Source organism: Apus apus, chromosome 2, assembly GCF_020740795.1.
Source record: "Apus apus isolate bApuApu2 chromosome 2, bApuApu2.pri.cur, whole genome shotgun sequence".
Classification (NCBI taxonomy): domain Eukaryota; kingdom Metazoa; phylum Chordata; class Aves; order Apodiformes; family Apodidae; genus Apus; species Apus apus.
Window position 1 is genome coordinate 95,287,727 of NC_067283.1, and position 120,934 is coordinate 95,408,660.

A 120,934-nucleotide genomic window follows, 5' to 3' on the forward strand; every position below is an offset into this window, starting at 1 on the left:
CTGTGAGATGATCAGTTTTACAGAAAACTCGATTGTCAGAGGAAACAATTAGACAGAGACAAAAACCTACAACATGGAGAAATTAAGTTTGAAAATTTGCTGTGTTCATCTCACAGTCCTGGACTGCTACAAACACCTGTTACTGAGCTATTTGATCTTTTTTGGTAAAAAGGATATTGATGGAGTAATAAAAATAACATTCACCTCTTGAAAAAATCTTTAGTATTAGAAGAGAAAATACTTAGGTAAACAATTCTGAACAAAAGTTCTTGTTTGATCATTCTAAGGTTATTTCTATTCTAAAACATAATATCACTCAGATCTTTAAATGCCAATATTTCTGTAAGCTACTTTTTTTCTTTCTCATTCAGGCAAGGATGCAACTGGTTATTTGCTAGGAATGTCAATATCCATTGTATTGTCATCTATTTACTGCTGTCTTCATCCAGTATGGAATTATGGTTCACCAGGAGAAAGATTTTCTTTCTGATGCAGATTTACAATAAGGTCACGTGCCTTAATAACTATGGGTAGTAAGAAATTATGAGTTCTGACAAACTCTCCAAAACAGGTCTGTCCCCTTGTGTGTGCAGAGCACTCCCTCAATTTTCAAGGGTCATTTAGAAAATTAAAATGCAATTTATTTATTTTTTTAAAACCCAAAGACTTCAGAAACAGTGGCTTTTTTCACTGCCCCTTTCACAGGCATCTGCTGAAGAACAACACATTTTGAACTGTTTTTCTAAATACTTGGTGGAGATCTTCTGAAGTTTAGCCACCATGACCATATAGGAAATTCCCAGTAAACAAGTCTAACTGGGATTTATCAATTACTAACACAAAGCTCTAGGTTGTGACAGATGTCAGCATCTGCAGATAACAGTGCTATGTTTGCTTGTGTACACAGTCTGAGATTACTCAAACTGGCACTTGCTGAGATAATGCTCTTGTATCAGAGTCTTCCTAAAAATAAAGTACCAAGAACTTCCGATTCTGCTTAGAAAAGTACCTTAAGCATTGTCTTCTTATTTTCAAGGAATCATACATAATAAAAGACTTTATGAAATACAAGAACCTCATAAATCTTTAGAATTAAGACTTGACTTTAAGGCTTAAAGTCTTATCATCTGGAGTTCACTGAAGGTCCACTCATTAAAAATTTCAAGCAAGTGTGTAATTTGGTCTGGATCATGTTTCCTCTGTATGTAGGGCTTGATCTTGTTAATCTTACATCAGCAGTCACCACTGTCTCAAGGATGGTTCCTCATTACAGCATATTGCCATTTGCAATTTTCAGTTCTCTAAAGTTAATTGTTGTATTTTAATTTTAATTCAATAGCATCCTGTGAATTTTAATTAAATAATTGTTTAAGTTTATATGACATTGATCTGGTTACCCATTATGAGGCTTTCACACCCAAACTATAGTTTCCCTAGTAAGTCTAACCTCTTGGCCAACCAGGTCAATTGTTTCTTATTAGGAATAATAAATGGCCAATTATAGTACAAAAGTACATAAGAAATATTGTCTGAATTCTGCTTTCCTTCTATTCTCTTTCTCTGATTTTCATAAAGGAACACTTCATACTTGGCTCAAGCAATTCTTACTGGACAGTCAATTTTTAAAAATTGAGATTAATTTCACTGTGTCACTTCCTTTCATACTGTCACTTCCTCAGGTAGAGCTCTTTACAGGGGCCCAAAGAGCAGGGGTGAAGTAGTGGGTGGGGAATATTTCAAAAAGATATTTTTCTTAATGCAGCAGGAAGCAAACAGAAGAAGAAATGATACTGGTTTTGTAGACTGGGGCACAGAAGCATTGCTGCTGAATTTATATGCTTGCTCTCTCCAGTAAGGGTTTCCAGGAGCTGGCATTCATTAGTAGCAGAATTATAAGCTACAAATCAGAACATCTACATTTCTAGCTATCAATACTGTCCAGTGTTTTCACGGAAGTTTAATAAGCATATGGAAATGAGCATACTGACATCTGTCTACATGCAAAAATCCTGGGACAGTAAGGGAAGCTGCAAACTGAAAAGTAGGGGAGTGTTCAACACATTGAAAGAGAGAGGAGGCAGCTGTGCCATGCAACACAGCTGTTGAAGGGCAATTCTTTTTCCAAATTTTTTCTCCCACATGCTGTATGACAATCCACATTCTGCAGCTGTGACTCTGCTCACACTTTTAGGCCTCAACAGAGTAGCCATGCTTAATTGTATGTAGTCATACACAGAGTTATTTATATATATAATGTATGCACATTCATATGCAAATATATGTTCATATGTGTAAACACATGACCCCCTACCTGCAGGAAAACTATTTTTGCTCAAAGTTACATGTAATATGAAAATATGCAAGACTGAGGTTCTAGACTCTTTGCCACGATTTATTCATCTGCCTTCAGTAAGATCTTTACCTAATTTTACCCTGAGATTTTATGCAAAAAAAAAAGGCAGAGATGACCACCTGGAGACAGCAATTGAGTGCTGTCTTAAAGTTGATAAACATTGGTTTATTATGCATTTTAACAAAGTTACAATTTAAAAGTAAAAGTATGCATAAAGCTTAACTATCAACTAATTTAATTGGCTCCTCAAATTCCCAAGAAAAGAAGGAGTGTGAAGAGAGTGATTCAAAACAGTATTCTCTGTGTTCCTAAGATAAAATTCCCAGACTTAGAATTGCTTATGCTGGTGATAATCCATCTATTCTTTGCCTCTGCAATCCTTGCTTGCGTGATCTTTTTAAACTTGCACTCCAGTGTTTTTTTATCATCAGGTTTTAGCATGCTGTGTGGTGGTCTTCATAATTATAAGAAGACTCACATAGCAAACTTCTCACCTCACACCGTAAGGAACTAACTCGTAGGATGTTTCTTTCATAGAAAGAAAGTATTTATCCAAATAACTGTTTATCCATAAGAACACAGAGTTTATAATCTGGCCCAAAACAGCTTTCTAAAACTTGCTCTATCTTCAAAGAGGAAAAGCCAAGAAAGATTTTCATGTGGAGGAATTGGTGGGTAGCTGACTCAATAATTCCTCATCTGCCGAGGTTTAAACATGATTCACTTGACAGGTGCAACAGATAAATACAGTGATCACCTGTGAACCTTCGAAATAAAGTGACTTCTTAGCACCTAGCTATAAATTTACTTCATGCTTTTGCATTTTTGCACACCATGGAAACTAATATTATTTGTCTAAAGTATCCATAAAAGTGAACTGCTTCCCCCCGAAGCCACACGAAATTCAAAAGGCAGTTTATCTTGCCTCTAAACCCCAGTCAGGGGTTCATGCTGCGAAACTTCTTCCCGGGAATGTGGCCGAGCTCTACCGAAGCCTCACACTAGTGACACGGAGAGCCGAGGCTGCAGGAAGGCCACCCTGACAGCGAGATATTCCCGTCGGAATAGCGAGTTACACCCTGGGACCCGGGCTCGGAGCAGGCAAACCACGGAGTTACCCGGGTGTCTGCTGCGGGTGCATGACTTTGAGTCTAAAATTGCAGGTAGCTCTTGCCCCCCAAACCCCCAGAAGCCAGGTTTGCTAGAAGCCTCTCAGGCCAAGTTACGGGGACGAGTTACCGGCCCGGGAGGCAGCGAGCGACCGGACCGGGCATGCAGGTTGCCACCGCTCGCCCGGCCGCAGCCGTGGGCACATCCAGCTCCCGCTGCCCCGAGCCCACTGGCCTCCCGGGCAGTGGAGGGCAGAGCCCGCCCCGCTCCCGATCCGCCCGCGGGGGTCCCCGTCCCGCCCGCCGCGCCGGCGGGGTGCGGGGTGCGGCGGCTGCCCCAGCCCGCTGCCTCTTCCTGGTTGCGGGCGGGGCGGGGACCCCGCGCAGGTACCGGGGGCCAGCGCCGTGGCTGTAGCCGCCGTGCTCTCAAGGGGAGGGTCGGGGGCAGGAAAAGGCGAGGGAATAAACCGCAAGGCGCCGGCACAGAGCAGGGGGAGCTCCTCGCTCGCTCGCCGGCGGAGGAAGGGCTCCTGAGCGCGGCGCGGCGGCTTCTCCCCTCCCGGTTCCATCCTTCCCTCTTCCCGCACCTCGCCGCCGTCTCTCCCGGCGGGTGACGGGGGTGCAGAGGGAGGGTGCTGCCCCTGCTGCATGCAGCCCCCGGACCGCCGCAGCCCAGGAGAACACGCCGGGTGCGTTGTGATTTACTCCTCTCCTTCTTGTTATTATTTTGTGGTCTGTTTTGTGTTGGGTTGTTTGTTTGTTTTTTTTCCCTCCCTTCTCTCCGGGCGGCTTCGCGGCGGGTAGCTGCGTGGGGAAGGGAGAGGGGCAGCCCAGGGGGGCCTGGCGGGGCCCCGCACCCACCACCGCCGGCTCCGGAGCCGTGCCCGCCCAGCACGCCGGGCTCCGCCGTGTTTGTTGTTGTTGTGCTGTGGGGAAGGAGGCGATAGAGCGAGCGCTTCACCCGCGCCTGGGGGGGGCGGGTAGCGTTTTGTCTTGCTCCTCTTCCTCTTCGCCCTGTGTGCCCCGCGTCCCTCCTCCTCCTCCTCGGCGGGGCGGCCCCGGGGGGGCTCAGCGGAGGGCGGGGGAGCGGGCGGCGCTGCGGGACACCTGGAGCAGGTGGCGGCGGCGCGGACGGGCAGCGGTGGCTGACCCCTCTGGGCTCCCTCCTCACCTTGATTCCGCCTCCGGGACAGGTACTTGCGGACACGGCGAGCAGCGCTCGGGGCAGCCCAAGCCGCAGCCGGCCGGGGAAGGCAGAGCAGCGAGGGCAGCCGCCCAGCCCCGCCGAGGTGTCTCCCCGCCGCCGCAGGCAGGTGAGGGGCTTTTGGGGGGGCGGGGGGGGATCACAGGGAACGGCCCCAGCCCCGCGGAGGCTGCGCTAGCGCGTTACATAAGCGGGAGGGGCGGGAGGAGGCGGTGGCAGCGCCTGGCGCGTCCCGGGCGGCAGCGAGAGGCCCCGAGTCGGTACCGTGGGCTTCCGGTTTCACGTCGTGGCCGTGCCCGCAGTTTTAAACAGAAACTGCCAACTTCTTTATTTTTTTTTAATGATTTTTTGGTTGTTGTTCGCCTGTTTGATCTGACGGGGCAAAGTCGCGCCACAGGCGCTGTCGGGGGGAGCTGAGGAGCGGGGCAGGTGCTGCCATCCCCCCGGCTGCCTGCCGTGCCCTGGCACTCGCCGGCTGCCCTCTAAGAGATTGATTCCCTGGAAGTTTATGTGAGGAAAAGCGGCGAAGTCCGGGCGGGGGCTGCTCGGGCGGCCGCTGCGGGGCTCCTCGCCCTGGCTCCTGTCCGCGGCCCCGGGCTCCTGCTCGGGGACCCGCCACCTCCTCCTCTCCCTGGCTTGGCTTGGTACCTTTGGCTGCGTGTCCCCGGCTCTGCTCTGGCTGTGCGGTGTTAGCGGAGGGTTTGGCAGCCTTCAAAATCTCTCCCTGTGTGCGTGTGTGTGCGCTCGGTGGGCTGCGGCGGTGGCGGACGCTGCAGGCTTTGGTTTCTTGCTGTGCTCGTGGGGACTTTCGGAAAAAATCGCTGCGCAGTTTGTCTTGGGAAGAATGTGTAATTTTGTCATTTTGAGTAGGTCATTCATGGTGGGATTTCCTCTGAGCATCACATTTGTCCCGCAGTATATCACATGCTACGTTTGGAGCAATGTTGATTAAAAAAAAGATAAATAAAATAAATTAAGAAACTGTGAAAATAAAAGTTTTCTGGTGGAGAAACTCAAGTTTTTCCCCTTTTCATTGGGACCAGAATTGAGCCACAGGAGATCAGGACTGACAGAATAATATTCTATATTATTTCTGTGTATTCTGTTTGCTGTTATATCTGCTAATAATCTTTAAAACACTGGGATAAATAAAAGTAACTTTGTGTCTGTGGAGTACTGCTAGTTCACAGGTACAAGTTAACCAGTAGATTGTGTGGTGATTGTGTGTGAAGGCTTGAAATAACTGGCTGGAAGGATGACAAAGTGCTCCCTGTCAGTCAAGGCAAATAATAACAGAGTTGGAGACAGTCTTGTTTCTGAGTTAATGATTTGATTACTGCTGGCAGTTGAGTAGGAAACAGTTCTCTTAAGACTTTAAGTGGTCTTAGAGCAGTTAGCAATGACTGGTATGGGCCTGTCAAAGGTCTCAAGCATCATGGATTATGTACTTTCTGTGTTACACATCAGCTCTGCCTGTATGCATTCTGAATTCTTCTAAAGAGCACCTGTGAGAACGTTAAAAATGCCATCCTAGGATATGCTAAAGCTTCTGCTGGCAGCGGCCAAGAGTTGGTGCCTAGGGAGGATCATGCAGTGATGCTCCCCAGAATCCTCTTTTCATGTGTCTATGGCTCAGGGATTCATTTGGGTAGAGGTGTTGCCTTTGTGCCAGAGACAAAGTTAGCTGTTTTGGGCTTTTAGTTTGGTTGGTGTGTTTTGGTTTTTTTTATCTTATAGTTTTTGTACACTTTCAGTAAGATCATAGAAAGGCATTTGAGGAAACAGGGAACCAGATGGAGCACTTTACCAACATTATTTATCACTAATAAGGTGGTCAAACAGTAATTTCTAGTTTGCAGAGGCCTATGTGTAAAAGTTATGCTAATGGATATTAATTTTCCAAGAAGTATTCATGCATTAAGTTCTGATATAATCCATCTAAAGTAAAGGTTGGTATTGATAATGGAAGAAACCCCACACCAACCTGGAGTGTTAAGGTCTTCTAATGTAACCCAACAAAATTAATTAATTTTCACTGAGCTGGGAGAAAGCTGTGAATAAAATGTAGTGTTTTGTCAGCTTCACTGGATTTATGATAGCTATATAATTAAGAACAGAAGTTGAGAGTGTATGCCATGCTATAAAACTAGAGAATATACACAAACTTTCAAAGTCCCTGTTCTGTAATGAGAATTACTACGTATAAAGTAGTAAATGTTAAGATCATTATTGTAGTGATAAGTTTTGGCCAACCATAAACCCTTTACTTTATGAGAGAAATTGCAGCATGTTACTAAAAAATAGTTTGATATTGTTAGCTGCTAAATCTTGTACATTCATTAATATATTCCTGACAAAATGGTTCTTTCATTGGGCTTTATGCCTCACAAAGTCAGCTGCCAGTATGGTACTTACATTTCTAGTAGTCTTATATCCTTTTTAAAGACAAACTTTTCAGAATTATAAAAATAATGGACTCAAAGTATGCTGCACATGCAGAGAAGGATTATATCAGTTTTTAAGGCATGACAACACCCAAGACTTGACATTGCTCACCTCATGAGTTGATACCATAACTGGGACATGCTTCCAGTTCTTTCCAGTTCTGAGAGTTTAAGAAGATGAGTGTTAGGGATGTATTGGATTACAAAAGAAGGTATGTGGAACAGTAATGGTAGTATCAGGCAAAAGAGTGACCCATTCTAGGGAAATGCCAGTGTTCCCTTTCAGTGTTGCTCAGAGGAACACACAAGTTAGAATATAGATGCTTGAGTCACAGTACTGCTGCATATGCACAAATTTATGCACTGTTGTTACTTTTTTTGTGATGTTTTTGTTCAGTACTGGATATAAATTAGCCATATGGTTGAAATAACCACTTCAGTTGTTTATTCCATCAAATAGAACATGTCATTATAGTTTAGGCTCTAATTGCTCTGCTACATGATTGTTATGACTAAAGAAACACTTTCACTATAAACTGTTGAGGGAAGGCAGATTAAACTGAAATCCACATCTCATGCTTACTTGCAGCCTAAGTAGCAAAAGTCTGTAAATGTTCAAAATTATATGCTACGTGTTTGCTGTTAACTCCTTCTGTGCCAAAAAGGTGTGCTGTGAAAATAAATGAGTGCTCGGATATCAGAAGCTGGGTGGTTTGCTTCAAATTTTTATTTACCAGAGCTAAATTGATGTACTTCAGATGAGAACATAACCATTTTTGACAATCAGCACAATACATGGACTAATGTGAATGAAATCTAGTATTCTTTGGCTAAAGTGCTGAAAGCATGACCAGTGCTTAGTGTGGGAGAAGGCTGGAAAGTTTTCAGTCTAAGACTCTGGTCTTTCATATAGGTTTAAAGTGTAAACTCTGTCATGTATTAAAAGATAGCACAGTTTTCTGGATCATCACTCCAGGGGGACCTGATAGTGGCCTTCCAGTGTCTGAAGGGGACCTACAGGAAAGCTGGGGAGGGACTTTTTACAAGGGCTTGTAGTGAATGGACAAGGGGGAATGGATTAAAACTGAAAGAGGGAAGATTTAGTTTAGACATTAGGAAGAAGTTCTTTCCTGTGAGGATTGCGAGACACTGGAACAGGTTGCCCAGGGAAGTTGTGGAAGCCCTATCCTGGAAGTGTTCAAGGACAGGTTAGATGGGGCCCTGAATAACCTGATCTAGTGTGAGGTGTCCTTGGCCATGCAGGAAGATTGGAACTAGATGATCTTTAAGGTCCCTTCCAACACAAACCATTCTGTCATTCTATGAGCATTGATGAGGTGCCCAGTCCTGTGGTGTTTAATTACCTAAATAGTGTTTTGCTCTGGCAAGATGTCACTTTGAAGCTGTGATACGTTTTCTGTGGTGAGGCTCTTACTTAAATGAAGGAGGCTGTTGATGAAGGTCAGTAACTTCAGATACAGTTTTGAATAGAGCCAATTTGTAGTCTTTTATAAAACAGGCCTTTGTCTGATTTCTTGAAAATATTCTGTTGAAGATAGAAATGGAAAAAGCCATTAGAGTTGTTCTGATTGTTGGATGCTTCCAAAAAAAAAAAATCAGCAGAACACTGTCATTTGTGAAGAAGCCTGAATTTATACTTACTAAAAAATAAAACAAAACAGAAAAAACACAAACAACTTAGAATCACAGAATGGTTTGGGTCAGAAGGGATCTTTAAGATCATCTAGTTCCAAACCCCCTCCCATGGGCTGGGACACCAGGTTGCTCAAAGCCCCATCCAACCTGGCCTTAAATACTTCTAGGGAGCGGGCATCCACAGCTTCCCTGGGCAACCTGTTCCAGTGTCTCACCACCCTCACAGGTAAGAATTTCTTCCTAATAGCTAATCTAAATCTCCCCTCTTTTGGTTTGAAACCATTACCCCTTGTCCTTTCGCTACAAGCCCTTGTAAAAGGTCCTTCCCCAGCTTTCCTGTAGGCCTCTTCAGGGACTGTAAGGCCACTGTAAGGTCTCTTCTACAGGCTGAACAACACCAACTCAAGTCAGCCTGTCTTCATAGGAGAGGTGCTCCAGCTCTTTGATAATCTTCATGGCCCTCCTCTAGACTTGCTCCAGCAGCTCCATGTCCTTCTTGTGTTGGGGACTCCAGAACTGAACATGGTATTTCAGGTGGGGTCTCACTAGAGCAGAGTAGAGGGGGAGAATCACCTGCCTTGACCTGCAGGAAGCAACCAGTGGAAGAAGAAAAGGAAAAGTATATGTGCTTTTGAGCTCAGCTGCTGAAATAACTTGTACAACTGGAGTTTCATACAGATAACACTTGCTTCAGTACTTCATTTGTGTATTACTTGTGTTAGTACCAGTTTCTGGGGCAGCCAGCCTTCTGCAGAAACCACTTAATTTGGGGCTAATTAGATAATCGGTATAAAATGAACAAGTTTGTCTCTGAGAATCTGATCCAGTTGCCAAAGGCAGTGGCTGACTTTAGTGGAGATTACATTAGAACTGTATTACTGGAGCCTTCAGTCATAGTTCTGGGTCTTGCTGTAATAACCATTCTGCAGGCAGATTGTTGTCACCCTGATGAGAGAACATGTGAATGCTTGCCTTCAGCCTAAAGGAACACAATATGGTGATGCAGACTGGGACATAAATTAAAATGACACAATGAAAATGTAGTTCTCTAGGGGTTTCGCCCACCAAAGAATTTAGACAAAATGTTCTTAGTTATGCTAAGCACTGTAGAATTATAGTGTCTGATGTTACATATTCAGTAATATTAAAGAAATGCTATGTTACACTGATGGGTTTAGATTTTCTTCACTTAATCATCCCATTCCAATCACTATGGATATTCTCTCTTTGTTTCTTTGGTTATTTTCATGTATTAGTAGCACATGGAGAAATTTCTCTCTCCTACCACCTAATGACCATTGGAATACCAAATATAATCCTGGGTGAATCCTTGTCGTAAATGGGATTTTGGCTATAGCAATAATTAATTTTGATGTCTGTTATGTAGATTATTAGCAATTTCTTCAAGTTTTCTGAATAACAAATTGTACTAATGTTTTCTTGCCTTCCTAGCTGTTTTCAGAGTTTGGCTTTTGGGTTTTTGTGAGAAAATAAATTTTCTTGATGTCCAGGAAATAATCACCCTTGTCTCAGTTTTCTATACCTTATCTTCTTAGTTAAGAGGTTGCAGAGACCAACCCTTCTGTAAAAGGTTGACCATCCTGGGTTTAACTTCTATGTAGAAATTGACATACAACTTCCTACTGTTTTCTTTAAATGATTCAGAATCTACTGTGAACAATTTTTCATGGCTAAAGACTTTTTAAATAGCAGATTGTTAAGCAGATTCTGACAACAGTATTCAGATTTGAACATTCTGGGTTTCTCATATTCAGAAAAAAAGCCTTGTGCTTAAAATTCTTATTTAAGATAATTGGAGAACTCTTTGGTTAATATAAAGTGGGACTGGTCCTTTGAAGCTTCTTGAATCAGTTGCAGTAACTGTGAAATCCCAGCTCTGTTACTTGGAATAGCTGTAAATCTTGGACATACCCAGGAAAGCCCACGCAAAGGGCAAGTGAGACAAAACCAAGAAATAACATGGAAATTTCCAGCCAGTTTTTTTTTTTTCTTCTGTCCTGAATTGATTTTGAAATAACTCCATAGGGAAATTTATTTTCTATATCTTTACTTCACCACTGATTTCCACTCCCCTCCTTCCCCAAAGCATTAGTAAGGCCTTCCAACTGGGAGAAACAGGCAAAGGGGCAAAGCAATACATCTGAAAAGATTGATCAAATTAACGTTTCTCTTTTTTTTTTTTTCTTCTTCTTCTTTTTTTTTTTTTATTTACACGGTGACTGAAGGTACAAAAGTGTGTTGGGTTTTTTTTAGATTTTTTTAAAAGAAACTTTACCAGTTTTTGATCAACGGATCAGCTGTACCGGGTTCCTTTTACACATTGAAAGAAAAGATGGTTTTTATATCTTTTTTGTATTTAGTTCCAACACTTGCAAAGTTTCTTAGTGTGTAGCTGCACTTCTTAACATTTTGTTTCTTAAACTTTTGGGAAAGCTTAAACATTTGGGGATGTTTAAATTCAAACCTTTCCAGATTGGTGAAAGTAAGAACTGATGGAATCTAACATCTAACTATTACGACTTGAAAGTGAGAGGGGAAAATAACACCAACATACATTTTAAAAATTAATTCAGGTATATAGTATGGTTTTGTGTCTACCTGGTGCTGTATCTTTGGCTTCTGCTAAAGAGTGGAAATCTTTGGATCACAAGTGAAAATGTATTTGTTCTTAGCCTACTTCTTATTTCGAAGTCATAAAATTGAGGTAAAACAATGCAGTTGGACAAGTTATAACTCTTTGGAGTTCAGAGGCTTGGAAAAAGAGGCCTAGCAGTGTGAGAGATCTGTACTAACAGATGCACATAAAGCTGCTCTGGAGAAAGTTTATGCATCATTTGCAACCCTTGTACATGGTCTTCTTGTTTGCTTTTAATCCTTGACTCTCTGAAAGAGATTTTTAAGAATACAGGAGAGGAAACATTGTTATCAAAGATACCAATGTGTTCTTGCATTTTTCAGTCAGTTTTCTTGATTGTAGTCTGGAATACCTGCGAGACCATGAAACATAATGATAACTTGCAATGGAATAGGTTTGATAGAGAACTCGTGTAGTTCAACAGCAGTCTCTCATCTCAATGGAAATTTATTTGTGCTCCAAAGATTCAAAAAGCCCTGAAATACAGCTGTTCTGTAGACGTCAGTGCCCTGCCATTTTTTTTATGTCTGTTATAAATTGGGCCATGAAAGTTTAGACTTTTCCAGAGGCATATTCTGCATACCCAAAGGTCTTTCAGAGAACAGTGTATAGCTGCTGCTTCTGTTGCATCTAGGGATCTACCAGCAGCCCTTTCTAGGTGTCGTATTGCCAAAGTGTGACGTGGTGGTAAGAAGCCAACTCAGAGTTAAGTTCATCTTGGAACATAAGGTGTTTCACTGGTAAAACTGTCACAGGAAAATCATAGTTTCCAGTGTAGCAATAACTTCAGAATCCTAAGGACAGTTTTGTTGTACCTTCTGCTTGGTTTTCTGCAGAGTTTTCCTTCCTAGATAGACTTCCTGTACTGAATTAAGATGGAATGGCTTCAGGTTTGTGATGTTGGGTGGGTGCACTAAGTGGTAGTGGTAGTTTTTCCTGTCTCCAGTACTGTTGACCCAATCTCACCCATTTCCCAGCCTTTATATAGGCTGGGTTAGTGTCTTGATGAAGATACAGTCTAGATTATTTTATTTTAATTTTTCTAATGCTGCAATACTGTGGATCCCAGTGACAGCTGTCATTGTCCTCTGGCCTTAAAATCAGTGTGTATACCTGGGTATCAGCAGCATGCCCCTAGCTCACAGCCATTTTCTTCTGGCTAATATATTTAATAATATAATTTAGAACTTCTCTTGGCTTGCATGGTGCCCACTCCCAGGAAGTGTTTGTGGAGTTTGTGACAAGTTTCTTGAGTAACCTAGACTCTCAGCTTATCTCAGAAGAGACTCATCAGCTTCTGGGGGGTCACAGTTAAGTCTGCAACATCTCATAGTTAATAGCAAAACATTGCTTTGTGATGTTGTGTAATGCATTGTAATTATTTTCATGCTTTTTTATCTTCCTCTGACACTTTTTTTTTCCCCCCCTGATGTCAGCATTCCTGTTCTGATTAAAAAAACCACAACAATCAGTCCTATGTTAAACTGTCTTGTCAAAACTTGTTAATTCTCTGGGAGAAAAGGGAGTATCATTAGAAAATCTAGTATGGGTAGTGGCTAAAATAAAATTCCTTTGAGTCTTAAGAAGCTACAGAAAGAATTATGATGGATTTGCACATCCACTGTTTTTTTTTGTGTGTGAAGGACAGCTGCAAAACTTTGAGGCCAGAAATGGCCTGTTACGGTAAAAACTATGGCAGCAAAGACTGAAGCCAAAATCAGGAAAATAACTGGCCAATGCTTTCAGTAGATCTGTGGTATGGGATAAAATACTACTGAAACAATACAAAGTAGTAACTTCGGAGACTGACGTATTCCTCAAAGCTTTATCCATGAAGAATAATATAATAATTAGATTAGGAAACTTTCCGACCCTTATTTTGTTGCATTTTTGTGTTTTGACAGCTCACAGCATTCCAGAGAGCTAAAACAGGAGCAAAACCCAGAATCCCCTAAAATACTAAAATCCACTGTCACATTGCACACTGATTCCCTTTTAATTTGACATTTCAGTGAAATGGTCACTGAAAAATACTCAGCAATTTGATTCCAGGCATTTTCATCTCAACATTGTTTAGTTCAAAGGAAATAACCAGAATGCCTGAAAGTGAGTCCAAAAGGCAGTGGTGAAATGTCATGAAAATGGTTGCCTGGACCTTTTAATATATCAGCAAAATCAGTGATAGCAAAGATCAGCAGGACCTTTTTGCATTTAAGTCAGCCTTGGTGTCAACTTGTTCTTTATTTTTGTGAAATTAGAAAGAAAAAAAAATGAGCCATGTTTTATTTATGGTTGTTTCTTAGCTTGATCTATGTGCTCAGGTAATTGGGATTGACTTAGAGGAAAATAACTGCAATTACTTTTTAATTTGGCTCTTGTTGGACCTTTTACTGTTAGAATCTTTCCCCCAGTGATGGATGTTACTGTATCAAGGGACTTCTTGCTAACCAAAGTGTATAGCTTCTACAAATAGAAACTCCCTGGCTTGGCTTTTTGTAACCTTTTATCTGTGGTATTACGTTGCCCTGACTTGTTTGGGGAGAAGAGAGAAATAAAAGCTTCTGCTTTTATCAGCATAATCTGACTCAGCACCGTTTACCTGGAGGGTAGGTGATAATTTGGCTTTGTTTTTCAGAAGGTTACTCCTGGCAAATGGGAAAGAACCTATATTGGGATCACAGGGAAAAGTTGTGGTCTTCCACCAAATGCAGGACTGTTGATGTTGAAATGTTAGTCTTAAATTTTGGCTGACTTGTAAAGTGGGTTGCGAAATACTATATTCTCTTCTCCTTCTGTGGTAAAAGGTTTTGTATGTGGTGCGGTTATTGGGTTTTCCTTTTTTTTTTTTTTATGTTTGTTTTCTTAATTCAGCTCCTGAATGCCACAACCATCTTCATTAATGAAAACACTATGTGAAAAAATTTGGTTCCAAGGCTGGAATTGTAGCTGCAATTAACAGTTCTAAATGCCCCTAAGAAGAGTGAGAAAAGTTGCAAAATACTCTTCATTACTTCTAATTGGTATTTTATTGTAAATGGTTTGTACATTTTTTCTCTGAGTAATATTTTGTCCAAGTGGGTAAAATATACCTGCCACAAAGAGCTTATAGCAACAACAAAACTATGCTCCTTGACTTAAATGGTGAATAACATAATATTCAGGATTAATTGTTGGTTTATATTCTACCATTAGCTGTTGTAGCAGCTGTGAAGTGTATGTTCTACCTGTAGTTTCTTCTTTACAATTAGCTTTTGTTCTTGGTGACTTCCCCTACACCATAACTGCAGTGCTACCAAGTGAATTTTGGCTGAGTTGTGGTTGTGGTAGTTCAGTCTTCTTGGCTCAGTGAGTCAAGTAGCTTTGTAGAGGCATTTGAAGGACATGTTCTGCAGGGCCCTTGTCAGTCCCATGACTAAATAAAGACATGCATACGCAGTTCTTTGATCTGCATAAGTGCCTGCAGTTCAGAGAACAGTGAAGGCATTCAATTTATTGCGCATACATCGGTCGTTTGTACAGCAGGTTTTGAGTATGCCTGAAGTCTCTCTAGTCTTCTTGGATGCATTGTGCCTAAATGTGCATATTCTGCTTAAAGTATGTACGCAATTCCAGCACGGATTTGTAGACTCAGGTTAGAAGAGATCAACAGAGGTCTCCAGTGTATCATTTGGCCCAAAGCACAGTCATGTGCAAGATCAGACTGGGCTGCTTAGAGCTTTGGTTGGATTTTTAACATCTCCAAGGATGACTAAATTTACATATATACATATACATACATATATATATATTCTGTTCCAATGCTTTATTATCCTCATAGTGTGTTTTTCCTCTTGTTTCTAATAAATATCTATACATTTCTTGGGTTTTAGTTTACTTCATTCTCCCCCCCTGCACCTTGCAGTCATCTGCTCTTGGATATTGGAAAGCCTCTATTAAATGCTTCAAAGCCTCTTCAGGTTGATCAAACCCAGTATCCTCAGCCTTTCTTCACAGGGTACGTGCTGCATCTGCTAATAGTCTTTCTAGCCTTTCACTGAATTTGTTCCAGCTGACTGGGGCTTCGTAGTGGGGATCCAAAAGTGGGCCTGATAAGACCAGATATTAGAGCGATGCGTGGTGCATGAAGCAGAAAAGTAGCTGTCCTTAGACCACTGGCTCTGCTTCTGTTGCCACAGCCCAGGGATGTTTTTAGCTGTCACTGCCGCCAGGTGGGCTGCTCACCTACTGTCATCCTGGACCCCCAGGTCATTTTCAGCAGAGCTGACCACCAGTAAGTTGGTCTTCAGGCTGTGATATCATGATGTTTCTGTCAGCCTGAGCTTCATGATTTTGCATGGCAGCCCTATCCTCCAGTGTATCAGCCATACCCCTAAGTCTGATGGCATCTGCAGACTTGCTCAGGGATGTTCTGTGCACTTGGACTGGTTGCTGTTAAAGATACTAAACAGAATAGGGGCCCTAACCTCTACCCACTTGTAACCAGATTATGGGCAGATTGTGAACCATTAACAGCAACTGTTTGACCCTGATGACAGAGATAGGGTTTTTTATCATCCAGTGGCCTACCCATCTAGACTGTAACTTAGATCAGGCTAGGTGGAAAGATGCTGTGGTAGGCATTGTTGAGTCTTGCTAAAATTGAGGTAGATGATACTACTGATCTCCTATCATCCACAAATCCCCTCATTTTATGACAGAGGGCAATAATACTAGTCAGACATGATTTAACCTTGGTAAATCCATGCTGGTTATCCCCAGTCAGCACCTTGTCCTTCATACGCCCAGAAACTACATCCAAGAGGTTATATTGTCTGAACATACTGTGAGAGCAGACTAACAGACAATGGAAGGAGGCTGGACTGTGAAGCTTTTCTTTCCCAGTGATCCCAAAGACTTGGTAACCCGTGCATAATTCTCTTCCTGCTCTGGATGCCCAGTTGTTGTCCATCTGCAGGTGAGTCAGTGCATGCTGGTCACAGGATGGAGCACCTGCATCTTGGGAACGTGGTGATGAATGAGTTGAGACTTCATGTGACCTGGGGGAGCAAGCTTGTTAGGAACAGGATGTTGCTGCTAGAGTGGTTCTCACTCCCTGTATGTGTTTGGGGAATTTGCAAGAAAGGAAGGTGGTGGCAAAAGTGACAGTAAGTTTAATAATTATATTGGTTTGATCACTGTATTGGTAATCTGCTTATAGCCAGTGGGCTTTATCTTGGATTTTCCTTGGCATTGATTTAGTTCCATAATTTTGCCATTAGCTTGATAATAAAAAAATGCATATGCAGGTGTCAGTGAATGGGCATGTGCGTAATCTCTATTTACGTTCTAACATGCATTTAAAGCTTCTTCGTTCTTGTTGTTGTTAATACTCATTTAAAACTTCTCCAGTCATGTGGTGGCTTTTTTTTCTTCTTATCACCATTTTGGTATTCCCTTTTTATTCATAATGTTTAGGTGGTCTTTAGAAAACACCAGCGACGTTCAAATGCAGTAAGATCTGGAGTAAAGCTGAGAGAGATGATTGATTTGCACATAGTAAAAAGCAAACAAATTTAACCTGGTTGTATGGTGCTGAATACTAAGTTCACAAATACTTTTTGGGGGATTTATTGATTATCAGATATTATAATACAGCCCTCATAATCTGTATTGAATAGCATGTGTAATTAACTTATCATTTAAACACTTCCAATAGTGTTTAATTGCAGTAAGACTTTATATCCTTTAGGAAAAAGGTATCATAATAGATTGCAAATCATTGCCAGTATTTTAACTGAATTGTACATGTACCCCAAAATCATGTTGGCAGTTTCTAAACTGAGACTGAAAAAGGCATACAGGAGAAAAAGTAAAATGCTATAAGGTACATAGCAAATAGTATCTCTTTAGTACGTTTCAGATACATAAGTGCATACTTTTATCTCTAATGTCTATGTCTCTCATATTTTATGGATCTGGTTTTATGCTTTAGTTATTTGTGAAGTGTAAAGTAACTTTTTCCTTTAGTCCAGTTTAGTAGAATAATCACTGCAAATAAAAGATTAACATGCAAACATGACAATGGTAGAATATTACAGTTGAAGATGGCAGAATGATTAAAAGTATTTCACAATCAGACAGCTCTGTACTTTAACCTGAGAGAATACCCAGGGCTTTCGAAAGACAGTAATTAAGTAATTTCATGATAACTCATGCATTACAGCAATAATACTGGCACACGCAGCATGAAAGCTGGTTTTGCAGTGTCTTCCAGATGCAAAACAATATGATTGTCTTCAGTGGGCTTGCTTGTGTAAGAAAAGACCTCCCAAATAAGTAAGATCAAATGAAGGCAAGAAGACTTTAAGGTGTTAATGCTTGTTGTCACACTAAATTATATATATATATATACACACATAAGGTTATTCTGCATATGTCTTTTTGTGGTAGTGAATCGTGATGATTTTTTTTTTATTGATTGGGAGAGGCGTTGAGTTAGAGTATGTTGACTCAATTCCAGATTATAATTACATTCTGTTTGTATAAAAATTCCTCCTGTGGTGTCAGTTGAATAAGTTGCCTGTCATTTACTGGTTTAAACATTTTAAGTATTTTCTATTTAGTTTGCTCCAATTCAGAAATGTTTGAAATTTTTCTTCTTTGTATGTGGTTGGTAACATTGTTCTGTGAAGTTATTGAACAGATTTTACTCTTTGTTGTAACTAAAATTGCCACTCTTCAGAGACTGTAATTTTTATAATATTTTATGATCTGTTGCTCCAACTTCATATAGAATACCAATTTTTATGAGATTCGGTACCACTCAGGTTTCTGAAAATTAAGCTGTCATTAGGTGAAACTAAAAGATACACTTAATTTATTTCACTTGAACCCTTGTCATAAAGGACAAGACAGGTTTCTCATTAGAGAGATTATTGTGATTGCTGTCCCAGCAGAAGTTTGTAGCAAGGAGCCTGAAGCAGGCAAGTCACCCAAGTGGTACCTGTTCACATGAAACAGAAAATAAAAATTATCTTAAGGGAAAACGGAGGCAAGAAATTAAGAGTCCAGACTGAAAGGAATGCTGGGTAACATTAACACGGAACACAAATACAGTGTTTCTGGCCAAGAGGGATTTCACAATTAACAACAGTCAGCGATTGGAATATTCTCCACAGGGAAATACTGGATTCCCTAGTATTGGACACTTTTAAGATTTGGCTGGACAGGATGTTGGGCCATCATTTCTAGACTGTGCTTTTGCCAAGAAAGGTTGGATCATATGATCCTTGAGGTCCCTTCCAACCTGGTGTTCTATGATCCTATGATTGCCTTCTGCTTGCAGTACTGCATTTGTAATATAAAGTCAGGCAGCTGGGGCAGGGGAGCATGAAAAAACTCTTGTGAAAAATCCTCTGCAGCATGCAGAGGATAAGCAAGTGATGAGCAAAATACTGGTATTGCAGGAGCATTATGACTTGAAATGAGCAAAATGGTAATCGGTACCAAAATTATAAAGTGCCCTTGTTTCTGCTGTGTTGTGATATTCTTTTATCATCCTGTTCATGTCCCAGTCTCACTGGGCCTGGCATTGCTGTGCATCTGATTCTGTTACATGTATATATTCCTTGATTCTGCTTATACCTTTTCCCCATGTGGCATTTGAGAGAGCATTTGTGGTATGATCTACAAACCTCCATTCTAGCAGATAATCAATGTATAGTGTAATTTTAAGTGTTTTAGGACAAAATGCAGTTAGCAAAGCAAGGGAAATTTATGTTGCATTGCTAACTGAATTTAAGAGTGAATGTAAGTGAATTCTGATGTAACCAAGCTGATGAAATGTTTACATGCAGTTATGATAAATACATTTTAAAAACAACAGTTGTGGTGGTAATTGCTTTCCACTTTGCTTAACTTTAAACATACACAGTCCGCAGTGCTTGGAGCTTATGTTTTTAAACATCCTTGCCAGGTACTATGAAGCCTGTGGTTTGGGGGTGGAGCTGTTTTTTTGATCAGGGTTGTTTTCTTCTGAGTCAATATTGCGTGCTTCAAGATAATAAATGGGGAAAACATGTATTTTATTTTTTTCTTAGCTTTGATGTATTTTCATTTTAGACAGGGGCATTAATTTTGGCAGATGCTCAAATAGCAAATTGGGAATGGATTTAGTAATAGATACTTACTTAACTGTAGCAATTCATTGGACTTGTTGGATGCACCAACATAAGATAGTTATTAAAACTGTAGCATTAGCTTAGGAAGGGCAAGTAAGGTGATTCAGAATTATTTTTAAATGCCACAGGCTAAATATTAGGGATCACAGCTGGGCAGTGTTGGCATAAAGAAAGGACTGCTGCTGCTGCACACAGGTCGTCAACATCAATGTATTTGGGAGTAAAAGGCTCCAGCTGCAACATCTCAAACTAATCTTAACCACTGACTCACAATAGCTGGATTTCCACTAAAAACAAACAAACAACCAAAACAAACAAGCAAAAAGTTTTAAAACGGTTAAAAGCTGTCAGTATAGCTTAATTGCTTGCAAACTGTTGATCCCTTATAATCTCAATAAAAGCAGCTTTAAGTAACACACTAATTAAATAAAAGCCCCATGTTTTCACTCACAGATATGTATAAATTACAGTTTTTGATTCAGGTATTGTGTACTTTAGAAAGTAACTTATGTCAATGATTGCACTTGTAGTGTTGTGAGCTGTTGTTGCTTGAGATCATTATAGGTGAATTAAGAGTTGACAGAAACAGGTTGGGTAGAGGTATCATTTGAGGTGGGAAAACAAGAAATTCAGCCAAACCAGAAGTTCAGTATCTATGTTCTGAAGGGTTTTGGCTCTTATTAAGGAGTGGAATGAAAGACACCATTTTTGAGTGACTCGATGCGATGCACACAAATTTTAAATGGTTGTTGCTGGAGGGTTTGTTATACCTATGTGATTATAAAAGTGTCAGTCAAAGACTAGAAATATTATTCCTTATTGCTTTCCCATGGTGGAGCATTTACTGCAGAATGCTCAAGGAGGGGAAGCTATTTCAAGGACTAATTTGGAGTATAGTCCTGAAGGAATGTTATGAAAAGAGAAGTCCATTTGTAAATTATTTGGAGGAGTGGAAAAGGGTTGAAGTGAGTTGAAAAGCCTTGTGTAAAGCACATAGTCTGTCTTGTGCTGAGAATTAGATATCTCAGATTATTACCCAACATGGCCAAGAAGCTGAGCAGAAGGCTCCTTAAAGTTAGTATCCATACAAACAAAGTTTATTATGCTGCTGTTCCTGTTCCCAGTGCTTCGGGGCACAGGAGGTGGGCTTTGTCTGTGTCTCAACCTTTTCCTGAGGGCAAATGCCCACAAACTTGCTGACGAGCTGGCTAGTCAAGACCCTACTTATGACTGTGATGTGTTTGGGATGGAGATAATCTCTGTGTCTTTCCCAAAGGGTTCAGATCTGCATTTCCCAGTCCAAGGAGCAGGCTGCAAAGGCAGAGGCTCTTGGGCTGGAGTGATGGTGCCTTTCTTCAGGAGAGGCGTGTCTTTGCGCAGAGAGAGTTACAGTTTTCCTGTACTTTATACTGCTCACTTAAAGGATAAAATGGATTAAAAGGAATTATTCCCCACTCAGAGTTCATTGATTAAAAGCCTAATTGTCCAGTATCCCACATCCCAGTGAAACCCAGTTGGCTAAAAGCTAGCATGTTTCATTTTTGCTCTCCCTTTCTAGGGTATTGCTGATTTTGTGGCTTTGTTTCGTTTGGCATTTTGATATTTTTAATCTTTTTATAAAGTCAATTGTCAGTATATTAACAGGTTTAGTAGAAGGTAGTCCCTCTGTTCCCTCCCTACCATATAGCTCCAGCTATACTGTCTAGAAATGTGGATTGGAATATTCTACGTCAAAAGGAGTTGCTTGTGTCATTTGGGGCTGTTCTGCCATGGCAAAAGCCATGCCATTCTCCCAGTCTCTGAAATACAGTAGTCATGTTTTTGCTTTCTGTCTTGAAAGTAGCTAGGTTTTCTCCTCCTCTCTAGTTCTTCGAGAGCCCTGCTCTTCTAATTAATATTTGGAAACATTCTGACTTACAGCTTAGGTTTATATACACATGGGCAGCATGTATTTTCTCCTCTTCCAATACTCATTTAGCTTTTCTTTACTGATATGTCGTGGGCTTTTAGTCTTATCCCTGTGTAATAGGCTCCTGTTGCTGTCATCATCCTTGCATCTATTCTAGTAAAAAAATAGTGTAATTCAATATGGCTGACCAGATTTGTACCTTGTATTCAGCTGAGGTTATATTAGTGGCTAGTATGATGACAGTAATTCTTCCCTATCTTGACTGAAAATATCCTCTCATGACAAAGTAGGTCTGTTTGTCTGTCTTTAGCTTTCCTCTGTCAGATCACAGTGGTGACTCACTGTTATCCTGTGATCAAGTCAGACTGATCTTTCCTTTCAGTATCTTCTAAAATGATCCCTGGTTTCCCACATCCTGTGTGAGTATGCTAATCACAAGCTTATTATCTAAGAGCATGGGTGACCTCCTGCTATAGCTGCTTAAAGCAAGGCAGGGAGAGGGGTGTTCCAGTGGTTTCTACTCAGTCTTGTGATAAGCCCAAGCCTGATGGTTAGCATTTTCTGTGTCTGAGAAAGTCTGCTGAGTTAAGACATGGGATGGCAGAGTAATAAACTCATTGTGTATTTATGTGGTTCTGGTGTAAAATCATGTGAACCTGCTTGTCTGTGTCATCCTGGCCCGAGTGTTATTTTGTATGACTGAGGGCAGAACTTGAAGTCCATGAAGCACTTGTGAAACAAAAGGGATGCCTGTTATGGTTACAAACCCCAGCATTGTGTAGTAGCCGAGAACAGGTTTTCAGATTACAAGTTTGGATTTAAGTTTCTAACATCTGCCTAAGCTTCTCAAGTGGGCTGCAAGTAATTTTTCACATATTGCCCTTAACTTATTTCCACTGTTGCTCTGTATCTATAGTTTGGGAGAAAGGTTTATCCACTACTCATGTGTTTTCAATACTTACGTTGCAAGACTTTTAGGGAAGGACCTTCCGTGCTGTATTTGCATTCTGTCTGGAATGAGAGCCCCTCTTGGTCAAATGCTGTGGACCCTGACATGATTTTAATGATAGGATTTGAAACATTTTCTTCTTTTAAAGACATTCAATTAAGAATAAAAGTAAAATAGTTTGTCCCCATGCTTTACAAGTAGAACTTGTTCAATCACAAGATATTCTTGTGATGGGTGCTGTGAATATTACATACAACCTTACTTAACTTTTAATCATATCGTGGATATGAGGTATATTTTGGTAATAATTTTTGGAAGTGAATACACTCCTAGTCTCCTTATTGAAACATGTTTTCTTACTCCATTATTTTGACATGTTGCCAGATGTTATCATACTTTGTACAGTGGATTTGGCATAAATGGTGAACTTAATTGGAAAACTGTGCTTAAAAACAACTATTTGGTCTGTCACATTATTTCCTCTTCCTTTTAACATGAAATAAACAGCCTTATTTTATTTGTAATGGAAGAAGAGGAGACAACAGTCGAGTGTACATTTTGTACAATCTCATGTTCAAATAGCAGTTTTTTCCCTGGGTCTGTCATTATTCTCTTTTATTCAGTAATGACTGTTTTTAGTGGCTTTGTACACAGCCTGGATAAAAGTTGGGAAAGCAACATTTGTATGTGAAATTTAAGATTTAAATAAAATGAGGCAATGTTTGAGTATGAGGCACAGGTACTTGAAAGCACATTTGAAGAAGCATGCAAGTACAATAATGGTATCACAGTGATGTGAGAGACTTAAGTGGTTTCTCGTGCAGAGTTCAGTGCCAGGGTTGCTGCTGTTACTCATTAATTATTTAAAATTCCAAGTGCAACAACTCGCAGTTTAGTGACTCTAACCTGCTGAACCTCTGACCTAAACATCTAAAGCCCAAAATACCTGGGCTAAAATTCCATTTGAAAAGGAGATAGATTTATTTATTTCTCAGCTATACAGTTACCCTTAGCAGAAAACATTTTTGCTTTTTCTATTCAGAAGGGAAAGCAAACCCCTGTATCATTGCCAGAGAAAATCCCAGACTGGTGTCACAGTGTCTGTGTTTCCAGACAGGCATTCATGAGCACAGAAAAATTGCTTCTCCACAGCTGTGTTAAGTCGCTTTGTGCTTAAAATTTATTTTTAATTTAGGAGCAGGAGAATTTACAAATCCTTATTTGAGCTTCTTGAGATGTCACTTGCAACTTGCATAGCAAACCATTTCAAACTGGAGAATTGTTTTGTTTTTGTGTTAGTGGACTGTGGATAATGGTGACCTGTTGGGAGACTGTCACATGAACCTTGTTACATGTCTGAACCACACTCAAAAATGTTGAGGACTAGGTCTCTGAAAAGTTACTTTAAAAAATTACTTTCAGAGCATAATCTCTTGCATGAACCCTCAGAAAAAAAAGCTAGTAATAAAGAAGACTAAAGGAAGTGAGAAACATAATGCACAAAAAGCGGGAAATGAAAGTATGTAGTTGAGGATACATGTTTTTCATGTCAGAAAAGAAAGATTGGGTTTTGTGCCTGTTTGGCAGTGTGTTTTTGGGAAGGGAGGGACATGACTTTACAGCAGTAGATTGAGCCAAGAGGGAGTCAGCCTGGAGTATGGTGAAAGTCAGACCCTTTCGTAATATCAATATTTATGCCAAATGTAACAGAAGAGCATTTACAGGAAACCATTGGTTTATGTTTACTGTATAGATAGATTATATATGAAGTCAGAGAAAACTGACAGAGAGAAATGTTGGGCAGAGAAAGAGGCTTTTACCCCTTTTTTTGTTTTTTAATTGATTTATTTAATTTAAAATTAGATAGTGGTTCAGTGTTTTCTCACAGCAAAGTTAATGTAACGGTGTCTGGAGAAGGTGAATCATCTTCTTATCTCGTCTAGCAGTCTGTTGAATATGGGGAGATAAGAGGCAGCATACAGTGCCTTTGCTACACATGCTTTAGAACTGCAGGTGTGCATTTTGTCATCAGTCGCTATGGTGTGTTAGTGAAACCCTGATCATCAGAGTGTCCGTGTTCCCTGGGAAGCTGAGGTGACCTAACTCACTTTAAAAGGGAGAATATTCCATTTGCCACTGGAGAAAACTTGTTTTTCTAAGCAGAGAACAGGAAAAAAAAGTGTGAGTCTTCAAATATATCTTGTCGTTATGGTATCTTTCATTTTTAATGTGAAAACAGATGTAACAGTCTTGTCTGATGTCAGACTTTAATCTCAGAAACTTAAAGTCTCCAAGTAACAAATAATGATACTTGTCTGTAGGGTTTCTTGGTAGCTCTCTGCTTTTTCCCCTCTGCTACTGGTAAGCTTATAACTTTGGCCTGAAATTCTCTATTATTTGAATTTAATATATTTTTTTTTTCTAGTTAATACTGCACTTATGTTAGATATTCTTGTGTGCTGGATTATCTTTTTAAAAGAGAATGTAGTGTTTAGGACAAGTGTGTACCTTTTAGTTGTGGTTTCATTGTAGGCCAAGCGATGAAGTCCAGAGTTGTGGAGGTGTATTCCTAGAGGAAATACAGTACTTCAGAAACAATGATGGTGGAAAGTGGTGGTCTTAGGAGTCTCCTGCATATCTTTACAGTATATAAAATGAGGTTATGATGTGTCTCTGTTCTTAGCCATTCTCTCTGTATCATTCTCTATCCGTATTTTTTTTGTGGTTGTTGTTACTTTTTTTCATCAGAGAATTCATTTTACTACAATGTTGAATTATTTTGTCTCTGGAGCAGACAGGTGCTGGAAATAAAAACCACTAATGATTATGTGTCTGATTCTTTTCAGAGGGCTAGGAAAAACTGATCCTTGCTCCTAGGTTTGTATGCCCTTCAGACCTAACAGTCCTCCAATAGCAGAAAAAAATAAATAAATTTAAAAATTGGCCTGTTTATTTTTGGGCTTTCTTGGGCTTTTTTTTTTTTTAAATTATTATTTTTTTTCTTTGTTAAGGTTGGAAGGGACCTTAAAGATCATCAGGTTCCAACCACGCTGCTATGAGCAAGGACACCTCTGACTAAACCAGGCTGCACAAAGCCTCATCCAACCAGGTCTTAGTTCTGGTGTTGTGTGTAGCAGACAGTATGTAGCAAACTAAATAAACTTGTTGATACTAGTAACTGTGATAAAAATAGACCAATCAGTCCTATTTTCATAGGAGGGCAATGTTTCCTTTTTGGTGTTTGTTCAAGGGATATGTATGTTAGACATATATGTGGTCCTCTCTGTTCCCTAGGCTGGCAATAGTTGTGAGGCACAAGTACCTCAGCAAAGGTACAGAGGACATACAAGGAAATCCATGTTTTGTTATGCCCCTGAGGTGTAGGTGCTATGGATAGAAGTGCAGCAGGCAGAAGAAATGGTGTGGTCAAGTGCTTGGACATGCTGGGCACATCTGTACCTGGCTGCAGATCTTTGGGTTGATGCCTGGCTCCCCGATCCAATGCACTGGCCTCTCTTTACAAAGTGAAGGTGATGAAGGAAATTTCCTTATGACCCCACAGGTGAATTGAGATAGAGGTCACAGTGCTCCACTACTCTGTGTTTTGAAGACAAACAGTAAGCGTGTGCCATTTCATTACAATCATTGATGATTCATTGTGTATAAGGGAGTATAGGTATCAATGCATGCTAAGTTATGTTAGGTGAGCATTTTCTTGCTGGTGAAGAGAAGCAGAAAAACCCTGTTGAGAAATTTGTTTTTAAATTATTATTTTTTTAATGGGTAGGTTAAGGCTGATGGTGTTCCAGAAAGGCGTGGAGTGGGTTGAAGGAAGAAAGAAGAGAAGAGCAAGAGAAACTGAAGCTACAGAAAATAAACATGATGTTTAGCAATTTAATTGTAATTGTTTTTTACAAAATGCTGTCTATAATCCTTATCTGCTATCTGTCTATATCCTTAGCTGCTCTGAGGTAAGATTCCTGAAAATCCCATGCTTTTATATAAAAAAAGGAAATATCCTTCTAGTTGGTGATAGAGGAAAATTGTAATCAAAGCAGTCCGAAAAATCTTTAAAAAATCTTGGGTTCTGTCTGCTGTGTTTATCCCATGGCAATTTCAGGAAAGAGTTTACTGCAGTATCCTTTCCCAGAATATATTCCATCTCAGTAGTGTAGTCTTTCTCCAGTATCATGTGGTTTGCGTAAAATTATAGTGAGACTTAAATCATTTTGGTGTCATTTGCAATGATATATGAAGTGTATGTAAATTACTGAGCAACTGTGGCAGCACTGGGGAGTACTTTCTTAGATAAATAGTGTTTCAGAACTTGGCCCGTCTCTCACAGGGGTGGTTTTCTAGGTCAGGGATCCTTGCTAAAGCACGTTCAGTTGTCCATAAACATGGAAATTGCAATGTCTGGGTAGACCAGGAAGGGCAGGACTCTGATATCAAGGCACTGTACAAGCGTGATTAAATACACCTCTCTGTAGTAAACTCCTGGTGAATTCTCTGATTTAAATATCATGGTCACCACTGAAATCTTGGTTTTGATCATTCATGACCAAAGTATGTCTGGAATAATTTAGTTTTCTTTCAGGAAGTGTTCTTTGGAGAAATAGCATTGGGAAAGTCAACAGTGAAATAAGGTTTGATCTAGTAAGGATTGCAGGCTTTCATGAGTAATGAAAAATTAACTCTACATTAAATAACAATGAATCTTGTAGAGATTTAAGGCATTATATTTTATGAAATAATTTAACACTTGAATTAAGAGAGCAGGATTCCTAGGAAGGAGCTTGCCCACGAGGCAGGTTACTTCTGTTACGTGTTTGCTCACATCTGACACTGAAGCATCTGACTGTGACTGCTGGTGGAATTGGCTCTGGGTCACTCACCTTTACCTGCCAGAGGTGTTTTTTCTTGGTGCATTGGAGTACTAGGCTACCAAAATGAGGGAATTCTGAAGAAATAGATGAGGCGTGCCCTGTGTCTCGATCTGTTTTGAAATAAGGCTGAAGTGAAGCACTTCCTTCCACAATTGTATATCACACTGAGAGCCTAAAAAAAACCCACTCAGAGATTTCCATCTAACTGGCAGCCAGTGCTGGACAATGTATCAACTTGCTTCTCAGGAAGCTGCGTAACCTGGACCTGATAGTAGGGGGGAAAAAATAGTAAAATCTTTTGCATGTCATTTTGGTTTGTAATTAAGAGTCGATGTTGGAGGGCTGCTGAAATTAGAGAGAACTTGCACATTTGTTAAAAGTAATTACATTTAATTTTTGTAATAAGATCTGGATATAGTAGCAAAATGTAATGTTTACTTGGATGAGAACAATCATTAATTCAGCAGGAAGTTTTAAGTAAATTCCTCACATATTTTTGTATTCTGTGGTTACCCTTCCCATGTGTGAGTAAGGCCAGGAGTACTTGTAAATGTATCTAGTGTTATAGCTCTGTGCCATTATCCAACATTAGTCTGTGGTGAATACATATTTCTAGACAAGGTAATAATTATGTTCTGATACTTGTAAATATGTAAGTACTTGCATACCTTTATTATTATGTGTAGTTCTATTGAGTCATAATTATGTGTGTGGGAAGAGGTAAGATTGAACCCTTATTTTACATGACTAAATTACTGTTCAACAATCATATTTAACAATCCATTTGCAGCATCCTGTAATTTATATTTGGTGGTTTGTGTATATTAATATCAAATAACCATTAATATCCAATAAAGGTGTTCCAGGTGCAGTGGCTTATAGCCTCCTGAGTTAAGACTTGATGAGCTGTCACTGTAAAGCAGCTCCTGGGCTGAAGTTTATAGCTTATATTTAGAATATACAAAACTTATAATGGTCTGTGAGCTATTATAGGGGAAGGACACTCTTTAGAGTCTGATGATTACAAAGGGTAAACTTTTCTTGAGCTCTCATGAGTGAGTAAGAAAAGGATATTTTGCAGCTAAGGCAGCATAACCTGCAGAAAGTGATACCATTGCAAGTTTAGAGGAGCAGTTTTCTGCCTTTCAGTGAAAATTCTAAATCATGATGTGTGTGTGTATGGGAGGGTGGTTATAAACTCTTTTTAAACTATAAACACATTTAATTTCAACAGGCAGACTTGAATGGGATAGAAATATATAAGTTTCTAAACCCCTATTTTTAACTAACTGTGTGAAGAAAAATAAGTTGTGCAGTCCCAACATATGTCTTTTTACAGGTATTGTTTATGAATGTGATGTGTAGCACTGAGCTTTTCCTTCCCTTTTTGTATTTGTTTGGTTTTTATTTTGAGTTTGGCAGGCAGCAAGAAGTTTCTCTCCTTGGGTAAGGCAGTGGCATTTCTGTAGCTGTTGCTAGTTGGAATATGGCTTCCTATAGTGAAGAAAGCGGGAAGGCAGCTTGGTCTAGGCTTCCATTAGGTTACCTGTTAGACTGTCTCTGTAAGAAGGTAAATTGATGGGAGGAGACGTTTTAATTTATTTCCCAAGCAAAATCCCTGGGCTATTTTTGGAATGACATGAAGCAGACTCTGGATAGCTGGAGTTATTTCTGTGCCAGTCATTGGGAAGTGTGTGGGTCTTGGCAGCAGAGCTGATTCAGCTGAGTAAGTGGTTGTGGCTGGGTGACTGCTGGTGGCACCTGCAGGAGCGTTTCGCAGCTCCCTGCTGTAATTCACTCACTGAACCCAAAAGAAGTTGTTAAATAGCAGACATGGTTTCAATTTTTAGTCCTATTTAATCAGTTTGCTCACGTGGCCTGTTATTTTAATGTGTCCCCCTTGCCCCCCCAGTCTTGATGGGAGGTTTTATAGGGTAGCTGGCGCTGTACCCTGATAATAAGAGCTGCATAGTGTCCCCTCTCATGTTGTGACTCAAAGATCATGTGCAAAATCTTTCATCTCACAGGATTTACAAAACTTGGAAGGTTTCACTGAGAAGCCATTGGGCAAATGCTGTTGTGGTCATAAACTCAGTCTCATGCTAAGGCCTGTTTTGGCAGATTATTGTTAGATGTGATTCATGTTGGATTCAAAGAAAGTTACTACATTTCTACAGTTTTTACATTGTTTTGGAGCTTCATGACTGTTCTCGTGGCTGTTTATCAGTGCTAAAGCACGTCTGAATTCCCCTGCAAACAAGAATCTTGATCAGTTGACTGACATTTGCTAGTAAGTACAAGAAGCTGCTTAACTTTATACAGAGCAGCTTAGTCTGGCAACCTGTATGTTATGAAGCTGACTAAAAAGAAAATACAATCTTTTCCAGCTCAGATTTTTTGAATAGTTGGCTGCAAGTTCCTACAAGGATTGTACAGTGAGTAATCCCAGTGACTCAACTCATTGCATAAAGATTAGCACAGGTAGAACCTGTGCAGTGTGGTCTGCTCACAACAGTAAGAGCCAAAATCTGTGTTTAAGTCTTAACACTTCAGGATGTACTTGCATTCTGAAGTGACAATGACCCTTATACTCAGTTTTCAATCAAGCAAGGCAGACTTCTGCTGGAGACTGAAGTGAAAAAATAGGTCTTTTTGTTGCTGTAAATGATTTTAATATTTACAGGCTTGTATATATTGATGGTTTTGCTTTCTAATCAGGTATCTACAAAACAGTTGGCACTATACATTTCCTTTCCTAATTCATGTCAGATTTTTTTTAAGCCTTTTTTGCCCAAAGGATTACTTTCTTCTCTCCATCTAATAGGCAGCATGAAGAATTCTGTAACTTCAAGGATATTCTTGCTATTTGGCTGGTTGCTTTTGTCCCTTTGGCTAAAAAGTACCTCTGTCTCTATGTGAGGAGTTTATACTAGGTACCTATTGCTAACTTTAGTTTAAACATCGCTGTCCATTGATGCATGAAAAAAATGAAGTAAAATCTAGTTGTGTTAGTTTCTCGATATGAGTAGAGAATAAGAAGGGTATGATCATGTGAGTTTTAACCACATGCTGTCCCTCTGACACATTCAAAACAAGAAATGAAACAGAAGTGCAGATTTACAGGCTTAATCAATGCCATTAGTTTTCACTTTTAAGTCTCTGTTTCAGAGAAACATTCCACTCATCCCAGATGTAGGTGTACTCTCAAACCACACTTCAAGACTTTGAATAGTGTTGTGCATTTCCATTTCTCCTAGCCTTCTTTTGTTCCCTTTCAAGTGCAATTTTTAGTATCTTCCTGATGTAATTACACACATGGGAATCAAGAGTGCATTGATCAGCCATTTCATAAACTTCTCCATTTGCTTGGGCTTAATTTTGTTTGCTCATTTTGTGCAGTCATTTGAGCAGCAAACTGGCCTGATGATTTTCTGGTATCTGGAGTGTGGCAGCATGGAAGTTTTATTGCTTTTCTTTTCACTGCCCAACAAACATTTATCTGGCTGAGTTTCACTGCATAGCTCATCTGTATCTGTCATCTTTTTCTACCTTGGCACTGCAAGACTGGGACTGTGCTGTGCTCTGTTCAATGGTTACAGGGTGGTTGTTCCTGGAGTAGTACTCCAAAGACACCAGGGAGGCAACAGGGTGGCAGGAGGACACTAATGAGAGTTCTGATTTGAAGGTGTTACTTTGGGTCCATAATCTGTTTATTTACACATATATGTGTTGCAGATTAAGTAACACTTGGAACATTATTCCTTTATATTACTCTAGACATTTCTTGTAGTTTTGTATCCCACCCTGTTTCCTTATGTTTCAAAGTAAGTGATGTGAGAAGTGAGCTGCTGATCAAAAATTGTGGAAGGAAAGGCCAGTTTGAGGTAATTCAGTTCTGAAATGCAGTGTATATGAATTTAGACCACTGATAGAGTGTTTTGCCAGGTTTGCTGATGCTAAAATGTTACGATATATACCTCTGTTTATTGCAGAGTAGTAAGTGTTACTGGTAGTACCAGAAATTGAATTTCATTACTGGAAGTTCAGCTCATAATTCTGAGAGGGAAAAAGTCCACTTGAAACTTCTTTGGCATGTATCTTTAAGTTTTGGGACTTCAAATGCTGCCTTGCACTGCATTTGACAGGCTAAAGGCAGCACCTCTGTATAAGATCCTATACAAACACACACTTCTATGGGTAGAAATATGTAGTGTAACAACAAGTGTGTTCTAAAAGCTGAAATTTCAGTGTTGTGGTTTAACCTACATAACTTGTTAAAGCTGAGATACAACAGGATGAGCCAGAAAATGCAAAGAAAGAGTTGGTATTCCTTTCTTATGTGCTTATTATGAAAGTGTGCACTGTAAAGAACATAGCCATTCTCACCCCCACAGCAAATTGTTTGCAATTCAGTAGTTTAGCAAGTTAATTTGCAGTTTGGTGGGGTTTTTTTAGAAATTGTTGTGGCAATTGTTGGCAAGTGAGAATTCAAAAGAACTTACTTGATATTTCATGAAATTTTGTAGTTACAGATCATTTGATATGTATAACACTGGTACTATTAATGTAATACTAAGAGACAGGACCTCTGTCTAATTTATAATCTAGTCTTGTTATAGGTGCAAATTTCACAATAAACACTTTTTTTTTTTTTTTATACACCTCTGTTTATGTCAGTTTTGACTTTTTTTAGAAGAATGAGAGCTTTGTGGTACTGCTTAGATTTGGAAAATAGACCTGCTAAGCATTTTTATCCTGTAGGATTGTTCACAGATCTTACCTTCGACTGTAAAAATGCTTATTGTATGAGAAATACCTCTTTGTTCTGTGTCAGATGAAAAATTATTTTTTATTTCAGTACAAATGTACTGGCTTAAAAAATGCTCTTTTGGTTTTATCTTTTCAGAATTTGAAGTTCTGGTGATTCACCATGGGGAACCATGTAGGAAAAAGAGAACACAGTGCTGACAAGGCAACCAAGGTGAGTGCAGAAAATGGAAGAGGCAAGGCCACTTCAGAAATGTATGTTATGAAATATATATATATGTATGTATATTAGTGTGTTTACCAGATCACTTTCACCATTACTATTTTGTAGTTGTTACTGTAAAATTACCACCTTTTTTAAAAGAAGTTCCTATGAGATGTGGCCAAACCAGGGTTTTGCTGTGCTGGATTTAATGAGAAATGTGACTGGAAATGAATGGAATGAGCCTTAGAAGCATGGTATTGCAGAAATTTTTAAAGAGCCAGTAAAATGAATTATGTTTTACATGCTGACAGCTTCCCATTTGAGTAGTCATTGGATTTATCCATAAGAAACTACATACAAACACATAAATTAAGAGAATTCTAAGAGAATTGTCAGCCTGAGGAGATACAGCTTTAAAAATCTCCTTCCCAGAAAAAAAGAAAAAAAAAAAAAGATGAGAACTGGCAAAATGTTTGTTAAAAGTTTATTTGCTTTCTAAGCCTCTGCTGACACTGTTATGTATTTTGTACATAATGTGGTCTTCTGTTTGCCTTGTGATAACATCTTGCTTATTTCTTTTTCTACATTGTACCAGAAGAGAATTCACACATATCATAAAAAAACAAAAAAGACATCTTTCTATATAAATAAAAAGATGCCTCTTGTTGCTAGCTATTGCTAACTTCCCTCCACCCAACCCCTTCCAAGAATAACGGTTTACAGCCTGAGCCTACACTTTGTAAAGCTACTGCCCTTTGCATTGGTTAGATTATGTAAACAGGTAGGGTTGTGCTTTATCTGGAGGAATGTGGGTATTTTGAGTTACTGTAACAGATAAGCAGCAATCCCTAAAAGACAGTCAAACCAGAATTCATGCAGCTAGTAGTTCTTTGCTGTCTCGTTTAGGAAAATACATGAACACAGTGAAAGGAATAGGGGGAAAGCAGCAGGAAGAGAGGACAAGTGGCTACCTGTGGTTTTGTTTTGCGTTTGTGCAATATTTTGCAAAACTATTTTGTGGCCCAAAGCTTCAGTGTAAATAATAGTATGAGTCCCAAGATGTGGTCTTGTAGTGATCAGTCTTGTAGTCTTCCCCTCCATAAAACACAGCTGTGCAGATCCAGCAAAGTCAAATGCACCAGACAGATGTATTTAGCCAAATGTTTTCATCCTTTCTGATCAAAGAGTGTGAGATCTTGCAGGTGAGATAGTGCAGGAATGCAGAGCTTGATGGGCTGTTGTGCACCATGTGTTCCCTGCTTTGGTCTTTGAGGACAAAATTTGGGTAGAAAAACAAATGGTAACTATTCTCCCACTGTGGGATCATGTGTGTGATGCTTCTGTGTGACAGGTGGGTGAGTTGTCAGGCACATGGGGCCTCAAAAAGGAAAAGATACTTCAAACTGCAGCAACCTATGCAATAGGTGTAAGTTTGCAGTGGTGAGTGAGGGTCAGGTCTACAAGGAAATAGATTGCTGCCATTAAAAAAAAAAATTAAATCCTCCTTTTTCCTAATTCACAAAGAATACTTGATTCTGCAATCAAAATATATGTCTTTTACCTGAAATATTTTTGAAGGAGGAACTTAGTTCTGTAGGAATGTTTTCTGTCCATCTTTCATCCTTTTAGAGTGACAAAAATCCAAAACACCAAACCCCTAAACTTTAAATAGACAATTGTCGATCAAAATTTCCCCTATATGTATGTAAGACAGTAATCATATCACGAGAAATGATAAGGCCACAGATTTAAAATCAGGAAATACATGTTTATGGTGCAACTGTGTATTTCACATAACTAGTCAATCTTGATTCAGCTCTTACGGGCAGCATTAAAGTTCTTACCGGCAGCAGTAACCATGTCGTGCTATTGTATTTTTCTTTTTTTTAAGCTATGACATAGCTTTTATCTTTCTTCTTTTTCTTTTCTTTTTTTTAAATTTTTTTTTTGTTTGTTTGTTTAATATAGCTGTAAATTAGATCTGTTTTCCCACCAGCCTTCTAGTGTGGTATGGGAGACAATTGCTGAAGACTTGCAGAGAATACAGTGGAAATGCTGAACTGCCTCTCCTTGCTCTTAGCAACAGCACTGCAATGAAAGAGGCTAACATCTCACTTAGCATCCTTCTGAAAATCATTACTTCAGCATGTTTTCTATATTTCCTTTCCCAAAAGTACAGTACCAAAGAACAGCATTGTTGTAGGCAGCTGCTTTGAATAGGTGAGGTCAGATTAGCTGCACAAACACTCTTCTGGCTCCTGAAATGATAGAGCAGTTCTGCAGACAGCTGTTTTATGGATAGTGACACAAGAGAGACTGCTGCCAAACTGTAGCAGTCGTAATTCTTGGTTGTCCAGCAAATATCCCCTAATACAGCAATTAATATAGATTTGTTTTGTTGGGGTTTTTTTAGTTGGCATCTAGTTTTTCTTCACTTTCAGTAAATTTGGTATTTGTATTACAAAATTAGAAATAGAGATCTGAAAAGCAATTATTCTATCAAATGTCTGGCATGACACCAAGATGCTTTAAAGTTGGAAAAGATACAAAAACAACAAGATGGCTTCCCATGCTGTGATACTACTTTCAAAATACTGTTCTTGTCTTGATTTATAAATATGCCAAGCTACAGTGATTATTTAATAAATAATGAGACACTTTGAAATTAATTGGATGCTTTGAAAAATAGTTTGGACTAGTTGACCTAAATAATGCTAAAAATATTTACAAAACCCTCACATTTTACCTAAAGCAATAACATACTCCAGCTCTTTTCTATCAGATTTCTTTCTCTCAGATTTAATGGACTTGGTGTTTTTTATAGTTTTATAAGATACATAAGAACTATTAAACGAACCCAGCAATGAATCTTCTTTCTTTTTTTACTTAGAATGGTATTAGACTTTGCAGTCTGCTTAATGCATTAGTAAACATGTAAGTATTTCTTTTGCTTAACTTTGTTCTTAATTTTTGTCCTAAGTTTTAAACTTACATAAATATTTCTAAGAACAACAATAGCAAAAGACTGGTCTGTCCTTTGTGCCACAAGTTTCTTTAAGTTCTCAGAGAGCTAAATATAGAAGAGTAGAAGGAGTAGATGATTGAAGTTTTATTGGTCCTTGTTTGAAGTTGTAGTTGATCTACATTAATTTGGCACTGTTAAGCTATGAAGTGCCAGATGCTCTTCTGTAATAACTGGAGCTGCTTCTAAGTGAAGTTCTCTGCTATTGTCTCTTTTGATTGTCTCCTGCAGAGAATTCTGCACAGCACATATATTGCCATCCCAAAATCATTGATACCACTGATTATTCTTGATACCTGTCAAAACTGTCCCTTAACTTCATTGATTGTTCAGGAAGATGGGGTTGGAAGGAAGATTTCTGTCAGAGTCCCATGTATTCCATAGCAACTACCAAATGCGCAGGGTCCATGGAGCCTGGTTTCCATGTGTCTTAGGTCACAGAGTACTGTGAAGATCTGGATATCAAGCCTGTGAGCTACAACAAAAGATCAAAACCCAGTGCTCAGCGATGTCAGGGGATTGCTTAAGAAACTTAGGCCTGGAGCATGTTAGATTTTTGGAAGTACTGGTTCATTTACCTATTTCATGTCCTTGACATACTTGGGGTGTGCTATAAATAAATACTAAGGAGCCAAAACCAATCGCTACCTCTGTTATCTAACTCTGAAAAACTTCAGGAAATATAAATTGCCACCATAGATTGCTTTCTCACAGCTCAAAACTGAAAACAGGTGTAGGAATGATAAGGCACTCAGTCTACAGTATAAGAAGTTTGAACTAAAAGCTATCTGTTAACAATTACCACAACTTGCTGTGTGGTAAACTTGTGAAAAATCTTGTCTTTAGTTGACCTGTGTATGTACCTACATGTATTTTGCAGTGATTGATTTGATAATTTTTGATAATTTTAATGAACTAACTGGTTCTAATTGTTTAAGGAGAACTCAAAATTAGTTCAAGCTAAATTGCTGCAGTGAGCATGTCTCAATAAATCAGATGGTTTCTATGCTGCTTTCAAGGAGATTCTGTTTTCTCTACTTTTCATTAATTTTCAAATTTGCACTCTGTGCAGCCTTACTCCTGTTAACATTGACAGAAAGTTTTCTGTCTCTCCCTGGTGAGAGGGCAGTGAAAACTCTGAAGATAGCTGACTCAGTACATTGTTGCATTTTTCACCTCATAGATGTTCAATGATCAGCAAGCAAAAGGGTTTTCACACAGATCTCATCTGATGCCCTGCCTCTCATGGTTGAGACTGCTTATAGACCTGAGGCATATGTGTGGTTTTGACCAGGTGCTTCCTCTTGGTATGCATCATAAAGTACCAAGAAGAGAAAAACAATAGATTAAGTAATTTTACTTGCTTGATTAATTGCTCTGAAGTGTTATTTTTGCAAGATAGAGGTTTATTTCTTTGATACTTGCCGTTTGAGAGATAAATAACATACAGATCATGTGAATTTTGACGTCTGGGATATGCTTTTCTGGAAAAACAAAACCCCCACCCAAACAAAAAACCTCAAATGAAAAAAAATCAAATTTGGCATTTTATTTTATTATGTTTAAATAAAGAGTCTTATTACCATACATTGGAGTGCAGCCTTGTCACTTTTTCCCCCCTAGTGAAGTTGAATAGCACTATTTTTATTTTCTAGGTTACAATTGTGTGTTTTCTGAGAGTTACCTTTTTCTGTAAAGCAATAAAGAACACAGGAAATAGAGGAAAACTCAAAATGTTGAGAGTTCCGGTGGGTTGTTTGTTTTTTGTTTTTTGTGTTTTTTTGGTTTTTTTGAGAGAGATTTGATGAGTGTTTTTACCAGCCAGTGTACAGGTTACACACTGCAGAAATCCTCATGACCAGCCAGTGTCTGTTTAGGCTAGTGCCTGGTACAAGGAAGTGCTTTTTTTGGATGAGACAAATCCCTTTTTGGGGTGTGAAGGGAAGTTCTGGGTGGTCAGGTTATGCAAGACAAATTCAATTTGATAGACATCTGTTTTCTTCGAATTCTGCCATCAACCTAGATTTGGCCTTGGCAAATACTTTTGTGATCCCTCTGTCCTCCTATTTAATTTCTTAACCTTTGTAGTGTCTTAACTGGGTTGTTTGCTAGGACAGGTGCAGTGTCATTCTGTATTAATAGCAATGCTTGAAGACCTTGAGTGGAGCCTTCAGGCACTAATGTGCTTCAGTTAGTGAGATGATACCACATTGATACAGAAATTACTGTATTGTTTGAAGCCTCTGAGAACATCAAGTATGCGCTCACTATAACATCAGTCCTCAAAAATTAACCTTAATACCGTAATTCAGGAAAGGTATTGGAAGTATATGTCTAATGTTTAAGTAGGCAAGTAGCTCTAATGTAAAGTTAAAGGGAATGATTTGTGTAAGTCCAAGACGTGTGTTTGAACACTTGACCATTCATTAAACTCATCAGATGCTGAATTTAATAGGGTCAATTTGAGTTATAATACTATGTCTTTCTAATTTCTAAAATATGCTACGTTTACCATGAGTATGTGTGGGAGATTGTCTGTCTGTGGGTCAGTGCTGGTACTGTTGCACTTCCATGTTTCCCGTAGTTGTATGTGAAGGCCACTGGGGGTTCAGCCCTCTGCTGTGCAGGATAGTTAAGAGAGGGGACGCAAAGTTAGAAGCAAGTGAGAAGCAAGTTCTGGTCAGTGCCACAGCGCCTGCTGCTAGTGTTGAAGGAGTTGCCTGAATTGTATCATCTTGGCAGTGTGTCACTAGAGCTGCATTTCAGTGACAATGTGAGTAAAGGTGTAGGTAACAGTTACATTATCTAAGTGGAAAGCATGTTTCTCTGTTGTGCAACTAACTGCTACTTACTAGCGTTTCTTGATTTAGGTCTCTTGGCGGTTGTGCCTGCCTGGGTGCAGAAGGAAGAGGTGCAGTTGCTGTGGTTTTGCTGGGGAGGGGGCAGGGTCTTAGCCTCTGTTCTTCCACCCTCAGCCTGCAGAACTGGCTAGAAGAAGAGGGAAGTACACTGTGTACTTTTTCAAGGTCTTGTGCTTAAGCTGCCATGCCGTTGTGGTATAGTTTCCTATTGTTCCCTTCTTGTTAACTTTGATAAAGAACCAGATAAATGTCCTCTCAAGTGAGTTTAATGACAGCACCACTTAACTCAGCAAGGAGTTGGAAGAAGGGGTGCAGTGTGATGCAATGCCTGTTCTTTCTGTGAACTGTGCTAGTTGTTGAGATTAGTTGCTCTCTAATAAGAGTCAGTCCATACTTCAGCCTGAGAGTATGTTGTTCAGTGCTTTAGCATCTTCATGCAGGAAAAATGAAGCTGAAGTTGTTTATATTTTTAATATTGAGGAAGCAGTAAGTGACATGGAATGCAAGTATCTTCTTCCTTCCCCACATAACCTTTTCGTGCTTTCATTGTTGTGGTTCAGAGACCAGCATGCGGTGATACAGCTTGCTCTGAAAGTGGGTGAGATAAGTCAAAATAACAAACTAGAATTTCGAATAGCTTTGTTTGAGAAAAGTCTAACAAATATTTTGCAGTAATGTATTACTTTAGAATGTTGTTATATTTGTAAAATCAGTTACAGTGAAGCATGCTTTTCCTACTGGAGAGCTTGCTTTACCTATAGGTGCCTGGGACCAAACCACAGCAGAATCTCAAGTAGCTATGATAGTGAGTGGTAGATCTGTCTTGTAGTACTTATCATATTATTAAAGCATGGTAAAAGTGCATTTGGAAGTTTGTTGTCATCTCTTCCCCTAATGTTGTCTTTGATCCTCCTGGGCAGCAGCTGGAAGAAGAGTGCTGGAGCAGTGTTTTATTTTAAGTCTTAGTTTCACACACTTGCATTTCTGATAACCTAACTGGCTGTGCAGCTAGGTCAGTGTAACTATTTACGGGACATGGTTTTACACTATGCATCAGTACAAAGCCCCAGCGCTGCTCAGGTCTCATGCTAAATGTTCTGCCCTGAGAAAAGGAGTTCCTCATTGCTATGGTGAGTTGAATCTTGTTCTCATTTGTAAACTCAGTAGGTGTGAAATGGACATTGGAAGGAAAAAGATACAAGGCTTTCCCATGCAAAGTATCACTTTAACAGTAGCTTATTTTTGCACTTCAAAAGCTGAAGATGATTTTCTTACATAATTGCAGTTATTTGTATGCTTGAGTAAATCCAACTTGTCTGCAGCTGCAGTTCAAAAAACTGATTTTTCCATTTTGAGCTAAAATGTCGCAGTGTTTTTCCTTTTTACTTAATTTGTCATGCCCTGTGCTTTAAGTTGATGGAAATACTTAGGTAGCATTTGCTAGACTCAAAAAAAAAAAAAAAAAAAAAAAAGGTTTTTTTACAAAAGGAAATTGAAAAACTTTTAAGCAGAGTAATATAACCTTATTTTTGATTGCTGAGATAAGGTTCACTTAAAAACAATCTGATCTTTCAGTGGAGCATCCCATGGATGTGGCCATAAAAATATCAAAATTTGCATAGAGCTGAAAGCCACATGACTTGTAACACCCTGGATAATTAAAGGGACGTTGAGCATCAGTTATAAACAAGAAGAGGCAATAATTGAAATCCTGCATTTTTGTCACAGTGCCACAGAGTTATTATATTCAGGTTGGTGTAGCTGGCCTTAGCTAGAATGAGCTAATGCCACAAAAAAGACCTAAGAGCCAGAAATCTTAGCAAGTCTGTCACCAAGGAGATCTACCTTTAAACAAGTCACCTGTTATCAAAACAACAGTCACCGTTGTTTAATTCTTGGTTATTCCTGTTCTGTGTGAGAGCTTCAGAATTGAATTGTTTGGTAGTGCTGAGGTTTACAGATGAGTTATGGAAATCCCAATATACTGGAAACATCTCAGTTAAAAGTTACTATCCGAGACTGTGAGGTTGAAATATGAGTGACTTTTATTTATTTTTTCTTTGGTTTTGTGGTCAAAACTGACATAGGTGTCTGGCACATTTTCCCAGCCTTTCACATGCTCTCTCTTCCTTCCTCCCTTTATCTTCTTTCTATTCCTTATGCCAAATTTCTTTCTGCATGCTACTTTTTGCCAGCATCTCCATCTCTGATGCAGTCTAAATTTAGTACTGTGTTTTGATTTTTTTCTGAGGTATTAGAAAGAATACTTAATTGCTAACAGTGCAGGTGCATGCTGAGAAACAATGAAGCGATGGCCAGCTAACAGGCAGACTGATCAGGAAAGTGAGAACACCGTAGAAAAGAGAAAAATTGCACTTTTCTGACAACAGAAATCCAGTAGTGCCATTGCCAGTATTTGAAAGCTGAAAATCAAAACTGTATCCTTGTATTTTTATGACCAACTATCATCATTTATATACTGTTTTATCATAAATTTGTGTTGCTTTTGTGCATTTTTACCTTGTGTCTGTTAATTTCCTTTATGCAGAAAACAGAATAATTGCTTTTGAGTTCTTTTGGGGAAGCATCTAAAATTGCTCAATGCAAAGTGGAACTGTGTGCAGAAACTTTAAATCTCACTTTAATTCCTTGTGTGCATGTATATATGTGTATGCACACGTCCATATATAAAAAAGTACTGGTGTATATATTTTTAAAATGTATACATGCAAATGTATAATGAAGTATAGATACTCTGCTTCTGTCCCTGTATGGCTGCAAGTGTCTTCCCCGTGTGAGTTCCAGAAGGCAAGAGCAGTAGCCTTCCACCCTGGGGGGTGTGGCTGTCTGCCCATTCTGATCTTCCTTATGAACCAGAGGCTGAATATTTTCTTAACATTGAGCCACAGCTTTCTATGGCAGATGAAACTTGTCTTATGGCACAATGATGAAGTCTGAACAATCACTAGGTTGTTTTTGTGGTGTTTTTGTTTGTTGTTTTTTTGTAGTTTGTTTGTTTGTTTAAGTCAAGTGTCTGAAATTCCAGATAATCTTGAGACTTGGAAGATGAAAGGTTGGGACTCTAGAGAATCTCAAGGCAGTGCCTGTAACAGCTGAGGAATGTTTATATTTCATTAAGTATATTTCAGTAATGACTGCTACTACATATTGATTAAAAATTAAATATCTTTATTATATTGAACAAATATATAGTACTAGTATAGATAAATCTTAGTGTTCTAGGAAAGGCTTCAGCTCTCACAGTGAGATCCACTGCATAAAGTAACGGCTGTTTTGTCTCTGGTACTGTTATACAGAAAACTAAATGTGTTTAGAATGATCAAGTGTTGTTTCTGGAGCTTTGTCATGTGAGATGAGATTCTAGGTCAAAAGCTGAGCAAAACAGTCTTAAACTTATGTATTTTACCACTGAAATAACTGACTTGCCTTATGCTGCAGGATACTAATTGGTAGAAAGAGGTCCTCTTCTATGATGTGGTGCTAATCTTCAGTTTCTTTCGGAATCAAATCTGTGACAGAAAACTTAAGTTATATATTTTATTTGAGATAGATCTGAACCACTGTAATCCATTACATTCAGATTGTTTTAAATGAAGCATGTTGATTTCTAGCTGCTGAAAATGTAGACCTGCAGCATTTCGCCTTAATATTCTTGCAGACTCATTTACCTGATAAATTACTTTTAATGTTGATTTCCATCCCCCACCCAGTACAATTCAAGAAAATATAATTCTTAAGAAGAGCTTTGTTGTGTTGTGTTTTGTTTTGTTTTGTTTTGTTTTTTTCCTTCAGCTAATTTCCTGCCTTGTAATTAAGGGTATTGGTAAGCAGAAACAAATAGAATCACAGAATCACAGAATCATAGAATCATAGAATCACAGAATCATAGACTCCTAGGTGTTGGAAGGGACCTCGAAAGATCATCTAGTCCAACCCCCCTGCCAGAGCAGGGTCACCTGGAGTACATCACACAGGAAGGCGTCCAGGCGGGTTTTGAGTGTCTCCAGTGAAGGAGACTCCACAACCTCTCTGGGCAGCCTGTTCCAGTGCTCTGTCACTCTCACAGTAAAAAAAAAATAATTCTGATATCCACCTTGAACCTCCTATGCTCCAGTTTGCATCCATTACTCCTTGTCCTGTCACTGGTCATCACTGAAAAAAGCTTAACTCCATCTTCTTGACACTCACCCTTTACGTATTTGTAAACATTGATGAGGTCACCCCTCAGTCTCCTTTTCTCCAAACTAAAGAGACCCAGCTCCCTCAGCCTTTCCTCATAAGGGAGATGTTCCACTCCCTTAATCATCTTTGTGGCTCTGCGCTGGACTCTTTCCAGCAGTTCCCTGTCCTTCTTGAACTGAGGGGCCCAGAACTGGGCACAATACTCCAGATGCGACCTCACCAATGCAGAACAGAGGGGGAGGAGAACCTCTCTTGACCTACTAACCACACCCTTTCTAATACACCCCAGGATGCCATTGGCCTTCTTAGCCACAAGGGCACATTGCTGGCTCATGGTCATCCTCCTGTCCACCAGGACCCTCAGATCCCTTTCACCTACACTGCTCTCCAGCAGGTCAGCCCCCAACCTGTACTGGTGCATGGCGTTTTTCTTCCCCAAATGCAAAACTCTACACTTGCCCTTGTTAAACTTCATCAGGTTTTTCCCTGCCCAAGTCTCCAGCCTAAGTCTCTCTGAATGGCAGCACAGCCCTCTGGTGTGTCAGCCACTCCTCCCAGCTTGGTGTCATCAGCAAACTTGCTGAGGGTACATTCTGTACCCTCATCCAGGTCATTGATGAAGATGTTGAACAACACCGGTCCCCTGAGGGACTCCACTAGTCACAGGCCTCCAACTAGATTTTGCCCCATTGACTACAACTCTCTGACTTCTTCCTTTCAACCAGTTCTTGATCCACCTCACTGCCTGATCATCAAACCCATACTTGATCAACTTATCTACAAGGATGCTGTGGGAGACAGTGTCAAATGCTTTACTGAAATCAAGATAGACCACATCCACCGCTCTACCATCATCTATCCACCTAGTAATTTCCTCATAGAAGGCTATAAGGTTAGTCAAACATGACTTACCCTTGGTAAAACCATGTTGGCTGCTCTTGATGACCCCCATCTCCTTGATATGTCTAGAGATAGTGCCAAGGACAAGTTGTTCCATCACCTTTCCAGGGATGGAGGTGAGGCTGACCGGTCTATAGTTACCCGGGTCCTCCTTCTTGCCCTTCTTGTAGACTGGAGTGACATTTGCTATCCTCCAGTCCTCAGGCACCTCTCCTGTTACCCATGACTTACCGAAGATGATGGAGAGTGGCCTAGCAATGACCTCCGCCAGCTCCCTCAGCACCCTTGGGTGCATTCCATCCGGACTCATTGATTTATGGATGTCCAGATTACGCAAGTGATCCCTAACCCAATCCTCATCTACCTGGGCAAACTCCTCCTTTATCTTGACTTCTACTGGGGCTATATGAAACTGGGGCTCATGGGGAAAGCCTGCAGGAGTAAAGACAGAGGCAAAGAAGGCATTCAGCACCTCTGCCTTCTTTAAATCCTCTGTCACCAGAGCACCCGCCTCATTCAGCAGTGGGCCTGTATTGCCTCTGGTATTAGTTTTGTTGGCTATGTATTTGAAAAAGCCCTTTCTATTGTCCTTAACCCGACTTGCAAGGTTAAGTTCCAAGGAGGCCTTAGCTTTCCTGGTTGTCTCCCTACATTCTCTGACAACAGTCCTATATTCCTCCCAAGTAACCAGCCCCTCCTTCCATGATCTATAGATTTTCCTTTTCCATTTGAGTTTGCCCAGCAGTTCCTTTTCTAACCACGCTGGTCTCCTAGCTCCCTTACTAGATTTTCTACCCATTGGGACACACTGATCCTGTGCTTGCAAGAAGTGGTCCTTGAATGTTGTCCAGCTATCTTGAGCCCCTTTACCTTCTAGCACTCTGTCCCATGGGACTTCCCTTAACAATTGATTGAGGAGGCCAAAGTTTGCTCTGTGGAAGTCCAGGGTTCTGGTCCTGCTGGGTATTCTGTTCCTCCCACACAGGATCCTGAACTCCACCATCTCGTGGTCACTGCAGCCAAGGCTGCCATTGATGACCACTGCTTCAGCAAGGCCCTCCTTGTTGGTGAGCACAAGATCCAGCAGCGCTCCTCTTCTAGTCGGCTTATCCACCATTTGCATTAAGAAGTTGTCATCAATGCACTGGAGGAACCTCCTAGACTGTGAAAGGCTGGCTGTATAAGTCTTCCAGCAGATATCGGGGTAGTTAAAATCTCCCATGAGGACCAAGGACTGTAAATGTGAGGCTGCTTTCAGCTGCCTGTAGAAAGCCTCATCAACTTCCTCATCTTGATCAGGAGGTCTGTAGTAGACCCCCACAACTGTATCACCCATACCACCCTGCGCTTTAATTCTTACCCACAGACTTTCAACTTGCCCCTCATCAGCCCCTGCACAAAACTCAATACATTCTAGCTGCTCTCTCACATAAAGAGCAACTCCACCACCTCGCTTCACCGACCGATCTTTCCTAAAAAGCACACAGCCATCCATGGCCACATTCCAGTCGTGTGAGCTGTCCCACCATGTCTCTGTTATTGCTACCAGATCATAACCCTTAGACCGCACACAGACCTCTAACTCTTCCTGTTTATTCCCCATGCTGTGTGCATTGGTGTACAGGCATTTCAGGAAGCAAGTAGAGCACACTGGTGGGACCAAATCCTCCTTAGACCACCCCCCTTCAAGCCCTGGTATGTTTCTCCTGGGCTTGTCCCTAACAGACCCAGTTTTCTCCCCTTCCCCCTTGCTTTGGCACATCTTCCTCTTGCTTTAAGCTCTGTGCTTTGTGTTACTCTCTCCTGTAATCCCCTTGAGAGGAGAGGGAACGTTATTCCGTTCTGGGCTTTCCTCAGTGTACCTCTTCTGCCTATTGCACCCTTTTCCTTTGGCTTCTGTTGTTTGTTTTTGATCTATTATGCTATGCAGGCTCTAGAAGGTTTGATAAAACCATCTAAAAGTGAAGGTTTTATGGAGTCTGGGGGAAAGGAGGCTACAAAGTTCCTGTCAGTGGATGCATTCAGGTGGGGTGGGGAGCCTGGAGTTCTGATACCCACCCACCAGATTTTTTTTGTTTCCTGGCCTATGATTTCTAAGTCGAAGTTCATGGGCAGCCAGGAGAACAAGTGCTATATCTGCCTTTGGAAAGGGATGCTGAGATCTTTCAGGCATCAGATTCTACTCTGGAATTTTGCAGAGATAATTTACAATGCAATAGTATAATGCAGTTAATATTGTAATAACACTGTGTTGCAGCTCTTGAGTCACCTGACTATGAGAGATTAAGAGATCTGTGGCATTTTGGAAACATACGGGTCTTGACATACAGGCTTTGTATCAACTAAATTGTTTGTCTGATTCCTTCTGATTCAGCTTCCTGCTGCTGTATGCAAGGGACAGGAGACTGTCTGAACATCTTACATGAAGTCCACAGGGGAGATGGCTCCACCAGGAGCAGGGCTTCTTGGCTTTGATCCCAGCTTCTGTACACTGGTCTCAGCAGTTGACAAGTTGTTTTTGCCCTGATCAGCTTGCTGTAACCAATTACGCTACAAACCGTGGGATGGTGGAGCAGGTGCAGATCTGCTTTCTTCTGTGCAGAGAGCCAGATGGCCAGCTAATTGTCCCAGTCACTGAGTAAGACTCGGCCAGGTCTCCTGCTCAGTTCGCAATTCTGCTGCTGCACTGCCAAGTTGGGTCTTGTGGCTTTAAGAAAATGAGGACTTCAGGGCAATCTCTGCACATCTGGACTTCTCTTAGTCACAATTTAGCATGGTTAGTTTCAAACCTTGAAATGGTTCCTAGCTCCTTTTGGTTTTCTTGAAAGAAAGAAATTTCCTGATGCTTACCAGAAGTAAAGACTTCTTAGTCTGAGTTAGGAAATCCTCCTTGTTATGTTGTTAATAGCAAGGTATGATTGTACAGAGAAAAGACTTTAATTAGGAACCCATAGTTTGAATTCTCTGGAATTTTGCATCTGTTGTGTTACCTATTACAGAAGAGTTGTGGGGAAAATTGGGGCGGGGGGGGAGGGCCGGGCGTGTTTTGGTTTTCTAGAGTTTCCAGAATGCTTTTTTAGCATAGTTATTTTTAGTTGTTAGGAAGAAATTGGAAATGATTATTTGCATGCTGCACTTAAGAAGTTTTGCTAGACCATAAAGGGGTGTAAACTTGCTAACAAAGTTGCAAATGAAATATGTTTGCTTATCTATATGCTTCTACTTAGTCATTCAGTATAACTGCACCTGTAGTTTACATGTAACCTTTTAATACAAATACATTTTTTTTGGAAATGCAGTATATGAAATTTCATCGGTTGCTTTTCTATCAAGACAATGCACTTTTGTTACGTTAAATGGGGTGCTAGAAGCAAAGGATGGGATGAAGCTGAGTAATGGTAATATATCCTTTACAATGGTAGGGAATTGAATTTAAAACATGCCTGGGTATTTCCTCTAGGCTACATATTTTGTTCAGTGCTGAAAAGGCAGTCTCTTGATCTAAAGTGGTTCTGAAGTCCCCCATTGATATTTTTTCAAGTGGCTTGAATAGGCTGTCGGTCAATTCTCAAGTAGTCTGCACGTGGGAAGGATCAAATATGTAAGTTAATACAATACAGGTATTTAAGTTTTTGTATTTAGCATTGATGAACTCTAATCTTCTAATCTGCTTTATTTTTTTTATTTTTTTTTTCAATCCATCATGTTCCACCTGTTTTCTTCATCTCCGTGTCTGTTTGGCACAGCTTTTTTTAGTAATGTTTTGACTGTGGATCTGACTGTATCAATTCTAGTGGGAGGTGTCCCTGCCCATGCAGGGCAGGTCCCTTCCAACTCAAACTATTCTTTGATTCTATGATGATGAATTCTACCTAGTAGTTATGTAGCCAATAGATGATACTACCTCTGTGGGAGCAGGTGGAGAGCTTTGCCTAGTCTGTTATGCTTGTTTCTGAAGTCTGCACTGCAGAGTAAATGAATAATGCCAGGAAGTCTGGACGAGGTATAACTTCTTTGAAGTTGTACCTGCTTTTTTTTTTTTGATGATGAAATACCAGTAAGAGAACAGCAGTGGAAATACCTCTTTGTTCCTGCACAGGTTTTCTCTCTCCAGTTAAGTTCCCTGCCTGGAGAAGCAGTTGAACATAGCGGGTGCAAGTTTCACTGCATGACTCCTTTAATTCCCTCTTGCCTATAGAACTGAGGCATGGACTTCAGCCTTCACAAGACATATGCAGTAATGTAAAGTTCTATTTATGTGCAGAGGGTTACTAAGTAACAGTTGCTGAGGGAAATGCAGTCTTTAACTACATGACGTCTGTGCACTTAAAATTGCCAGCCAAGTAGTACATTAACATAGATTTTGCACATTAATGTAATGGGATTTGCTGGGGGCTATGTGTGAGCAAAACCTTGGGGAATAAAAAAGCAGTGGAGTTAAGAGTTGGAGTCTCTCTGTAGCCTGGTCTTGCAGACAGAGGAGGTAAAACTCAGTTTTCCCCTTCTACCTCACTCTCTTCATACCACACCATAATGATATAAGATGATATAATATTATATGATACATAATATAAAATATAATACCTACCTATAGATACAAAAGTTTCCATGTGTAAACAGTATATTTTGCTTGTGGTGGTGGTTTGACCATGGCTAGATGCCAGGTGCCTACCAAAGCTGCTCTATCACTGCCCTCCTCAGCTGGACAGAGGAAAGAAAATACAACTAGAGGCTTGTGGTTCAAGATAAGGAGAGGGAGCAATCACTCATCAATTACTGTTACACACAAAACTAGATTTGGCTTGGAGAAAATTAATTTCATTTATTACCAATCAAATCAGAGTAGGATAATGAGAAAACTGAACCTTAAAACACCTATTTCTTTGTTAGTTTCTTGGATTTTTGTGATGCTGTTTTAGCTGAATCCAAGGATGATATTTGCTAATCACTGGGAAATGCCTTATAGCTAGGAGTTGATACTGTGTTCCTTACCTGGGCTCTTCAGTATCCAATATTGCTACTGTCATGTGGATAGTGTGGATAACTTTTTGGCCTTACAAAAATTGCCTTCATCTATTCAATCATGCCGATTTATTTATTTATTTGTGGGTCGTTTTGTTTTTTTGTTTGTTTCTTGTATTGCTAGGGATTATTTACTAGAAAAAAACCCAAAACCAAACCTAGTGGCATCATCACTGTAAAAGCTGTGTGCATGGATTTTTGCTCCTGGCATTGTAAATTCACCTGACATTTTCAGTGGGGTATAATCCTGAAGTATTGTCTGACTGCATTTTTTGCCTGTCTTTAAGATGCTCAGTCTCTCATACAGTCCACCCATTTTCATTTTGAGGCCAGAAACTTTTCCTTCTGGGGAGAAATCAGCACCGAGTTCTTCACTGCTCGGTCAGACTCCTGTTTTTCTGTAACTGCCTGTGACCAGCAGTGACATTCAAGTGGTTTTAAACTGATATATTAGCCACAGCTTTTCCCTCAGGAGGCTGTCATCTTTGGTGACAGTATTGACTCGAAGCAAAGTATTTTTAAAGTCTGTAAAAGAAGCAAAGCAGAACAAGGGTAGAAAATTTGTCAGAAGAACTTGAAGTACATATCTGTTCTTCCAAATCCCTTTCTTGTTGCTACACAGGGACTTGTGCATCTTTTCTCTGAGATGCCCAAGTTAAGCCTTTTTTCTAATAGTGCCTGCCTTTGCCATGTACTTTAGGAGCTGCTCATCAGTTCCAAACATCTGTAATATGGTAATTGTCATTTAAATGAAATAGATGCAAAAACCAGACAAAATATTTTCTGGAAAGCTACTTTCTCGCCAGTTGGCTTCTAGTCTGCAATGGTGAATGGGGTTACCCCATTTCAGAGGCAGGGCTTTGCATTTGCCTTTCTTGAACTTAATAAGATTCTTGTCAGTTTATTTCTGTAGCCTGTCAAAGGCCCTCTAAATAGCAGCTCTACTCTTCAGTGTACTGACCAGTCCCCAGTTTTGTTATTAGCTGGGCCTGTTTTCAAGACATTAAATTATATTTGCCTTAGTTTTGATCCAAGGGTCACAGCTACTGACTGACTGCCATTTGGACTTTATGCTGTTGATCGCAGTTCTGTGAGCCTGGTGGTCCAACCAATTATCCGCCCCCTGTATTCCACCTACCTAAACCTTAATTTCTCAGTTTGACTGTAAGGGTAGAGCAGCAGACCGTGGGAGGCTGTGTCACAGGCCATGCTAAAGTCAGGGGTTCTGACGCTATGCTCTTTCCCTCCTCCACAGAACCAGTCATTTTGTCATGGGAAGCTATCAGGTTGGTCAGATTCCATTCACCTTTGGCAAACCCAAGCAGGCTGTTCCCACTCACCTTCTATCCATGGAGAACAATTACTGTTAAAACTTTTGTGTCCTTTGCCTTTAATGAAAAGATAAAAACAGCTGAGGCTTTGAAGTGCTCTATATGAAGTACAGCTCTCACTTTAGTAATGATGCATTATCTCCCCTTCACTGTAGATGCAGAAGTGTCTGTTGAGAACATAATGTACACTACATTTGTCAGTCTTTTAGACTTCAAGAAGGTACTGCACTTAGGGAGAACTGAAGAGAAATATCCTGGAGATTAGGCTTTTTTCTTTTGAGACAAATCCACGTAAATGATAGAAGACGCATGAAGGGCACTTCCTAGTTCAATGATGACACTTGCTTGAGACCTTGCTACAAAGATGGGATCTGGTCACAGCTTCACAAAGACTTAACAAATAGGTACTAGGCATGTGTTTGATAACTCTTACTAGTAAAATTCAGTGTTGAGTGGTCATACAAGAAAGGCAATGTTGCCTGACTAAGCTGAGGTGTTTCATTTTGTTGTTTTATTGTTTTTAATTAAATAGCTAAAATAAAAGAAAGATCTGACAATTACGCACCAAAGGAAAAGGTAGAAGTTAAAGAAGAGAAGAACAAGTGTTTCTGCCTGGAGTTTGAGACAGACTCACACAGTGAATAGATGCGTTCACTGGTTGTGCTTTGTTCTCCCCTACAGAGCCTGGGGCTTGCATAGACTGTGAATGGTGCAAAAGTAGCACTTACTTGAATCACCTTTTTTAATCATCTAGTTCTTGAATTTCAACATGGTACTGATATGTCTTTGTTCCTGCCTCCCCCCACAATGATACTTTTCTCCTGAAGGTGTGCAGGGTTTCCACTCAAACCATGTTAATGAATCAAACTGATAAACTGAGTCAACTTTTAAAATGTCAGTTTCTATTTGCTTTTTGGATCACTGAGTGATAAGGTGGCTTCTCACAGGTGTGGTTGCATTTCCAGTATTACCATTTCTCCTGTCTGTACATGCACGAGTCTTCTGTTGTCATCACTTCTGATATTTCTTCATATTGGTAGTAGAGAAGATGGACATTTACTTCTACAATCAGTTGGAGATACCTATTGCTTGGTCTTTCTCATGTTTGGTTTCCTTGTTTGACTTTATATACTTGGAAAATGGTAGCTACAACTGTTTAAAACAATACTGTCCCTGCAAACTGCTTCATTTTTAAAAAAACAGCAATGAACCAAAAGGTGCTTCTAAAGAACGGGATTATGTATAGTGCAAATGGCATCTTTAGTATTCAGTTATTAGATTAGCTGTTCATGCTTTTCAAAAGGTATGAGAAGCCTTATAAAACATTTATATTAGGGAGAATGTATCTTATTGTATTGGATATCTGAACATACTTTTGGTAAGTGCCTTCTGAACACAGTCTTTTTGTATGTGTGTGTGAATTTACAGGAAAACCTCCCCTATTTTCAGGTGAGTAATAGTGTGTATTTGCTGATGAATCAGTGTCACCTGGGAATGAAGAGGCACTAAGTGTGAAATCTGAGTAATTTCCTTGGGCTCTCAAGGTTTGTCTTACCACTGGCTCATGGTGGCAAGCAGCAATTGTTAACTTCAAGAGGCTATTTCTGAAAGTTAGGAATGTGTTAAATTCTTGATTTATCAGAAAAAAAAAAAAAAAAAAAAGAAGCATTTTACTTCTACTCATTGCATATGAAATCACCAAGATATGTCAGAAACTAGCCACATCACTTTACCAAAGTTTGGATAACCACTAATAACATTGGATATGTGAGTATTCACATCTGCATGTTACAGTCTGGGCTCTGTTAGAGTCTAAGTGTGCCTCGAAGAGGAGGGCATCAGTATCTGAAGCTGGCAGTGGAACTGGTATAACAAACCATTTGGTAGGCTGGTAGCCAGAATTCAGTAAGATAAGGCTCTGAGTGACAGCCTGTACAATGTCTATAAGCCTCGGTGAGGTCAGGTGCTCTGATCAAGTCTAAAATAAGTGCTCATTAAAATTAATTTATCTCACAACTGCATAAATGTTCTGATATTATTGCTGCTGAATGAAACAATACATCCTCTGTATTCTTGTGGCTTGCTTCTTGCTTCAGATGACATTCGTATATCAGTTGTGGGCAACTAGTGAAACTGGCCTCTGCCATTCATTAACATTAGTAGCTCTTCAGGGTTTGTTTTTTGTTGCTATTTTCCTCCTTACAGTGGTCTGAACAATCTGAATGCCAATTTAGACATTTTAAACACAGAGTGAACAGTTGCCTGAAATAGAACAATTGAAATGCCATCTCTCTGAGCATGTTTAGGGAAACAATTGGTTTTGTTTGGGTTTTTTCAAAAGGTTTTAGGTCTGAGACTTTCTCACTCCCTCCTGAGAGGGGAAAGTTCAGTTAATAAATATGCAGGTTAGTATTTCAGCTTTCTAGCTTTGTACATGTGTTACAATGGTCCATTTTTCTTCTAATCATATTGGTGCAATTCTAACTCGGCACAGTAGTTTCTGTGAGAGTGCCTCTGTGTTGGCTTAAAGTATGGAGGAAAGCATTGTTCTCTTGTTTTGAGTTTAGAAAAGAAAGTAACAGAATAAAGAGCAAAAACATGGGAAGAGGTTTCTGTTCTTACACAAACCGTTGTCGTAATGCCACTTACACAAAAGTTGGCTGACAGATTTTGCTTTGAAGGCATTCGCATTTGTGAAAAACAGAGCAGGCTTTGATGGTGAGTTCAGTAGATCCTCCTGCCCTGAGTCTCTGGAGTTGCAATTCTCACCATTAGCAGTGTCACAAAATGTTTGCTTCAGAAGAACCATCAAAGGAGAAAATACAAATTTTTATTTAATGACAGATTTCCTGTCTCCTTGCACAACAAGTGATCTGTGTGGGTACTCACTGGGTATTTGCTGAAGACTTGGAGAGAGAGTATGTGATGTCTGAAGATGATTTGGCTTCTTACTGACTTTCAAATCACCGTCTCTCTTACCAATGGGTTGGCCAGCCTGATAATGAGATGTTTAAACTAGGAGCAGTGAGGGAGGCAGATGACAACCCACAGACAAGTGAGGAAGTGGTGGACCAAGTTAGCAAGCAGTGGGTGCAGGGTGGTATGGACAAGAGGAACCTTGGACACTACACAACAGGTCTGAAAGAAGAAGTTTATTCAACAGATGTCTGAGAAAAATAATCCTTCAGCAAAAACTAATTTTTGCTTAGTGTTTAACATTCCTCGTGAGTCTCCATGAGACTGAAGGTTTTAATAGGACTTAGTATGTAATGTTTATAGTGTATTTTTTAATACAGTTTTAGAGCGAGGAACTATTTTTTGACACTTTAGTAGCTTGATAAAAGGATCCTTGAAAAAGCGACCAATATCTTCACATATCACAGAGTATCTCAAGTAAGAAGGTATGTATAAAGACCAAGTCCAACTCCCTTCTCCTTGCAGGACTACCTAAAACTAAACCATGTAACTAAGACTATTGACTACATGCTCCTTGAATTCTGACCAAAGAAGTATTCTTACTTTTGTGCTCATACTGTTGTGCATAGAGGTTTTTCAGAACCTTTAGTGTTGGCTAGATGCACTTTTCAAACACAACAGAGAAACCAGACTGACTGCAGGCAATCACGTCCCTGTTCTTGATAGTTACCATTTTCTGATCTCTAGTATCTGCTGGTGACTTAAGCTTCAGTTTGTCTTGTGCAAAACCATACACTTCTGAAGTGTTTTACAATTATACAATCTATTTTGCATCTTTATCAGTTTCCTTTAACTAGAAAAACTTGCTTACATGCCAACTGCATTTCAAAACTGTTATCTGAAAAGAAATGTTTTGATTATTTTGTAAATATCACCCCCATAAATCTTGATGTTTGAAAATATTTTCTTTTCAGGTGTGTTTGTTTACACAGCACAGAGGGGCCTGTGTTCATTGTGGGAACATAGAGTAATAAAACCCTGCTTTTTTCAGGATTGTGCATTTAATATTGGTCTGTTTAAATCAAAGAGGGGAAAATGGAAAGTCTTGTGTTGTTCAGTTTCAAAGTCTGTACTTTCTGTCTTGGGTGGATAGACGAGTATCTATATGAAGACCTGGTGCTGTGTGACCACTGGTGAGTTCATGGCAGCATCTCCCTTAACCAAATGCTGCGTAGCAAATCTTATTTCTCCCATTAAAGCTAGGGCAGGGGGTGCTGCGTTGTGGATCAGATCCAAGAGCTGGTCCAGTTCAGTTCTCTCCCTCTCTCTTCCCTCACGTTGTTAAAAAGATTATTTTAAGCCTCTCTCCCAGCCCTCCTTCAGCTCCTTGAGGGCCCAGGAGCAGCTGAGCATGAGGGCATGGTGAAGAGGGAGGTCCCACCTGGAGGATGGGACAGGGCTTGGGGCTGGGGGTGGAGTGCACGCTAATAAGGAGCCGAAGCATCAGCTTTTCTGGATTAAAATACCTTGCCACTTTTGAAAGAAAAAAGTGTCTTTGTCTCAAAAAAACCCAAACCCTTTTTGTGCAAGATTTAAGATCCAAATGTATTACTCACTACTGTGGCCAAAATTACCTTTGAAACTACAGGTCTTATAGGTAAATAAAGTATATTTTAATATCAGGCAACTTGTGGGTGATTTTTTTCTTAGCTTTAGCCTAGGAATACACTTCACAAAGCTAGAGATTGCCAAGTGACCTAAAGCACTGAAAATTATCTTCCAAATCAGTATTTTAGAATAATTCCCTTCTAAAATTAAGTGCTCAATGTTAGATTTAATTATTCTTTTAATTACTGGAAAATTAGTGTAAAATCTACTTTTTAAATGCTTAAAATGCCTTGGTAGTTTTTAGAAAGTTGAAGGGATGTAATTTTGAAACTAAAGTGCTTTTTGTTGAGCTTTCTTTTCTCAGGACCTAAGACTTGGGAAATTAAAATCAAGAAGCTGAAAGTCCATTTTTGGTGTGGCAATTGCTTCAGGGTGTGTTTCCTTGTCCTTAAGCATGCAGGGGATTGGGATTAGTATATTGTATTGCTGTAAGCAGAACAGCAAGAAAGTCTTTTTAAGCTGTCTACCCTTTTTAACCTGTTTTTTTGTGGTACACTTTTAACACAAAACAAGCACTTAAAAAGATAGTTCTGTTGCTCAGTGAAGCTAGTCTTCAGCTGCATAGAGTAATGACCCAGATGCGTATGCTGGTGTATTTATTTTGCACACTGAAGGACTGGCTCTTCAACATAGTGTGTTTGAGAATAAAATACCGGAAGTGAAATTCGGGCCTCCTTGCAGTCTGGTTTGCTGAGGGGGAACTGGGCAGAGCTAAACTTTCATCTTAACTGAGATAATTCTCTCTGTGTTTAGTTGGCACACCTATGCTTCAGCAGTTTGTAGCTCACATGGTCAAGTATGTTGCAGTTTGTTTCTGCAGGCCTGGAGAGTCAGCCATTTATATTAACAAGTGAAACCTCACCTGCTTTATCTTAACAAAGGTCGTGTCAGCTGCAGTCAGGATGTCAGCTGTGTTGGGATTTTGTCAAAAAATACCTCTCTGCTGTCAACTGGACTACTACAAAAGCCAGAAGGTTTTCACAGCTGAGTTCTCAGTGAAGATGTTTTCTTGCTGATAAAGTAGCAGACTTGTTTACTTCTAATATTTTCATGTAATTCTTAGGCCTGACACTTTTACAGCGAATATTTCTGAGATTCTCTGTTATAACTTTAATTTTGTAGTATATTTGATTCAAAAGACCTTCTAGGTAATGAGAGGAATGAAATACTTGATTCAACTGAGTGTTTTATTTTTAGTCATTTAAGACACTGAGTATCTTCTTGTTCCTGGGGCACTGCAGGCATCCTTTTGTGTGATGAAGCAGATTTGGATGTCACTTTAGGCATAATTTCCACACCCACCTCCCTCTGCCCCATAAGCAGCAGACAAATGCAGTGCCCCCGAGCCAGTGGTTAGTGGGAGGCTGGGAAAGGGCTGTTCTCTCTCCTCTGCATATCAGGACATCAGTAACTTCCGCACTGGATTGTAGTTGGGAATGTTGAAAGTCAGACATACTCCTTTGTGGCTAGCTGTTTCTAGGTTGCCCACAGGGAAGCGTTTGAAGAGCTCTCTGGGTGCCTTTGCTTTCTTTGCAGTTCAGTGCTGCTTTGCCAAAGCACAGATGGGTGGCCGTGTAGCCCAGCACCCTGCGGAAATCCTCGCGGTGCTGCTCTGAGGCAGTTTCTAGTGCTCCTGCATGCCCTGCTGTGCCATTGCATTGTGCTCCGCGTAGAGACCTGCCACCTCTTTTACCTCTTTTTCTCTCTTCCTGTGGTTAAAAGCGACAAATCAACAGGTTCACTGCCACAGACAGTCCTGTGTAGGCCCCCAAGGAGGATTCAAGGCTGAGAATGTGGCAAGCGCTTGCTTTTTGTTCATTACAAACTGCCACTCAAACCAGCAATGTGAGAAGTTCAGTGTACCAGGTTGAAAGGCAATTTTTGCCTGAAAAAATGCCTGGCATATTTGTAATGCTCTCTCCCTGACTCGTGGATTCTTGTTTTGTGCTTTTTGAAGTGGTCAATTTTGTTGGGGTTTTTCCTCTTAACTATTGTGCATCATTCTGTGACCAGTTGCTAGTTTTTGCATCTCTGTTGTGCTTCTAGCGTAGATGGAGTATTCGGATGCTCAGATGACCTTTTAATCTCTGTCTCTTGTATCAGGTATCTGTGTGAATCCCTTTCAGAATTCATCAATATGCCAGAATATAGAAGTGGTTTATTTAGCAGAAGGAAACAAGATTGCTTTTCTATACTTTTTTTGTAATTACTCTTCAGAAAGACCTCAGGTGGTGGCATTTGAAAATTACTAGTCTGCTGAGGTTAGGTACTGGCCTCGTTCAGTGTATCTGTGAAGCTGTTAAGGAGACACATTGAGTTTACACTGCAGCATCAGTACCATGTTTGTGATTTAAACCACATCCTTGTCTTGAAAAAATAGAGTGTGAAATATTAGTACTGGTTCAGCATGTAGCTAAAATGAGTGCTCAGAGGAAAGTAAATTAGCGAACAGTCTAGATACGATAATGGTAATGAGTGGACTGTGAAAGTATCAGTCTTGATAACTGTCACTCTTTAGACTTAAACACTTTTTGTAAAGGAGATTTGCTATTGTGCTTCAAGTCCAATATTCTCTTTTTGGTTTTGTTCATTGAATGTTCTTGGCAGTCTCTCTGAGTCATTAGGTCAAGGGCTGCATCCATCATTGTGCCTACCAGATGTTGTTTGCAGTGGCACTATAGAGAAAACACCTGGGTTCAAAGCAAGCAGCATACATGCTTTAATAACATTAGTTTCAGGTCAAGTGTTCTGGAGTCTGTGAAAACTCAGTGTGTTCCCAAGTGAGGACCCTTATATTGATCTTCACAGTTTTGTATCGTGTGTGCCACTGTGCTGCTTGTACAGCTGATGTGGTGGTGGTTGCCCTGCTCTGTAGGACAAGGGTGGGAACGATAGAGGAAATAGCAAGTTATAGCTCTGTCCCTACTTGTCTGAATTTTATGTGATTCACATTCAGGTTTCCTGTGTATGGTTTCAGGATTGAAGTGAAAGACATGTGACAGGATTCTTGCTTCAAATTGAAAATACTGACCTGGAGCATATTTTTGTGTTGTGTCTTAACTTGTTTTGCAAATTCCTTGCTCTTTTATGAGAATTCCTGATTCTGGCAGTGTAGCAGAGCATCTGCACAGCAACAGGTCACTCACGTAGCTTTTCCTCTCCCTTCCCCCCCCCCCCCCCCCCCCCCCCACGTGTATAGGGTGCATGAGTTTGGGTTTGTTGGGGGTTTTTTGTACTTCAGGGTATTTATGGGAAAACATTGATTCTTGCACAGGTTGTCTGTCCTGTTTTTTATTTTTATTTTTCCCCCCCAAATGAAGTCTGTCGTTTTAGCACTGTGCTCCCAAATGCAAGTAGCCTCTGTCAGTAGTGTGTGCACAGTAACTTAATCCTTGTTTTCTCTCTATTGGATGCTTGAACCTCCCTCCTCAGCACTGGGGGAATACCTTATGGACTAACAGAAGCTGACTAGTAGTGTACTGCAAAGCCATTAGTTGTCTTTATCTGTTACATTCTGAGGCGAAGAGATTTTAGTTCAGTTATAAAATATGAGAAGCCCAGTGTCACCAGCAGCCTTTTCTCAAAATTGCTCTAAAGGCAAAATGTCCTGTGTATTAACTCGATTTGTAAGAACTTCTCCACAAACAGAAGTAGTTTTTAAATGCGTAAGCAGAGGGAAGCACATAGCAAAATAGCGTGGAACTGGTAATGGTGAAGGTAGCAAATTTTTGAGTTGAAATTTAGTGGTTTTTACTGCAGCCCTCAGTATTCTTAAGGTTTTAAAATAGACTGAATGCATTTCTTCAAAGACCTGAGGCATCTTAAACATATTTGAAAGGGCCTTTGTCTGCCTTAGGGGTTAGTGATGGGATCCTTTTGTTGAAAATTCTTTTTAAATTCTCTACTGGTGACAGCAGCAGCAGTAGGACTGTACTGTTGAAGCTGAGTGGAACAGAAAATGGTCCTTGGAAAACTCTCCCTTTCCAGTGCTCTGTCATTTTTTTCATTCTTTTACCTTGTATCTCAAATAAGATTTTGAAACATGTACAGGAACACAACACTGATTACTCTATATAGAAGTTATTAAGTAGAGGATATTTTGAGTATTACATTTTAGAAACTGAATGGAAAGAATTATTAGGAGTGAAAATTAAACTGTGAGAGTATGAGGTACACCAGAAAAGTGGACATAATGATTGTGATTAGCTTGCTGTTTAAAAGAGTTATTTTATTAATCTGAAAATTAATGGAGAAATTTAAATCCTTTTCATAACTGATGTGGACTGAAGGAGGAAATGATGTAGGAGCTCCTGGAACATTTTGACGGGCTTGAAGCTGTAGAGATAACATGACCCCAGCTACAGTCTGGTGTATAGCTGTTCTGAATGATGGCAGTACTAATTAGCTAATATGGCATTGTTAAAATTCACCATTCACATTCTGTGCAAGAAGCCTGGTAGTTGCTAGTACGTGTATGAGTTTCTGTATTAATGGAAAAAGAGTTGAAAAATGTCCACATTTAAGAAGAATTAATGGATTAGTTTAGGAAAATGATTGAACATACTCATTAATGCAGGTCCAGGAGATCTCTGCTCACCTGAAGAAAGCCAACTGCCATTCCATGAATTCTTGCTGCTAATAAGGGTTTTTCACAGCATCTGTTTGGTTGTGTTCAGCTGTACCTTTTAAATTCCTCAAAATGAACAGGAGCTAAAGCATTCAGACTGCAGGTTTCTGAGAAGAAAAGAAAAAGGAACTTCTCCAACTTTCATGATGGCAATGTTGTTAGTATGCAGAACACAGGGCAAAAGTGACAAAGAAAACTATCTCTGTTAGGAATTACTTACCCTGTCCTGCCAATTGCAGCAGTTTTTGGTACTTAGAGGAATGTTTGTGCATTTGATGGACTTGGTTGCATCTCTCTGTCATGTTACTGTCATCTTTTTGAGGGAGCACTCATCCATGATTTAAAGATTTCCTCTTCTTCCTTTTTGTTAATTTCCTTGGAATTCTGTGGGATATTTTTCAGAGAATAATGGAAATTTCACTCTGTTTTTTATTTGTGCCGTGTGGATGGAGCTGAACAAACACCAGCTAAGTATGTAATAAAAGACCAGAATAGATTGTAAAAGGCAGGAATGAGAGCACAGACAATACAAATCTCTGCTTCTGATTTAGTTTATTTAATTCTCTTTTAGATAAAACAGTAATGCTTCTTGAAGAATTGTTTGGTTTCTGATGAGAAGTTTCAGCTTTTCTGTGTGTCTTTCCTTTGGAAAATTATTCATTGAGAAACAAGCCCTTCCTAACTAGTATGCAAAACTGGCAGGGCAGTTAGGAAGCTGGCTTGAGTGCTCTAGAGTACAAGTTCCCATTTCCAAATCCTATGTTTTCTTGAGGAAATAGCTGCTTCAGTAAGTACAATATGCTTCACTGCACTACTTAGCCTGGGCAGTTACTGTAGTGCCTGCAGAACACAGGTCATTGTAACTCAGCATTTCTTAATATTTCCCATTTAGGTAATAATCATCTGAATAGGCACTGATAGCAGCAAAATACAAATAACCTTGCTTCTTGCACTAGTGGGTGTGTGTATAGCCAAAACATGTTTTTGATATTGCTGTTCATTTGTTGCAAATATTTGGATAGCTACCACTTCTTTGTATATTAACCTATCAAAAGTCTAAAATTGTGTAATACAGAGACTGAGGTGTTTACTTGTTAGATAATGGGAAGGCGGGTGAACTGGGTCACAAGGCATTGGTGAGCAGCTACAGTGGGAAGCTGAGCCAAAAATGTCTTGTAAAACTGTGGCAGATTATAATGCAATTTCTGATTTTTATCAGAGCTGAGTCAAGAGCAGCTGCATATATACATTTTCACATGTATAGATTTGCAGTGTGTATGCACATCTTATTTTGTAACTGTTTCTTAAAACGATAGAAGTAACCAGCTGTTAAGATGCTGGCTTGCTACTTCAGTGTTGTATGGTATTTTGTAGCACAAGTGGCCTGATTCATGTAAGAAATGCAACTCTGCTGTGCTTTGGTAGTGATTTTGGTGCTCTGCAGTTTCTCTGCTAATGTCAGAACACCTGCATAATGGGGCACATCCTCTTCACTTTTTCTGAAGTACAGGTTGGAGGCCCTAGTTCAGGGAAGGGTCTAAGCACGCTAAGAATGACAGTCTAATCTCAAGAAAGTTGAATTGTAGTTTATTGATAATTTTTTTGGTGGTCAAAGAGATGTTTTTTGGGGAGAGAGGTAGAGCTTTTGTTAATTCAGGCCTATATAATATTTACTTCATGTTAAAAACAGGTGTAATATGTAGTTCTTGGGAACTGATACTGCACAATACTGAAATTGCATTGATTGCTTAAACAGAAACCAGGAGCTACATAGAATCACATTTACTATGTTATGCATTAAGGGCCTTTATTTTATAACCAACTGCAATCACTTTATAACTGTAGGTAAGGAATCCCTCTTGGCACAGGCAGTGTAAGGGAATGTGTATTTGCTTTTACTTTTCATTGATAGAGGCACTTAAGAATTTTTAGGGCACTGGAAGAACAAATTAAGCAACTGGCTACATCTTATCTTTTAAAGTGCTGTTTTATAAGGTAACTTGTTTTAGAACATCTGGATAATCACTTGTTCTTTTGCGGTGATTTTCCTTGTTTTGCAAATATTAAATATGTCAATAATAACGTGTCATGTAAATTTTCTACTGCAAACTATAAAGCAAAAGCAAAGAAATATTTTTAAAATTTATATTTTGTTTAAGAAGCCATGTGAAGTAGATTTATATCCAACCATGTGCTGTCATGTTTTAAACTGATATATCACACAGTTTTCCTGTCAACGTCTTGGAGATGACATCTGTCAATACCAACATTGTGGCTTATCCAGGGAGCAGACAGCACAGCTGCTCTTCAGTTCTCTCCAGTCATTTAGCTCAAACCAAAATATCTCTGGGCTGTCTTCCCAATTTTCCTGAGACTGCCCAAACCATGTTTTGAAAGTAAGGGATGCGAACATCTCACTAGTAAGAACTTGGACACCACTCAGTATCCACAGCATAGTGGTTTGTTGCTACAGCTCTTGCAGCAGGTTTCAGACTCTTTAAGCCATTTCCCAAGAGAAACAAAAACATGGGGAACAGCAATCCTTCTTCTCCTGCACCACCAGCTTTTCCATACACTAAATACGAAGGAACAAAATCTGTGGGGACAGGGCTCACGTATTTGTGCTCATCATGAAGCTGTTCACCCAAAGCAAGTTGTCTCAGTATAGTCACAGCAGGTTTCTGACTGAGTCTCTCCATCTTCCTGAGGGACATTAGTCAACCCAAAGTGAGGTGAGCATCTGCTAAAACCGAATGTCTCCTCAGCTTTGATAGATATGTAGCCTGGGTTTTCTGTGTAGGATGCTCAGGTTTGTACTTTGAGGGAGTGCAGAATTCTTTCTCTTTTGCAGGTGTTTATTTCTCTGAAGCACAGTTCCTTCTTTCTCTCCTCTTCTCCTTGTCTGCTGCTCTGTGACACCAGGAGGCTTCCTATACCTAGGTCTTTCTTTCATATTTTCCTGACAAAACTTTGTCTTGCTTCAAAGTCTCTTGTGTTTACATGCCCTAAGTTTCTACTCCTGTGTTCTATAGGCAGGTTGAGAGACTTAGTCTGCTTGTCTTCTTATATCTTATGTGTGGTTATTAATAAGGAGGAACAAGAGATCACTTACAGTTTGGAAGTGCAGAACATTTCTGAGAGCACGGCCAGTAATTTTCATGGACTAATTGTACAGTAGCATTTTCAAAACATAAGTCAGAATTTATAAATTGTACAAAGGTGATTTCTCCAAAATACCACGGAAGGTCTTTGAATGAGCATGTACTTGAATAGATCAATATCTGTCCTTCAGAAAGCATAGGCATAGTACATTTCTCTTTTTTTCCCCTCAACTCTTTCCAGTAATATTTAATATTTCATCAGTCACATCATATTCATTGCTCAACAGTTGATTGTGTATGCAGTTTAATGTCTGCATTGCTGCAAGCATGCGTACACATTTCTCTTGAGTACCAAAGTAAAGCAATTTGAAAACATCAGTTATTTTTTTCTTTAGTAGCAATATAAATATTTAAAGCTCAGTGTTTCCCTGGTTATGTTTTCTTCAGTCTGTTCTAGTGAACACTGAAGTGCCATGATTTCTGGCAATTTAAGTGCTGAAGCTGCTGACTTAACTCTGAGCCCAGACTAACACCAGGTAGCTAATTGGCAGATTGATTTCAGAAGTAGAGAAATACTTGTGTTTTAAACGGTAAGTATGTAAGTTAAAGACTTGAAGATGGGTGCTCCTAAGCAACAGTGGCTTTCTCTAGCTCACTTACCTTTGCTCTGTATGGAGAAATATTTGTGCACTATCTTCTCATCTCTTGGTTCACTAAGTCAACAATTTAAGATGTCAACAGAAAGAAAATGAAATATGAGGAGGAAAGGTGGAAACTTACAAGTCTGTCATGGTTTTTTATGATGTCCTTATTATTTAGATGTCTTCTCTAATCCTCCCTTCTGTGTCCTCCAGTCAGATTAGAACAGACTAAAAAACCCCCAAAATTTGTTTTCTGAGAGCATTTTCCATCAATACTTTGCAAACGTGTGTGTATATATGTGTATATATATATATGAGAAATAGGAGTGATACCTAAGCCCACTGTCTTAATGCTTCCATAGTCACTAAGAATGTAATATGTGAATAATTAATAAGTTTGAAGAATGTTTATGCTTGATAACGATAAAAGAAGACCTAATCTGAAGAAATGTTTGTTTTACAGAATGCTGAAACCAAGGTGGAGGAAACAGCTAAAGAGAGTCCGAAAGCAGTCAGATTAACACAGCAGTCTTCAGAGGATAATGAAGTATTTGGTGAGTTACTCAAGACAACTGGAAAATGTTATTTGATCTGTTAGTTCAGAAAAGAGACTTCCTGCAAAGGTCTTGTGATTGACTTAGTGTTGGTGTAGGGCATCTTGAGTACAGGCCATACAGATCCACAAGAACTTGGAAAGGTGTAGGAAAGGACCAAGATGAAAACAAAGGGAGTTGAAAGGTTTAAAATCTTCTCTGAGGAAAGATTTGCAGTTGGTTACCACAGAGAAGAAAGATTAAATGCAAGTCTTAGATCTATGCAATAAGAGAGAACTTTCCTCTGTCTGATAGGTAGGGGAAGCAGTGAATTCTTTAAATTACAGAAAGAAGATTTGATTAAATATAGGGAAAGGAATCCTAAAATGAATACTAAAACATTGGGATACATAATTTGCAAAGTGTGGAGTATCATTCTTTAAAAACAGGTTAGACAAGTAACTGTCTAAACTGATGTAATGTAGTTCATCTTGTGGCAGACTTAGATGACCTTTGAGGATACTTGGGGGCCTACGTTTTAGCTTCATGTCCTTTTCATAGTTTTCTGTGAATTCCTGGCTTCCTCCCCTATAGGTTCTTCTGGTAATTTTGTTTTTTGCTCTGAAAACTGTGTTTGACTTTTTCTTCTGCATTAAAATTAGGAAAGAGCAAGGAGAGTCTTATTATTCAAAATTTATGTTGATTTCATGCTAGTAGAACTAAAAAAAAAAAAAAAAAGGCAGGAGTCTAACATTAATACAGGAGAAGTGAGGGCAAGGCTGAAAGTTTACCACTTGCTGTAATATGTAGCTCCATTATGTTTTAGAGTGAAAACTCAGTATCTGCAGGAGTCATGTGTATTTTATTAGGGCTAACTAGCTTGAAAATTTTTTGATGAGTCAACTATTTGTGAATACATTATGGAATTTTGTTCTTTTAAGGTACAAAAGGAGTGGAGCATGGATAATTAAATCTCTCTTACTATATATGGAAACAATGCTTGAGACCATTTATACTGGTTTAGTTTTAAATCAGCTTTCCTCTGTGAGATAATGTAGTGTGATTGGCACATGGTCCTGAATTCCTGTTATGAATGTTTCCCACACTGATCCTATAATGCTGGCATCTGGAGAATCCACAAGTGGACTTAAGTGGATTTAAGAACTAGGTTTCAACTTTATTAGTTCAGTGATGAGGTTCTTACCTCATTTCCTCTACATCTGCTCCGTGAGTTATTTGCAGTAGATGCAGTGTTTCTGGTTATAGAGCCACACGGCACTGTGTAATGTGCATCTCCAACTGTCCCCTTTCTCAATGTGGCTATCTCTGGTTTTCCTTCTGTGAGAAGGATGGAAACAGCAAAGGAACGAGACCTCTATCTGCCTCTTTCTAACAGCAAAATATCAAGTGTTTTCAACCTTTTATCTATTCTGGTCACTAAACTCAAGTTCCAGTGAATTAAACGAATAGTTAGTCAAGACCTGTGGTCCATATGGGGTCCATGAACTTAGAAAAATAGGAATTAAAAACCATAAAGTAGGCATAAATTCACAATCCAGTGATACATATGCTCACTACAGATTCACTACTAATTTAAGAACGTCAGCATGCAGTGTACCAAATGTTCTTTAAAGCTCATGATTTACTAACATTTCCACGTTCAAAATCTATGAACTCAAGTACTTATCTAAGATAAGCCAATTATCAACCTTTGGTAGCTTGTCATCACAAGGGCAATTTCTTTCCAACTCCAAAAGCAGTTGGACTGTAGTGTCTTACATCAACTCCTTTAACACTTCACAAGTAAAGTCTAGTTAGTTTAGATTTTTTAAGATTAGATCAAAGTGGCAAAAAAGAAGAGGAAGTATGGTGCAAATGGAGTCTACAGTCTTCTTTTCCACCCTGATCAAGTGAGGAAATCAAAGTGGACTGAAGGTGCAAATGAAAACATGTTAGTGTGAGATGCCCTGAGAGTCAGGGAGGAAATTTTGGCAGATAGAAGTGTTATGTCCCTGTGAATGATTCTACTGTATGTACCTCCCTTCCCCTGTTGTTCTGGACATTTTCTTAAGATGTTCCGATCCATCTCATAGGGGATAAATTATAAGCTCCCTATGTGAGTTATTTGTCATCCTGTGACTTAAATGATTTGATTACAGACCCTGCTCAGTTATTCTCCCTCTGGCTTGATCTATTTCAAGCTATCCCTAATTTCTTTCTCCTTTCTTTCTCTCCAGAGATGCTAATTACAATGAGCATCAAGTATGTACCAGGAGTTGCTTAATTTATAGCTTCAGCTTTGATTAGAATCCCTCTTCTGAAGAATTTTAAATAGCCTCCAGTCTGTTTGAGTGGATTCAGAGCAGCCTTCACTTTTCACACAGCTCGTTGCCTTCTGTGCTGTAGTTACTTACTTTCCACAAAGATCACTTTCCCCGGCTTTATCTGGACACCGCCACCCCCTAGAGAACGGTTAGGGAAGTCTGTTGCTGCCTGACCCAGCCACTGAGCCCCCTTCAGAAAGAGGGGCAGCATCCATTGACTCCTGCCTGCCTTTGCTGCCTCGGTGCCTGCATGTGCAGCAGGCTCTCAGGGGAGTCTGGTCCCCCTGAGAACACTGGCTGTCCCTCCTCGCTGAACCACCCGGTGGCAGCAGCTGCCAGTCCCTGGCGGCCACCAGACTGCCTGGACTGCCAGCTCAAAGGCTCCTTCGCAAAGGAGGCAGGTATCTCCTGCTTTGCTCTTATCTCCCCCCTTTCCAAGGTTTGTATTGTCTTGGACCAGGTGACAAGATGATTCATTAGGAGCAGGGAACCTTCTGTACTGTGGACAGCATGGAATAGATGCAATTACTACAGATTGTTACAAAGAAGATATGAGGGAACTGTACTGTTGGAATACTTGCTTCCAGAGTAAGTATGGTTTCTGCAGTCCCTATCGTCTGGTTACAGTTTTGGAGGCAAGCACAGTACTATTGGTTGAAATTGTGGTGATAAAGAAGCAGTGTGGATATCTCTTCCAAGTCTGCTAGACCAAACAGCACTCTTTGTAAATAAAAGTAAAATTAATCCACTATGGTGGAGGAGCACTTGTGAGTGAACATGGATGTCTTTGTTTTCTTCTTCCACTTTGTAGGAGTTAAATTAGAGCTTTACCACTGTGGAGGATTTTTTTTTTTTTTTTTTTTTTGCATTTCTGTTTAATACTTTTTTGTTCTTACCAACAATGAGGCTGCCTTGTACCAGCTGCTTTATGAAACAAACAAACAAGTCAGGTATGTCCTGTGTTTGAGAGCTCATATTCAAAGGTGATGAACTTTCTATCGAAGAGGAGAGAGTGGAGAAATGGAGCAGAAGGGTAAGGATATTGGAGAGGAGAAATCCAGTCTGTACTGTAATGGTATTTGTAACTGTGGAATTCTGAATTAACAAGAGTTAGTTTTGTTTGTCCTTTGAAAGGATTTTCTTGTGACACCCAACAAAGTTCTGTTGTCTGATATATACTGAATATGCATCTATGATGTGGAACTAGAATGTCTTGCTTGCTACAAACTCCTGTTGAACTTGCACGTAGTCAACATGGTCTCTGTTGCAACCAGTATGTAGTCAGAAATCATGAATGACGTCTCAGTCTAAGCAAGAGAAGAAAAATGCTGAGTCCTATGCCTTTAAAGAAATGGACTACAAGGCCACTGCTGATCTTAATTCCAGAGAAAATTTTCAGAAGTTTATTAGTTTAATTGCTATTCTGCAACTGTGAGGCAAAAGCAAGGGGCCAAACTGCCTGTCATTCTGAGCACTGGACCTGCCTCTGGTGCAATTCCTTGTTGCATTAACAAGATTTGTTGCAGATTTTTATTGATACTTTTTTTCCATGGGACTGAACTAGCATAACATTACAATTAAGGAAAAATTATCCATGGGGGAACTGTGGTATGTTGACAGCATATTCCCCTTTCTGATGACAATGAAAAGTTCAAGTGTACTAGCTTTTCAAGATATATCAAGTCTTGATCTTCTCAGACAGAAAACTTTCATTTCTGTCTAATAGATCAGTTCTAAAATGGTATCTGTGGAAGTGACCATGGTTCTTCACGGCTTGTTGCTTTCCAGTGATCTGTACTGTGTGGCTGGTGTTGTACCCCACAAATACACCCTGTTGGATTGTTGTTGTTGGGGTTTGGTGGAATTTTTGGTGTGTTTTGTTTTAATTAAAAAAGCGACATGAACTCCTCCATCTCAAAAAACCCATCAGAATTGTAGAGCTTTTTTTTTTTTTTTTTCCCTTAAGCGGGGGATAAGCTCTGTTCCAAGTTTGGCAAAGTGACGCTGGACTCGGCACCATCCGTCATTCTGCCGTTTCTAATTGCAGCACTGGCTATGTCCTGATATATCCTTTGTGTGCAGAGCTCAGGGGTAAAGCTAGAAACTGTAGATTCAGCACAATTCCTCTGTGACCCTGACTGACCCCGACTCATTGCTTATGCTGATGCCTGTTGCTGTGTCCTATGCAGAATGTCCTGTGGATATTTATATAACCCTTCGCAGGTTGAAGAACTTATCTCTCCCTGAGATTTCCATTTGTAATGGACTGACAGATGTAGTCATGCACACTGTTGGCCTCCTTTACCATGGTAGGACACAGGTAGCTACATTTGCTGCAGTCCCGCCTCATCCACATGGAGGAATTTTTGGATGCTGTCAGATACCAGGGTTTTTTTTTGGGGGAAGGGGTTCAGTTGGGCATTTAATGCTGATAAATAAAGCCCATTCTTCTGAAATAGTAGACAGTGTCAACCTCTTACAAATGAACAAGTGCTTGTACAGAATATACTTACAGGGCAGGAATAGATATGATTCTGTGCTATATCTGTATGGATTTCACTCTTTTCTTGTATCCATTTTTGCTACTTGGTTCCTGTTTTAAAAACGAGAGGGGGCGGAATGCAAAAGGAGGAGCTGGAAGGCATGTAGCATCACAGTGCCTTTTTATCAGGAGATGATTTGGTTGGGTCAGGAGCATGCTAAAAGCTGAGGGTTATTGTCGTTCAGTGACCTTACCGAGGAGCTTCTCTCTTTGTAAACACAATCAACTGTGGGATACAAACTATGACTTTAATGCAAAATAATGGCAAGCTTACACAAAAAAAAAATCAGTCTGGTGAGACAGCAAATTGTTCTAAAATAGATGTTATTATCATTCTGCATTTATTCACTCTTGCAGGAGAGGTAAATGGGGAAATTTATTCTCCCATAGTTTTCATTGTAAGCTAAGTAATGATCCTGTTGTTGAAACTGTCCACACATTTCCACTTTCCTTCACCCTCTTTTCCCTTTTCCCAGTTTCTTGCAAGACTTGGCCTGTCTTCTTCCATCCAGAGATCACTGGTTTATCAAAAATAGAACAGCAAGACTGGATTAGCTTTCTGAGATGGAAAGAATAGATTTACATTTTAACAAAAAACTGTTTGGCATTTTTTGTGCAGTTGATGGATCTCAGAAGGAGGGCTGGAACACTGTTCTTGCAGGTTCTTATATATCATGAAACATTATTTACAAACTATATGTTGGGAGCCTTGCCCAGTTTTTATATGAACAAGAGAAGCCAAAGACTAGAGACTTGCTGTGGTGGAAAGAGACACACAGGATTTCAGAGGTAGAAGTTGGCCAACAGATGGGGTTTTTTTTGTTATTTTAGGGTTTGAAGCTTTTGGTAAAGTATAGTTGGCATTTTGATGTTAATTTTGTGGTTGGCTTGGTTATGGCTCATTTTTATGGATTTTCTTTTCTTAACAATAGCATTCAATTATTTTTTCTGGCAGCCAGCTGATGCTTTAAACAGTAACAGTAGATCTTGGATATCTAACTAGTTAATAAGCCATTATAATGAATGTACTGCTCTACAGCAGCATCTAAGACTTTAAGATTACTTTTAGCAGGCCACTGATACTTGCCACAAAATAAGTGCACAAGCACTTACGGGCATTTTAACAAGTCTGATAGGGTATGATTTGTCTCCTTTTTTTTTTTTTTTTTTTTTTTTTTTTTTTCATCTGAACTACATGCATAACAGAGGTTTGGGTTTTTCTCCTTCTTTCATAGGGACTGGAGTTGTTACTAAATTCATTAGTGTAGGCAGGGACCCGAGCCAGGGATATGCTGTATTTTTAGCAGTGCAGGGCTGGTGGGCTGTGCTGGCTGCATTTTTTCAGCACAGTAACAGTATAATAAATCAATTAACTCACTATTTGAATGGTTGTTATACAGTGTACAGGATCTGCTGAAATTTTTCCCCTTGTTTATTCAGTAAGAATGAGTCTGTATGCAAGATGGGGAGAAGCACAGTAGGCATTTACCATCCTGTTGTTGTCCAGAGCACACATTGTGGCTTACAGTAAAAGTGAGTATGGCTAAGGGTGGTCTAATGTCACATGTTGAATGGGTGGTGATATGAGGCCTTTGGCTAATTAGCTAGCCATGAAAACAAGCTATTCCTTTCCCAGTGTAGTTAGTCTTCTTTGTCCTGTTAGTAGGCTGCAGCCCAAGGGAGGATTCTGTTTGCACAGAAGAAAGAGAGTCCTTAGTGTCCTTCATCACTGATCCTTATGTACCATCCAATTTGGTTAAGGCAGGATTTTATCTGTAAATGAATTAAAAGTGCTTCTGTGAGATCTTTATTTTGGGGAAAGTAGCTGGGATGTTGCTGTTGTCTCATTTCCAGTTTTGTTGAAGCTGAATAAATGCTCAGTTCTGGCTTGAGTGAGCAGAGTAGTCCTCTGTGGGCTAACCACTCTTCTGTCTTGTTAGCTTAAACAGATGTTGTCATTAAAGTTTAATTACAATGTGACTCACTTTTTAATGCAGTGGCTAGAAGAGAATCGGAAAGAGTTTTTCTACAATCTATTAGGAGAATATGGAAACACCAACTGAGATTGATAATCCTTTTCTGTCTTTAAAAAATATGAAGGCCATCAACTCTGGCTTCTTGCAGAATAAGACTTACGGAGTTTCATCAGGTAATTCCTGGATTAGATCCATAATATCTGATTTGAGCCAGAATAATGTTCTATTGCAAGATTTGTATAAAAAAATAACATATGTTCCTTAGGCTCTCAGTGGCAAGTTATCCACATTAAAACAAAGCACTTTGCTGATGGTCTAGCCCCCATAATTACTTCTGATTGTGTGACCAGACTCCATTAGGCTGCCCGTGCCACACACCGTAAGAACATCCAGCATGCTGTCATTTGGGTGAAATTACAATTCCTTTTGATTCCTTGTCAGGATCGGAGGAATTCTGGCTTGGATTTCTTAGTGGTACTTCCCACTGACACCCCCATTTAAGCCTCGATTATTGACAATATTTTAATTAGGTCTGTTGACTTTGGCAAAATTATAGCAAGCTGAGCTTAAAAATCCAAAATCCATCAACATCCAGTATTAATGGAGTGGGCTGGAGTATGAAAAGAGCTGCGGATTTTCTTGTGTTTAAGTTGTTGCCCAAAAAGTGTGGAAGGGTGGTGAGAGAGGCATTGTAGCTGCATCCTTCTGTCCAGCAACAGCTCCCCTGCCAAAGTATCAGAGTTGGTATGTGATGGGTGTAGCTCTGGAAGGGAGAGTCAAGCAGCAGTAAACCTACCATGAAAGGGTTATGGAAGTACAGAATGACGGCATATTGCCAACACCCCATGAAAGCTGTTTTGGTGGTGACCCTGACAAAATATTTTTAGTTCTGTGCCAAGTTACTCTGAATTATTCTTCAGCCTAACATAGGACACTTACACCTGTATCCACAAGACTGATAATTAATCAAATGGTGGGGAAGAATGAAAGCAGGAAAGAACACAGAGCTTTTGAATGAGTGAATGAAAATTTACAGGACTTGGCCTCTGTTGTCTTCCTCTTGGCACTCACATCTCTGCACTCTGAAGCTCCAGAGCTCCAGGGCTGGAAACTCCAGGGCTCCAGTACCATGTCAGGCAGCACATCCAACCCATACTCAAAGCTATGGCTTTCTGTTACGCATTTGTTCAAGAAGGCTGACTGTGGTTTGGGTTAACTCCTTCAAGTACGTGCCTTGGCAGCACTTGTGCAATAGTTTAGTTTTACAGGCATGACAGGGTCCCTTTAAGTGTGGACAAGGAGGCACAGAGCAGAAATTCACATCTGAGGTTATCTATTTTTGATGAGGAAAATAGAAGTGAAAAGGACTAGTATTTACTGATGTGTACACACTGGTACTTGTACAGAAACATCCTGGTGGCGACAAGACTGCAGTCACTTACAAGCCTTGCAAGGAGCAGAGAACAGCCATGATAATGCTGTTCTTTATTTTCAGTGCTGTTCAGAGCAGGCTCCCTCTCTAGAGCCTTCCCTATGCTTCCCTTCCTTGTTGCCAATGAAAAGCTTGGCTTTCTCTAGGCTTTTTAATATTCCCACTTACTTAGAAGGAACCATTTTTCTACTGGGTAAAAAGTATCTCCATCAAAACAGAAACTTTAAATTAGTCAGAGGGATTTTTAGAAACTCACCCATTGATATTCTTTTTTTTTTTTTTTTTCTTTTTTGAGCATTCTTCCTGTAACATCTTAAAATTTCTGCTGTGCCTGATAGTAGCCATGTAAAACTAAAAATATCCCTGGAAGTGCTGACAAGGAGGATTGCAGCAGAAATCAGTATTTAAAAGACTAAACTCAGTTGTTTAAACAAAGGTGTATGGACGCTGTTGCAAAAATACTTCTAAATCTCTGTCTATCTCACGTGACTTCAGTAGAAACTGGATGCAGATAAAATAAATCCGCAAGAGGTTTCATTTCTGTTCTGGAAGATCTGTAATAGGATTTTCTTTTTAACCTTTGCATGTGGAAAAGTGATTGAATAAGCTCTTGAAACAAAAGTGACCCTTAAGTCACCACACAACATTACCATAAATAAACTTTGTTTCACTCAGTGGAGACAAGATAAAAATATTGATGCATCTAAAGTGCTTAACATTTGACAAAACTTTCCCTTTCTTGAAAATAAGTGGGCTTCCCTCAATGTTTATCAGGATGTGGTCGCTATTTGGCTTCACTGGCAGGCTTGAGGAAGCCATCTTTTGCATCAGGTGTCCTGTGCACCCCTGAGGCAGCTTCAGGTAGAAGGGCATTTCCATTTTCTTGTCTGTAGATACCTTGCAATCCAAAGTCAAATGGAAGAAGTAGAGAACTGTTAAAGAACTACTTTTTAAATGCAGTTCTGACATTTATTGTCATGAGCAGACTGAATTTTTTGCAAAGCCTTTTTGGGCAGGATTAGTTCTAGGCATGATATGTTTTTGCCTCCTTCTGCTTCACGTAGTCATCAGGTCTAAAATGTTCCAGTATTTTATTTTTGTAAGGTAAGGATATGGCATGAGCAGGACTTTGCCACATTGCTAGCATTATTCTGTTACCTTTTACTTTCTTTCAGGCTATCCTTTGTTTTGTGTGTTGTGTTCAATCTCCTATATAAACTGGCCATCCTTAAAATGATCACCAGACCAGTTTGGTCTCTAGATTTTATTGCTATGCTGTCACATTCCATCTGCATTTGCCAATAGGAAATCTATTACAAAATAGGTTGAAATGGAAAACTTAAGATGCATGGATACCAATTACACAGCAAGCCTAATTTCAGTCTGAAACCCCTGCTCAGCATTAGATTTACATTCTGAAATTTCGCTTATTTCAGTTTATTGACCAAAATTTGCTGAAATTATTTTACTGTTTTGTTACATTATATATAATTCCAGTATGAAGGTCTGATAGCAAACTTATTTCAAGATCCATGCTAAAATAAAATCCTCAACCGAGAACCACAAAGACCTCTGAAAAAATGAGAGCTTCTCTCTTTTCTCCACCTAATTATTCCACTCTTTCTGTGAGGCATCAGTGACTGGTCAACATCATGAAACTGCACAGCCTACAAATGGACAATGGCAGATGAAACTAAACTGAAGAACATGCCTAGATTTCAGCAGAAATAGGAATATGCTTTAGCACTTTGAAATACTATTCAGATTTTGACATATTTTGGTGATTTTGGGCTTGAAGTGAAAATCAGAAGACTGAGCAAAATAAATGTTTTCCTCTTTTTCGTCTGTGACAAAGCTCCCTGAGCTCCAGCAGAGAGATGTTAACATCTGTTTCCAATTGCCAGCACTAATAAATCTGGCTTATTTTCCAAAATCAGTGCTCACCTGATTGTAGCAATTTGTATTTAGTGGACTGTTTTCAGGATGTGGATTGAAGCCATCAGTGGGTTTGAACCCAATTAACAGGATTTTCTCAGAGTGAGAAGCTCAGGAGATGAGACCTTTAAATGCATCCATGGTTGGGATTTTTCTTTTTAATTTTTAACTGCTCTAGTTATTTTTATGGTGCACATGTTTTTGTGGTTTTTTCCCTTTGTTATTAAAGTACCATAATCCAAGCAAAGACTCATTTCTAGTATTAGTTATTAATCCAGCTGCAGAAGCACCTAGTTGAGGACTGGGACCTTGTTAAGGCTACAGATCTATAAATGTGATGGGAAGACTGTAGGAAAGTTGCTCCGCACCTGTTACAGTTGAGTCCTGTTTCTCAGAGTAAATACTCCCTCAGCCAGGCAACCTACTTTTGCAGCAAGGAGTTTTGCCCTGTAACTGTAGTGCAAGAATGAAATTGCTCTAGTTCTTGCAGATGAACTGCAGTTTCAGGAGGCAGCCTGTTCTCCTTCAGAAAACTAAGTACCAGAATCTCAACAGCACCATTACTGTGTTCCCATGTGTGCACCAGAAGCACCCTCTCTACCTGCTATTTCTGCTCTGGACAGAGGTGTCAGCTACAATGTTATACCTGTACCAATATAGTTCTGCTGTTGACTTCTCCCTGAAGGCAGACATTTAAGTTATTTCTCACTCCAGCCTTCTCATCAACAATCTTTTTATATTGGCTTGTAATTTTTCTTTAAATTCTAAATAATTATCAGGGGTGAAAAATGTCTTTCTAGTTTCTGAGTTTCATTTTTCCCACCAATTTTTCCTTTGTTTTTTGCTTAGCCTATGTGCTGATTACAAATGACTCCTGTAGTGAAAATGCAAGGCCTTTTCTAATGTATTTTCTTAGTTCTCTTGTAAAAAGACCCTTTTTAGCACTATCTGAAGTTAAAATTCCTATTACAAGATTTTTGTGTCTGAATGTTCTTTTTTCAAGTTCTACTTTTTTTTCAAGACTCTAATAGAAAGATAATAAGAAAAAAGAAAAGCATACAGAGCTGCCCTCTCAAGAATTGTCTTGAAATCAGCATGTTACTCTTGGCTTGTCATCATGACTCCCAGCCTCTTTGTAATAAATCACTACTGGCATATACAAATATCTGACTTTCCTTGTCAGCTCACTTTGTTTTTCAGAGTATCATAATCATGTTCTTTATGAGGAATGAAGTATGGGAAAATGATGAATATAAGCTTGTTGGACACAGGAAGCTATTTGAAATTAGAGCATTTTCTCAACCATCTCTATTAGTCTGCTCATGTTGACATAGTTGTGATGCAGCACTGCAACAAAAAGACTTACACTGAGGGCTAAATTAATAATTCAAATATTCTGATTGAAATAAAAATATAACCCCTTTAATTTAACAGATTTGTTTTCATTGAGGACGTGTAGAAATATTTGATCCTTATGATGTTTTTTTATCGGAGAATAAAAAGGGATTAGATTTGGAGGTCCTCAGTCAGAATGCTGTAAAAGTATAATTTTTTGTTTACCCATAGTATGAAAAGAAAAAATATCTGTGCAAAATAATGACCTTTTCATCTGAGTGAATTATCCTAACATTTCTTGGTTGTAAAACTTGTAATGAGGTCACATCTTTATGAAAATTGCAGTTTATTTGTGTGAAGTGTAGGTTTTTAGAATCCATCAGGCTTCCTCAAAATGTTCTGGTAACAATAATGCATTTATTTTAAGGACATAATTTATACACAAAAATAAGGAATCATGCCAGTAAGGCATGTTTTCCACAGTGGGGGGAAAAAAAAAAAAGTACAACTCAGATTACTGAGGAGGGGAAGGATTTGATAGACCATATTTATATCCCTTTGTGGACTGTAGATGAATCTGTTTAATTCCTAGTGATGTCCAGGCTGGTTTGTGTGTTAATTCAGAGAACAGTAATGTGTATGCAGTGGAGATGCATAGGCACTTTCCTTGAATCTCTCAAGCAAAAGTTGCAAAGTGCCTCAGTCTTCTGTAGATTTTAGCAGTGTGTACTGATTCGAGTTCTTGCCTACATGCTACTTGTGCTAAAGTAGCATGAATCACAGGTGGATTTTTTTATTTTATTACTGTATGTATGGGTAAGAGGCTGGGCATTGAATTTTTGAAATTAATGGTAAACAAATTAGTGTTTTTAGCAAAGCAATTAAAGCATCATGAAAGTGCATTGCAATGCTAACATTTGAATGGAATATTGTAAAACAGATTCTAAGAGGTCAGAAATAAAAACTCCTTCTTAGGAGGTGGTAGAAGACAGCATGGAGTAACCTTGTGTTTTGCTAATTGCATTATCTTTATGCGCAGCTTTTTAGTCTGACGTGTGGGTTTTAAGTGTAGGGGTTTTCCTTGTGTTTGGTGTCTAGTGTGTTCGTGTCTGCTTGTACTAAGAGTCTCGGATCAAATGCACTTACAGGTTTGTGGATTTGGGGAGAGACAAAGGGATCCATATCTATCTTGTCATTCTTGAAATGGCTTCACTATTCAACACGTAAGCTTTTCAGCCTGAAATCCTTACATAAAGGTTTGCTTGTACACTTCCACTTTCTAAATTAGGCTGCTGGTCAGGAAATTCAACTGCTGTCTGAAAAGGCAGAAGAGGAATTCCAGGTCTGTGAAAATCTTTCACTTAAAATGTCTTGCCAGCAGTTCTACCTCGGCCTTTATATGCGGTAGGCGACATATCTCAGATGATCTCAACTCTCAGGGGAACATAAGAATAGAGGCATTCTCTGCGTTCATGAGTGGTTAGAATAACACTGTGCTTAGTGATCAAATGAACAATCCCTTTGAGCTTTCGAGATAGTACCCCCTCTCACAGGGCATCGGAAAGCATTTCTTTAACAATTATGCCACAACAAAGCACAATAGGATCGCTGATTGCCATGATTGCTTTCGGAGGAGAAAAGTCAGAGTTTGTGTGTTACCTTGTTGTTACAATCTCACATTAAACCACTTTGGCAGTCAAGGAATGAACGTAGTCTGTTGCCACATCCCTGGTGGAATAACCTGCTGCATAAATGAGTGTTCAAGATTTTTTGCCTGTTAACCCATAGATTTTTGTAGAGTTATCACCTGCATAGTGTCTGGGTTTGGGGTTTTTTTCAACCCTCTTTTTTTTTCTGGCCTGTCTGCTTTGCATTAATTAGTTGAAAAATCTTCCTGATGTAAACAGAGCCTGTACCACCATCTGTGCTTTTCTTATGAACTAGGTCACTTCTCCAACCTATTGTTCTTCCTATTTACTGCGACTCATTCCCAGTGTGAGAGCATGTTAATTTACTGCTGTTCTCCACTTTTGTTTGCTACCAGTCTTTTCCTTGTGCTTTTCTCCCTGTATTTTCTTCTCACCTACTGATCCATTTCTTTCTGCCAGACCTTTAGCTGCCTTTGCATCCTTCCATCTGGCTGGTCCCTTCCTTTTCTTCATTACTCTCTTCCCCACTCCATGGCCTGCCTTTACTGCCAGGGGTTAAACCTACCTCACCTGCTCTCTAGCAGCTACTTAACCCACAAAACACCTAAAGTTCTCCTCTTAGCAAGCTTCTTGATTCTTGACTTGGATGTTACTACAACAATACCACACCGTGTTACTCAGCACATCTTTCTTCTTGCATCCCTAAACATCAAAAAAAAGAAAAAGGGGAAAAAAGAGTCCATGTATTAAGGGTCAATTTGAAAGTTATTTAAACTTTTCTGTTTTGGTTCTTAAAAAGGCAGATGCTCTTCCTTATTTGTAATAAGCTGACAGGATATAATGCTGCATGAGATGCTGCAGGTCATGTGCCAGCAAACATTCCAGCCTTGTATAGATGAATACTGGTGAAATGACCTGGGTTAATAGCGCTGCTCAGATCTGTTGTGGCCATTCTGCTGTCATAACAAATTCTAGTCAAGACTCAAAATGTCATCTGCAACAGGATGTCCTTGAAAAAGCAAGTTTCTCTGAAAAGTTTCTTGTAACAAATTATACTCTTTTCTGGTAAAAGTCCTTGTAGTCAGTGAGTCTTTAAGCAGATTTTGGGCCTGAGATAAAGAGTTGCAATCAATTGAATTGTACTATATTTCCAAATAGCAAAGTAAATTACAAATATGGCTCTGGGTAAATTATGTTACAAGTTGGTCACACTTTTCAAAACTTAAAATGCGATTATCACTGCATGGTTACTTTGTTTTACAAATAACAGATATCTAAATCTTGGTTGAAATTGGAATGTGACCTCCTGTCTCTCATCTGCTTTCTAGAGAGAGGGTGTTCAGTTGTAGTTGCTTAGATAGCAGGAATTTTGTAAGTAAAATTATGCCAGTGGGAACTTCTGCTGTAAAAATGCCACTGAAGTGTTTGCATCCTGAAGTAGATTTCATAAGCTACAAATCCCTTGTACATTGCAGTGCACAGATCTTAACTTACTATGATTGAGACACTCCAGTCACTACTAATAGAATGAAGTTATTTTGGTTTTATGGTTGTTAACAGAACTTATATTAAATGGTTTTAGCAAAAAAACAGCATTCCTGGAAAGCTGAAGCAGTACTGGTTTGCCTTCAGTCTCCTGAGCACGTAGTAGAACATTTGGCCAATGTACAGTGATCGAATGCATATATTTGGAAGGCAAAGGAATTAGCTAACCTAGCAATTTTAAAATTTCTTAAGTAAATCTATTCATTTCAGGTCTGGAATTCTTTTCTTAGCATCTGAAAACTAATAAAAATGCCAGTATTTCCTTAAGTTGTGTATGTGTGTGTACAATTGTATTTGTCTGACACACCAGTGTTGCACTAACATATTCTGTGTTCTTTCGGATGTTTGTATTACCTAATCTTCTCATTATACATAAAGAAGAATAAAAGTAGAAGACTGTAAATCAGATGCTTACATTTTTTACACTTCTTGCTGGTGCAATGCCCAAACCCCACTGAAATCTCAAAAAAAAAAAAAAGGTACAATCATAAGAAAAATGGCTAGTTCTCAGCCACTGAATAGGCCTTAATTTAGTACTGTTATTCCTTGTTTTAGAAATTTACTGGCTTCTTTTTTTTTTTTCCTTTTCCCCCCCCTTTCTCTCACTGCTGGTTAGTCTGAGTCTGCCACCTTGCCATCTTTGCATCAAGAAACATATTTTTACTTTTGTATTTATACTATCTATCTGTACTTCAGATTTGTCTCTACTTTTTAGGTAAGAGAATGAATTTCAGCCTTAGCCCTAAATTTCAGATATGGCCAATTACTGTGTCTGGCTCCTCTGACACTTCTACTTTGAGAATTTTTTGCTCTAATAGCAATTTTAAAGCATCATGTTTGTTGCCAATCCTTTTGCTCTTGTTAGTTCAGAAAAAAACAATACCAGCTGTTATGTACATGCCATCTCTACTATGTCCTGCTCTGCTTCAGAGTACCTTGGTGTTGTTAAATCCAACAAAATCAGGCTGACGGGTGCTTGCAGCTTCCTTTGTCTGTGAGATATTTGTCGTTTGCAGTCTAATGAGGCAGATGATTTAATGAGAATCTTGTTCAACTGCATAAAGGTTAGGGATTTCTTCACAGAAAAGTAATTGCTGTGAATTTCCTGTGTTGTTTTATTTTGCTTAAAATTAAAATTTCAATCTAGATTTTATTAAAGCAGGGAGTCTTGCAGTGGGAGTTTAGTAGGTTTTTTGTGGGTAAAGATGAAAGCTAAACCTATTTTGAATTTAAAATCACATGATGACTAGTAGATAGAACTGGCTTTGAGCCTAAGATATTTTTTCCGTTTGGTTTTTCCCTTCCCAATTACCTTCCTTGTGTTCAGTGTTCTCAGGTGAGGCACCATCTTGCAGAATTTTAGATTTTACTGTGTTCTGGTTGGGATAGATTATTCTGCCCAACTGCAAAGTTTTGAAGAAAAACTCTGCTTTACTTTAAAGTAGGTCACTAACAAAGGCATCTTTAGCAGGGACCATTCACACAGACGATACCATTGATGCTGTAGGGACAGTCAGATAACATTCCCCTTCTTCCAGCTCATCCCAGTGGAAGAGACTGTGAGGGTTGGCTTTCAGCTGCTTATAATCAGGAAGCCCGGAGCTTGTTATATTTTGCATTATTGGAGTGCCAGAGGCTAGAAATGGGGACATATGAACTTGATATTCTTTATACATTGTCATATGTTCTTTTCTTTCCATCAACTTTGTATTTATTCAGCTTACAGGTCTATATGTAGGTGCCTTGGTCACTGAATTTTCAGGTTTTGACTGGGATAAAGTTTAGAGACAGTAGAGTGAGTTTTGCACAACTGTTACCGCATGTACTAATCACATGCTGAAGAGCCTAACACAAGCTGTGCTTCCTGATCCCTGCTGAGTAAAAGCCTCACACATTTCTTGCTTCTCAGTCTGAGTTTCTCGTGATGGAGCAGAACACATCTGATAGATAATGTGTCCAAAAACAAGTGTTTAGGTAGCAACAAAATGCTGCTATGGTCCCAGTGAACAATGTGGAGGTGGGAAAGTTGTACTGGTGTTATCTTGCAGAGTGTATTTAGCACAGCCAGTTTTCCTAGTGTCCTGGTATGAGATTTTTTAGTACATAGTCTGAATCGACTGCTGACCTTTTTTGCTTTTTTCTTAATTCTGTGGAGTCCTTTGGGTTAACACCTTGCTTCAGATTTAAAATTTAAAAATGCAGATGAAAATGTGTGATAAATTGACGGCACCGTTACTCTGTTAGAGTATGAAACTGGTAAAAAATAAAAAGCAGATGTAAAATTGTTAAGCAGGCAATTTCTACATTGTGGGGGTTTTTTAGAATTTTTACTCTGAAAAAAAATTATAATAAAGAGCATAACCTCTGTGTATTGTCAATAACAAAGAAGGCTAAGCACAGAGGTGAGCTCTGCAGAATATCCTAAAGCATTTTCACATTCACAGCTCAGACTTTAAGAAGAAAATTGCAAATGGAAAGGAAGGACTAGAAAATTCTGGACCGTGCAAGCGTTACTAATGAACCTTGTGTCAATTCCATGTTCTGGGAACTGGGAGATGTAAAATAACTGTTGACATTTGGGAGTTTGTACAGGGATTTTTTTGGAAGCGTTGAAGGTCAAAATATATGATGCCAGGCTGCGTATAAGGTTCTAACCTGACAGGTCAAGTACTGACACCACTAAACGTTTCCAGTTTTGCTGGTAGCGGTGCCCCTACCTGTGTGTGTTTCGTAAGAACGATACTGGGGTCAGCCAAGTGAGATGGCTAAATGGACACATATTTTTCAACAGCAGCTGTCTGTAATGCCCAGTTTCACTTGGCTAAGCACTAATTTGATCTTTTTTTACTATTATTTTATTCGGGTTTTTTGAGCACATTATAATCTGTTTGGAATGGCTGGTTAAGTAAGCAATAATGGTCCAAAAAAAGAACTTGACAGCCACCGTTTGTTGCCAACTCCTCCATACAACCCATCCCAAACCAAGCCTGTTTTCAGGGTAGAGTGGTCACACATTTAGCTTGTTTGCCTTTAATTTCCATGAGACTTCACAGCCAAAACCACCATCAGTGGCAAGACTGAAAGCTGGCCTGCTAAAAAGTTTGCCTTAAAAAGCAATTTGATGAAGAGACATGCAAAAGCCCTCTCTGAAGAGAGAGGAGCTAGAAGGCAGTAAATACACAATAAAAAGACTTAGTTTCACTTTTGGAGACCGCTATTTTTTAAATTGCTCTGTGTGAATATATTCCATTGTATGCTGAAAGAAGAGATGTAGTAGTTGATTTTATTTGCTTTACTTGCATGAGGCAGGAAGAAAAGGGAACGAAAAGAGTTGTACAGGTTTGGAGAGTAGAATTCTGATGGTAGGGGAACAGGATGTTTCCTTCTTCTGCAGCTGAATCTTGGTCTGAAGTTCATGGCATGTGTCTCACCCTTGCCATGATCATGGGAGGAAAGCCTTAAGGACTTGCCTCACTGCTCTGTTCTGTACAGATACAATACCAGTGTTCACATCCTAAGTGGGATAGAAAAGCTGACTGATCAAGCACGTAACTGATCCTGGAATCTGAAGATTAATTTCTGTACTCTGAAATTCTTTCTCAGCGAATGATTTATTTTATGTGTGCACCATTAAAAAACAAAGAAGTGTTTCTCCCTTCTTTTGAAGTTGAGGAACAAGATACAAAGAATCCCACTAAACTGCAGGACCCCAGGAACATTTTTCAGCTCTCTCTTTGGGCTGGGTCCTGACTGCTCCCTGTATTCATGTGCACACAGTCCCTTCACTTCCCCCTTCCACACCTCCATGCCTGTGTTCCCATGTCAAAAAAACCTTACTGTGCAGGCAGGCTTACAGATGACATCAGAACTCTCTTCCTGCCACATAGCCTGGGCACATATAACCTGAATGCATCCAATATGAACAAACTGTTCCTCTACAGTCAGGCCATTGTGAGTATGGCTAAGGCTGCCTTCTAATTCTTCGGTGATTTGCAGGGATGACTGTCCTTGATCAGTTTTCAATCTGTGTAAAATGTAGCAGGAAAGAGGTAAGGAGTGCTTGGACAACAATGGATGTTTTCCAAGCTTGGATCAGCTTAGTTCTGAATCATGATACTGTGTAATTCCTGTAAGAGAGATGAAGCATGTAGTCCCTGATATGTATGCTTGGTCAGAGGTAAAATAACTTCACTCATTTTTTTTTTTAAGACTTTTTACAGATTGTGTAGGGCAAACAGCCTTTCTGTAGAGGAGGAAAAGACATTGCCGTAGCTGTTTCTCTGGTATCACTGGCATCGCTGGCATCTCTCCAGTCAGCATTCAAGTGCAGTGGTATTCATTGAGTGTTATGTTTTTCAGAAGCAGAGCCTCTTGCTGTATTTCAGTTGGTGTTATAAAACATGAAAAGACCGTTTCTTTGAATAAATTTCCGTCTTCCAATCACTGCCCCTTTTACATGTATTGCTTTTTTTAATTTTTTATTCCTTTTCTGGCTACAATTCAAGGCATATTTGAACTAGTTATCTAATGCTTCTGCAGGCTTTATGCTGCTGGTATTCCTGAGATATTACTGCTCATATTTATGTAGGTGCTGCTAGAGAAGCTGTGTGTGCCCACTGAGAGAAGCTTCACTGGCAGAAGGTATCCTGGTGCACTCCTCAGGGATTTGGTGCCTCTGCATTGGACTACATCCACCTTTGCCTTTTGCTGACATGTATCCCTTTGCTTAGTGTTTATGTTTATTAAGGTAATTGCCCTTATTCAGGCAGCAGGTAGGCTGGTATGTACTAATTACATCAAACTGGTGGATGTGTATATGCAGGATAGTGCTGCCAAAAGGCCTCTGCTTACAAAACTTGGTAGATTTGTTACATCAAATAGGTCTCAATGGTCTGCGAGTCTGTGCTGTACAGATGCAAATATTTGTTTCACAGCATGGCTTAACAGAGCTGAGATCTGTGGTTGTATCCAAGATACATCTTGGGTATATAGCGTTGTGCATCTACCAAATTATGGTAAAGTGCCTGTGAACTGGTCAGAATGTCACATACCCTGCATACTCACATGAGCACAAGTGGCTTGTAATGACTTGAATACCAGTGAAAAGAATCCTAAAGAAAATTAGCAGATCTGTCTGCAGTGCAAACAGACGAGAAGTGCAATTTTTCTGAAGATTGTGATTTTTCTGCTGGTTAGTGGTGATGAAGATGACAGCACTTAGCTAGCCCTGTACAGCTTCCAAGGACTGCACAAACTGTGCACTAGTTAAATGTGAACTGCTGTTTCAGTCCAGTTTTATTGTATTCAGGAAGCTTAAAGGCTTTTATTATATGTGGCAGACACGTCAGTGAAAACAGATATAACCAGCATGACTTCAGCTTGCAATCATCTAGTCAAATTGTAGCAAATGATAAATTAGATCTGTATGAAAAAAACTAAATGCCCAGATAATGACATGGCGCAGCTCCAAATCAAGTTATCTTTTATCTTTTACTCATTTTGTATATGGATCACAAGACACTGCTTGTTTTATCAGTGTGAATGTAGGATAATTTGACAGTTGCTGATTTCGACCAAGTTGTGTCAGCCACCTGCAAAAATGTGGGCCTTAACTTTATTCCTTTCAGGTATACGAAAAATATTTTCCTTGTCAGAATAAAAAACTGGGAATTCAGAAATGGGGTGGATGTTCTTCTATTCCCGGTTTCTTTGTTGCTTAATAAATCTGTCTTGTTTAACATTACAGAAGAATTGTCAGGTGGAGATGTGAGTAGGGAGGAAGGGATTTGTTTCAGTAAATGCCTCTGTATGCCTCTTTCTGAAAGGCAAGGAGTCAGAGCTGGAGGATTTTGCAAATGCAAGTTTTTGTTCTAATTATGAAGTACTTTTTTATAACACATATCTTGGTTTGTTAATCAGTATGCAGTTACTTTGTTTTTACTTTCGTTTCTTAGGCAATACTATCCTCAGTGGGCTTTTTTGCTGCTGGAAGGGATATCCTCAAGGCTCAATTCCTCCTCTTCTATGTCTCATTTTGTTTAGGCAGTTAGGATAATTCACTGTGAATTGAAAGCAATTCTGTGTATTGAAATTACAGATGGAAATGAGGTGGGACCCTCTGTTTTTCTTACAGTCATCAGATTGAGCAGGGATTAGTTTTCTTGCAGTTATTTTGAAGGTAGTAAGCAAGGACTCTAAATGCATTTGCATTTTGCGTTTGATGCTTTCAGAGGGAGCAGCAGGAGTGGCTCACCCAGCATGGAGGTGAGATGGGACCCAGGGTGACAGCGAAGCAGGCATAGAATCACCTCAGGTACCCAAACAAGGAGAGCAGAGCAGGACCAGGGGTGGCTATTGGAGTTGGGTGCTGTCTGGTGAGCACCAGACAAGTCTGCTGCGACCTGGTAGGTCCCACCTCTGTGAGACACAAGGCTTTGCCTGGCCAAGAGCTGGAACTGAAGCTCTGCACCACACCAGCCACATGGAAAGCTCTTCACAGGTCTTTCTCTCAACTGAGCTGTTTTCCAGCAATCTGAGCATGGGTTACAGCTGCCCTATGGCAGGGCTGACCTTGGGCATGGGCAGATAAGCTCTCAGATGTATGAGCGGGAAGAGGCTGCAGAGCCTGCTGGTGTGCTCAGGGCCCTCGCGAGGTGACCTCAAGCTATGTATTTTTCAAACTATTCTTCCTCTTTGTTGCCTTTTTTTTTTTTTTTTTTTTTAATTGCCTCTTATTATACCATTCTCTGTTTACTCCCTTAGTTAAGGCTTTCAGTGGGGAAGAAAAATGAGACCCTCAGTAAGCCATGGACACAAATCTGGAGGTACATGAGGAGTTTTCCTGTTACCTCTTGCAGCACACTGGGCTTCTACAGTCTGTGGCACCCCCTTGGCAGACTGTACTGATTATCCTGGTTTTGCAGGATAACCAAAGTGATTCATTATGATGGACTACCTCCTAAATTGAGAACTGAACCAAACTTCAGGGACCTTATAAATAGATTGCATTATTTATATATTTCAGAGGGATGCTGAATAACTTTCTGGGGTAGCACACACTGTGAATAGGAAAGGCTTCTTAATTTGCCAGTCACAGTCTGTGACTACAGAAGTGTCCTTAAAGCATTTACCTGGGAAATAAATTACCTTTTATTTTCAGGGATAAAATTAACACGGCTGTTTTATGTCTACTGAATGTTTTTCACCTGTTGTGAGTTGTCTGTCCAGCTTTCTAGGAGGTAGAAAAATGAGAATTTCCTGCTGAGAAAATCAAAGCAGAGTCATTTGTTCATTTCAGAAGTGCCTGGTGGTTTGCTCATGGTGCTCCTGCGCACACACAGGCACACACACATTTCTTGTTGTGCCAGTGCAAATAGAGCATTGCTTAGAGTTGTTCAGCCCTTTGCAGGTGGGCACGAGTGTGCTGCACTTGAGGAACTGCCAGCTGGAGGCTGCCAGTCCCAGGTTAGTGCAGCACCAAGTCCACTCCAGGTATCAGCCAGGCTTGTTGGCTGAGGTGAGCATGGCTTTCCAGGGTTGCATCTTCAGCTAGGGTAGGCAAGAATGAGTGGCATGTGTGTCCTTTGTATACATGTGCTGGCCTGGGATATTCCTTCTGTTGAATTGCCTCAGGCTTTTCATAAATTGTTCTAAAAGTGGTGGTTTTCCTCATTCTCATGCTTGTTGGGTGAATTGAGAAGCACATAGCAAATTACACTTGCAAAAATGTGTTTATGGCATTTCTTGCCTGATGCAATATTTCAAATCATGTGTAGCTGGATCATACTATCATTTTAGTCTTCAGAACTAACAGTTCATTTTACTGAGTGAGTTTTCTTCATCACATACAAAGTGACTTTGTATGTACTTAAATAGCAAAATAAAGTTTGTGAATTCTTTTTTTTTTCCCCTTTCTTCTTTTTTTAAGAGCAGTAACTCCCACGAACTGGTACAGGGCTTGGTACTGTGCAAGCAGTTTTTCACTCTTAGAATGCTGCTACTGAAAAGCAGATATTGTGTAAAGTACCATCGATCACTGCAGTGGTTTTATACAGTTTGTCACCATTGTTCTTCGTATAGCATTGAGTCACATTTAGAACTATGGTACAGCTCACAAGTGTTCAGTGGGGAAAAAAGAAAGTGGTTCCTCCCTTCCCCCTTTAAAAATAACCCCTTGTTATGTATAATCTAATACCAGTGATTTGTTAGCATATAGAAAATATGTTCAAAGTGGCCTAGTCAGGATGAGAACAGGTTTGTTCATATATTTAGAAGTGTATAAGCTGATTTGTAATGATGGAGAGTGGGATGTATTTTCTAAAGACCTGAAATAGCTGAGGTTAGATACTGAAATACTCGGACAAAAATCTAAGAGGCTGTTCTGACAGTTGGTTAGCTCAGAGGCAGAAATGGACTACTGTTGTATGTCGATTTACTTTATTGGGAAATCGCAGAACAATTAATTTCCTGGATTTTTATTTCATTTTTTAAATTTTCCTAAGAGCATATTATATCTTAGGTGAAATCCAACTGAAACACTATATATATGTCTTTAATTGAGGAGATAAATGCCATGAATTTAGGTTCTTCTTTGAGACTGGTATTTCCCTAATTCTACAGAGTTCATTGTGGTCTCTGGAGAGGCTACTGGAGCCCATCACCCTGTGCTTTTGCCAACCAAGATTCTTAAGTCTATTAAAGGATTCAAAGTTTTCTTGAAATCTGATTTATTTCTTCTGATATAACATTGATTTGAACAAACTGGTTCAAAATGAATGTGCTCTAGTAATTCCACCAGGAATTTCGCTTTCATTTGGCACATTTTCTGTCTGCATTGATGGGGGTGCTAACTGACACCACCATCATTGCTGCTTACCACAGTAAATACTTTACTGCTTTTCCCTATGCCAAGAGAGCCTAAAGTTTTATTTATGAACTGGTCTCTGTATGTTCATTGCTATAATGTCCATCCTGGGGTGAGGAGAGATAGAACTAGGACTAAGAAATGTGTGGGGGTTTTTTTCAAAGGTGAACTAACCTGAAAAACTGATAGGTGGAAACTGTTAACACTTGTTGAAGATCTGAGTGGTTTAATTTTGCAGAGAGGGAGCAAAGCATTCATGAGAGGTTTTTTTACTAGCTTTTATCTTAAAAAAAAAAAAAAAAAAAAGGACTGACAGCAATTGTCAGTTTCCATGAAGAAATTATACCAAGTCAACTGAATTTGTTAAAGGAAGTTTTCCTTGTGTGCATGTTTATACCTGGAAATTCAGCTAAGGGTTAGACTGTTTTAAATATTTTATTTTACATGTTTTAGGTAAAACACTAATCAGATAAACCAAAAAGAGTGACATAAATTAAATCAACTGCTGTACTGAAGACCACTGGATGCTTAGTAGAAAGATTGGTCTGTGATAGCCTGTGGCTTGTAAATTCAACCATGTTGGTCTGGAGTATCTTGGCATGAGCCAGAAGAAATTTGAACTTGTCTCTGTATGTATGGAAGGAAATCAGGTATTGATATGAAGTAGTATAGTAAGTTGAAAAGTGGTATCATTTCTGCAAGCAGAGCTGAGAACAGAAGACTTCATTAAAAACTATCTACCGTGCAGACGTTGAAGTAAACAGAAGTGAACATAGGAAGGTGAGACAGCTAGAGAATTTTATTTTTTCTGCTTTCAATCAGTATGCAAAAAACACATATCCATGTGCATATAAATAGTATGTTATATAAGTATGCTGGCCTTCCTGATAGACTTCACAGCATGAAATTCAGTCATGCACTAGATGTACAAATAATCTCAGCAAAGAGCAGTAACTGAGCTGCATTTAAAGATTTAAAACTAGTGAAAGATTACCACCTCTGTGCTAAATTCCTCTCCTGTTTTTCCTTTGCTTCCTTCTAGCAAAAGAGTATTGAGCAGATAATGATTGCCCGTGCTGTGAGCTGGAAATTAATTCATGAAAAGGACCTGCAATAAGTCTGTGCACCACACTTTTGTTCAGTTTAAGCACACTGTGAGACTTGGAGCTTGACTACTTTGCATTTTGCTGTCAGAGGGAAGCCACCTTAGCACTGTGCTAAACTTCAGGTAGTTGTCAGGATCTCTTCTGATTGAACTGCTTATGCTTCATGCCTTAGAGAAAGCTGCACAACTTTCAGCTTGCCTGAAGTGCATGGCAAACAAGACAACTTTGACTTGATGCACAGGCAGAGCACATTTGTCCTCACTCTAGCAAACACCATGTGAATACATCTCTTAGAAATGTGAGATTTCTTGCTGTGCAGATGGTACCAATGGCCCAGGCTACTTTGGTAATCTTGTAATTTTGTCCCTTCCTTCAGCCAATATAGAAATGTTTTGTTTTCATTTCATGCACTACCTGTATAGCTGAGATTGTTGTAAAATGAAATGGGAAGAAACTTGTCATTGGAACATGATGGAGGCATCACTGTATGGTCCATGTGTTAGCACAGCCATTTAAATTGCTCTGTGAAGGATCAGAAATGAACTATTTAATCCCTGATGGCAGAAAGAACAAACTTCCAAAACTGGATCAATCTGTGGCACCAAGCACACTTAAGGTTGGATAAGAGAACTGCAGCCAGATGGTGATCTGGCAGTGCTCCTTTAGCAAAGCTGTAGAGGGTTGGTGTGGTATGGCTCAATAGCTGTTTGTGAAATGACTCTGGAAGCTCCTAGTTAACATAGGCAAATGTCAGTAATCTAGAGCAGCAGGATTTGAGAAATGGCAAAGGCCCAGGCAGTGTTTATTTTTCAAGTCATAACCTTTTGAATTTAGGAATTTTGTGTGAACTCCCAGTATTGTAAGACCTACATAGGTTTTAAGCATTTGACAGCATAAGTTAGGAGAGAGGTAGCACTTGGAATGATTAGAAGTGAGTATGTGTTTTCTGCTTGTACTAGCTTCTGGCAGCTCTGACTGGTGTTGAGCAGGTAGGTTTTGTGACCAGGAAAGATCTGAGCGGTGAATTTCTGTGCAGGGGTTATTTGAGTCTGGGCCAGTAGAAGCCTGCCAGAGCTTTCAGCAGTATGTTGCAGGTTCATGATGTCTGTGGATGTGGGGTCGGTGGCATGGCAGAGAGCTTTGGGTAGTCACTTGTGTCCAAGAGGCTAATGAAGAGGAGGAGTTAGGAGGGAAGAACTGGCATCTGGTGTGGAGCAGAGAAGGAGAGGATGCTTGTCATGGAAGAGCAGCCAGCTGGTGTGACAAATGGGAAATGCAAGTACTGTCCTTTCCTTCAGAGTGGGAAGACTTGCATCCGGACACCTAAGGCTGTGGATTTCCATCAGTGCGTTATTTTGGGGGGAGCTACAAGCATTCATATTCTCTTTTTTTCTTTTAAACGTATAAAGAACTCTTGTACAGCACTTCAGACTGTAATCACTACAGCAAAGTGCTGGGGTTAGGTTTAGGAGATTGGTCTTGAAAAAACTTAGGACACATGAACAGTATTATTCTATAGGACTGAAACATAGTTCATATAAATAGGAGTTTGTAGCCTCACAATATAAGTAGTTTTCCTGTGGGTACAATCAAACTGTGTTTCTTGAATTGAGCATATTTGGGTAAAAATATGCAGAATAAAATACAATTGTAATACTTCCTAAATAATAATCTATAACTCAGACACTTAACACAGAGTCAAGAAAAAGCAGCAGTATTACCAAGCCCTCTTCTTGAGAGATTACATGATGGGTTTTAAGAGAAAATATTCTGCAGCTGGTTTTTTTGTGCTGCTTATCATTCTCAGAGCAACTGTCTTTGAAAGAGTTGCTGTCCTCACCTCACTTGTTTCTCCAGCATTTTTTTTTCTGCTAATTTTAAGGCCCTGTTTGTCTATGGTATTATGAAAGAAATCTAACTGAAACAGTGTGTATTCAGTTGCACTGACAGGAATAGGTTATTTTTCAGGAAAACATAACTGATGTGGAAAATACAAGATAATGGAAATTGCTGTGAAATCTGAAGTAAGTGATAGCCATCCTGTGTACTGTTACTTGGGGGTGAGGGGGAGCAGGGGATATGTACAGGTTTTGCAACCTGATTGTTCATACTCAATGTGACTGTGGCAGAAAAGATGAATAATCAAGCAATCTTTGTTTAATACTAGTCAGTTGCATGATTTTTGCAAAAGACAAATGCTGATCAATTGAACGGGTGATTTAAATTTTGTGTACGTTAAATTGTTGGTTGCAAATGATGTCCTAGCTCGCTTTCCTGTAGGAGGATCCTTTGTGAGATACTCTGGATTAAAACAAAGGTATATGTTCTAGTAACACAAAGAAACATTTTTCTTTGAAACTGGTGGGTGGATAAAATTCTTTGGTTAAGTTTTTGAAAAACTCTCTGCGGGTTGTGTGGAGAGTTGCCACATGCTTCTCATAGATTCCAAATTTCTGCCATAGCAAGTCCCACTGGTTTCAACCACAGGCTTTTTTTGTTCTCTGTACTCTCCTTTGTAATGTTCAGCAAATTGAGGCAATGCCAGAAGTTCTGGAGAACAAGAGAGAGAGGCTGCAAACTGGGCCCACACTGCTGCATTCCTCTGCAATGGTAGGCCACCATGTGGGCTTTGTTTCAGCTCTTCATTGTAAATCAGTGGCACAGATAACCAAGTGACCAACTCTGTGAAAACATGCAGAATGCAAAGCAGTTCATGCAGTCAAGTGGATTGGTTTTAATTACGATCTTGAGATCAAAAATTGCTTTCCCACAGGGGATATTTTTAAATTTTTTGAACGCCTCTTTGTACTTTTATGTCTTTACTTAAATATGTTCACAAGCCTACCATATCTTCACACAAGTCTGAGGCAAATAACAAAGCCCAGAGCAGTTCTGGTTTTGCTATGGTTTGTGCCATGTGTTCCCAAATAGCTGGCTTTCTTTACGTGCAGCTGGACAATGCAGTTAGGAAAAGGCAGCAGATGGCTCAGCAGAAATCTTTTCTGCAGGACCTCAGAAGTTATGAGTAACTGGTAATTTCTTGTGAAGGTGCATCACTGAATTGCAGAAATATACACACTGTGCTATAAAACCCCACTAGAACAGGGGAAGAGGAGGAAATTAAGCTCAGTGCAGTTACATACAATTATTAACTTAAGCCCCCCAGCTAATTTCTTGCCTATTGGATCTGGTGTGACTTTCAGAGTAGATGTAAGAGGAAAAAGTCTGTTGTACCTCTGGTTTTAAGCTTCAGCATCCTCTGTAATGGGAGAATGCATAGAGCTGGTATGCAGTCACTGCTGCAGTTCCTGTGGGTTGAAATGTTGTTCGAGGTTTTTGCTGGCTGGCTTGCTCTGACCTCTTCCTTTTGACATGTCCATGATGAACGTGGCTATTTCAGCGGCTGCTGCTTTAATCAAGCATGTGTGTGAAGACCTCTGTTTCTTCAGTAAGAGAAGAGAGGAAAGAGGATACTTTTAAGGCATAAATAATACAGAGTGTACAAGTTTAATGATGGTATGATGTTGTTTTTCCTCCATCAAATCTAAAACCTGGCTCCCAGAGAGCAGCCCCTCACAGCGGGTGGCGGGACATTAACGCATTTGAGCCCACAGTAACCACATGTGCTTCCTGTTAATATCCAGACTTTGGGCACAGACTGCAGCATTGGGTTGCATAACTGCACAGACTGCAAGTGCTTTCACATCTCTGACACACAGGTGCTAGGAGGTGCCTTGGTGAAAAGCCTGACAATACAGAAGAGTTTTCCAGCAAGTGGACCCCTGGTGATAGTATGTAAAAAAATCTCTGATTCAGATAATATTATGACTTTTTACTCAGCATAACTGTAAAAGTTGCCTTCAGTGGAACAATAATGCAGAACACAAATTGTAATTAACATAGTGTATTTCTAGTTTTAATTTTTATTTTGTGTTTATTTTATAGAAACAACCCTCAGAAATCATAAAATTGTCAGCAAAACTAACAATTATGTGCTGTTTGCTAATTCTTGGGATAAAACTTAGGCATGTCACCATTCCAGCTTGATTTTGGTTGAAGAAGGCCAGATGCTGGGTCCTGTACTTGGGTCACAACAACTCCACACAATACCACAGGTGTGGGGATGAGTGGCTGGAAAGGTGCACAGCAGAGAAAGACCTGGGGGTGCTGGTATCAGCTGTATGTGATCAGTGTAGATGTCTACTCAACCCAACAAGGGAATGGAAACACCCTCACAACCTTTCCTTCTCGTCTTTCATGTCTTAACGTATGCAGTGAGGAAGGAAAGTCAAATGTTACACTTAGCAGATGGCTTCTCATTTTTGTGGAGCATTGGTCTGTAGCTTGATTAGCTCGTAGGAAAAGCTGAGTTTCTTGTGCAGAAAAAATATTATTCTTTTCAGGAAAATATTCTTACTCTGAAGCTATAGAGAAAATTTGCCTTTGGGTGGAATTTTTTTTTTTCCCTGTAATGGAAGCAATCTCTTGCCTAACAGCAGTAGGAGTGTTAAACTCATGTGAATCTGTATAATGAGACACCCTGGCTTTTCTCTCTGTATTCATTCTGCTAGCAAATAAGAAAAATGTTTGTGGGTCAGAGCTATGACCAACTGTTTGTTTCACAATTGTGTTGCATGCCATCTATTCCAAACAGAAATATTTGTCCAAAATGGATTTCCAACAGTTTGACAAGCATCATACAAACCCAGTAATTAGATCTGTGAAGTGAAATGTCTGATGTCATTTTGCATTCTCACCATACTAGTGAAGTTAGGCTGCGAGGCATTTTGTTATCTGCAGTGTCTTAGCATAATGAGGATAAAACAAGCTTTGCAGTTCAGATTTAACAATGCAGACGTAATTCGCTTCCTCACTCTCTCCAAATACTTATGTAGTGAAGGCAAATGGCTGTAGACACTCCATTCTGCTGCCAGCTGCTCTACAGTAAAAGTCCAAACCAGGAGCTGGACTGGACCTCTCACTGGTGCTCATGGGAGAGAGTGGAACCACCTCAACGTTTTGGTCAGATAACTCCTGTATTTTCTGAAGCTAATCAGCAAATCTGTAGCCCTGTTCACTGAAATTTTCTCTGCAACAATTCACTGGTTTGCACCCTTTCTCTAATCCCCTTTTCTCCTTTTAGTCTGATCAACAGGTGCTCCCACTGCATGCTAAGCTTTGCAGCGCTTCTTGGTGCTGTCTCCAGCAGTAGAGCTCTGGCTGGAAGCTCAGACTGGCCTTGGTGTTTCTGACAGATAACCTGCACTGGTCTGCAGGATGAACAGTTTTTGCTACTTACTTTTGATGCTTGATACAGTTGAGCACCAAAGAGTTGGATCCCTTTTCCAAGGAAATTAAGTGTTAAGTCAGCCTGATTTTTATTTGATCTTGGCTTTTGGAGTAGATCACAGTGTGTAAGTACTGCTGCATGTTCAGACTCCATATTTTTTACATGCACCCAAAGCTCCTTTGTCCTATCTACTGAAGAACATTAGAGCTTGAAGTGAGGTATGTGATAGTGCAGGAAAAATGGAGGTGTGTGACACCATAACAGTATCCAAAGATGTGGACTGAGGCTACCAGTGGTGCCTTATGCTGTATTTCCTGCAAAACAATTACTTAAGGTTCTTTTTCTAGAGTACTTAACTGCGTAAGAAGCAAAAGCAAAATGTTGGAAAACAGTTAATCTTAATGCAGAGTTGGAACCCAGACATCCCCAGCTGCAGCTCATACGTAGTTATGATGGACGTGCTTTTTCTGTCCTTTTCATTCTTTTGAATGTCCTGATATTACCATGAATGTTACTAACAGTGATGTGATCCAGAATGGTGGCTTTCAGCCTCTTGAATACTGCAAGGCAAACTATTGCTAATACACAACACGTAGGCCTTACTACTACAGCTTACTTAAGATCTGGAAATCTTAGGTGTTACAAAGCTGCGTAATTTTTAGCTGTAACCTTTTTTTGTTTGAATGACAAGAAACAGGTAACTCAGTGCAAAATTCCAGATGCTTTACTTATTTTTTTTAGTATCATCATTTCTATAAACATACTGACATATAGTTGGCTCAGAACTGAGAACTGCACTGCATTATATTTAAATATCCAGTTGTTGCCTTCTAGAAGAATTGGGACCAAACAAGTAGAAAAGGGCAAATACACATATGTGTTTCATATACTGAAGAGCATTGCTTTATAAAATATACATGACTTAAGCTAAAATGAAAAGTTGATTCAAAAGATCCCTAAAGTTGAGCAGGATAATTTTCATCTTCATACCCTGAGAAAAGAAGGCCAAGAAAAGGGAAATGAATAATCAGTCACAGCAATCTGTAGTTACTGTAAAACATATTAAATATTTGGTGTTATAAATTTGATTGTAATGAGTAAAAAATACTTTATTCTTATGATTTCATGCAAATATTCAAGCTGCTGTCATGTAGTATTACAATCAATAATTGCAATATGCTGTGACTCTTGAGAAGCCAAAGTAGAGGAATATGCTTTGGTTTTTATCAGCTTCATTTTCCTCATTTATTTTACAGCATTTGTAGAGGGAAAAGCAGTAAGAATGTGAGAGGAATTACAAGTATCTGCAAGAAAGCAAGACTGGAAAGGAGTGGGAGGACATGGAAAACTTGTAATCCTTTTTTTAGTTTAAACTTAACACATTAAAAAGCTTAACCTAACAACCTCTTTCCAGGTTGTCGTCTGTATGGAAAAAAGAGTACAGGCTCCTGTATGTCTAAGGGACTTGAACAGGTAGAACAGCTCTACTGAGTGACCCATGAGAAGGATTGTTGTATCCCAGGACTGTCCCATCAGAGACTGTACTTTGTATAAAACAGGTTTCTGTGGTCTTAACGTTAGCTGTTTTTTGAACCACAGGGCTGAGAGGTCCCAGCTAAGTGGAAGCTTATGTAAAAGTGTTAATTTAAATAACTAAAAAAGAGATAAACTATTCATGTCAATTTGAGCATTAAGGCACAGTGGTTTTGAAAATACTTGTATGTGGCCTAACTAATGTCAAATGCAATGGGAGGTTGGATTTAATATTGTTTCATTGAAAGCACCTTTGGAATTTCAATTTTGTTTCATTAACAGACTGTTGAGAATTTTTGGTCCATCTATATTCTCTTCTTTTGGGAGTCACTGTGTATACGGGGAACAAATGGCTTTGTTCACTCTGACCAACATGCACAGGAAAAATTGTGCCAGCAGCAGGCTCCAGGGCTGCATAGAGCAAGGGGAACTGGAAAGGTGGTGGTGCCTTCAGGAGTGGTCTTCAGCAGCAGGTGGAGTGCCAAATTCCCAAATCCCTGTGTCAAATCCCCAAATCCCTGCTCAGCGTCTGGCTCTCTCTGCTGCTTTTGGGCATTATAATGGGAGGATGTGTTTTTCTCATGCTCTCACTTGAACAGCTTTCAATGACTTTATTCACTTAAATGTAAAGAGATGACACTTTAATTGCCTTTGGCAATGCATTCTTTCTTACTCTTGAACCCTTTGATAAGTGTTTAAAAAAAAGCCTGAAGACCTCTTCCTCCCTGGGCAGCTTCTCTTGTACAAGTGGCCTGTATGCTACAGGAAGGGTACTCTGTTTTAAGAAGAGAATTTCATCTTGCAGGGAGAAACAAAAGAAAAGAATATCAGTATCATATGCACAGCATTTATAATGGGTTTTAATAGAAGTCTTAAGTATTTGTTTCTAAGTGAACAAATAAGCATATGTTTACATGCTTCATTAATTCTGGGTATCCTTAAGTTCCTGTTAAAGTGATCTGTCTCTCCAAATGCACTTGAAGACTTTGATCAATTAGCTCAACAGCATCTCTCTGCTATATAATTTTAAATATTAGAGAATACAAGCATGCAGAAAATATAGAGAAAAACTCAAATGTGTGCTTTCTTTACTGAAATAAAGCATACAGAAAGACTTATACTTTATAGCTCACTGCTTATGCATCGGGAGAAGCTACTTTTGTGGCACAAATGCCCTTCATTGTTACTTACCAATACCAGTATTCAGTGACACAAAGAACAACTGTTGTAAAATTCATTAGCATGCAGATGCTCTGGTGTTTTGTTAATGCATTTAATTAAATACAATAGCTTTTTTGTTTTTTTTTTCTTTTTCTGTCCTTGAATGGATTTGTGTATTATGGTATAGAATCTAGGCTTAGAGTTGCTATTTAAAATGTTTTGCACTTTTACAACGTGTCACATATCCATGTTAGTTACTTTCTCTTTCATTCAATTAAGAAAATAATTTGGGGGCTTTAATGGTTTCTAATAAGTTTGAAGGTATCTTTTCAGGAAAACCAAAAATCCCAAAGTTGCCAGCAAATATGTTCCCTTTCTATACCAGTGAAGCCTTCATTGACAATTAGTGTTGGTAAAATAATTGCATTCCGAATAAATACTTTCAGGTGTTCTAAACCAAAGACAATTTTCTTGCAGTTACCCGACATAGTTTTCACAGAAGAAAAAAAAAAGTTGCACAGCAAAACTGCACATTGTGTTTCATGCTGTTCCTGTCTTGTGGTGTTACCCATAAAATTATTTCGGAATTATTCTCAGCCTGAGAACAGGTTTCTTTAGTGCCCTGTGGGTGGGCGAAATCATATGGAATGACTGTGTGGAGTCTAAAATTGCTGTGGTGAATCAGCAAAGTACTTGAGCCCAGAGTACTTTGAGAACATAACAGTATTTGTCAGATCCTAGCCCTCTCCTGGCAACAAGTACCAAAGCAAATGGAGCTGTAATGAGGTAATTAGAAGACCCTACAGTATGAGTAACTGTAACTTACTTCTGAAATTTTGCACCCCATTAACTCCAAAAAACATTTCTGACACAGAGTGTGTGGGAAGTGTCTGCTCTGAAGGTTACTTCTCAAGCAATGACCTACTAATATTCTTTTGGTGTTCCTTGGAAATAAGGCATATTCCTCAGTGGATGCTGTTTCCTTTAGAACTAATAATAAAGGTGTAGACTAAAGAAACCTCCATACATCTTTTTTGTCACTGATAGAAGGAGCTACTATAGGTTAAGTTTAAAGTGTGCTGCAGCTGATTCTTTTCAGATTCTTTACTGCATGTATCAGAGCATAACTGTGGAGAAGGCAGCAGACATTTAACTTGCACCACAGAGATCCATCTTGGCACCTTTCTTGGCTAAAAGCTCAGCAGTTTCTGATAAATGTTTGGGTCACTTTTCACAAGCACTAAATGCAAATGGAGCAGTTTTGCTCTAGGCCTTCAGCATCACTGCCAGGATGTCGTATGTTGAGGCCAAGATCATACGTGGAGAAAAACTGTTACGGGACGCCAAACAGAAATTGCAGTTCAGTGTTCTCTGCCTTTTGTAAGTGACAACAATTGAAATAATTTGAAAAGCCCCCCTCGTTGAACTTTTTTAATCAGCATTAAAGTTACAGTGAGGGATTCCAAATGGGGATAAAACCTTCAGGTACAAAAGCTCTGACATGGGGGAGAGGGAACATGTGCTTGGGAAGGTGCAGTCCTGCATTGTTGCTTTAATAATTTATTTCCCCCACACCCTGTTTTGGAGAAAACCAGCAAATTTCAGAGTTGTGGTATTCAAGGGAAAGGACAGAATTCTGATTGTTCACTGACAGCCTCCTCATCAGTAAGCTTTAAAATTAGTTTCACTTGTGCTTCAAACAACCTGTTGATCTACTTAGAAATGGGTTTAACTAAAAAAAACCCAACACCTAGAACTACTGCAAGTTTTGTGTGAGAGCATCATCCTGGTTTCGGTTCCAAGACAGCTTAATGTTCTTAAAGGCTGGTAGAGAACATAGTTTCATTACAACTGCACATATTACGGGTTTTGTATGAAATGAGCATCTCAAGGCAAGGGAAAGAAAGCAGCATTGTTCCAGGGCTGTTTTTCACAGGCCTGTATTCATATCTCATCCTTGTTGTTTGCAGGAGAGGCAGATGTGAACCAGAACAATGGGACCTCCACGAAGAGCCCAGCGGTGACAGACTCCAAAGGCACAGCAGATCCGAAGAATGCCTGGCCCGAGGCCAACCCAGCTGACACGACTGGTCGCCCCCACTTGATCCGCCTCTTTTCCCGAGATGCCCCAGGAAGAGAAGACAACACCTTCAAAGATCGGCCCTCAGAGTCAGACGAGCTACAGACCATCCAAGAGGACAGTGCAGCAGCTTCAGAGAATTCGGATTTGATGGCTTCACAAAAACGCTCCTCTTTCCGGCACGGATCAAAAATGGCCTCTGCGAGCACTACGGACCATGCTAGACATGGATCTCCAAGGCACAGAGACTCGGGTCTACTTGATTCGCTGGGCAGATTCTTTGGAGGTGAAAGACACGTTCCCCGGCGGGGCTCGGGCAAGGTGAGCTCTGAGGAATAGAGAACTGCACAGCTACAGCAGGAAAAATAAAGTACAATTAAACAGGAAGGGTGGGACTGAAAGGCAGGTGTAACTGCTAATAACGCAAGAGTTGACTTAGCCAGCAAGATGGTACTTGCTGATGTGTAATTTAATGCTTGGCTTTAAACTGAAAACAACAAAAAAAGCATAGATCTGGGAAACAAGAGGAGCTATTCTGGGTGGTAACAAGGAGTATTAGAAATCCAGGTGGCTCTAGAAACATTACTGAGGGGAATTTTTATGAACATTCAATGTAGTATGCATTTGTATGCTGTGACATTTAGAGAAACTTCAATCTGCTTTTGTGTATTGTTCTTAAATACCTGCAAAACTGAGCTGGATGAGAGCACTGAATGCAAGACAATCTGGATAGCTTAGCACTAACTGAGGGACAGACTTGGAAAGAGATGTTAGAAAAAGAACTGTGGCCAGATTCTCAGCTTGCTTGCACAAGAGTGTATTTTTAAGGTCGGTTGATAGCATTGCTGAGGAGATGGCTTGACAAATATTATCCTGAATCCCAGGTGTACAAAATAGTCCAGCTGCCAGAGAAAATTTATATTCTAAGCATTTCATACTAGAAATTGTGTAACAGGCCGTTTCTTCATTCTGAATTAAAAAACAAGGTATTGATCAAAGGATATTACTTGAACTCTTTCCTTTTTCAGGATTAACTCACCTCCTCTGAAAATTTATGCAGATGCTGTTAGTTCACTGTTGTTCAAGTGGCAATTTTTAAGATATTTCCACTGTACCCTTTGCCATCTAAATGATAAGTGGAGTCTTGTGTTTGTGTGTTCATGCACTACATAAGCTACTACATGGAGCTACTTGTAGGGCTGTAAAACCTTTGTTTTAGCTGAATATATTGTTTGATAGAGTTGCTCGACTTGTGTATTGCAAAAAGGATTTCTCATAGTTGCCAGTTGGGCCCAAATTTTTCAACAACCTTTGACAACCTTTGCTGTCTGTTCAATGGTTCTAACCTGTGATGCTTGCCGGGGTGGGGGGAGCACACGCAGCTTTCCCAAACTGGCTCTCTACTTGTGTTGCAGTGGGACAAGATAAATACTACTCTGTGGTTTAAAACTGATTTGTGATCACACGACAGCTGCAGGCTGTCAGTGTATTTCACAGCTCTGCACTTGGAAGCACAATGTATAACAGCTCTTGTAATGTGTAGACCACTGGATGAAAAATACTCTAGAAACTTAAAACCAGAAGCTTCTCACACTTGGTTGCCAGTACTAAGCAAGCTATGTAGTTTGGTCTTTTTTTCCTCACATTGACAAAATGGGGCCTTTAATGCTTACAGCAAAGATTTAGCAATTACGTAGTAGTTTCTGTAGGTATTCAATGTTCATACATCCAACAAGCAGTTGCTGATAGAGTGAAGTAAATCACTTTTCTTGCTGTTATTGCACATGTTGCTGCTATTTTCTGGAACCTAGTTGGCTAGCTCAACTCTTGCTGTTTTATGCATATACTGTGTTACTCAATGAAAAAATAGTGTATGAAATGCTCTTTGTACACCAAGGAAACAATACCAAAAACTTGGATTCTGCTTACAGAATATACAGAGGTATGTACGTCCTTGCTTAGCAATAAAATAAACTAACAAACTCACTTTTTGGTAATGACTAGAAAATGGCTGCAAGTTGTACAGGTTCTGTATGTTATCCTTTTGCATGAACATGATCACTGATTCTCTACAGATCCCTACGTAATTATGTACGAGAGGACAGGATATCATCTGTGTTATCTCTGTTGCTCTTCACTAAACTGCTATTTTGAACCACTTAAATGTCTGCAAAACAGTGCAAAATCATGGTCAATTGTAATATTTTACCTAGCAGAAGTAGTTTGGGTGTTTTTAATAGCAATTACATATAATGTTACAGAGTTCTGACTTGCAGATCTCAGCTGGAAGCACAGAGTTTTATTACCCTGGCAGAAGTCAGTCACATTAGGACTTCCAGAGCTAAAGCATCTCTAGCACTGTTTCACAGTGGGATGATATGATGCATGAAAACATGTCCTAGGAAGCTCTGTTGCAGGAGGGTTTCAGTGCGGAAAATACTGAGCAAGTGGCACAGTTATTTCAATTGTTATTGATTTAGCCTTTGAATCAATGCCTTTTGGTTTCTTGTATCAAGGAAGTCATGTGGTGTCCTTTATTTATATATGTGTGTGTACAGGGGAAATCTAGATGGCTGATAGTCTTATTTGTGCTTAAACATTTGTCCTGAATTTTGTAGAGTGTCAGAGTACTGACAGATGATGAAGATGTTAATGAATGAGCTGAAATAAAGTCCCTTGATGGTTTTCCAGAATCCACCTAAGTGAACAGATCTTTGGTAAATAAGATCCCATGAAAAGCACCTTAAAGGATGAATTTCAAAGGCTTTAAATTGAAAAGTTCCAGGAGCTGCACTGCTTATTTGCTTGCACTTGTTTTGGATTAATTTTTTAAGCACTTCAAAGCAATTTTGCAGCTGCCTTTCTTGCAATCTTCCTTTTGCAGCCAGCCCGTGCCCCAGTGGGAACGTGCATCTCAACTACCCACACCAGCAAGCACAGGAATGCAAAGACAAGACTTGCTCTTTGTACAGATTTAGGGCTGACATTCAAGCAAAACACAGTAGAAATTCTTTGTGGAGGCATTTACATCTTGTGTCCATCCAACTGAAAAGTACATTAATGAATAATATTCACTATTGTGTACAGAAAGGTGGGGTAGGAACAAAGCAGTGACTGTTTTGTGGCCCCCTTTTCTCCTATGGAGCAGGTTCTCCCTTACTCTGGAATTCTGAAGCTAATTTAAGAGTCCATGGGAGTTCCATGGGAGTAAATAAAAATAGAAATACTGGACTGTACAGAAATGTTCCTTCTCCTCTAACGGGCAACAAATGCATTTGCCATTGTTCCCCAAACCCTGCCCCATCAAGATTTCAGATAACTGAAACTCAATCAAAAACAGCTTGTGTTTTGTATTAAGAGGGTTTTTTTAAGGTAGAATATTCCAAACAAAACTATTCTTGTGCACAGCCTAAATTTAATTGTATTAAAGAAGAATTTATAAGGTTGACAGAAAGAAACTGCAGAGCAGACATTTTAAAAAGTGTGCAAGGCAGTAGTGCAACTATAAATTATTTCCTTTCTAATCTTTATAGAATATTTACCTAAACATTTGTAAAGCTTATAAGGAAGTTTGGTAAAATGGTCAAATTCTTCTTGTGCCTCCAAGATATATTAGCCTGTATTCAACTTCAGTATGTACCAAGTGCTTTTTTGTTGATGCTTTGTAATTCTTTTTTCTGTGATTTTTTTTTTTTCCTGCTAAAGTTTGGATTGTGAAACAAGAACTTCTCTGTCCTGGTTTAACATTGCACATTAATGTACTAAACTTTAAACTGTATTTGTGACACACGTGCAACAAACCAAAATAGTGTGAGTGATGGTAAATACAGGCTGAGGCCAGACTTATTGAAAGATTACGTCCATTTTCCTTTTACATTTTGCTTCCCTTTTATATGCAACCTTGTAACGTTCTCCAGTTGCCTGGGTGAAGCCTTGCTCCTGTTATTTCCTTACCAGTATGTGTGTGTTTAGGTGCAAGGCTGACACGGGGCTTCTCCTTCCTGAAGACAGATACAAGGTATGAGGAGCACTGGACTAAGTTCTTCTCAAGTTGAGGAGAACCAGGGTTTAGCATCAGCGTTTCTTCAACAGCAGTTCCAAACCCACCCAGAGTTCAGCAGTTGCTGTAATGGGGATCTACAGGAAGGGTTGTGATAAACACTCAGAGGGAAAAAGTTTAGAAACCACAGTTTTAAATAATCATGTGGATGAATATATTGATCAGGACATCCAGGCACCTTTTTTCTTTTTGCACTTGAAACTTTGTTCACATTTCCTGTGCGAGCTTTAACGTGTACTGCAGCACCATGAAGACTTTTAAATCAATGCTAGTCTGACTAGTGTATTATGTGATTTCAGTAAACACTTACTGTGATTTTTATTTCCAAGTCTTACTTTTCAGGGAGTGGGATTGCTATTGAGATACTGTTTTGTAAAACCTGCTGTGCAAGCAATATGCTTGTGAAAGAATTTTTTTTAATATATAGTTTATGGTGGTTGTAATAGTGATTTTGTTTTAATCCTTTGCTTTATATGTGCTTTATGTATTCATTAAAATGTTTACATCACAAAAAACCAATGTACTAATGATTTAATTTATTTAAAAAACTTTAATCCATTAACAGAAGTTGCAACAAACTATTTTAGCTGTGTGTGATAGGGTTTCAGATCACTCAAAGAGGTGGTATGTCCTACAGAGTTTCTGAAAGCAGTGTATTGGACAGAAATGGATAAAGCTTGTCTTCTGTAAGGAAAGGGCTAGGTTTTAAATAACTGAAGCTGCTAAATCCTGTGTTTGTGCTTTATGATAATGGGAACTCAATCCAGCTTATCTTTTTTTGTAACAAGTAGTAATAAGAAACCTAAAAATTAATTGGTGTATCAGAACAGCCAGTTTGATTAAAGCTCATTTTGCTTGTTTGGGAAGCCTCAGAGCTCTTTACGTTTATCTGTTCTAAAAAATTGTAACCTGTACAAAACAAGCAAGTATCAACGGGTGAGTCCTGGACAGTACATGATAAGTGAGAGGCTTAGGAGCCAACATTACATAGGATTGAAACTGACACGTTCATTTAACACACTTATAACCATCAACATGCTTAATAATTAACACATTATTTAATGCACCAGAACTAATTATCTCCTGCATTTTCAAATAAATTATTGCCTGAAGCAATCATTACAAACCATAGGAGGAATCTGGAAGTTGGACTAGGTTAAGTGCCATGTGAGAGCTGCCTAGAAGAGCAAGCACCAACTTTTGGTAAAGCATTAGTGATGCTCTGTGCCCAGCCTGACTGCAGATGGATGGCAGGGTTTATTCAGAACTGGGACATAGTAGCTGGGGCTCACTGGTTTGTATAAGTTGAAGAAAACATCATGACAGAGTGGACAGGAAAAACCGATGTACTTCACTGCTTTTACCATCGTTTCTGTGGAATTCTTTTTTTTGGCTCTTAAATTCAGAAGTCATAGAATGCCAGGTTGGAAGGGACCTCAAGGATCATCTGGTTCAGTCTTTCTAGGTAGGAACACAGTTCAGAGCAATGGCCCAGCACCTCTTGTCAAGCTGAGACTATGTATTTAGTAACAGGCTAAAATACTAATTAACCAGCTGAAACATTTTTAAAGATCACCATTTCTACTTAGTCTACCATGAATTATTTCCCCTTTTCATTAAACTTCTAACAGTATCTTCCAGTTCAGTCTTTGCTAGACTATTTCTAGATTCTTCTATCCACCAGTAGGATGTAATAATAAAATTTAAGAGGGAGCTAACAGCGTGCTCTGAAGAAGAGCTCCAAGGATTCTTTCAAGTGCTTGGTGAAGTTACAGCCTTGTTGACAGGCTTTAACAGGGCCTCTGGAGAGGCAACAGTGGCAGCTTCAAGGTCTGCTCTTGAAGGCTGTTCTGCAGCAGTTCCTCTGTTTCTGTGCATTTTAAGATCTGGATTTAATTTGACTGCAATATACCCAGGGAGTGGTGTGTGTGTGTTTAAACAAGTGAGAGGGGCAGGCAAGAACCCCAGAACTTGCACACAGAAGGTCAAATGGCTGTATTCAAAATTTAGCATGTGTTTTCTCTACTTAACATTAAATTTTTCTCATTGTGCTGACTTCTCTGCAGATTGACCAAATTTATAAAGAAAAAATTGCTTTTAACACACACTTTTATATTGGGGGGATTTCTGTCACATATATTAATTCCTTGCAAACTAAGCACTGTGTTACCTTAGCACCTTCCATCCTAGAATGCCAAAATTAGTAACTTTGTTCTTCAGCTGTTTTGAGATTGCACAGTGCCAAGCTCTGCCCAATAGAAAACTGAGGCAAAAGTTAAGAGTGTTTTTCCTGACCTTATTTTGTACCCCCACCCTGGCACACCACTAAGAACAATTGCTGGCTTTCATTTTGTGTACTGATGGAAAGTACCTCGCCTTGTTCCTGAAATGGCTTCCCCTTAGACATTGTCAGTTCCTCGTTTCACGCTGAAGTTGCTTGATTTCATTTCTCAGCTACACCAAAAATCCTCCACTGTCATTTTCAGGTTCTTCTACTGAATTTCTCACAAAGCAATTTAAAACATGTTTGTAAAACACGGCAAAATTGCTGCTGCAGACCCAAGGTGATCCTTAGCTCTGTTTCACCTTTTCGTTATTGATGCATCTACTTTTTCATATCTGATACATCATATGATTAATATGCCTTGGAAACTGTACAAGCCTCAAGTTCTGGGTGGTCTGTCTACCCTTCATTTTATACTGACTACATTATTGAAATGATACCTCTAAGTGACTCTTTTTGTTTCAAAGAAATAAGCTATTAACCTTGCCAAATAAGCTATTAACCTCGCCACATCTAATTATTTGATAATACTAAACCCTCCTTGCTATTCCGTTCTCCCCATAAGTTACGTTGATGTAGACAAGAGTACTTTTAACAACCTGCACAAGAATTTAGCTTTTCATTTTCTTACCTATTAAAGGCAGAAAAGAAATAAAATGGGCCAGTCCTTTCAAAGTTGAGAACTGATAAACTAGTTGGTGGGTGGGTGAGTGCGTGGAACCTGAGAGATGAAGTATTTAAAAGCGTTAATCTTACCTTAACATTTTTCTCCTCTTAATTTCTGGTCTGCACCTGTAAAGCAATACTGTACACCTGGTAGCTGGAAGAGGGTAAATTTAGGTTTGATACTAGGAAGAAATTCCTTAATGTGAGGGTGGTGAAACCCTGGAACAGGTTACCCAGGGAGGTTGTGGATGCCACATCCCTGGAAGTGTTCAAGACCAGGCTGGATGGGGCATTGAGCAACCTGGTCTAAGTGGGAGGTGTCCCTGCCCATGCAGGGGTCTTGGAACTAGATGACCTTTAAGGTCCCTTCCAATCCAAACCATTCTGTGATTCTATCAGTAGAAATTTACCATTGTGAATACTTTTTTGTGATGCCTTCCATATGTTGGCCACATACAGTGAAGTTCTTACGGCTGTGATGTTTGTTGGTAGCAGAAGCTAACCTGGCAACTACCCTGAGAATACTTATCAGCCAAAGTTTTATTTTTGCTGGAGTAATCATTCTCAAAAAAAAAAACAACCCAAAAAACCCAAAGCCTTACACTGGGTTTCTGTGGTGGATCATTTCAACAATGTTTAATCTGCATCACTGATACCAAACTGATAAAACAGCACAGAGGACAACAGTGAATATGCACCAGACACTATGTCCAAGGAGATGAAGAACCTCTGTCATGAAGAATATTTGAATAAAATGATAAATTCTAAATTAAAGCATTGGGTTTTGCCCCTGAAACCATTTTTCAAGTGTCACAGCAATGGAATAAACTGTAAAACAAGAAAAACCCAGGAGATGAGGTGGCACCAGTTCCTCACTCGGGACACACCATCAAAAAAAACCTACTACCCCAAACAACTTTCCTGATTCTTATTTTTTCCTCAGTAATTCTTTTCCTCTCACCTAATTTCTGAATCCTAATCATCAAGGCACTAAGGAATAAGATGGTTACAGAGAACTGTGATTCTGGATTATAAGTTAGCACTTACCTCTCTTGGTGGTCAGTGTTCTCCATTTTCCCCCCTTCATGCTTTCTTCTCATCTTCTTAGGGTTTCCTGACTTTTCAGTCATCTCTTGTACTTCTTCCTGTGATTTTATTCACATCTTCTGCTAAGAATTACCTCTTTCTGTTCATCACCTGTATCTAGACAAAGACTGTATTCATGAATTCATCACAATGCAGAATCTTCTGGATGCTTCATCTCTCTTCCCACCAATTCTCCTCTGTAACTTCGAGCAAGTTACTTCACTTGTCTTAATTTCCACACTAGTAAAAATTAACTGCATCATTACAAGGATGTGTGGTTCATCCTTTCTGAAGTGATGAGAAAAGCGTGCTGAATTAGCTAATTCATTTTAATGTCACCATCAGACCAGCACGTGGGGAAGATGTCAGCATTCCCATCACTTTTTGTAACAGATCAGTAAGTTGTGAAGAGCCTAGAAAAAAACATCGTAACAAAGAGGAAATCAATACTTGGGTTGTATGCGAACGAAAATGGAAGCAATGACACCAGTATTAACACAGCTCTGGTTTAGCAGTGCCTGTTTACAGCAGGAATAATACTAAGAGAACAAACATGGAAAAATACATCCTCACATCACACACGTGCTATACATTCTATTGCTGCCTTATCAGACACTGGGTGACAGGCCAGGGGGGTCTCTGACACAGCGTCAGCTACACCCAGGGACACAAAGCACCTCTGAATCCCAGGATGATGAATTTTTGTATGCAAGCACCTGTCAGACCTCCAGGATTTCTCTAGTCAGATGGTATGTAATAAATGTCCTCTTGTTTAAAAAAAATTAAAATAAATAGTGTATATATTCAATGAAAGGATGTGTCTCAATTCCTGTCTGGAATACTATTTTGAAATGGTACTAACTACAGAAATTCAAACTTGCAATTTCCTTAGTTTGGATTCAAGCACTAACACTAAGTTAGCTGAGGGGCTTACAAATTGCCTGTTGCTCTTTCATCATGCTTTTCCCACAAACCAGCACGAACAGTCTCATCATTTAACACTTATTTTAGTCTTTAAAGCCAATTTTAGTCCACCGCTACAGCTGCAAATTTCTTAGTGGGGGTTAAGAATGACATCCTGCAGTTATGGAACAGTTTAGTTTTCTAAGGCAACCTAAACGTACTTTTCATACCTATACAAATTGGAATTTTGAAGATTTTGTATTATTTCATTTAAATTAATGCAGAGGGACTCATTAGGTCTCTTGTGAAGCCAACCCATTTGAAAGCATGAAGCCCACCAAAACTGTGAAAATATCCACTGGTTTTCATTCTTATAAGATCAAAAATACTTGCTTTGATTGCATTTTAAATTGGCCATTTCCATTTTTCATATGCATTTGGATTTTGCCATTACAGAAAAAACGTGATGTTCTTTAGATTTTCACTTCACATCCTAAAGCAGGCAACTAAGCTACATAACAATGATCCTGAAAGGAATTGGAAAAAGCTGCAAATTCAGTACTCCAAACCAAAAATACCTTAATACTATTATAACCTACTGGTTGGGAATTACAGCCTTACGTGTATATTTACGTGTATATTCAATCTTCAGTTACAAGAAATTCCCTGGTTGAGGATGAGAGCTCTCACTGAGAGCTTATAATATGTATTTACAAGTCCCCCTTAGTGAGTACAAGTCACAGATCTGATTTATCATACCAAGCAAAGTCAGGTATGCATTTCATGGGATCTCATAAGGTCACTAAAAAATGTCTGCTACTGTTAACCAGATTTTTTACACTTCTGCATCAAATCTGATAACAAAGTCTGTTTATATGAAAATAAATGTAATCCCCCAAATCCTGCCACACCTCAAGTCAGATACATGGATGATCACTAACCTGGATGACTAAACCCAGTGTCCAAACATACCAAAAGGTTTACTGTTACTGAGAGGGTTGTCAGGCTGCCCAGGGAGGTGGCTGAATTGCTGTCCCTGGAGGTCTTGCACACTTGGTGCTTAGGGACATGGTTTAACACTGGACTTGGTAGAGTCAGGTTAAAGGTCAGACTCGATGATCTTGAAGGTCTATTCCAATCAAAATTATTCTATGATTCTACAAGCCAGAAGTGCCATTTAGCAAAGCAAGATCCCTCTTCTGCACTCTCCTACAGAGTTCCAGCACAGACAGCAGCACCCCTTAACCTTTATTAAGTGCCACAGAAAATACCAAGAGACTCGGTCAGGCCTGCTGCCTCAGAACAATGAAGAGCATAAATACTCAGGTATCTTCACCTCCATCGGAAATGTGTCAATCTTGCACAAAACTCAAAATGAAGCACACATTGAATTACGTATGGATTCTTGTTACTGTGTTAAGAGAAGTGGCAATTCTCCTTACCAACAGCTCTTTCAAAATAGTAATATGTCGTGCTTGTAAATTTGATTACTTTGATGTGGAAGTACATGGCTAACACAGGGAATGTGATGCCAATGCACAGCTACTGTTAATACTTAAAATTCCTGTATGTTTTCTTTCCACTACATTGAATGTGACTCATTTTCTTTTGCCTTAGTGGCCAAGATACATAAGGTAGGTGACACAGTGAAATAATGCAGTTTTCCTGTGCATCACCAGAAAGAGCTGCAAAGCATTCCAAGATTGAACCCCTCCCCATTACAGGATAACTGTGGGTATTTTACATACATTTTTAAGAGTGTCCTTACGTTATTAATCGTCAAAGCTTTTAATTTCACTGTGAAGTTGCAAACTGCATCTGTGTCCTCAGAGCTCCCAGATACTGCTTACATTTCCTGTATTGACATTTTATAATCATTCAGATTATTCAGTTTAAAGGGATCTTACCTTTTTGGCTTTTTTGAATGTACGGCAGAGTTGACTTAGTAGGGATCCTTTAGTAAGGTCAAACACAAAGTTAACTGGGAACAGAAAAAGCTGAGTGTTCTCACTTTTTTTTTTTTTTCTTTTAAAGAAAGACTGCTTATGACTGCAAACTATTCAGTTACTCTAGAATGATTTTTAACTTTTTTTACGGGCACAAATAGAGGCACTTCTGCTTTAAACTTCATGAATGGTCCCCAAGGGGTCTGAATTCAGGTTCATACTTGCCAAGTACATTTCACAACGTGCAGATAGGGAAGCCAAGCCTGCTTTGCAAGGGCAATGCTCGTAAGACTGAAACTCATGACAACACTGCAAGAGGTGTGGGGAGAGTTCGCTGCAGCTGCCAAGCAACAGAGACCTGTAACACAAAGAAAGAACAAGTAAATGTCACCCCTTCTGTCCCGAGCAGGGAGAGATAGCAGACGAGATGTATATGCACAAAACAGTATTTATTGCAAACAGCACCAGGGTCTTAACGAGTGAACCACAAAAGGCACAACCGGATTATATGAGTGTTGGGATATTAGGGTAGCAGAACAGAATATTAAAGCAATAATGCAAAAAGGTTTGAATGCTAGCAACTTACTTATTATTAGATCTAAAACATGATTCAAATAATACCTAGGCAAAGTGGTAACACAATAATTGCAATTATCTAAAAGGATCCTGAGGTCTTAAAAGTTCTAGAACTTAACAGTGAAAGATTTCTTAATACTTAAAGCCAGCTAATGGCAACATATAGGGAGTTGGTACCTCTCACCACTTGCGACCACAGGTGGGTGTCCCTTTGTCCTGGTCCTCAACTCCAGAGAAGTAATCTCTCTGGCAGGCATCACCGCTGGAGAGAAGGTCCAGCAACCTCCTGCAGAAGAGTACAGAGGTCTCTCTGATAAAGATGGGACCAGGTGTTTATAGAATAAAGTGGATTGACTGCTCTCGTTTAACTATCTAGCCATGCCTCCAAAATCTCTCATTGGAGAAGAAAACAGTGGAAAACCCCAAGAATGCCCTGTTCTCACAAAGCAAACTGTTTTGCTTATCTGTTCATTCTTATTTTGCCTATATTTTGGCCTAGTTGTGGCCAGGCTGGGCTCTGTGTTCTGCAACACCAGAGAGCAGCTGGTGTTATGAACATCAACTTGGCCTCTGTTTGTACTCTTGAGGTTGTTACCTGTTCAGAGCCTGCTGGGCCCTTTCCTTTCCCATGGAAATCTTTCCACTCCAGGCCTGGGCCTGTAAGACTGAAAGATAGAGAGCAATTGAATCACAAAGGGAAACTGAGGCAGGCACAATGAGATGGAGTGTCCTGCTACACCTTCCTGAAACAGTGCTGTTCTGCTGAATTCCTCTTAGGTTTTAGTAAGACTAGTATGTAAGATCAAGTGCTTAAAACATAAAAAAAAAATGAATTGTGGTCATCTGAATGTATTAGTGAAATTTGAAAAAATTCCAGTTATAAAACACCAGCTCAGTAGCCCATCCTAGCAGGATAAACCAGATTTGTTTTCTTTCATTCAGTGCCTGAATCCATTAAAATTTAACTTTTAACACCTATAGTGCTATTACTCTTTGGAGGGAAATGGTTTTCAGAAATAATGAATGTGAGCAATCTCAAAGAAGAAAGCAGTGGATTTTGCTGCCAGCTCCCAGGAGTCTGAACATTGAAAGGATAAACTACAGGTGAAATTCCAACAATAAATCAAAAGAAGATGTGTAATCACCTGCCAAAAACTGAGAATAATATCAAAGATTCTGACCACAGATGAAGCTTGCTGATGATGATATGAAAGGAATGCACTTTACGTGTAACCCCAGTAAACACACTGTCTTAAACTCAGAGAGAACCACAACTAAAAATAGCTTTGGAGTTGCTTCTGCCTGGTACACTTTAAAAGGGGACCCAGTCAAAGACTACAATGACATGAGGAAGCTCAACCTTATCTAAATTTTAAAAACTTACTATTGCAGCTTCTCCCTGTGCCAGGGGGTAATCCACAGCTCACTGCAGAGTTGCAGGCTACATGCAATCCAAACTGATTTTCTGCTTCACTGACTGTAACAGTTTGCAGTTAGATGGTGACCACTTTCTGCTCCTCATGATGGATGTTTAGATCTGCAACACTGGGGTATTTATCATGGTATTGATCTTAAAGACAAGGCAGTCAGCTAGATCCAGAGGTGAAGGATGCTACAGTTGAGCACAGATTTAAAAGACAAAGACATGGCTAAAGTAACTTCTTCTAAACAGGTCGATACCTCACTGGCTCCCTCTTCCTGATCATCACAGCAGTAGAGGATATTTTGGCAACACTGGAACTAGTGACAAACTAAAACTACTGCAGAAGTATAAGCAGGAATGACTGCTTGACACTATGGAAATTTCACAGGCCAAATAAAATTCAGGAAGTCCTGCTTTTTAAACAGTACATCTCTACACTGGTTCGTTTTCCTAAAGAAATTAATCTTATAAACATCACATCTGAAATTCATTTCTACTCAGAATTATGTAACTTAAAAGGCCACTCATAAAGATGGATACTTCTGACTCTCCTTCTTGATGATCCAACATAATATAAAACCATTTAGTTAACATAAGATCACAACATCTGACTCCACTCACTCAAAAATAAAACCTTCATGCAGCAGCTTTGTGCAGTAACACTAGATGATTTCATGGAACCTTTTACTGAAGAGTCTTAGAACATGTAAATCTCTGTGCAGCCATATTCAGTAGTAGTAGCCTGAGGCAGTTGGGGCATTCACGAGAGTTCACCTGGAATGCAAAGACTCTTCAAACATTTGAAAGTCTGTGTTATAGTTATTAACTTTTCTGTCCAAACCACTCCTGAGTCAGAAGACCCACTCCAACAATCAGATTAAGCTTCTTTCCTGACAAGTTGATCAACATTTTTCTACATGTGATGAAAACAAACTGTATTTTAAATAACTAATCATACTGTTCTACAGTCAAATGTTCATTCAGTTTGTGCTACTAGGGAAGTACTTATGAGAGCTACTCTCTCACTATGGATTCTATTGTCTCTTTAGAGGCCAATGAAAAATTTTGGTATCCACCCAGTGCTTATAACACACCATTATTCTCAGGGAATTCAAGAGAAAATTCAGGAAAATTCAAGAAAAAAAAAAAAAGTTGCTTTTGCAGTTCTCTGGTGTTTTGTAGCCTTTGAGAACTGAGAATATTGTGTATGATCCATTCCTGTTCTCACAGGGTGAACAACCTATGATCCTGCTTAGGAAAGAAGGAAAATGGTAAGGTTTCCAATAAAAACTTTCCAATAACAGATTTAATTCCAGGCTGGGCTGCAATATTAAAAAATATGTACACCCATATATATGTGTGTGTACATATATATATGCACAACATATGTCAATGTACATACTGTGTACTTGCCACTGTATAAAAAATTGTTCTTCCACAGCACTGACAACTTTAGATTGCACTCTCCATAGTCTTCTGAGGCTTTTTTTTTTCTTCTTCTTCTTTTCATTCCTGATGAAAATGGCTCTTCCCTTCTTATCTTTCCTTCCCAGCTGACTTGGCCATCTGCCTGTTCTGCTTTGCAGGATATACATGCAGCCAGGGCTAGCCACCACGTAGGGTCCATCCCCCAGAGATCTCAGCATGGCCGGCCTGGGGATGACAACCCTGTAGTCCACTTCTTCAAGAACATCGTAAGTCTCCTCTCTTCTTCTTGTGTACTAGACTGGAATGTTTTCTTTAGGATCCATCAGTAACCTAACACTCCCCAGTCACCAGCCATCATCTTGAGCTTCAGAAGCTGTACTGTGCCTTTCGACTCATCCCGCCATTCAACGCAAAAAGAATTTTTACCTGGAAACACAAACAATACTGAAATGCTACAGAGAAGTGGGTCATTAGCACAGTCAAATTTCAGCAACAGCCACTTTAATGGCACAGGTTCACCCTTAATAGGTTTTGTCATCAGCACAGGCTGTGTTGAGGCCTATCTTCTGTTTCCAAAGAGACAAAAATGCAGTGAACTCTAGGCAGAGTCTAAGGCAGCAGAGGAGCTTCTCAGTGCAATTATTTAGATAGCACTCAATGGACATGTTAAGTCTACTCCCAAATATGAAACAGCTTATAATTTTTTATATAGTTGGAAACATAAGCAAAACAGCCTAACATTTTTTCTGTATGATTTCATGTAAGATAACAGCAACTCTGCTCAAGCTCTGAAATGGGTTGTATTTAAATGTTTAACGCCATTAAGAGTTTTCACAGAAAACATCCAGGAAAAGATGGAACGTCCTCAGACATCAAATTCTTGAGCACCTTGTAAATACTTAATGAAATGTAGTACTCTATTTAAAACACTCTACAGTGATTATCCAGAAAGAGAGATTTCAAATACTGCATTTGCCATGTGTTTTTTTTTCCTGAAATGGAAGTATTTTCATGCTCAAAGGCTGAATGAAGAACCTCTGCAAAATAATGGAAGCTTAACCAGGACAGAATGAAGTATCAGAGTCTCTCCTAATAACCACCTACACAAATTACTTTTCCCAAGGTTGATACCCAGAAAAGTTAATGTGCTGTCTCTGCTTGGATTAGAACGTGGTCATCATTGGATCTGAAGTGTAACACCTACAATAAGTTTAAAAAAAAATATAAATCAATAATGAGAACATTTTTATGATGGGAAAATTACCCATGCTATGACTCATTTTTTAACTCTTTTAATAATGAGCATTCTGAACTATTCAGGAGGCAATAAAGAGAAGGATGAAATTAAACAAGAACGGATGCATAAGGCCTACTAACTCGCAGTTAATATGCCAAAACTTGAGGATTCCCTACATCTATTGTTGCCTTGGTTATACAACTTCTTTTGTGTTGGTTTTCAGGTCTCACCCCGTACACCACCCCCAATGCAAGCAAAGGTAAGTGTTTTCAGGGGTTCATGAAACTTCCAAGATTTTTTGTGGGCTCATTTATATCAATTCAGGTGCTAGCCTGATCTGTTTTCTTTAATGGCCCTAAGTAAAACCCTGGAGTTACCAGTGGGAATATTTAAAGCAAGGGACTAAGACAAAAAAGCCATGGTTCTCTTCCTCACGTGCTTCCTGACTTGCTTCATGTCATGTAACAAAGCCACTCACAGGGATTTTTATGTTCAATTTACATTGTGTTTGCTTGATGTAATAAATTAATAATAGGTAGTGCTTACAAACAAGCCTCACCCGCCAGGAACTGTCCTTTCATTTACTATAAGCTCAGCTGGCTCCTAAATACTAACACTAACAAACCATGGCTAGCGAAGTCAGTTCCTGTAATGACAATAAAAACTATTTTGCTTCATGGAATGACTGTACACTAACCGTTGTTTCCAAGTCCTGGTTCATTATCTGGCCAGTATCTCATAATTTTTACTGCATTTTCATCTTCTTCTGTCTATGGTAGACCCAGATTCTATGTTCCTTAGTGATCACTATGTCATTGTTTCTATTTCTTGCATGTACAGGGAAGAGGATTATCCCTCACCAGATTTAGCTGGGTAGGTGACAAATGTGCTTCCAGTAACAGCCATTTTATTTACCAGGCCAAAGCATATCTTGCTCTATTGCCTCAAGCTGCTGCAGCAACTTGATAATTTTGTTTTGTCTCAATTTTGTTGTTTTGCTTTTCCTGTTGGCACTTTCCTTGCTCCTCCCACAGCATTTTAAGATGGTAATTTTATTGCTTGCTTTTATCCAGCAACTTGACAGCCTTGCAGCGATAATTTCTTTTGCTTCAGCGTGAAGGGAGCAAAATCCACTGCATGGCCAAGCTCTCTTCCCTTAAAGACTCCTGGAAGACTCATCTGCTGCATTTTTCTTTTCCTGAAAAGGACAAAAATGGGAGGGAGGGCTGGGACAAGACAGGCACTTCTTCCACAGCTCCAACTGCTCTTATACAGTCTGCAAAACTAACACCCTCACTAATTAAAGTACTTTGCCCCACCTTTCCTGCAATCCCCTTCAGTAAGAAGCCATCTGCCTAAACAGTTATTAGGCAAGTTCTTCCCACAGTTGTCTCACAACTAATTAAATTCTGCTTCTTTACCACAGGTTTGATTTCATATGAGATGGATCTGTAAATTACTTGCATTTTAAGACAAAACATTAAAGCCTTCAAGTCATTGAGCATTTCTTTCACTGTCAGAAGAACACAAATTAGTCAATGCATTTGACATATTCGACCTCATGAAATTGAAAAACTTTAAGTTTTGTCATGCAGGTTAACCATCTGATTTTTTATTATTAATTCCTCTTTTCCAGATTGGTGCTTCACTCAGATTTGAGTATATTAAGATAATTTCCTAACGCTTCCCTTCAATCTTGTTTACTATGTAAAAGATTATTTTATTCCAACACCTCTAAATTTCTCCTTTGTGTATCACATTTCAGGGGTGATGAACAAAGATTACGATGTGCATATGATAATTTGAATGTGATAATTTGCAATATATATTAAAATCTTTCTTTGCAGGGCGGTGAAGGACACAAGCCAGGATATGGAAGCGGAAAATTCTATGAGCATAAATCTGCTCATAAGGGACATAAGGGATCCTATCATGAGGGCCAGGGCACTCTTTCCAGAATCTTTAAACTGGTAAAGTACAATTGAACTTACTATAAGTACAAAAAATTGAGTCCAGGACAGAGAGAAGCCAAACCTCTTCAGAAGTTGCTATGTTTGAAACAATCACTTTTCCTTCAGGCTTCTGAAGGAACTAGACTTGCATGGATAAATCAGAAGGCTATCTTATGGCCTAGCAACTACTTATATGATAGGAAATAAAGGTAAAAACACACAGTCAGTTACCATCAGGAAAGAAGGTAAGTCCACCAAGTCCCACAAAAACCCACATCCGGATCCATATTGTCACTGAACTTTCAAATGACTCGGAACGCACAAGATGAATGAGGTGACAAAACTTGCTGCTGCTGCTAAATTATTTAGGATAGTGAAAATGAAAGTGAACTGATAAGCTGCAGAATGACAGGTAGGACAGGGCAGTGTTGGACAAGTATTTTGTTGAGATGCAGTAATGACTTGATCAGTCCCTCCTGTCCCTGATTAGTCTCCCACCCTGGTGGCAGAACTCCTACAATATGTCAGTACAGTGAGCTGCAACACCACAGAAGTGGGCAAATAACAGAACTGTGTCATGAAAATGAAACATTTGGTGAGATTAATCTGGTTGAGTTCACCATTTCAAGTCACCACACAGCCCCAAGAATATGATTAGTAAATGAAAACAGAACAGGAAAACAAGTCAGTCACAAGGGTTTTTCACAATCTATGTCAGGAAAAAGGCATATGAAAGCACATGACATCCACTGGCAGCTACTTTAAGACTATTTTTCCTCAAAGGTAATGAAGCATTGACAAGTAAAACAATAATCTAGTATGCTACTTGGATATGAAGGATGCAATCAGCAGTAATCTTAACTTTGAGACAGGTGGTTTCAGTAGCAGAGCTGTAACCATCACAGACTGTTACAACTCTCACTCTTCAACAGGAGACATAACACCATCATCATCCATAGCAAAACCACATTTTTATCTTTTAAAAGCTTTAGGGTACATAACTTTTACTGTAGAGCTGGTTTTCAAACATGCATCACCAGGTGGCAGCTTACAAATTTCAAGGAGACAGTAACAATTCTTATGTTGCAATTTAAGAAAAGCAATGATCTCTTCAGAGGCCCAGTTAATAAACAAACATTTACTTCTTAAGTCTGATTTTCATGACACGCACTTCAAGCTTTTTAGTGAAGTTCACATATATAAGAATTACCATGGATATATACTGACATTACCTGTCAAATTTATTTCAAACGTCTGACAATATTGCAGGGGGCATGAATTTGTTTATACAGTTTTGCAGCCTTTTACAATAAAGAAGCTATCCATTCTTTAGGATAATTTTGAAAGAAAAAAAGCCAATTACCCAATTGTTTAATGAAATTTTCCTTGATACTGTTCAGTAAACTAAGGATAAGACAGTAAGAATATAAATAAATAAAATCCCAAATTACACTCATCTGCTGTAGGGCAGACTTATGAATTGTCATGCTTTTGTTTTCCCTAGTCTGACATTTTCTTACTACCTGTAAAAAACAGGCCAGGTTTCAGCCCTGTATCTCATCTTAATTTTTTCCTGTATTTGCATCTGAGCTTTCCATACAAGAATGATGTTGATATAGTAACAATTTACCTTAATAAATGCAATGAAATGTAAATTACAACATTTCAATTTTTCCAGATTTGAGACTATTACAAGTTGTATGCAAGGTTTGCAGTTTTTTTGGTTTTGGTGTTTGGTTGGTTTTGGTGTTTTAAAGTATGCAAACAGCTCAGGGGTAGCCATAAAAACGAAAATTTCTGAGATGTCCAAGTAAATAAATAGCTTGCTTTAGGGAAGTCTAAATAAGAACATGCACCTACAAATAATTCACGAGATATGATCTAGCCCAGTATGAGAGATTTATCAAGAGTAAATTAATCTTATGTGTAAATATATTAAAAGCCATCATCTCTTGATGATTCACTTCTCTTTGAAGTAAAAATTCCAGTCATAGTTGGCAATATAGTAGAGCCATTTTCGTTGACTAATATTTAAAATCTGAAAGTTTGTCGTGCTGCAGATTGATGTTTTTCAATCTGTAGCTCCAAATACACAATACCTTTTCACTTACTGAACTCTTCTTCCCTCCACAGGGAGGCTCTGGGTCCCGACCTGGATCGCGGTCTGGTTCACCAGTTGCTAGGCGCTGAAGCTCTAAGATGCCATCCAGGGATCATGTACTCTGCTTCATAGTGTAACTGCCTTAAAATGAGTAACAACTGCAACAATTACCTAGATAGATGCAATCCATTACTTAGTGCCAATTAGGTTATGCATGCAGTAGATGAGACAACTTCTATTGGCAATCCCTGACCAACAGTTGAATGAAAGGAACACAAGAAGTAGCTTTACTAGATGTTTTCCTTATTTTATGTGAAGTAACGAGACCTCTGACTTTACTCATTCTTCTTCAGGATGCCCTAACTGTATATGCTGGACTTCATTGTTTCTCCCAAGCACCTAATTTAAGCTGAAGTCTTCTGGTTTTGTTTTAGTGAACATCAGAATTATAAATAAAGAGCTAATGTCTTGGATACTGAGCACTGCTGTTAATGAATTTCTGAGACACTGCTGCTTACAAAAAAGATCCACCATGTGCAGAAGTTGTAAGGACTGTTTATCCAAATATTTTTTTTTTCATTTTTTTGTTTTGTTTTAATCTTCCTTCTCTCACTCACAGAATAATATATTTTCATAACAGGATTAGGCAGTCATGGAAAGGTTTACCAAACATTTGGGAGTTCAAGGTATGTGAAGCGTGGGAGGGGGCAGATGTTGTAGAATCAATACGATGCGAAGCAATAGTAATAAGGAGATTCTTTCCACACCCTGAATTGCTCATCGCATCCAAACCATTAGAATTAAGAGTAGATGAGGGAGAGAATGAGGATTTCAAATTTGAGTTAGACTAACGTTAAGAAACAAGGGATATTCCCAAGGAAGAAACATCTAAGATTGCACAAGTGACCAGTGGACATCCCTGGTGCTTCACACAAACTGCTGCAATGGCATTAACTTTGCAGTACAATAAATAGGTAAACAAATAGATAAACAAGTAAGTCTAATTTCTGAAAGAGAGCCCTTCAGTACTGGTATCTCAGATAGCCTGCACATCTCACAGTAGAATTTCAAACCATTCTCTCAGTATTGCAGCAGTGTTACATTTGATCAGCTCATCTTTTGCCTGAGAAACATCTGGATGCCTCCTAAGGGCAGTGCACCAAAGCAAACTCATAGTAAACTACTGTGAACATTTAACTGTTGTACTGTAGTTGCCTTATAGAAATAAATCATAGCTGAGTTAGAATTATTAATTGTTCACAAATTACTAAAACCAATGTGTGGCCATGGTATTTCCACCCACACTTAGGGAAATAAAAAAGGCTCTTCTGAATTGCACTGTTTTATTACCAAAACTCACAATTTCTTCAAACTGTCATCTAAGTGTCTGAGTAATGATTTTATTTTTTTAGTTTTAGTCTATGCATTGTAGACTACAGTTAATGCTTTCCAGGTTTAAACTGCATTCCTAGTAAGTGCCCAGTAAAAGTTACCTATAAATATGTATGTTAATGGTATTTCACATCTAAATCTACTGTAGGATTAAATCAGTGTCCATTAATATGAAGCAATGCAAGATGAGAGGAAAGAAAACACAGACTAAAGAAAACAAACCCACCAAAATTATTAAGCATACACACACATATATTACATCTTCTATTACCTACACTGGTTGCTATGTGTATTTTTCTATTGTAGCTTCATTCAGATGTATACTCTGCAACGTAATGGTTGATTTAATTTGAGTACCTATTGTTCTTATAGGAACACAGCTTTTAAAAATATTCATTATTGAAATAAAGTAATCAACTTGAAAAGAAACTTGGACCAGTTTTGTCTTTTACAATGGAGAAGATAATTTGATATAAAGTTGTGTTTGCCTTTTTTGTTTGTTTGCTTTTTCTTTAACGATTTACCAATAATGTTCAGATGCTAGAAAATGACATTTTGGGGCCCAGGACCCAGCTGCCTGCACACAGGCTCCCAGTGACATTGAGTGACTAAGCATTGCCCACAAAAATGACAGTATCACACAGGATTTATAGGAGGCCAGTGTCTTTGTGGAGTGGCAACTAAGGCCAAGGGGATATGGAAAGGCATAAAATGCCTATGTATAAGGAATGAGATCCCAGCCTTCATAAACAAGTGTAGCACAAAGTATCTTCTTTGATCAGAGTATTTGAAAACAGTTATTTTTTTAAATTTTAAAGCAGCCTTCAAAAATGGGAAAGTTTATATTTTTAAAAAAAAATTTAAAAAATATAATACATTTTTCAAAATACTGCACTATAAAACTACAGAAGTTACCCAAAGGTTCTTCCTTGCCATCATCACTGCTTTCCTCTCAGTCATATGTTTCAGAGGTTGGAAGCGGCTTTTTTAGATTTACTTCTTTTAGAAGAAAAGGTATGGTACTTTAAAGCACTATTTTACCATGTCAAGTCTCTCAAAAAAGACTAAAAGTTCAGCTGAAATTTATTCTTTTAATTACTGACCAGTAGTTTTGCTGATAAACAGCTGTTAAAATGGTTATTCGCTTTGAAAGCAAAGGATTTTTCCTGAATGCACCACCAATACTAGGAGTGTCCTTTCTTGTACTGAAGGAGTTGACATAAACCAAAAGAAATACTTGAGCAGACACAAGCCATGAAAGCCTGAGGCTAACATGAGCCTACTACTGCAGCAAACCAGAAAAACAGAGGCACTCCTAAGCCCTATTCACGTACCCACCATGCAATATGACTCTTCAAACAGACCTTAGAACAAGAGTTCTTTCTGCTTCATAAAAAAGGCAGCTACCTCAACACTGCTTTGGAAACAGCAGCCTGTTCTTTAGAGTGTCTTGAATTTGTACTGAATCACAGTATCATGGAATTGTCAGAGCTGGAAGGGACCTCTAGAGATCATCTAGTCCAACTCCCCTGCTAAAGCAGGATCCTCTAGCACATATTACTCAGGACTGCATCCAGGTGGGTCTTGAATATCTCCAGAGAAGGGGACTCCACAACCTCGCTGGGCAGCCTGTTCCAGTGCTCTGTCACCCTCACTGTAAAGAAGTTTTTCCTCGTATTTAAATGGAACTTCTTTTACAACCTTCAACTCAATCCTACCAAGGAACCCAGATCAGGATATTCAAGAATGAATTCTTGAAGGTCAAGGGGGAGAAGGATACAGGCTAGCAAATCTAGTATCGTAATACAAAAAAGTTTAAGAGTCTATTTGCTGTAACTGACAGGACTCCAAGCACTGGGGAAGTAGCAAAAGGAATTTAGGAAAAATGTCAGCTGACTCTGTAACTCTCGCTGCTTATTTAACACTTCCAAAACTTACAACACACATTCAAGGCCTCTTGAAATCACGATTTAAAAATGGCATCTTT

The 120,934-nt window shown here is 39.3% G+C and overlaps 1 protein-coding gene across 6 annotated transcripts; it reads left to right on the plus strand.

The window, feature by feature from the left end:
- Positions 1-4,060: 4,060 nt before the first annotated feature.
- MBP (myelin basic protein) lies at positions 4,061-119,371 on the plus strand. Of its 6 annotated transcripts, none has more exons than XM_051611929.1 (9): positions 4,061-4,151; positions 32,232-32,306; positions 63,053-63,143; positions 97,784-98,214; positions 112,391-112,531; positions 113,726-113,761; positions 114,343-114,375; positions 115,350-115,472; positions 117,588-119,371. In XM_051611929.1, the coding sequence occupies exons 2-9, from the start codon at positions 32,256-32,258 to the stop codon at positions 117,642-117,644; spliced, it is 963 nt and encodes a 320-aa protein (XP_051467889.1). In that variant the 5' UTR covers positions 4,061-4,151; positions 32,232-32,255; the 3' UTR covers positions 117,645-119,371. The 6 variants fall into 6 exon arrangements, with proteins under 6 accessions (XP_051467889.1, XP_051467890.1, XP_051467892.1 ...); XM_051611930.1 differs by lacking the exon at positions 4,061-4,151 and adding an exon at positions 4,756-4,771; XM_051611928.1 differs by lacking the exon at positions 4,061-4,151 and adding an exon at positions 4,761-4,775.
- The last annotated feature ends 1,563 nt before the right edge of the window (positions 119,372-120,934 follow it).

Coding starts and splice junctions, on each gene's coding strand:
- MBP (XM_051611929.1), top strand. CDS start 32,256: ATGGGGAACCATGTAGGAAAAAGAGAACACAGTGCTGACAAGGCAACC. Junction 63,144..97,783: donor AGAGGATAATGAAGTATTTG/GTGAGTTACTCA, acceptor TGTTGTTTGCAG/GAGAGGCAGATGTGAACCAG. Junction 98,215..112,390: donor CCCGGCGGGGCTCGGGCAAG/GTGAGCTCTGAG, acceptor TTTCCTTCCCAG/CTGACTTGGCCATCTGCCTG.